At 46.4% G+C, this 114,608-nt stretch overlaps 4 protein-coding genes and 1 non-coding gene across 9 annotated transcripts; 3 read left to right on the top strand and 2 right to left on the bottom strand.

Annotated features, from left to right (window-relative positions):
• The first annotated feature begins 533 nt into the window (after positions 1-533).
• Positions 534-15,704, top strand: LOC101137272 (chymotrypsin-like elastase family member 2B). Its single transcript, XM_055370479.1, has 8 exons — positions 534-614; positions 810-953; positions 5,488-5,585; positions 6,651-6,779; positions 7,651-7,787; positions 10,286-10,431; positions 11,667-12,080; positions 15,687-15,704. The coding sequence occupies exons 1-8, from the start codon at positions 534-536 to the stop codon at positions 15,702-15,704; spliced, it is 1,167 nt and encodes a 388-aa protein (XP_055226454.1).
• CASP9 (caspase 9) lies at positions 14,101-48,980 on the bottom strand. 2 transcript variants are annotated; one of them, XM_055385180.2, is made up of 9 exons: positions 48,927-48,980; positions 42,484-42,769; positions 32,244-32,278; positions 31,269-31,445; positions 30,360-30,449; positions 28,981-29,128; positions 19,653-19,832; positions 18,284-18,393; positions 14,101-17,426 (listed from the first exon to the last, which is right to left on the bottom strand). In XM_055385180.2, exons 2-9 carry the CDS (start codon positions 42,650-42,652, stop codon positions 17,334-17,336), a joined length of 1,002 nt encoding a protein of 333 aa, XP_055241155.1. In that variant the 5' UTR covers positions 42,653-42,769; positions 48,927-48,980; the 3' UTR covers positions 14,101-17,333. The 2 variants fall into 2 exon arrangements, with proteins under 2 accessions (XP_055241155.1, XP_018866980.4); XM_019011435.4 differs by lacking the exon at positions 48,927-48,980 and adding an exon at positions 48,154-48,458.
• Positions 48,981-50,801: 1,821 nt separating this feature from the next.
• DNAJC16 (DnaJ heat shock protein family (Hsp40) member C16) lies at positions 50,802-95,468 on the top strand. 4 transcript variants are annotated; one of them, XM_019011457.4, is made up of 15 exons: positions 50,802-51,044; positions 53,165-53,349; positions 58,309-58,375; positions 60,542-60,881; positions 68,454-68,638; positions 70,822-70,926; positions 72,346-72,504; positions 83,240-83,370; positions 85,857-86,040; positions 87,647-87,829; positions 88,002-88,078; positions 89,645-89,725; positions 89,808-89,906; positions 90,824-90,994; positions 91,503-95,468. In XM_019011457.4, the coding sequence occupies exons 2-15, from the start codon at positions 53,183-53,185 to the stop codon at positions 91,900-91,902; spliced, it is 2,349 nt and encodes a 782-aa protein (XP_018867002.4). In that variant the 5' UTR covers positions 50,802-51,044; positions 53,165-53,182; the 3' UTR covers positions 91,903-95,468. The 4 variants fall into 4 exon arrangements, with proteins under 4 accessions (XP_018867002.4, XP_055241129.2, XP_055241145.2 ...); XM_055385154.2 differs by having other exon boundaries at positions 50,928-51,113; XM_055385170.2 differs by lacking the exon at positions 53,165-53,349 and having other exon boundaries at positions 50,929-51,044.
• Positions 66,223-66,362, top strand: LOC115932390 (small Cajal body-specific RNA 21). The gene has a single exon (XR_004068678.1).
• Positions 95,437-108,773, bottom strand: AGMAT (agmatinase (putative)). Its single transcript, XM_004024720.5, has 7 exons — positions 108,379-108,773; positions 106,901-107,103; positions 103,821-103,869; positions 102,586-102,781; positions 101,405-101,584; positions 98,505-98,589; positions 95,437-97,477 (listed from the first exon to the last, which is right to left on the bottom strand). Exons 1-7 carry the CDS (start codon positions 108,648-108,650, stop codon positions 97,404-97,406), a joined length of 1,059 nt encoding a protein of 352 aa, XP_004024769.3. The 5' UTR covers positions 108,651-108,773; the 3' UTR covers positions 95,437-97,403.
• Between the last annotated feature and the right edge of the window lie 5,835 nt (positions 108,774-114,608).

Below are 114,608 nucleotides of genomic sequence, written 5' to 3'. Positions count from 1 at the left end.
GGAATGGTGACACACACCTGTAATCCCAGCTACTAGGGAGGCTGAGGCAGGGGAATCACTTGTAACCCAGGAGACAGAGGTTGCAGTGAGCCAAGATAGCACCACTGCACTCCAGCCTGGGTGACAGAGCAAGACTCCATCTCAGAAAGAAAAAAAAAAAAAGAAAGAAAGAAAGAAAACACAACTCCTCTCCTCAGTCTTACCCAGGGAGGGGAAAAGAAAAGAAAAGAAAACACAACTCCAAGGACCAACAATTAGTATTTTTCTTCCTTCCCTAATACACAACATAATCTCTTTAAAACAGATGGAACTCATATTCCAATATCTACCCTTGACATCTTTTCAAAGTATTTCTAGGGTGACAGTTGGAAGAAAATGGAAAAAAAAAATATTTGGACACAAGCTCTTTTTTCCACTGGGCTTTGAGAAAATCCCCATCTTGCGTGCTCCTAGTGTATCTCTCACTGATAAGTTTGCTCATAAAACCAGGGCCTTATCCAGGGCCACGCTTACAGAACTCCCACGGACACACCATGATTAGGACCCTGCTGCTGTCCACTTTGGTGGCTGGAGGTAAGTCCTGTCACCCAGAGCCACTGGTTTCCCATCCCCTGGTGGGGCTGGAAATGGGATCTTCCTGTCCTCCCCTCTCGCCCCCACCCAACCCCTACTGCATTCAGACCTATAATCATAAGAAAACCAAAATGGAGTTTCAAAGAATTGGAGCAAACAGAAGGATTTTATGACCTCTTGGGATCCTTCTAGAACAAGGGTTTTCTATTTGGGGGTTCAGAATGCAGCATGTATAGTTTACATTGTGTGGGTCGCTGCTTCCTGGACTCAAGACCCTTTGTCTTTTCACAGCCCTCAGTTGTGGGGTCTCCACTTACCCGCCTGATATGTCTAGGATGCTTGGAGGTGAAGAAGCGAGGCCCAACAGCTGGCCCTGGCAGGTGAGTTGACCACACTGTACTTCCCCCTGTCCCTGCCCCACTCCCTTTACATCCCCCCTTTGCCCTTCCACCATGGAGTCTATTGTGCTGGCAAAGTTAGGATTGATGGGATTCAGAGAGCAGCACAGGAAACTTCACCAATAAGATACATTTCCGGCTGGGCACAGTGGCTCATGCCTGTTAGCCCAGCACTTTGGAAGGTCGTGGTGGGCGGATTACCTGAAGTCAGAAGTTTGAGCCCAGCCTGGCCAACATGGTGAAACCCCGTCTCTACTAATAATAAAAAATTAGCCAAGCACAGTGGCGCACGCCTGTAATTCCAGCAACTCGGGAGGCTGAGGCAGGAGAAAGACTTGAACCTGAGAGGCAGAAGTTGTATTGAGCTGAGATCGCACCACTGCACTCCGGCCTGAATAACAAAGAGAGACTCCATCTCAAAAAAAAAAAAAAAGATACATTTCTGTGGCCTTGGCCAACCTTGGGAGTGGAGGGAGAGGTGCCTCCTCCAGCTGCAGTAAGGAGCTGTCCCCTCCCCACTGCCCATAAACAAATTTACAACTATAGTCTTACTCTGTTAACCAATCAGAGGCTTGCTTTCAAATGTACCATTATCCTATGAACCATTCAAGACTACCTATGCAAATATTCCTTGCTTTAAGGAACCAATCAGTGCTATTCATGCAGATTCATCTTTAACTACAGGCAAATCAATGTTACCAAGGAAAATAAATATTTCTTAAGTTGATATAATAGTGATATTAAGACTAAACTGCCGAGTGGGGCACAGGTACAAATTACTAAGACGCGTTAACGGTGGGAATTTCAAAAGAAATGTGTAAAGTTTACATTGACGCAAACAAATATAGTAAAATCTCATTTATCTGATGTAATTGGGACTGAGTAAATGAAAAGTTGGTTATAAAGAAATTATTTTAAATCATATATGCTGTAAACATTTTATTTTAGACTATGTAAACAATTTTTTGTTTTTAACTGTCTTTTTCATATAAACCATGCCCCATAATATCTCATCTACGAGTCCATTTCTTTAAAGCAGAGCAATAACTTTGAGATCTTCATAAAGCAATCTGAGTTACGAGCCCATCCCGACTTTTACAACTTTTCCCCCAATCTTTCTGTTTCCTCAAAGACACTAATTCAAGAGCAATTTTTTAGGAATCATGGTATTCAGTCTCTTCCAAGCATTTAACTTTGTTTCACAACTCTCTTTCTGAACTCATATTTCATTGGTTACATATTTAATCAAATTTCACTATTGCAAACATAATTGATATAAACTGCTTTAGGAGCAAACCCAGCTGAACCAGGATGAGTTTCTAATTTAAGTAGGAGGAGCAACTAGCAGCCCACTAGCCTTGAGCATTCAGAGTGACCTATGCAGCAGTCACTGTGTTTAGAGAGGCCAGCGTTCATTCATCTGCTCTTTGATTAAGAGACTGTCCATGATAGGCCAGGCATGGTGGCTCAGGCCTGTAATCCCAGCACTTTGTGGAGGCCAAGGTGGGTGAATCACTTGAGGTCAGCAGTTCAAGACCAGCCTGGACATGGTGAAACCCTGCCTCTACTAAAAATACAAAAATTAGCCGGGCATGATTGCGGGCACCTGTTATACCAGCTACTCGGGAGGCTGAGGCATATATATATATATTGTTTGTTTGTTTGTTTGTTTTTGTTTTTTGGTTAGACAGAGTTTTGCTCTTGTTGCCCAGGCTGGAGTGCAATGGCACAATCTCAGCTCACCACAACTTCTGCCTCCCAGGTTCAAGTGATTCTGCTGCCTCAGCCTCTGGAGTAGCTGGGATTACAGGCATACGCCACCATGCCCGGCTAATTTTGTATTTTTAGTAGAGACAGGGTTTCTCCATGTTGGTCAGGCTGGTCTCTAACTCCCGACCTCAGGTGATCCACCTGCCTCGGCCTCCCAAAGTGCTGGGATTATAGGTGTGAACCACCACACCCAGCCAAGAGGAATAATATTTTAATGCATTTTTTTTTTTTTGGAGGCAGAGTCTTACTCCGTCACCCAGGCTGGAGTGCAGTGGCGCAGTCTCAGCTAACCGCAACCTCAGCCTTTCAGGTTCAAGCAATTCTCCTGCCTCAGCCTCCTGAGTACCTAGAATTAGAGATGTGTGCCACCACACCGGCAAATTTTTTTGGATTTTAGTAGAGACGGGGTTTCACCATGTTGGCCAGGCTTGTCTCAAACTCCTGACCTCAGGTGATCCACCTGCCTCGGCCTCCCAAAGTGCTGAGCTTACAGGTGTGAGCCATCCTGCCCAGCCAGCTATTGTAATTACAGTTATTAATCACCCTGAGAGCCCTGCACAGTGGCTTATGTTCCCCATTTCCAGAGAAGGTAACTGGGACTTGGAAAGGTTACAGAATTACCCAAAGGCACTGGGTTAGCCCGGGGGGAATGAGGATTCAAATCTGGTTCAGTGCTTGTTCTTTTAGCTACACTTTGCTGGCCACAAATAATACGTATTACGTGGACGAAATTTCCCATCTGTAGGATGGTTTCAGCACATTTTTAAATTGGGGTGGGGGAGTAGATACTTTTAAGTGTCTTTTTTCACTTGGTCCAATTTTAAGCATCTTTTTAAAAGCCAGTTCATCTAAGGCCCCTTAATGTCACAAAAACGAGAAATGCCCAGTGGCTAATTAAAAACAAGGAGGTGGCAAGGCACAGTGGCTCACACATGTAATCCCAACACTTTGGGAGGCTGAGGCAGGTGGATCACCTGAGGTCAGGAGTTGGAGACCAGCCTGGCCAACATGGTGAAACCCCGTCTCTATTAAAAGTAAAAAAACCAGCAGGGCATGGTGGCAGGCACCTGTAATCCCAGCTAGTGGGGAGGCTGAGGCAGGAGAATGGCTTGAACCTGGGAGGCAGAGGTTGCAATGAGCCAAGATCGTGCCACTGCACTCCAGCCTGGGCGACAGAGGGAGACTCCATCTCAAAAAATAAAATAAAATAAAGTGGAAGAGACAATAAACAACTGAATGGGTAAACTAATAACATGCCAGAAAATGAAAGATACTATGAAGAGTAAAGCAGAGTAAGGGGAAAGAGACAAGTGTGTCTGTGTATGCATATGTACATGAGCGTGCACACATGTGTGTGTGCACACTGTTTGGGATAGCGTGGTCACAGAAGGCCTCATGGAGAAGGCAACCTTGAGCAGAGACTGACAGGAAGTGAAAGAAAGAGCTACACCGATATTTGCAAGAATATTCCAGGGAGGAGGAAGAGCCAGTGCAAAGGCCCTGAGGCAGAAGCAGGTTTGGTGTATGTGCAGAACTGCATGGAAGTCAGTGTGGCTGGAGGAGAGGAGAGTGGGAGCCTATGGGGTCAGAGAGGCCACGGAGAGCCTAGCAGGTCATCAGACAGCTTTAAGTTTTGCAAACTGTAAAGGGGGAGCCACTGGAGAGTCTGAGCAGAGAAGAGAAGTCATGTGACTTCCATTCAAAAAGGATCAGTCTGGCTGCTGTGTTGAGAAAATGTGGGTGGGAATGGGGAGAAGAGATGGGAGACTAGAGTGATCATCGAGAAGAGAGGGTGATTGTGACACGCAGTTGAGGTAGTGACCAAAGGGTAGCAACCACTCCACAAATTCTCAAGGTAGAGCTGACAGGACGTCCCCTGTGGAGACGGCCTCACTCTGTCACCCAGGCTGAGCACAGTGCAATCGCAGCTCACTGCAAGCTAGACTTCCCAGGATCAAGCAATCCTCCCATCTCAGCCTCCTGAGTAGCTGGGACTACAGGCATGCACCACCACACCCAGTGGCTAATTTTGGGGTATTTTTCTGTAGAGACGGTGTATTAATCAGTTCTCACACTGCTAACAAAGACATACCTGAGACTGGGTAATTTCTAAAGGAAAGAGGTTTAATTGACTCATAGCTCAGCATGGGTGGGGAGGCCTCAGGAAACTTACAATCATGGCAGAAGGGGAAGGAAACACATCCTTCTTCACACGGTGGCAGCAGGGAGAAGTGCCAAGCAAAAGGGGGAAAGGCCCATTATAAAACCATCAGATATCATGAGAACTCACTCAGTATCACGAAAATAGCATGGGGTAACCACCCTCATGATTCAATTACCTCTCACCAGGTCCCTCCCCCTACCTATGGGGATTATGGGAACTATAATTCAGGATGAGATTTGGGTGGGGACACAGCCAAACCATATCAGATGGGGTTTCACCACGTTGCCCAGGCTGGTCTCAAACTCCTGGGCTCAACCCATCCTCCTGCCTTGGCCTCCCAAAGTGTTCTGATTACAGGCATGAGCCACCATGCCTGGCCTGATTTTTTTTTTTTTTTTTTTACTATAGGTTGCATTAAAATGTTTTTTATCTTCATGGCTGTTTTGGGTGCCCCTTAAGTTGTGTACCTGAGGTGAGTGCCTCACTCCCCCTTACCCTTGTCCCAGCCCCGTTCTTGGGAAACTGGAGTGCAGGGAGGCCCTGCTTTTTCAGCCACAGCCACAGACCTGTGTTTCTCCCCAGGTCTCCCTGCAGTACAGCTCCAATGGCCAGTGGTACCACACCTGCGGAGGGTCCCTGATAGCCAACAGCTGGGTCCTGACGGCTGCCCACTGCATCAGGTAACTGCCATTCCCTGGGCGCTTGGCCTGCTCACCAGCCAGTGCTCATTTCTGAGCTGGGGGCTCAAATGGCCTGAACCACGCTACATAAAGGAACCTCGCAAATAACCACTAGCCTGGCAGAGACACAAGCTGTAGTCAATCAACGGTTCAGTGTGTTGGCCCACCCATGGGTCATTTCATGGCATGGATGGAGTGTCTGTGCCAGGCAGGCACTGAGGGAGGATGAAGAGAAGGGGAAGGCCCAATCTCTGCCCTCTTGGGGAAACTACATGTGGCCTCAGTATCTGGAATTGGGTTCCCTTGAACAACTTAACTGACTTCTCAAAGCTTCAATACCATCACCTGCAGAAAATGGAGTAACAGAATTTAGTGTGGACTCAGCAATTGATTTGCTAAAGTGCCTGGCACTTATTAAGTGCTCAATGAAAGCTAATTCTGAATTGCAGACAAATTATAAAGGCCCACAAAGTTCTGCAATGTTGTTCACTTATCCTCTTCATTGTCTGTGACCTCTGCTCATCACAGCTGGAACTCACCGGAGTTTCTGCTGGGTCAGTGTGACTCCCTACAAGGAGTGATCCCTTCTCCCATCCGATTTATAATAAGCTCTAGGAGGTGATGGGGATACTAATAGAGGCCTACAGTCAGGAGTCTTGGCTTCTAGTTCTGATTTCTCACTAACAGTGGGACTCCGGACCAGTTACTCCTCTCTGGGCCTCAGTTTCCCCATCTGAAAATAAAAGGTTGAAAATTTCCTTGAGGGCAAATGACTCCTGTTTTCTCTGTGTTCATCTCATTCCTCCGTAATACTATAGAGTTTGTGCTATTACAACATTAATTTTAAATTGTAGTTTATAGTTAGTATAGTAACGATTATTATATGATCATAGTTCTTACATTATATACTTTAGGCCCTATGATAACTAACTGTCCCAGGGGAGGAAAGATCCCCAAGTCCCATCTAGTGGCTCATGCAGCAGCCAGTTACTTGGGTCTATCCCTAGCATTATTCAAAGCCAGGCCTCTGGAGGTGACCCTCTCCCTGGGCCCCCTTTCTCCCAGCTCCTCCGGGATCTACCGCGTGGGGCTGGGCCGGCACAACCTCTACGTTGCAGAGTCCGGCTCGCTGGCCGTCAGTGTGTCTAAGATTGTGGTGCACAAGGACTGGAACTCCGACCAGGTCTCCAAAGGGTTCGTTTCTATCTGGGTGCACTTGGGGGTGAGGTTGTCAGGGAACAGATGGGGGTCTCACAGAGGCAAAGGTCTCAACCCCACCACACCCCCTCTGCTTTTTCTATAGGGAAGAGAAAGGAGCTCTGGCCTATTAGATGTGGAACCAGCTCCAAAGATGTCTGGGGTGGGGATGTGACCTGGGGAGGGTGAAGCAAAGACTGCCCAGAGTGACCTGGGTTTGCTGCCAGTTACGCCTGCAGGGCCTCTGTCCGCTGAGCGTGTATCTACTTCATGCCAAGTCCTGGGGACACAGAGACAGTGCTGTCAACCCTGTGACTGTCCCTGGAGTAGGACACAATCTCTTCTGCCTTCCCCCTTTCAACAAAGCCCTCCGCATTTTCTTTTTTCTTTTCCTTTTTCTTTTTTTGTGAGATGGAGTCTCGCTCTGTCACCCAGGCTGTAGTGCAGTAGCACAATCTCAGCTCCCTGCAAGCTCCGCCTCCTGGGTTCACACCATTCTCCTGCCTCAGCCTCCAGAGTAGCTGGGACTACAAGTGCCCACCACCACCAGGCCCGGCTAATCTTTTGTATTTTTAGTAGAGACGGAGTTTCACTGTGTTAGCCAGGATAGTCTCGATCTCCTGACCTCATGATCCACTCACCTCAGCCTCCCAAAGTGCTGGCATTACAGGCTGGCATTACAGGCTGGCATTACAGGCCACCGTGACTGGCCGACCCTCTGCATTTTCAAACATGCCCTGTGGGCCCTGCCGGTCAGAGCAACCTGGGGTAACGTACAGGGAAGATGACAAGGTCTCCGAGCCCTCCAAAGCCCACAGGGCAGGAAAAGTCAACCCGGTCCTCATGCTCCGCCTCCACACTCACCCAGGAACGACATTGCCCTGCTCAAACTGGCTAACCCCGTCTCCCTCACCGACAAGATCCAGCTGGCCTGCCTCCCTCCTGCTGGCACCATTCTACCCAACAACTACCCCTGCTACGTCACGGGCTGGGGAAGGCTGCAGAGTAAGTGGGAGCCAGGAGCCCCCCAGGCCTGGGAGAGAAGGGAGGTGATGTCACCCCTGTCCGGCCAGGGCCTCTCACCTCACATGTTATCCTGGGCATGTGGCTGCCTTGGAGAGACAGGATGGCATAGGCTGATGTCTGCCTGGGTTCAAATGTCAGCTCTCCCACTTAATGACTGTGACACCTTGGACACATTACTAGGTCTCTCCATGCTGCACTTTTCTCATATGTAAAATGCAAATAATTGGCTGGGCGCGGTGGCTCACGCCTGTAATCCCAGCACTTTGGGAGGCCGAGACGAGCGGATCACTTGAGGTCATGAGTTTGAGAGCAGCCTGGCCAACATGGTGAAACCCCGTCTGTACTAAAAATATAAAAAACTCGCCAGGTGTGGTGTTGTGCGCCTGTAGTCCGAGCTACTTGGGAGCCTGAGACACAAGAATCATTTCAACCTAGGAGGCGGAGGTTGCAGTGAGCCAAGATTGCGCTACTGCACTCCAGCCAGGGGGACAGAGCGAGACTCCATCTCCAAAAAAAAAAGGCATAATAATACCACCTACATCACAGAGTTGTCAAGAGGATTAAAGGAGATAATCCACAGGAAGCCTGGCATGTGGTAGGTGCTGTGTGTTAGTTGTTGTCACTGTCCCTATGATGGAAAGAAAGTTACAGAGATCATGTGACATCTTCTGTGTGGCCCAAGGCTAGAGTTCAGAACAGCATTTCCTCTGTGACCTGAGGTCTCTGGAGCTCCACAAAGGCCCCTGGAGCCCTCATCAGACCCTCCATGCCCCATAGCAAAAGCTGTTCCCTGTGCCATTTGGTCTTGCTAATGAGAACCTGGCTGAGGGTGGGTCTTCTTTGACATAGACTCCAAGGGTCAGAGATCCAATGACAGTAGCCACCAAGAGGAACAGAGTTCCCGCCCTTCCCTTGTGAAATCACCAGAGGTTTGGAAGATTCTAGGAAGGGATGAGTGATAATGACCTTATGACCGTAATGACATTATTAGTGATGATGACATTATGACATTTTTTCCTAATGACATAAACCCATAAGTATAATGACATGTTTTTCCAGGGGTACATCCACATACGTACCCTCAAATAAATTCCCATTGCCCTCTTGACTGGCTTATCTGTAAACACAAGGACACATCAAATCCTGCGGTGAGCGGTGGTGGAAAAGGCATTTCATGCTTATTAAGATACAAGCACAACCTCCTGTTTGTTTCCCCAGACAACCCTGGGGCAGGTGCATTTCATCTGAGACAGTGAGAGTGGGGAGGCATCCAAATGCTTGGCTTTTAGGCCCAGCTCTGTCGGTCACGGTGAAACCTTGGACAAGCCACTTCCCAATCTCAGTTTCCTCATCTGTAAAATGGAAACACTGTTGGTGAAGACTAAAAGAGGTGAAAGGTGGAAATGCATCACACATTGCAAAATGTTATACAAGTGTTAATTACTTATTAATTAGAATGGTCTTAAGCGAAAAGCTTTTTTTTTTTTTTTTTGAGACAGAGTCTTGCTCTGTCACCCAGGCTGGAGTGCAGTGGCGCAATCTCTGCTCACTGCAACCTCTGCCTCCCACATTCAACCGATTCTCCTGCCTCAGCCTCCTGAGCAGCTGGGATTACAGGCATGTGCACCACGCCCAGCTAATTTCTATATTTTACTAGAGACGGGGTTTCACCATGTTGGCCAAGCTGGTCTCGAACTCCTGACCTCAAGTGATCCGCCTGCCTTGGCGCCCTAAACTGCTGGGATTACAGGGTGAGCTACCATGCCTGGCCGACGCTTAACTTCCCTTGGCTTCAATAGCAAGTGAAAAATTATGTTAATCTCATCCTTGCCACTCATAGCTGTGGTAACAGTAATGGAGGTGATGGTGGCTGTGTCATTGGGGGCCATTATGAAAGCCCTCCCTTCACCACACCCAAGGAGGGGGCTCTAACTGCCAGGAGGCTCACTTTCTTATTTCAGATAAGTGACAGAAAGCCATGGAGCTAGCTCAGCAAAAAAAGGGAAATTGTTATAAGGATTTAAAAGTTTCAACCCAAGGGCAGAGATATAGCCAGGCGTCAGGAAGAGACTAGAATCAGGGGCTGGAAGCCTGTGAGAAACTCAGGAAACACTCACTGAGAAATTTCTTTCTTTGTGGGTCTACTTCATTCTTCTGCACATAGAAGAAAATGTCAGCCATTGACAACAGCTTCCAAGATTTGCATCCTCTGGAACCGGAATCTCTTAGTCCCCATCTCAAAATCTCAGGGGAGGGAGTTCATTGGCTTAGCTTGAGTTAGGTGTTCACTGCTGAACCAATCACCAGTGGCCAGCACACTAACCAATCAAATGTGAGGACACAGTATAGACAAACATGGCTGTTCCCATGTTGCAATGGATGGAAGACGGTAACAGGGGAAATCCAGTAGGGGTCCACCACTTCCTTGTTCTCAGGAGTCCCTGCGTCCCTAATGACTTCTCTCTGGTCTCATTCAGCCAACAGGGTTCTCCCTGATGACCTGCAGCAGGGCCGGTTGCTGGTTGTGGACTATGCCACCTGCTCCAGCTCTGCCTGGTGGGGCAGCACCATGAAGACGAATATGATCTGTGCTGGGGGTGATGGTGTGATATGCACCTGCAACGTGAGTACCAAAAATCAAGGGCCCCGCTCCATGACAAAATGTGGCTGGGGATGGGAAGAGGCTATGGAAAACCATCCCTCCATAGGTCCATCCTCCGACCTCCTGGCAGAAGCACCCGGAAATGGTACCAGATATATCAGAACCTGACCTTTGGCCAGGCATAGTGGCTCACGCCTGTAATCCCAGCACTTTGGGAGGCCGAAGTGGGTGGATCACTTGAGGTCAGCAGTTTGAGACCAGCCTGGCCAACATGGTGAAACCCTGTCTCTACTAAAAATAAAAATTAGCCAGGCATGGTGGTGGGTGCCTGTAGTCACAGCTACTTGGGAGGCTGAGGCAGGAGAATCACTTGAACCCAGAAGGCGGAGGTTGCAGTGAGCTGAGATGGTGCCACTGCACTCCAGCCTGTGTGACAGAGCGAAACTCAAAAAAAAACCTGACCTTGTTCTTGTTTGTTCTTGTTTTGAGATGTTTTGAGATTCTCCTTGTAGTGTCCACCCATCTCACTGCTGGGAAGTCCTTCCCTGGGTCTCATCAAGGTCTCTCATGACTGTCATTATGTATCCTTTCCTCTATGCTGGAAGGGAACCAAAGGAAAGTATTCCCTGGCTTAAGGCCTTTCTAAGATGACTTCTGGTTTTTCTGTTGAATTAGTCTCATCAATGGCGCAGCGTGTCCCCTCCAGGTAGCTGCCACGGAAACCTTCCTGGAGACAGTGTCTTAACCACCAGGAATTGCTCTGTGTTGGACTTAGCAGTGAAGTGGGGATGGAGTAGGAAGGAGATCCACATGCCCTTCAGATCACACTGTGCCCTACACACTCTGCCCACATAGACCACCCGCGGGAAGACGGAACCAATGGGGAAGAGCCTGGCAGCTGAAGTCTGGGATGTGGCCTCAGCTCCTTTACAAACTGCCTGTGCAACCTTGGGCAAGTCCCAACCTCTCAACACTCCAGTTTCTCCCCTTCCGTGGCCTGGGGATACTACGAATATTTACCTCATAGGATTTTGTGAGGATTAATGAGATGAGGCATAGAACATGCTTAGCTCAGCTCTAAGGAAGAATAAGTGTTGGCTCTTGTTGGAATTATGGTACCACCTTGAGCTATGAAAAGGGCCAGCTTCCGAGGACAGTGACCTGCAGCAGAACAATAGAAATGCATTGAGAACAATGGTTCCAATGGGCAGCCCCTTCCTCCCACTTTAACTCCCTATAACTCTGGCCTTCCTCAGGGAGACTCCTGTGGGCCACTGAACTGTCAGGCATCTGATGGCCGGTGGGAGGTGCATGGCATCGGCAGCCTCACGTCGGTCCTTGGCTGCAACTACTACTACAAGCCCTCCATCTTCACGCGGGTCTCCAACTACAACGACTGGATCAATTCGGTAAGAACCGGAGCAGCCCTGAGCCCCAAGGCACTGCCCTGCTCACCCAGCCTCGGGAGTGCCATGCCCACCTGGCAACTGAGAACCCCCTCCTTCCTCTTGAGAGCTAGATGGGAACCCCTTGGAGGAGGCTGCAGACCTTGGCAACTGCTGAGTCCCCCATGGGTCCCCAAAATTTCCGTGTGGGTAAAGCTGAGTGAAAAGGAACATGAGAGTATGGCCTTGTCCAAAGACGTTGGACACTCCTCAGGCATGTTAAGAGTGAGTTCCACAGGAATGATTTTATTTTTGTGTATTTGTGTGTGGCCCAGACTCTACCATCCGGTGCTATAAATGGGTATATATCTGCAAAACCCAAACCCTTATACTTTGAGACCCCCATAGCATTAATTATTGGAAATTAGCCCCCCTCAAGGGTCCTCCAGCTATTCTGTAGGGTGACCAACCATCCCAGTTTTCCCAGGACTGAGAGGTTTTCCAGGATGCGGGACTTCCTGTTTTACACTGGGAACATCCCAGGCAAATAAAGCTGAGTTGGTCCCCCTGTCTTGTAAATGTAAACTCAGAGAGCTGTCTCCTGTGAGCTTCCACACTAGCTCAAATTCTTTTTAACAATGAACACACATTTTTTATAACAATAAGCATTAAAAATATTTATTAAAAATAATAGGCCAGGTGCCATGACTCATGCCTGTAATCGCAGCACTTTGGGAGGCCAAGGAAGGAGGATTGCTTGACCCCAGGAGTTCAAGAGCAGCCTGGGCAACATAGCGAGACTCTGTCTTTACAAATTTTTTTTTTTAATTAGCCATGGTGGTGCATGCCTGTAGTCTCAGCTACTTGGGAGGCTGAGGTGGAAGGATCGCTTTGGCCCAAGAGGTGGAGCCTACAGTAAGCCAAGGTCGCACCACTGCACTGCAGCCTGAGCAACATAGCAAGACCCTGTCTCTGAAAATAATAATAGTTGGCATAAATATTAAGGAGCAGCCATGGATACACACAGAAGTAGGTGAAAGCAGCCAGAAGAGGAAACCCTGTCACAAGAAAGGGGAGCCCAGGAGAGAGCAGAGGAGACACCATGCCTGGTAATAGAAGCTGGGGGAGAAGAGGCGGATACTTTGTGCCAATTAGGGACCACCTCAGTTTGCTCTTCTGTAAAGTGGTACTTGAACTAGACCTCCACATTTTTAGGCACTAGAGCAAGAGGGAGTTATGGTATTCATGGCAGAGCCCCCAAAGAAGGGGAAAGCTGGCATCTGACTTCACTAAGTTTAATTTGCAGAGAAGTGTTAAATTGAATTAAACTGACACTTATAAAACCAAATATGAAACTGCAGCCATAAGCACGTGGTCAGGGGAGAAAACTAAACTGTCAAAATAAGCAGGTGGCTGCTTCCAAGTCTTCCCATTGATTCTTGCCAGCTCCTTGTTCATTTGTCTGTCTGCTGGCATCCTTTTGCCAACAAGTGGTCACAGGCAGAAATTCCAAAAAAGTTTGTTGGAGAAAAAAGAAAAATCAAAAAGACAGTAGCCATTAATCATTAATTGGGGCTTCTTATATCTAAGTTGGGAAAAACCCATCTGAGTCCACCTTTGGAGGCGCCATGCACGTCAAAGGAGCCTGGCCTGAGACTGACTGGACAAAAGGCTGCTTAGGGGCCTTTCTCAGCCAAATCCTAAGACCGTTTTCCAGCCCCAGCTGCTGTGGGAGTCACCGTGCAGCTGGTCCTGGCAGCATCCTGGGGACCTGAAGCAGGGGCAGGGGCAATTGTCCCGATCTGTTGTCCCAGCATCAGCTGTTCCCAGCATCAGCTGTTCCCAGCCACAGACACAAGCACAACAGAACAGGCCAGATCCCAAAGCATGGCCAGATGGCAGCAGGGATCCACGGGGCAGCACGCCTCCCAAGGCAGCTGGGCAGAGGCCCTGTGTTCATGGGAGAGCAATCGGGACAGGCACAGATGCCCAGTAACGGGTTTCAGAAGGGGGAGAGCCAAGCAACCAGCTGTCCTTGGGTGGGGGCTGTCCCTGGCAGCGGCAGAGGGGCTAGTGAAACCTTGAAGTGGCCCCAACCCAGGGACACAGTGTGTGCAGCCTGGAGTCACGTACCACTAGAGCCCTGGGGGTGCCTGAGAGCACCTGCCTGGATAAACCCAGACAGGTGACAAGCCAAGGTCAGGAAGTACAAGCAAAAGATAAGAGCAGAGAAGCAGAGGAGACAAGTGGCCTGGGCCATTCATCCTTTCAACAAATGTCAGTTGAATGACAGTCACACATGAACTCCAGCAATCCTTAGTTTTTATTCTTTTTCCAGAAGGTAATACATACTCTTTGTAAAAATATTAAAAGAATACAGGAGTGTATCAAGTAAAAAAGTAGAAGTCCCCCCTCATTTTACATCTCCAATTCCACTCTCCAGAGGTAATCATTGTTTTTGTTTCGTTTTTTTTTCAAATGGAGTCTCGCTCTGTTGCACAGGCTGCAGTACAGTGGCTTGATCTCAGCTCACTGCAACCTCCGCCTCCAGGGTTCAAGCAATTCTCCTGCCTCAGCCTCCTAACTAGCTGAGATTACAGGCGTGCACCACCATGCCCAACTAATTTTTGTATTTTTAGTAGAGATGGGGTTTCACCATGTTGGCCAGGCTGGTCTCAAACTCCTGACCTCAGGTGATCTGCCCACCTCAGCCTCCCAATGTGCTGGGATTACAAGCGTGAGCCACTTTGCCCTGCCAATCATTGTTAAAAGCTTGGTGTGTGGTCTTCTCAACTTTATGTGCATATGTATCTATCTATCTATCTATCTATCTATCTATCTATCTATCTATATACACACACACACAGACACTGTCTTCTAAGCAAAAACTAGGATCTGAGTCTTCATACTGTTCTGCAGCTATTTTTCACTTAACACCTTATCACATTTTACATGTCAGTACATACATGTCACTCTTTTGAACAGCTAAATAGTATTCCATAGTTTGAGTGTAATGAATGCAGCTTTCATGTTTCCTATTTTTCACTCTTACATTGTACAATGAACATCCTTGGACATAATTCTTGCATACTGGTTTGAGTATTTGTGCTGTAGCAGCTGGATCTCCTGCCGTTTACAACACTGGATCATGAAGTTGGCATATCAAAATGTTTAACAGGCTGGGCACGGTGGCTCACGCCTATAATCCCAGCACTTTGGGAAGCCGAGGCGGGTAGATCACTTGAGGTCAGCAGTTCGAGACCAGCCTGGCCAACACGGTGAAACCCTGTCTCTACTAAAAATGCAAAAAATTCAGCCAGGCGTGGTGGTGCACACCTGTAATATCAGCTACTCGGGAGGCTAAGGCAGGAGAATTGCTTGAACCTGGGAGGCAGAAGTTGCAGTGAGCCTAGATCATGCCACTGTACTCCAGCCTGGGCAACAGAGTGAGACTGTCTCAAAAAAAAAAAAAAAAAAAAGTTTAACAGACACTGATCAACAGCCTCTGGAAACAGTTATAGCCCCAACCACAGTGCATAACTGCCTTGCAAACAGCAGTTTTGATGAGAAACAAATGAAATCTAAAAATATGCCATCCGCACATTTGGCATATAATTTTTAGGGGGTTCGAAGGCCCCCTAACCTGAAGCCCACACAGGACTCCTGGCTAAGACCCCCTTTACAGGAAGACCCTAACAGGTCAATGAAAAGCTGTGATTGCATCTTTTTCTCCGAAACATCATCTGAACTCCTCAGGCAGGAGCTACTGTAGTGTGGGCTGCCTGTGACTCACTTGAGTAGCTTAGCCCAGGAGAACAAAGACAGGAAACTGCCATGCACAGCTCCGCGGTTATGTGAACCTGACGATTTTCTTGTGTGTGTGTCCTGCAGGTGATTGCAAATAACTAACCAAAAGAAGTCCCTGGGACTGTTTCAGACTTGGAAAGGTCACAGAAGGAAAATAATATTATATAAAGTGACAACTATGCAAATCACATCTTGATGAGGGTTTTATTATTATTATTAATTCAGAAATCCATCCTAACATCCAGGGCCCTAAGAACCAGAAATAGGTCAGGCGCAATGGCTCAAGCCTGTAACCCCTGCACTTTGGGAGGCTAAGGCAGGCTGATCGCTTGAGTCCAGGAGTTCAAGACCAGCCTGAGTAACATGGCATAACTCTGTCTCTACTAAAAATACAAAAATTAACTGGGAGAGGTGGTGCACACCTGTAGTCCAAGCTACTCAGGAGGCTGAGGTGGAAGGATCTCTTGAGCCCAGGAGGTCGAGACTGCAATAAGCCAAGATTGCGTCATTGCACTCCAGCCTGGGCGACAGAGTGAGACCCTATCTCCAAAAAAAAGGCCCAAAAAAACAAGAAATAGGCTGGCATAAGGACAGCTTAAAAGACCTCAGGGTGGAACCTTGTGGGGAAGCCCAGCGTGTCACTATTGCACAGCACATTCACACTGCAGTCCAGGGGTGCTTCAGCAAGCAAGGCACATGGGAGGCACGGCTGGGACTCAGGGGACCCAGGTTCTGGCCAGGTCTCTTCTCTGGATAATCGTTTTCCCTTGGACAAGAGACCTAACCTCCCTGAGCACAGGGTTCTCACCCTTGTTGCCTTCCTGGGATGGGATAAGGATCAAGTGAAATAAGACATGAATAAATGGGGCTGGGTGCAGTGGTGCACGCCTGTAGTAAGAGCTACTTGGAGGGTCACTTGAGCCCAGGAGTTTGAGACCAGCCTGGGCAACATAGCGAGACCCCAGAAAAACATGGGGAAATGTTTCGAAAAAAGCAAAAGTCTCTTTTGTAAGGAAGAAGAAAGAGTTGGAGCAAAATGAGGGAAGAAATAGGCAAAAGAGAGTCCATATTTGCCTCAGATTTATTTTTTAAAATTAATGCAATATAGGAAAAATTAACAATTTTTAAAATTTCACTTAGAATTCATAGATTACAGCTGTTCAGACTCTAGTAGGCCCCGGCTTGCTGATCTATGAGAGATACTGGTTTGTGTGTAGCCAAAAATCCCTACAGACCAGTGGTTGTCAGGCGAGGAAAGTTTTATACCCCAGGACATATTTGGCAACACCTGAGAACCTTTTTGTTTGGCACCACTCAGGAAGACGCGTTACTGGCATTGAGGCGAGGGACAGTGCTGAACATCCCACAATGCACAGGACAGCCTCACAGCAAAGGGTGACCTGGCCCCACATGTCAGTAGTGCAGAGGTTAATCCCTGCTCTAGAGACAACACAGGGATCATGGGACACAAGTCACTAGCCCTGGACCAGCCACTGCTCAAGAGGCCACGTGCAATCCACGGCATTCATCTGTCCCTCTTCCTCCACTGTTCAGCACTTGTCGTCAATCTGGAAGCTGCTAAGAGCCTGTCTGTCACTGGCAGAGAAAGAGCAGACCCTGTGCCGGCTGCAAAGTCCTTGAGTTGCAGGAAAGTCCAGGCCTCAGCCTCTTTCAGGCCTGGGGCAGGAAAGCTTTGGGGTGCAAGATAAGGCAGGGTGAGGGGCCCTGGCCTTATGATGTTTTAAAGAAAAGTTTTTTCCGGAGGAAATTAAAGCAACCAGGCATCTGTTTATAAATCCCTTTCACCGAAACAGCATTAGCGACCTGTAAGACATGACCATGGAGAGCTCTGTGAGTTCAGTTCTGTGGACTGAAGGAAGAATTCAAGAGGGGCTGGGGGGAATGTCCACTCAACCTGCACCTTAAAAACAGCTCAAACTGCAGCCTCTTTGAGCAGGAGGGCTTAAAGAACACGCACCTCAACTTTACCTTTAAAAAACTCAAAATTCAAAATTTCCAAATTCATAAAGTTCAAATCAGACTGAAATATTTGCAAGGAGCAAGGAGTGGCCCCAGCCCCGCAGCCCCTTCTCGTGGCATGAATACCTGAGCAGAGCAGCAGGGGCCCACACGTGCTGCCTCCCAAGGCAGCCACAAGGCCACAGGACCCTCAGAGGAAGCAACTGCTCTGAGTCGGGTTTCCATGGAGTAGGACTGGGCCTATCAGGCCACCCTTCCCTATCTGTTTCCTCACTGGGGCCTCCTGAGAAGGCGATGTACAAGGAGGGGTTCACAATTCTTGAGGGTCAAGAGTAGAAGACTACATGATGCCCACAGGATATAGGGAGGGGCCCATGACCCGCCTTCAGAGTCTGGACAGAGCCATCCTGCGCTGGCACTGAGGACCAGCTCCATCAGTGGAGGAGCGGGAGGTGTCAACCTGGGGACCTTGGAGGAGACAGGGAAGGCAACTCTTTGAATAAAGGGCAAACGTCACCACAGGCAGGATGCCTCTCATAAAGAGACACAAAAGTGCCGACTCCAAGGCTCAGAGGCAGGAGTCTACTACCTTTTACCCTTGGTTTGGGCCTGCCCTGCTCACCCCTAAATCCCCAGCCCCAGGAGGACACGCTGCCCCTCAGCAGCCTCCCCTCTCCTTTGCAGAGGAAGGCAGCACTCACCCTAAGCAGGAGGGACTGCAGGTCTTCAGAGTGAGCCCACTGCTCAAAGATGTCGTCCAGGGTCTCAACATACCAGGAGCCACTCTTGGGGTCCCTCCAGGAAACAAAACCTTTGGAGGGAGGAGGGCTGAACACTGCTGGAGAGCCACCCCCCTGCCGGCTCCCCACCGCCCCTCTGGCCATGCATGCAGGCTCAGGCGCCCTCCAGACCTTGACTCATGCATACAGCAGGAGCAGCCTGGCCCCTGAGGCTCTGCCCTAATCATGATCTTATTTCACCCTCATGACCATCCCCTGATTCCGGCTATAATTCCTCTTTTCCCAGCAAGGAAACCAAGGCTTGGAAAAGTCAAGGGACTCATCCAAGGCATAAGAAAGGAAGGAAACTGCCAGGCACAGTGGCTCACACCTGTAATCCCAGCATTTTGGAAGGCGGAGGGTGGGCAAATCACTTGAGGTCAGGAATTCTTGACCAGCCTGGCCAACATGGTGAAACCCTGTGTCTACTAAAAATACAAAAATTAGCTGGGCGTGGTGATGCATGCCTGTAATCCCAGCTACTTAGGAGGCTGAGGCAGGAGAATTACTTCAACCCGGGAGGTGGAGGTTGCAGTGAGCTGAGATCATGCCACTGAACTCCAGCCTGGGCGACAAAGCAAGACTCTGTCAAAAAAAAAAAAAAAAAGGCCGGGCGCGGTGGCTCACGCCTGTAATCCCAGCACTTTGGGAAGCCGAGGCAGGTGGATCACGAGGTCAGGAGATCGAGACCATCCTGGCTAACATGGTGAAACCCCATCTCTACGAAAAATACAAAAAATTAGCCAGGCGTGGTGGCAGGCGCTTGTAGTCCCAGCTACTCAGGAGGCTGAGGCAGGAGAATGGTGTGAACCCGGGATGCAGAGCTTGCAGTGAGCCAAGATCGTGCCACTGCACTCCAGCCTGGGCAACAGAGCAAGATTCCATCTCAAAAAAAAAAAAAAGAAGAAGGAAGGAAACTACCGCTTGCTGCACCTACTACGTGCCACGCACTGTGCTCAGTGACGTGCCAGCCACCTTGTTTAATTCCCATGGAAACCCCTGAGGCACGATTCCTATTCCCCTGCTAAAGATGCAAAGGCAGAGGCAGGGTCAGGCAGAGGAGAGGCAAGTGAGGCACAGGAACCCAAGGGCGCAGGCCTCCTTCCAGTGCGCATCCTTGCCCGCTCAGCCTGAGCCGACGCTCAGAGAGAAGTAACTTGCTCAGGGTCACAGAGGGGCAAAAGACAGAACCAGGACTCATACCCTGGTCTTTTCTCTCACCACACAGCTGCCTCTAGGGCAGAGGGGAAGACCCACTGGCTGCGAGGACGAGCCCTTCTGATGTGCTCACCTGGGAAAGTAGAGTAGGACACAAAGATGTCACTGGGTGTGGGCAAACTAGATATGGCATCCAGCTGGTCGAAGGTCCTCAAACCTTCCTGGAACGGGGTGGCGTCTGGCTCGGGGTTACTGCCAGGGGACTCGTCTTCAGGGGAAGTGGAGGCCACCTCAAACCCATGGTCTTTCTGCTCTGCAGGAAGCAGAAACAAACACCCCTTGTCATTGAAATACACAGACAAGGATGGTTCAACATATGAAAGTCGGTGCAATATACTACATTAACAGTGTGAAAGGAAAATAAATCTTGGGACCCCAAACTCATTAAGCCAAATGTAAAAATCAAGCTGGGAACTGGGTCACACAAACCTGCCTCCCCGCTTTGGTTCCTAAATGAGATGGCTACAAGATGAAAAGCTACACACCTCTCCCATATTTTGCCCACAAGGAAATTCCTGGTGAGCTCCAAGATAGTTGTCTGAAAAAATTCACCACGGCAATGTAAATGGATAGCTTATCTTTACAGAGGCATCACCCCTCTGCCCACCTGGCACAAATGCATATCTGATTATTCCCCTGCCCCATTTGTCTTTGTTATCTTATGTAAAAATGGAGGTTCCCTGCATTTTCCCCTGCCCTATGTTACCTTACGTAAAAATGCAAATTCACTGAGCCAGACAAATGCTTGAATGACTATTTTCCCCCTACCCTGCTCTTGCCTGAAAACTGTGTACTTCTCAATATCCTGCCCTTTCCCCTTTAAATTTGGAACCCTAAAATTCATGTTCAGAGAAAGGCATAGACCTGTCTCCTGGGGGTGCGTCCTTAACTTTGGCAAAAGAAACTTCTTAAATTGACTGAGACCTGTCTCAGATTTTTGGGGTTCATAAGAGAATGAAAAAAACCCTACATCATCATCTCAATTGATGCAGAAAAAAGCACATGACAAAATTCAACAAGCTTTCATGATAAAAACGGTCAACAAACTCAGAATAGAAGGAAACTACCTCAACATAGTAAAAGCCATATATGAAAAACCCACAGCAAACATTATACTCAATGGTGAAAGACTGAAACCTTTTTCTATAAGATCAGGAAGAAGGCAAGAATTTCTGCTTTTGCCACTTCTATTCAACACATTACTAGAAGTTAATAGAGCAAGGAGGCAAGAAAAAGAAATAAAAGACATTCAAATTGGAAAGAAGGGGTAAAATTATCTCTACTCACAGATGGTATGATTTTATATGCAGAAAACCCTAAAGATTAAACACTATTAGAACAAATAAAATTAGCTTATTAGCAGGATACGAAGCCAACCACAAAAAATACTTCCATTTCTATACACTAACAACGAACAATCAGAAAAAGAAATTACAAAAATGGTTCCATTGACAATAGCATCAAAAATAATAAAATAGTTAGAAATTAACTTAACCAAGATGAAAGACTTGTAAAATGAAAACTACAAAACATTGCTGAAAGAAAGAAGGCTGGATGCCATGGCTCACGCCTGTAATCTCAACACTTTGGGAGGCTGAGGCAGGAGGATCCCTTGAGCCCAGGAGTTCCAGACCAGCAAAACCTCATCTCTACACATAATAAAAAATTTAGCCAGGTGTGGTGGCACGTGCCTGTGGTCCCAGCTACTCGTGAGGCTGAGGTGGGAGAACCACTTGAGTCCAAGCAGTTGAGGCTGCAGTGTGCGGTGATCGCGCCACTGCACTGCAGCCTGGGTGACAAAGCAAGACCCAGTCTCAAAAAAGAAAAAGAGCCGGGCACAGTGGCTCACACCTGTAATCCCAGCACTTTGGGAGGCCAAGGCAGGCAGATCACCTGAGGTCAGGAGTTTGAAACAAGCCTGGCCAACATGGTAAAACCCCGTCTCTATTAAAAAATACAAAAATTACCCAGGTGTGATGGTGGGCACCTGTAATCCCAGCTACTTGGGAGGCTGAGGCAGGAAAATCACTTGAATCCAGGAGGCGGAGGTTGCAGTGAGTCAAGATCGTGACATTGCACTCCAGCCTGGGCAACAGAGCAGGACTCCATCTAAAGAAAAAAAAAAAAGAAAGAAAGAAAGAAAGAAAAATAAAGAAGATATAGGCCAGGAACAGCGGCTCACGCCTGTAATCCCAGCACTTTGGGAGACCGAGGCTGGTGGATCACTAGGTCAGGAGATTGAGACCATCCTGGCCAACATGGTGAAACCCCGTCTCTACTAAAAATATAAAAATTAGCTGGGTGTGGTGGCGTGTGCCTGTAATCCCAGCTACTCAGGAGGCTGAAGCAGGAGAACTGCTTGAACCAGGAAGTCAGAGGTTGCAGTGAGCCGAGATGGCGCCACAGTCCTCCAGTCTGACAACAGAGCGAGACTCTGTCTCAAGAAAAAAAAAAAAAAAAAGATATAAATAAATGGAAATATATCCTATGTTCATGGATTAGAAAACTTAAAGATCTCAATACTACCCAAAGCAATCCATAGATTAAATGTAATCCCTATCAAAACCCCAATGATGTTTTTTGCAGAAATAGAAAATCTATCCTAAAATTCACATGAGAATCTCAAGGGACCCCAAATAGACAAAACAATCTGGAAAAAGAGCAAAATTGGAGGACGCACACTTCCTGATTTCAAAACTTACTACAAAGCTACAGTAATCAAAACAGTATGGTACTGGCATAAAGACAGACATAGGTCAGTGTCATTGAATACAGCCCAGACATACACCCTCACATGCATGGTCAAATGAATTTTGAAAAGGGTGGCAGGACCATTCAGTGGGGAGAGGGCAGTGGTTTTTTGTTTTGTTTTGGGGGATTGTTTTTTGTTTTTTGAGAGTCTCATTCTGTCACCCAGGCTGGAGTGCAGTGGTGCAATAACAGCTCACTGCAGCCTTGACCTGCCAGGCTCAAGTGATCCCCCACCTCAGCCTCTCAAGTAGCTGGGACTACAGGTGCCACCACACCCAGTTAATTTTTGTATTTTTTGTAGAGACAGGATCTTGCCATGTTGCCCAGGTTGGTCTCAAACTCCTGGGCTCAAGCAATCTGCCTGCCTTGGCCTCCCAAAGTGCTGGGATTACAGGCATTTTTTTTTTTTAAGAGACATGCTTTTGCTCTGTTGCCCAGATTGAAGTGGCATGATCTTAACTCGCTCCAGCCTCAAACTCCTGAGCTCAAGCAATCACCCCAAAAAAATGGTTAAGATAGTAAATTTTATGTTATATGTATTTTGCCACAATTTTTAAAAAGTCACATAAAACTTGTCTTTTTTTAGAAATATAGTTGAGGAAACTGTCCACTATATCATAGGCACTCACTCAAACCCTTTACTCAGGCTGTCAAGGTCACAGTGTCCCCTTTAAGACAATCAAGGGAGAAATGTGTCTGGAGTCTCTATTCCTGACTTCTGTCTTGCAAATACCAGATATAGAACTACAGAACACCAGATTCCATGGATCTTGAAAGTGATCTTTTTTTTTTTTTTTTTTTTTGAGACAGAGTCTCGCTCTGTCATCCAGGCTGGAATGCAGTGGCATGATGGCTCACTGCAAGCTTCGCCTCCTGGGTTCAAGCGATTCTCCTGTCTCAGCCTCCCAAGTAGCTGGGACTACAGGCGTGTGCCACCACACCTGGCTAATTTTTTGTAGAGACGGGGTTTCACTGTGTTAGCCAGGATGGTCTTGATCTCCTGACCTCGTGATCTGCCCGCCTCGGCCTCCCAAAGTGCTGGGATGACAGGCGTGAGCCACCGCCCCTGGCCAAAGATCTTCTTTCCAATGGCGGCTGGAAAGCGTAAAAACCGCGCAGGCCCCTCTAGCAAGTAGCTATCAGTATTCCATTTTATGTAATTAGGCAACTGAGACTGAGATAAGTTAAGGGGTTTCCCCCCAGACAGAGGCTGACTGGGACTTTGACCTACCTCATTTTTGAGTCTACTATTACCAATGGCTGGGATTTTTCCATGTTTCTTTACATCTGCACAGTGATTTTATCTCTAAAATCAGTGGTTGTATACCTTAAATTTTTAATTCACTTGTACATTAGAGAACTGTAGAAAGCTGCAGGACATCCTAGGATGTATTTTTGGAATCCAAACTTTTACTTTTCTTCTCTCCTTGTGTTCCCTCTCTATTTTGTCCTAGTGTTATCATTTGTACTTCCTGCACTATGGCAAATCCTTTTCTAGAATCAAAGAAGCCATCAGAAAAATACCAAATAGACACCAAGTCATGGGTAATGAAATCCATGGAGATGTTTACACCTTCTAATCCAGTAATTTCCTAAGAAAATAATTCAAATGCAGTCAAAAGCTTTCTATATGAAGACACCTGTGGTTGTGTGAGCCAAAAATTAGATATCACCTAAATGGCCGACATTAGGAAAATGGTTTAGTAAATTAGTGCATGTCATGAAAATGGCCCATTATAAAGCCATTTGAGCTAGTGATGATGAAGGCCATGGAGATCTGGGGAACTGCTTAAGGGATAATGTTAGCTGAGAAAAGCAGACTGTGCTCATGGGCTGGAATCCAAAAGGAAGATGCAAAAATGAGATGGCTGTATTAGCTTATAACATTCTGAATTATTTTCTTTTTTAGGTTGCCATATTTTTTGTCTTTTCCATTTTAAAATCTAGACTCCCCAAAGGCAGTGCCAAGCTTGGAAAACAGAGAGGTCCTGGCAGGACTTGTGCCCCACATGGCTCAGCTACAGAGCTACTGAAGCGGAGACACTGACGGAGGTCTTCCAGGATGAGGTCTTCTGCAGTAGGGCTCATGGTGGGTGGGGTAAGGCGGAGCACAGAGGGCTACTCAGGAAAGAAGGCATCTAACAAGAGCTTTGGTTAAAATATATATATATATATATTTAACTATGTATACATACTGCAGAAAAAAAAAAGAGAAATTTTTTAAAAAATAGGCTGAAGTTGGAGTACGAGTGATCCAGAGGGTCCCCTGCAAAAACACTCCTGGAGAATGTGACTGTGATCCAGGCCCTGATGCCATCAGGGAGAACGGTCCTGGTGAGAGAGACAGCAAGTGCTGTGGCCGCAAGGCAGGCAGGTTTGCATGGCTGAATCTATGTGACTGAGGGAAGTCACGGTTCACCCAGAGGAGCTGGGGGCCCATCTGGCAGGAACAGAGGTGGCTCTGGCAACCCCATAATAGTAACACCAAAATCTATTGACCTCTTACCCCACACAGCTAAAGCTCAGAAACCATTGGTCATTGGCATTCTCCCAGCTGATGTGAGGGGCACGGAATTCTGCCCCATGTTTTTTGCCTCTCAACTATCCCGCTGCTTCTCACGGAGGCCCCCAGCCTCCAAAGGGGGGCCTCTTTGATCTGTGACAGCCACGTTTTTCTCTAGATTTTGTGGTTCATCGCTTCTGGTTGTTTTCTTGGTAGAGACTCCGGAATCTGCCCCAGGTGTCTGGGAATGACGTGAAGCAGCACAGCAAGGAGGCCTGAGGCGTGAATGTGATGGTGCTGGGTCTGCCTGGCAGCCTGTGGGGGCGGAGGGATGCCTAAGCGGGGGATGCCGTTAAGAATGGCCAGAAGAGACAGGGTGAGCAGAGAGGCTGAGAAGAGACAGCAGATCAGAGCAGGGGGTGTGGGGGAAAGGAAAGAGGGGGTCAGGCAGGGCGCTAAGGCAGCTCCGTTCACGTGTCAGCCTCAGCCCACAAATCTGATGTGAAGGCCTTGCCTAGGGTGTTCTGCACTGTATGCATGGCTTGGTTCTTGGAGAGCCTCGGTTCTTAGACAGCCTCATTAATGCAAAACTTCCCGTAAGGCAGGACTCATTCCCCATAAGAATAAATATACAGTAGGAGGAGGAGATGTTCCCTCCGCACAGAAAATCCACAACCACTGCAGCATATTGTCATTGCTTTCTGTCTTCTCAGCCCGATCTCTCAAATCCCAAAGAGGGGTCACCCCAAAATTGACGGCTCAGCCTCAGAGAGGTGGCTACTTGGTTGCCTGTCACGCTGACGTTGCACACCAAAGTTATCGACTTTAAGGCACATTTTTCAGCCCTGGTGCTGTTACCTCCTAATGAAGGGGTGGATGACATGTTGGAGGGTTTTAAAATTATTATTTAAAAATGATTTTTAAATTATTTATTATATTTAAATTAAATTATTAAATGATTTTAAATTAAATATTTTTAAATTATTATAGTGAGTTATAAAATAGCAATACAAGAGTCCTCAAAACCCAGGACAGGTGTCCTGATGCATGTAAACAGACCCCTCGCCAGGCACTAGTGAAGAAGGGGACCTTTCTATTTCTGCTCTCAGCTGACGTGGCGCCACCATGTGGTAACTGCGTTAAGCACCAGGTCACGCAGCCTGCGGAGGCAAAACAAGGACCCGACTCCAAAGTGATATCTTAATCACTGCATGCTGGCTTTGAAATCTTGCTGTTTTCTGTGAGTTTTGTTTTAATGATGGAAATCTACATTATGCCAAATTTGGCTCATAGTTTTTTTTTATTTTTTATTTTTTTAGAGACAGGTGACAGACTGGCTCTGTCACTCAGGCCGGAGTGCAATAGTGTAAACATGGCTCACTATAGCCTCGACCTCCAGGGTTCAAGCGATCTTCCTGCCTAAACATCCCAAGTAGCTGGGACCACAGGCACACACCACCACGCCTGGCTAATGTTTTAAAATTTATTATAGAGACTGGTCTCAAACTCCTCGTCTCAAGAGATCCTCCCACCTCGGCCTCCCAAACTGTTGGGATTACAGGCATGAACCACCACAGATGCTTTTGTATGGTTCTCCTTTACATTCAAATTAGAATCCACATGAGACACAACCAGACTGTGGGCTCTGTGCCAGGCTGGGGGCCCGGCTGCAGGGTAGGCCTGGCCCTCCCCTCGGAGCTGACCAGGGGATAAGCCCATCTCAGTACAATGAGACAGTGCTATGGTAGGGGAGGGACAGAGGCTGCAGGAGCACAAAGGCCAGCTAACCCTGACTTTGGCCAAGAAAGGGGGTGTTTAGGGAAGTGACAATAAATTGTAACCAGAAGGATGGATGATTAAGAGTCAGCCAGGTGCCAGGCACGGTGGCTCATGCCTGTTATCCCAGCACTTTGGGAGGCGGAGGTGGGAGTATCACTTGAACCCAACAGTTCAAGACTAGCCTGGGCAATATAGTGAGACCCCCACCTCTAAAACAAAATAAGTAAAAATGAATTTTAAAAAAAGAGTTAGCCAGGGGAGCAGGTAGAAGAGCAAGCAAGAGCCTGGACATCCTGAGAAGGCTGGGCCGTGCTGGGGACTCGGAGCATGCCAGGCTGGGGGAGGTGAAGTGGCAGTGGCCAGGTCACCAAAGGCCTTGGAAGCCCTGCTACTGAGTCCTAAGAGTGACAGCAGATATTCACGTGACAAAGGCCCTCCCTGCTGTTGAGACTGAGACTGGATGGGGCATGGGAGAAGCACAAGACCGGCTAACTGTCCAGAAAGTAGGTATGCCTGCTCAGCCTGCATTCCTAATTCCCTTGCCCTTTTTGTCTTTCATTTGATTCATAGGAGAAAGAGGGACCGGAGGCTCCGAAGGAAAAGCATTGCTGGACCACACACTGTGGATAAGACAGGAGGTGAGGCAGAGCAGGGTTTCTACAGCCCTGCTGAGAGTGGCAGCCTTCCTCACTTCCTGTTACTGTTGTCCTGAGGGAACTGTGCTGGCGACAGCGGGGTGGGGGACTCTTATGTGACACTGGGTCCTCCGGGGTGGGAGTGGGGGGCAGGCTGGGTTTTCAGTTATTAAAATGAACCAATCACTGTACACACACCAATTAGTGCATTAAATATTATTAAAGTTGCCTGGGCACAGTGGCTCACGCCTGTAATCCCAGCACTTTGGGAGGCCGAAGTGAGCAGATTGCTTGAACCCAGGAGTTCAAGACCAGCCTGGGCAACATGGCAAAACCCTGTCTCTACAAAAAAAAAATAGAAAAATTAGCTGGGCATGGTAGTGTGCACCTGTAGCCCCAGCTACTCAGGAGGCTGAGGTGGGAGGATCACCTGAGCTTGGGAGTGGGTTCTGTTATTTTCCCCATTTGCTGAGCTGTTTAGAGATGAACTGGCCCAGGGCTGTGTGATAGATAGGTCAGTAGCCAATCCAGGGTTAATCAAGTGTTCTCAATCACTTGTGGTCAAGTTATGGGCATGGGTCATGACAGTGACTTAATACAGTTCATGTCAAATTATAAATTCCAGGAGACTGAAACTCTGTTTTTCCCCTATCCCCAGCACCTAATGCACAGCCTGGTATATACAGCTGGTGCCCAATAAACACTTACTGGATGAATGATGTGACCAGAGGCTGCTCTCCTAAGTAGCCTCCACCCAACTCCGCCAATGTGGAATAGGGATAGGGCAGTTGGATGTGCACAGGAGAAATAGACCACAGGTGCCCATGTCACAGCTGGACGAGCTGGGCAGTGCTATGGTATAACAGTGCTCACTTCTCTGGCAGATCAGGCTAGAGGCAAGGAACTGATATACCTTCTGAATGTTCCAGTCCGTGGAGAGCCTAAGGCAGAGGGGACTCCCTGGGACAGAATTTCTAGCGCTCCCTGATATTCCTGTCATGACCCATAAACTAGGAACCCCATGTTTGTCTCTCTTCCCTCTTTTTTTATAAGAAAATCAGGTAACACTGTAATAGGAGTTAAGTTTAAAATTAGAGCATACAGCAAAACTACAAAGAATCCAAGTAATACGTTTAAAAAACTAAACAAAAATAGAGACAGGGTCTCGCTGTGTTGCCCAGGCTGGTCTCGAACTCCTGGCTCAAGCAATCCTCCTGCCTCGGCCTCCCAAAGTGTTGGGCATGAGACACTGCACCCAGCCCAAGTAATCTTTAAATGTTCCTCGAACCCCCACAACTACGCTTTTGAAAATTCCAATATTTAAATTCTTTGGTTTCTGCATGCAGTTTAGCTGTGGCCACCCTTTCTCTGGGATAGTGGAAATGGGGTCTAGTTGATGGAGGTCAGGAGAATGGTGGCAAGAAAAATAAAAAGAGGTTTCTCCTCTCTCTTCTGCTTTCTTTTTGCCAAGTCTTTGGAATTGAAGCTGCCAAAGTTACTCGAGCCCATGATGCCACTGTGCCATGAAACAGAAGACTCTGACCTCTACAAAGCAGACACAGCAGGGCCTGCTCCAGCCAGACAGAGGTGCTGCCAAAAAGGGACCATGTGTGGTACCCTCTGACTGCCTGGAGAGACCTCATGGGCCCTGTGAGGGGCAGGCTGGAGAAAGAAGCAGGTGGCGGCTCCCTCCCCACCAGACCCACCCAGAGGGAGGCTGAGGAGCTGCTTACCCCCACCACAGGCCTGGATGAAAAAGAGCTTGGGCTTCCCTCCCAGGCTGGGGCAGCTGGTCCCATTGAAGATGTTCACAATCTTCTCGACCGACACAGGGCATCCATCTGTGCCGTAGACAGCCCCTGGGAACTGCAGGTGGCTGGCCTAGAAGACCAAGAACCCTGGTTACAAAACCAAGAAGTTGGAGTAGGAATCCAACAGCCTGTTCAGAGGTTTAGTGGGAGCCAAGAATTCGGAAGGTCAAAGCCAGGGGCACGAGGCTGATTGAGACAGAGCAGGTTGGTTCTGGAAAGACCCTGGTCAGCATCTGGAAAGACACCTTGACAGCAAGGGGTCGCATGTCAAACTCATGTGCCTCTAGGGGCCAGTGTGCCTGGAGAGTGCTGGCTGCGGCCTCTAGACCAGTGGTTCTCAAAGTTTGGCCCCTGCAGCAGCGGCATCAATATCGCTTGGGAACTTGTAAGAAATGTGATTCCTGGGCCCCACCCAGACCTCATTTTCAGCAGTATGGTCCTCCAGGCCCCTCTGACTGAGGCAGCTCAACGCTGAGAGTGGCTGCTTTAAATCAGTTCAGCTCAGACCTCAAGTGCATGGAAATCACCTGGAAACCTTGTTGCTGGGCGGACTCGGAATGAAGAGGTCCAGGGTAGGGCCTGGGAGTCCACATTCCTCACGAGCTCTAGGGACCATATTATGAGAGAAAGGACCAAAGGGAAAGCCCTGCCCAGCCACAGGCTGGAGTTTTACTGGCTGAAGATGCTGGCCTCGTCAGGCCAGACCTTTGCGGTTTGTCAAGAGAAACTAGAAATCCTGATTTTTATGTGAAATTTGCCAGTTTTCAAAACACCGTGCAGACCACAGGGGGACTCCAGGCCCCAGCTTGTAACTGTGATCTGTCCAACTCCTCAACTTAAAAGATGAGGAAACTGAGGCCCAGTAAGGGGTAAGGGCTTAATCACAATGACAAATACATAAGGGGCCAAGCCCCCAGTGGGCCTGATGTCCTGAGTCCCACCAGCAGCAAGGGACCTGGGGCAGTGCCTCACAGGACAGAGACAGGAGCTGAGACAACATGTGTGCTGTACCCGCCTCTGAACAAACTCTGGGGGCAGGAGCTTCGTGAGCAGACCTGGTCTCTGCCCTCCCTCTCCCAGAGGGCTTGTCCCAGGAACACCGACCTGCCCAGGACGGTGCAGCCAACTCCTCAGAGGACCACATGGCTCTCAAGAAAACAACAGGAGGTGGGCAGGGCCCCACAGCCCTTTTCCACAAAGCCAAGGGTGTTTTGGACACAGGAACGGACATGGCCCCTGCACAGCCTCTTGGCACGGCCAGTACCCAATGCCTGCCCAGGGAGCAGTGGGAGGCTTCCTACCTGACAGCCGTGAGAGAGAATGACCACCACGCAGCAGTCCAGAGCACCGTGGTCCTGCCGCGCCAGCTCCAGCAAAGCCAGCACCATTTCCTACAAGAGAGGGCTGCAGGTGAGCCAGAAGCACAGATAGGTCTGGATGCAGACTGGGCCGTTCCTAACAATAAAAGGGCCCAGCCTGGCCAGGCATGGTGGTTCACGCCTGTAATCCCAGCACTTTGGGAGGCCAAGGCAGGTGGATCATTTGAGGTCAGGAGTTCGAGACCAGCGTGGCCAACATGGTGAAACCCCGTCTCTACTAAAAATACAAAAAAAAAAATTTAGCCAGGCGTGGTGGCACACACCTGTAATCCCAGCTACTCAGGAGGCTGAGGCAGGAGAATTGCTTGAACCTGGGAGGCGGAGGTTGCAGTGAGCCGAGATTGTGCCACTGTACTCCAGCCTGGATGACAGAGTGGGACTCTGTGCCCCCGCCCCCCGAAAAAAATAAAACAACAAAGGGCCCAACCCAAAGGCCTGGGCAGAGCACTTTCTCAGCTTCCCAGGGCCAGTACCGAAGTGCTGACAGTCCCAGCAGTCGTAATAGCCACCGTTTTCGGGGAGAAGGTGCTACGCTTGGGCACTGTTCATCTAACCCCCAAAACAACCCAAGGAGGCAGGTACTATTCCTGCTTTCCAGACAACGAAACTGAGGCACAGGAGGTCACACAGCAGGTGGCCGAGAGAGCCAGTCCTCAAACCCGGACTTCTGCGTCTGAACTTGAACCTGTAGCCGCTGGGCCATCCTACCTCCCATGGTCCTCCAGATGTAAGGGCTCGCCTGGGGAGTCAGCTGGCTTTTGGAGTCCCTCAAAAGATACTTCCCCACCCGCTGCCCCCCACCCTGTCTCCCTCCACAGATAGTGAGTGTACCTTGGCAGTCAGGTCGCCCTTCACCTCCACCATGAAATGCAGCGAGGAGAAGCGACGCCGCAACTTCTCACAGTCGATGTTGGAGCCAGTGCGGGTGCGGAGCCCGGACTCACGGCAGAAGTTCACATTGTTGATAATGAGGCAGTGGCCACAGGGCTCCATGCTCAGGATGTAAGCCTGCCAGCACAGGGACCCACGTAAACCCGGGCTCTCCCCAAGCTCCCTAGAGGACAGTCTCGAGAGGCGGGAAGAAAACGGGGTCTGCCCTCCCACACAAGGAGTAGCAGGGTCTCCACCCGGCATTCCAGGGCAAAAGAGAAGCAACTGCAGGAAAGACTAGTACTAGAAGGTGACCCCCCCATCTTGGTATTAAGGGAAGGGAGCTGGTAACCTGGAAATCCAACAGCCATGAGCATTCATCCCAAAGGACCTCACGGGTCACTTAGGCCAGGGGTGTACCTGAGAACTCTGTCAGCAGAACCATGCCCAGGCCACCTGGAGGCACCCAAGGCTGCTCCCTCCCCAGGCTCAGTCCCCTTGTAATTCTCTCAAGACAGCCTGTTCTTTTGTTGATGGTACTTATCACTATTTCTATTTATATACTCATTTGTCTAACTTCTCTCTCGCCTAACTGACTGATGGCTCCTTCCCAGGTGGCCCCAGCACAGAGCATGGGAGCTACACAATAAATACTTGTGAATGAGAGAGTGGTGACTTGGTCTGGATCCCGATGCCCGCCCCTCATCAGGTCTGCCCTGCTTCTGCTGCCAGCTTTGCAGATGAGGAAGCGCAGGGATGAACAATCTGCCCCAGCAGGCGCTGGGCCGGAGTCAGGGAGGCTGGGACCAGACCCCCACTGCCCTGCCTAGGGTTGGGTTCCCTGGGCTCCTGACACACCTGCAGGGAAGGACCTGAGGGGTGGGGAGGGAAGGGCCCAGAGCCCGAGCTACTGGCCCAAATTTCATGGAGACTCACCAAATCTGCATTTCCCCTCAAACTCTCAAGAGCACCTGAAGAGGCAGAGAAAGAGAGAAACATGAATGTTGGGTTACAGCAGAGGAGGGGCAAGGGGCTCTGTGAGGACAGCCCCCCAAGAACACAGCAGCGAGAACTCAGACCCTCAGACTCTGCTGGTGGGAGAGCCACCTTGGATATCTGTTTAGAGGTTTCTAACAAAGTTAAACACACACCTACCCTCTGACAGCAAGTCCGCCCTCAGGTATATATCAAAGAGCAAGGAGTGCAAACGGGCACAAAAGACTTGGCCAAAATGTTCCCTGAGGCCTTATTCATCACGCCCCAACATGGAAAAAACCAATCTAACAACAGTTTGGTAGATATACAAATTGTGATACAGCCACACAAGAGAACATTACACAGCCTAAAAAGGAATGAGCTACTGATGATACAGGAGACAGAAAGAAATTATTTAGGCAGATAGTGAGGGTAAAACAGTCCTAGGCAGAATTTCCCTTTTAACAAAATCCCTAAATCGTTTCTTTTCTTTTTTTTTTCTTTTTTGAGATGGAGTTTCACTCTTGTCGCCCAGGCAGGAGTGCAATGGCGCTATCTTGGCTCACTGCAAACTCTACCTCCCAGATTCAAGCAATTCTCCTGTCTCAGCCTCCCAAGTAGCTGGAATTACAGGCACCCACCACCATGCCTGGCTAATTTTTTTGTATTTTTAGTAGAGATGGGGTTTCACCATGTTGGCCAGGCTAGTCTCGAACTCCTGACCTCAGTTGATCCACCCACCTCAGCCTCCCGAAGTGTTGAGATTACAGGCATGAGCCACTGCACCCGGCCTCAAATCATTTCTTTTCTAACAAAGAGCAGCCTGAAAAATCAAGCTGCAGACATAGATAAGCAAGCTGGAAGCTCACATGAGTGAATGCCAGCAGCTGTGCCAATAGAAAAGGGCTACCAGGGGGCCAGGTATACTCAACAAGGAGGCTCTATCTTCCCTTTTGTCACCACAAGACAGTAAAGAAGTAGGCAACATGGCACTGGCCAGGTAGAGAACCCATCTGCATAACACAAGATTGGAGTGGGGCTGGCCAGCTTTTCGCACCACATGCAAATGGCACACCTAGCCCTAACCAGTTTTATGCATCCTATGCAAATGAAACACCTGGTCTGACCAATCTTTGTGCCCTATGTAAATCAGACACCATCTCCTCAGGCTCATCTTTAAAACCCCTTGCATTTCATTGCAGAAACAGCAACCCATTTCACTGGGACCCCTCTCTCTGCAGCAGAGAGAGCTCTTCTCTTTCTTTCACCTATTATACTTCCACTCTGAACCTCACTGTATGTCCGTGTCCTAGTCTTCCGTGGCTGTGAAGACAATGAATCTTGGGTATTTACCCCAGACGAATGACACCGCTTCACTGATACATGCAATGCGGGATAACCTTGAAAATGTGCTGCGTAAGGCCAGGTGCGGTGGCTCACGTCTATAATCCTGGCACTTTGGGAGGCAGATCACCTGAGGTCAGGAGTTCGAGACTAGCCTGGCCAACGTGGTGAAACCCCGTCTGTACTAAAAATACAAAAAAAAAAGAAAAATTAGCCAGGCGAGGGGGCAGGCACCTGTAATCCCAGCTACTCGGGAGGCTGAGGCAGGAGAATTGCTTGAACCTGGGAGGCAGAGGTTGCAGTGAGTCAAGATCACGTCATTGCGCTCCAGCCTGGGCAACAAGAGCAAAACTCCATCTCAAAAAAAAAAGAAAACGTGCTGCGTGAAAAAAGCCAGACACCAGAGAGTATAGAAATAGTGTGGTCTCATTGAGAAGAAATTCCAGAGCAGAAAGAGGTGAGAGAAGCTCAGGAGAGCAGATGCTCACTGTCTGCGAGTCCATAGGGGCCCAGCACACAGCAGGTCCTCAGGAAATACTTGCAGAATGAATAAATGAATAAAGATGATTATTTTCCATCAACGTCAAAAGAGTTTTCATTTCCGTTAGCAAGAAGTTGACTGGCCACCAGCCTAAAAGGTTATGAGATGTTTTTTCTTTTTTTTTTTTGAGACAGAGTCTCGCTCTGTCACCCAGGCTGGAGTGCAGTGGCGCGATCTTGGCTCGCTGCAACTTCTGCCTCCTGGGTTCAAGCGATTCTCCTGCCTCAGCCTCCCAAGTAGCTGGGAGTACAAGCACCTGCACCACGCTTGGCTAATTTTTGTATTTTTAGTAGAGATGGGGTTTCACCATGTTAGCCAGGCTGGCCTCGAACTCCTGACTTCAGGTGATCCACCTGCCTCGCCCTCCCAAAGTGCTGGGATTACAGGCATGAGCCACCACGCCCGGCCTACATTTTTTCTTTTTTCAACAAGGAGAATACAGTGGCCACCTCCAAGGTGCAGTGGAGCCCATACTCCTGTTCCAGTAACAGTGCCATTCCTTGCTTAGAACAGGTCTGAACTATTCTGCCAGCTTAAAGGCCACAGCAGAAAAGCACTCACATCCCATTCACATCCCATTTTTAAAGTCAGAAATGGTTTTACCTACCCTGAAAATTCCTATTCATCCACAGACTTAATTCTGAGAACATTTGCTCATCTCCAAAATTCCACTGTACCCCAAAAATATAACTACTATCCACTACTGAGGAATTCACTCATTCCCCAAATTAGAAATATCTATTGATAAAGCAAAATGACTGCTCTCAAGAGGCCAAGGGCTACAGGTGCCCATGGAGGGAGCAAATCAACCAAGGGGTACCCAAAGAAAGAGGGAGAGGAAACACTCCAGGCAGAGGCCCCGGCATGAGCAAAGGCAGGGAGGATGCAGGAGCATGGCATGTTCAGGGCCCCTCAAGTTCGGTGACATGGTCAGATACAAGGTGCATGAGACCAGTTTCTCCTGAAATGGCCACTCCCATGGGGACAATAAACACACATGGCTAAGTGTGTGCAAAAGAATCAGTCTTCCAGCCTGAGTCACTGGACATGTGCCCAGGTCTCCAACACAAACAGAAGAGGGCAAGCACATCCTCTCTGCCACCCAAGAGAAAGAAGGGGTTTTGTCCCTCCGAACCTATGCTGGAATCACCCCAGAAGTGGCAGCAAAAGAGTTCCCACAAGGGAGTGCCCCAAACTGTCCTAAGATGGGGCCAGTTGGGATTCCAAAGAAAGAAGCAATAAATGCCAGGGCGATCTGGCCAAAGCAATCCTCGAGGTGCGGAGGCGAGAAAAAAAAACAGGTGTCTACCTAGGTTTGGTCCATAGTGAAGAGGTCAGGGTAAGGAGTTTATATGAAGGTTTAAGGAATTTGGCTCAGGGCCAGGGCTGGTTTCTTTCAGTGTTTTGGGTGATAACCTAGATACCTTTTTGTTTTGTTTTGTTTTTGGAGACGGAGTCTCACTCTCTTGTCCAGGCTGGAGTGCAGTGGTGCAATCTCAACTCACTGCAAACTTTGCCTGCTGGGCTCAAGTGACCCTCCCTCCTAAGCCATCCAAGTAGCTAGGACTACACCACTACACCTAATTTTTTATTTTTTTATTTATTTATTTTTTTTCAGACAGAGTCCCGCTCTGTCGCCCAAGCTGGAGTACAATGGCACAATCTTGGCTCACTGCAACCTCTGTCTCCCAGGTTCAAACAATTCTCCTGCCTCAGCCTCCCAAGTAGCTGGGATTACAAGCACACACCACCACGCCCAGCTAATTTTTGCATTTTTAGTAGAGGCAGGGTTTCATCATGTTGGCCAGGCTGGTCTCAAACTACTGGCCTCAAGTGATCCATCCGTCTTGGCCTCCCCAAGTGCTGGGATCACAGGCGTGAGCCACCATGCCCAGCCTACCTAGATACCTTTATCAATGCCTGAGAATGTTTAAGGCCCAGGTTTGGGCTCAGGTCTGCTGGGAAAAACCTGCAGCTGGCTGGGTCACAGGGTGGTCAAAGCACTCTGTGATTTTCAATCAGGACACAGAAAGAAACAGGGGAACTGGGGGACCCTACAGAAGGGAAGATGCCCTAGGACTGGCCCTCCCCAGCCTTTGGCAATTTAGAAATCAAGAAGGAAGCAGAGCTGACCAACAAGACCCAAGGCTCACTCAATAGGAGGCCCCATGTGAAGTCCCTCCACACACTGCCTCACTTACTCCTCAGAGCAGGCCCTTCAGCACAGAAGTACTGGCACACATCCCCATTCGCCAGAGGGGAATTGGGGGCTCAGAGACCCTGAGTTGTAATGGGAGGTGAGCACAGCCACCAGCCCCAGAGCAAAGAGACCAAGAAGCCAGGTAGGGCTGAAAAGCCAACTTCTACTTTCAAGGAAGTTCCAACCCAGGCAAGGCATGAGCAGAGAAAGCCACTGATGGTTGAGTTCACAGATCAACTTGACTAGATCACAGGGTACCCAAATATTTGGTTAAATATAACAGTATTTCTCGGGGTGCCTGTGAGAGTGTTTTGGGGATGAGAATGGGATTTGAATAGGTAGACAGAGTAAAGCAGATGGCCCTCCCCAGGAGGGTGGGCCGCGTCCAATCCGTCAAGGGCCTGAATAGAACAAAACAGTGGAGAATGGGAGAATTTGATCTCTCTCTGTCTCACTACTTGAGCTGGGACATCAGTCTTCTCCTGCCTTTGGAATGGGACTTCTACCATTGGTGCTCCTGGATCTCAGGCCTTCAGACTCAGACTGGAACTACATCACCAGCTTTCCTGGTCTCCAACTTGCAGATGGCAGATCTTGGAACTTCTCAGCCTCCATAATTGCATGAGCCTGTTCCTTGTAATAAATATCTTTTTAGATAAAGATATATATATATATATACACACACACAAAAAAATGCATATATCTTTCTGTATATATATCCATGTGTGTATGTGTGTATATGTATATATATAAAACAGAGGCCCAGAGACTCAACTACTTGTCCACTGTGACACAGCTGCTAAGTGTTGGAGTTGGGCTTTGAACCAAGTACCTCGGACTCACTCCATCACTGCCTCATACAGGACAAATGGCTTGGCCAGGTGAAGTGGCTCACGCCTGTAATCCCACCACTTTGGGAGGCTGAGGCGGACAGATCACGAGGTCAGGAGATCAACACCATACTGGTTAACATGGTGAAACCCCATCTCTACTAAAAAAAATACAAAAAAATTAGCTGGGCATGGTGGCAGGTGCCTGTAGTCCCAGATACTCGGGAGGCTGAGGCGGGAGAATGGCATGAACCCAGGAGGCAGAGCTTCCAGTGAGCAGAGATTGCGCCACTGCACTCCAGTCTGGGCAACAGAACAAGACTCCGTCTCAAAAAAAAAAAAAAAAAAAGAACGGCTCATTCTCTTTCTTGTCTGTGTATATGTGCCATTAATCATTAGCTCATGCAAATGTTTACTAAGTACCTGCTGAGTTCCAGGTGTTGGGGATGCAGCATTGAACAAAAGATGCTGTTTTATACACATACACACACCCCCTATTGGTTCTCTTTCTCTGGAGAATCATGAGAACACAGCCACCAACAGTTCTCCCAGCTCTCCCAGGCAAGAGGCCCTGGCTGGAACAAGCAGTTACACACAAGGCATCACGTCTGAAACTAAGAAAGTTCCTTCCATTCTGAAGGAAAAGGCATTTTCCTTTGAATATACAAAGACAAAGCCACTCTCTCTGGTGGGTCCCCTAATGATGCACCTCTAAAGCACCGTGTTCAGCTTCATAGCACTACCCACAGCCGTGAATAAAGACCAAATTAGGCAAGCATGAACTGAGTACCTGCCCCTCTCCACCTGAAGGCAAGGACTGGGCATCCTTGTTCGAAGCTGCATCCCCAACACCTAGAACCCAACAGGTACTTAGTAAACATTTGTGTGAGCTAATGAGTAATGGCACAAATATAGGGACAAGAAAGAGAATGAGCCATTTGTTTTTCGTGAGACAGTGATGGAGTGAGTCCGAGGTACTTGGGTTCAAATCCCAACTCCAACACTTAGCACCTGTGTCACAATGGGCAAGGAGCTCAGAGTCTCTGGGCCTCTGATTTCCCCATCTGTATTACAGGATAATAGGAGCAACTACCAACCTCATAGGATTGTGATGACACCTCAAACAATTAATACATGTGAGGCACATAGAACAATACCCGACACACTTGACAACTCAATAAAACTGATGTGTCCACATTATTATTCATTGACACTCATGCTCAATGAATATGTATGAGTGCAGTGTGTGTACTCAGCCCCACCACACTAACCCTTTGGGCCAGATTCTTCTTTATTGTGCAGAGCTACTCTGTACACTGTTGGGTTTTGGCAGCATCTCTGTCTACCCACTAGATGCCAGTAGCACCCACCCACCCTCAGCTATAACAACCAGATTTGTCCCTAGACATTGTCAAATGTCCCTTGGAGGTCGGGGAAAAATCGTCCCCAGTGTGAAACACTGACCTACAGCATCCTTTCCTGTATTCACTTATTAAAGGCTCTGCTGCTGGCCCTATTCTTGCTCAGCCAGACCTTCCCATACATATGAATACACAGCTCTTCCTTTGTGGGTCACCATGAAACCTACCTTGGGAAACATTCCCATGCAGTACTCTGGAGTCTAAGGCCCAGCATCTAAAAAGGACATCTTTCAGCAGCTCATGGAAAATGGGACAGTCGCTCTATTAAGCCAGAAGACCTAGGCCCAAGTCCTAGCTCTGTACTGGAACTCACTTTGTGACTGTTGCTCTCACAACCCAGTTTCCTCCCCTGTAAGTAGCATATAATGACAGACGGGCTTGCCGTGTCTACCACGGCACAGGGTGGTTTTGATGACCTGAAAAAACACTGTGTATACTACAAAGTGATATTCACATTATTTAAAGTGATCTTGGGCAAGCCATGCTGGCTCATACCTATAATCCCAGCACTTTGGGAGGCTGAGGCGGGTTTATCACTTGAGGTCAGGAGTTCAAGACCAGCCTGGCCAACATGGGGAAACCTTGTCTCTATCAAAAAATACAAAAACTAGCCAGGCATGGTGGTGCACCTGTAGTCCCAGCTACTTGGGAGGCTGAGGTGAGAGAATTGCTTGAACCTGGGAGGCAGAGGTTGCAGTGAGCCGAGAACACACCACCGCACTCCACCCTGGGTGACAGAGTAAGACCCTATCTCAAAAAATAATAATAATAAAGTAAAAAAAATTAAGTGATCTTACTATTGCTGTTGTTATTTACCCTTCGGAATTAAGCTCCTACTAGGAATAAATACTCACAACAAACAGGAAATAAAACACCTTCCAAAAAAACAGGAAGTTTCAAATTCTGACTGTTGGTCCTAAATGACTCACGTTGACATTTCCCAGAACCAAATAACAACAGATGAGCTTTGTATTCTGCCTGCCTCCTTTACAGGATAGTAATGCACATGGCCAATTCCAGAACCAGTCTCCTTCCTTACACTTCAAGCAAATGCAGCTTCCTACCCTTATCATGTTTGTCTGTTTCTCTGCTTTAGTGGATTGCCCAAAAATCACCATTATGCAGCAAGTACTCAATAATGTTCACCATTACTATTATGAATATTAACTCTGATACCATGCAATGGTCCACCAGGCACCCATGAAACAGGAAGTGCTAGAGCTCCACACGCTGCCATGGGAACAAAGCCCCAACTGAAAACAACCCACATGTCCATCAATAGGAAAATGGTTAAATAAATTGTGGATTATTCAGAACAGGAACTGCTGCCATCTAGAAATTAAAAAGAATGAACTACTGATATGCACAACAATATGAATGAGTTTTGTTGAATTTTTGTTGAAAGAAAACAGCATTTTTTACCCATCACACAGGAAAAAATGTCAATATTCACTGTTGGCAAGACTGTGGGAAAGTGGTCACCTTCACTCGCAGTTGGTGAGATTATAAAATGACACAATTTGGGCCGAGTGCAGTGGCTCACACCTGTAATTCCAGCACTTTGGGAGGCCGAGGTGGGCAGATTACTGGAGCACAGGAGTTTGAGGGCAGCCTGGGCAACATGGTAAGACCCTATCTCTACAAAAAATTTTAAAATTGGCCAGGCATGGGCTGGGAGTGGTGGCTCACACCTTTAATCCCAGCACTTTGGGAGGCTGAGGCAGGTGGATCACTTGAGGCCAGGAGTTCAAGACCAGCCTAGGCAACATGGTGAAACCCCATCTCTACTAAAAATACAAAAATTAGCCAGGCATGGTGGCGGCTGCCTGTAGTCCCAGCTACTCAGGAGGCTGAGGCAGGATAATTGCTTGAACCCAGGAGGTGGAGGCTGCAGTGAGCCGAGACTGCGCCACTGCACTCCAGCCTGGGTGACAGAGCGAGACTCCCTCTTAAAAAAAAAAAAAAAAAAAAAAAATGGCCAGGGATAACACGCACAGCTATCCAGGAGGCCGAGATGGGAGGACTGCTTGAGCCCAGGAGATCAAGACCAGCCTGGGCCACATGGTGAGACCCTGTCTCTACAAAAAATACAAAAAAATTAGCCAGGCCTGGTGGCGCACACAGCTACCTGGGAGGCTGAGTGGGAGGATTGCTTGAGCCTGGGAGTTCAAGGATGCAGTGAGCCGTGATCATGCCACTGCACTCCAGCCTGGGCCACAGAAGACCTTGTCTCAATTAAAAAAAAAAAAAAGACACAATTTTTCAATTTCTTTTTTCTTAGAGATAGGATCTCACTAAGTTGCCCAGGCTGGCTGTGAATTCCTAGGCTCATGTAGTCCTCCTGCCTCAGCCTCTCAAGTAGCTTGTCCTACAGGCTCACACCACCACACCTGGCTAAAATGACATATTTTTGAAGTATAAGTTGGTAGCATCTATCGGACAGGAACAAGTACCCTTTAACACACAATTCCATTTCTAGAAACATCCTGCAGTCAGAACTAGACGCACATGCAAGGCTCACTGCAGAAACAACACAATGTCCACCAGCATGAGTCGGATCAATGAGGTGTGTCCCACAAAGCACACATGGGGCTACCCTGCAGAGCAGACAGAACAGGTAAGCCCGGGCTGCAGCCCTGTCTCCACTCCTCACTAGCTGTGTGATTTGGCACAAGTCATCTCCCAATCTGTGGCTCACTTTGTCTAACAGCAAAGCACCTGCCTTACAAGAGAGATGGAGAGATTAAATTAGATCATTTATGTAAGCACTCCGAACGGTGCCTGGCAAATAGCAATTACTCAATAATGTTCACCATTACTATTATGATTATTAACTTTGATACCATGCAATGGTCCACCAGGCACCCATGAAACAGGAAGTGCTAGAGCTCCACACGCTGCCATGGGAACAAAGCCCCAACTGAAAACAACCCACATGTCCATCAGTAGGAAAATGGTTAAATAAATTGTGGATTATTCAGAATGCCATGTAGAAATTAAAAAGAATGAACTACTGATATGCACAACAATATGAATGAATTTCACAGATATAATGATGAATGAAAGAAGCCAGGCTCAAGAGTATATAAGACTATATAAGATTTATATTGAAGTTCAAGGACAAGCAAAAGGGATCTCTGGCGATAGAGATGAGAACGGTGATTACCTTGGGAAAAGGGAAGTGGGAAGAAATGGAAAGAGAGTCAACAGTCTTACAGGACCCCGGAATGTTTTCATCTTGATGATATGGGTGTTAGTTACCTGTGGGTATGCATAGGTAAAAATCACCCAGCTTACTCTTGGGATTTATGCATTTTATTGGATGTAGCCGTGTGACCTTTGGCAAAGTGTTTAATTTCCGTGAGCTTCAGTCAGTTTCTCCATCAACAAGGATGGGTCTAATGATACCTGCCTTGCAAGGTTGCTATAAAGGAAGAAGGTAAGGGTAAATACTTTGTAGATGTCTGTTTGTATGGGGCAGATACAACTGAGGCCTTTCTCCTGCCCCCAGACATGAGGTAGTCCAGGCTACCCACCCAGACTGAAAGGCAAATCCAAAACAATAGATGGCTCTGGAAACATTGATCAAAACCTGGGGCCTGCTATCTCAAAGGCAGGAAAAAAAACAAAAACAAAAACAAAAAACCCGGGACATCCAAAACAGACCTCAACACATGCTTTTCAGAGGAGGGGCTGCCAAGATTCAACCTCCTGAAAACCTCCCAGAATTTTGCCATCCCTATGAACATTCAGAAAGACAATGCTAAAATTAAATTCTGAATCTCAGCCCACCCAGCTGTACTCATAGTGAGTCCCAAATGACTACGTGTCATGCCCACCCACCAATCACTCTCTTGCTACTTACCGACATCACCGAATCCTCCAGAACCAATGTCCACTGGTCTGGGTGTTTCCGGTCTGAGAACCTCTGGTTTGCGAATCTCTGGTCTGAGCACCACTGGGGTAAGGTTTTCTAGGGTTGGCTTCGACAACTTTGCTGCTTGCCTGTTAGTTCGCAGAAACGAAGCCAGCATGTCCTGGCCTGTGTCCTCTAAGCAGGAGATGAACAAAGGAAGAGCCTGACTCCCTCGAGTCTCCAGATCTATGATCAGCTGCCTGGCCTGATCCCGCCGAGATCCAGAGCCCGCCTGCTGTTTGGAAAGAAAGGCAGGATACTAATTATCCATGTACTTTCATATGGCTCTCACCTTGTCTCCCCGTTTCCCAGCTACTGTAAGTCTAAACAATCAGGCACGTGGGCAGCAATGGAGCTGCAGGTGCACTGAGTGTGTGCCATTTACCAGCCTTTGCTGATCTGTTCATTATTTTGCAGGGCAAAAGATGCCCAGCACTATGCTAAGTGCTGAAAATGCTGCCATGGACAGTCTCAGTCCTTAAGGAGCAAATTTCTAATGGGGAATGCAATCAGACAAATCAGCAATGACACAACAAGAGACAAGTGCCCAGAAGGAAGCACATGGGGCTGAGGATATCAGGAAGTGAATAGCGAATTCAGGGTCTTATGAGGTGGGAGGTAGATAGTGGCAAGGGACAAGGCCTTTGTGTGGCCAGGCCAAGAAATTCATCCTGAGACCTGTCAGGTGCCACCAAAGAGTTTTTTGGTTTTTTTGTTTGTTTTTTTGTTTGTTTGTTTTTTGAGGAGTCTTGCTCTGTCACCCAGGCTGGAATGCAGTGGCACCATCTCAGCTCACTGCAACCTCCACCTTTTGGGTACAAGTGATTCTCCCACATCAGCCTCCCAGGTAGCTGGGACTACAGGCACCCACCACCATGCCTGGCTAATGTTTGTATTTGTTGGTCAAGACAGGGTTTCACCATGTTGGCCAGGCTGGTCTCAAACTCCTGACCTCAAGTGATCCACCAACCTCAGCCTCTCAAAGTGCTAGGATTACAGGCGTGAGCTACCATGCCCGGCCACCAAAGAGTTTTAAGAATGGAGTGACAGAGACAGATATGGCCTTTCAAAAAGTCATCCAGGGGTCAGGGTGAAAAATGGAAAGGAGTGAGCCATAGCCAGATCAGGAGGCAGCAAAGATGGTGCAGCTAGAATAGAGAGAAGTGAAAGGACAAAGCACAGATACAAAGAGGGAGGGTCCATAGGACATGGGCACTGACTGGGGGGACTGTGAAGACACAGCAAGGGTCAAAGTTGACAGGCAGGCCAGGCACAGTGGCTCATGCTTGCAATTCCAGCACTTTGGGAGGCTGAAGTGGGAGGATAGCTTGAGCCCAGTTCGAGACCAGCCTGGGCAACACAGTGAGACCCTGTCTCTACAAAAAATAACAAAAAAAAGCCAGGTATGGTGTCACGCACCTGTAGTCCCAGCTACTCAGGAGGCTGAGGCTCCTAGGAGGATGGCTCGAGCCCAGGAGATAAGGCTGCAGTGAGCTGTGATAGCACCACTGCACTTCAGCCTGGGCGACAGAGCAAGACCCTGTCTCAAAAAAAAAAAATTGAGAGGTGTCAGGATGGTGGGGTCAGTCACTAAGAAGGAAGAGTCTGGTTATCTGCCACCTGTCCTCAGATACCCAGCACTGGACAGGTTCTCAGGATCCACAGGGATAAGATGGCACCGTGTCCTCAACTATCCTACAGCAGCACTGTCTATGAGAACCTTCCGTGATGATGGAAATATTCCTGGTCTGTATTGTCCTATTTGGTAACCATATATCACATGACCGTTAAGCACTTGGCTAGTACAACTGAGGAACTGAATTTCTGTGGGCGAGAGATTACCCAGGTGCCGAGGCAAGAGACTGAAGCCACAAACTGTTTCAGTATAATAAAGAAAACAGTTAGAATAAGAATAGTCATAACACAAATTAGGTATAGAGATGATCATGGACAATTATCAATCATTATTATAAACATTATTAATCATTAGCTTTTAATATTACTCTTTGTTGCATTGCTAACTTAGGAATAACCGGCGGGTATAGGGTCAGGTGCTGAAGGGACATTGTGAGAAGTGACCTAGAAGGCAAGAGGTGAGCCCTCTGTCAGGCCCGCATAAGGGCCGCTTGAGGGCTCCTTGGTCAAGCGGTAATGCCAGTGTCTGGGGAGACATCCATTACTTAGCAGACCGCGAAGGGGAGTCTCCTGCCAGGCGCGGTGGCTCACGCCTATAATCCCAGCACTTTGGGAGGCCAAGGCAGGCAGATCACAAGGTTAGGAGTTCAAGACCAGCCTGACCAACATGGTGAAACCCCCGTCTCTACTAAAAATACAAAATATTAGCCGGGCGTGGTAGTGTGCACCTGTAATTCCAGCTACTCAGGAGGCTGAGGCAGAACAGCTTGAACCCTGGCTGGGCGCAGTGGCTCACGCCTGTAATCCCAGCACTTTAGGAGGGCAAGGTGGGTGGATCACGAGGTCAGGAGCTCAAGACCATCCTGGCTAACACGGTGAAACCCCATCTCTACTAAAAATACAAAAAATTAGCCAGGCGTGGTGGCGGGTGCCTGTAGTCCCAGCTACTCGGGAGGCTGAGGGAGGAGAATGGCATGAACCCGGGAGGCGGAGCTTGCAGTGAGCCGAGATTGCGGCACTGCACTCTAGCCTGGGCGACAGAGCAAGACTCTGTCTCAAAAAAAAAAAAAAAAGGAAAATAGCTTGAACCCGGAAGGCGGAGGTTGCAGTGAGCTGAGATCGTACCATTGCACTCCAGCCTGGGCGACAAAGTGGGACACCATCTCAAAAAAGAAAAAAGAAAGGGAGTCTCCTTTCCTTGGAGGAGTCACGGAGCACTCTGCTCCACCAGCTTCTTGTGGGAGGCTGGATATTATCCATGCCTGCCCGCAGTCATCCAGAGACCTAAACCCCTCCCTGTGGTGCTGTGCTTCCATGGTCACGCTCCTTGCCCACTTTCATGTTCCTCCCGTACTCCTGGTTCCCGTTTGAAGTTCATAGATAGCGGTAGAAGAAATAGTGAAAGTCTAAAGTCTTTGATCTTTCTTATAAGTGCATAGAAGAAAACGCTGACGTATGCTGCCTTCTCTCTCTGCTTCGGCTTCCTAAAAGGGAAGGGCCCCCTGTCCTATGATAATGGGACTTGCTTCACCTTATCAATCACTTAGAAGATTCACCCTCCTTACCCTGCCCCCTTGCCTTATATCCAATAACAGAGCAGCCAGGCATTCGGGGCCACTACCCTGTCTCCGCGTCTAGGTGGTAGTGGTCCCCCGGGCCCAGCTGTCTTTTTTTCTATCTCTTTCTCCTGTGTCTTTATTTCTACGATCTCTCATCTCCGCACACAAGGAGAAAAACCCACAGGCCCTGTAGGGCTTGACCCTACCGATTTTTAGTTTTATTTAATTTTAATTACTTCAAATGTACCTTTAACCACATGTGGCTAATGGCTACTGTTGGGAACAGCACAGACCTGTAGTGTCACTGAGAAGGTAAGTCTCACTAGCAGAACAGTTGGCTACATGCAAATAGATGGTGGTGTTTAGGTTTCTCTCCACATTTGCTGAACACTCCAGGAGGTCAACACTGTGTTAAATGCATTGTTTCATCTTTTTCTCCCTCAATAACTTTATAGAGTTAAATTAGAATTTCCCAACTTTTTAGGGTAAAAAATTTCAGGGAAACTGAGTCATAGAAAGGGTTTTTCTGTTTGTTTGGTTCATTGGTTGTGGTTTTTTACAACTTGCTAATATGTAACAAGGCCAGGATGAGAGCCCAGATCCAACTGGTTCCAAAACCTGCCTGTTTTTCAGCCATACTGAATGGCAAAATGGCAACCTGTGGTTCCCACAAGGTTCTTAAAAAATTTCTGAATTTGTTGCTAACATTTTAAGCCAGGGAATTTGACAGAGGAATCAAGATTTTCAGCTTCTTTTTTAAGATGTGAAAGCTGGGCCGGGTACAGTGACTCACACCTGTAATCCCAACACTGAGGCAGGAGAATCACTTGAGGCCAAGAGTTTGAGACTCATCTAGGCAACACAGCAAGACTCCTATCTGTACAAAAAAAAATTTTTTTTTAATTAGCCAGGCATGGTGGCATATGCCTAAAGTCCCAGCTGCTCTAAAGGCTGAGGCAGGAAGGCTACTTAAGCCCAGGAGGTCAAGGTCGCAGTGAGCCATGATCTCATCCCTGCACTCCAGGCTGGGCAAGAGTGAGACCCTGCCTCAAAATAAGTGTAAGATGTGGCAATACTGGGCCATTTGTTGATATGGCCATACTCAGCTGGAGACGGAGGGCAGTGCAAAGGCTATCCACCATGATGCCCATCCATTGGTCCTCCAAGGGCATTTGAGCTTGTGATCCCCATGAACATTCCTGAAGGCAAGGACTGCGGCCTCAAACCATTTCTGTTCCCCAGTAGGGGCCACACAGAAGTCACAAAACTTATTTTATTATTAATGAATAATTACTCATATGATACTCAATTATTTAAAGACTCTTTCCCTGGGCCAGGGCACTGGCCAGGGATATCCAGCCAGCCACTCACACCTACTGCACCTCATGGTAGGAAATATCTCCTGCATCTTCACAGGCCTGTGATGAGGGTCAAATGAGACAAAGATGGGAAAGTGCTTTTAAACAAAACCTCAAATGTTTGACTTTATTATTCTCCATTCTGCATCAGGTCCCCTCACTTCCAAAACCTCTTAACAAAACATAAACTGAACACAGAAGGGGCTGGCCAAAGAGGGCAGGGCACTCTGAGCCCCCGCTCTGTGCCTGGCACTACAGTTTCACATCCGTTATTTCATTTAGTCCTTATGACAGTATTATTCTTATTCCCATTTCACAGCCCAAAAACTGTGGCTCAAAGAGGGTAAGTGACTGGCCCAAGAACACGTTGCCAGGCAGCCTGATGCCAAAGTGGGTTCCCGAAACCTCTGTGCTAGAAAAGTAAAAACGCACACGCCTCCTTCCTCGCAAGTATTAACGTAAATTAAAATGGAGACCAACCATGAACAATTCCTGAGCAGACAAAACCAATCAGGTATCCTAAGTGACCTAAATCTTGCTTAAACTGCAAACATAAGCAAAATTTAACTTGGGTCATATCTGATAAATGCTTATGTTAGAGAGAAATAAAACAAGACCAGCCAATCATAAGCAAACATAAGCAGTCAATTAACAGACCTTAAAAAAAAAAGGCAATTTTGTAACTGCAAACCAATCAAATAATTTCTTTATTTTGCTTCCACATTTTCCCAATAAATACTTGCCTCTGACGTTTTGTCATTGCAACACTAAACCTCTTTCAGTCTGATGTTCTCCAATTCATGAATTGTTTCTTATTCAAAGTTTTCAAGATGTGTCTCACATTTTTCCTTTACACAAGAAACACAAGCACTAACAGTGTACGCTGACTGAGTATGGCATGGAATCGCTTTAGCGAACACCCGACTAAGAGGTGTTTGGGATTCTTTGGCTCCGCTGAGGGGTTTGAAGCCACAGGGAAAGCTAGGCTCCCGCACAACGCCTCCTCGAGGGGCGTGGGGACCCGGCCGTGCAGCGCGGGGACAGGGGGCCGGGGGCGGGGGGCGCACCTGGATGTCCTCGATCATATGGGGCCTGAACAGCTCGCGGCTCAGCAGGGCGTCCCAGAGCTGGTCCACCTGCAGCTCTTCCACCAGCCGCAGCCGGCACCGCTGCAGGAGCCGCCGATCCGCTTCGTCCATGGCGAGTAGCCAACTAAGACTCCAGGTCGCCTCAGTCCGCTTCCGGGCCTCGGCCGCCCGCCCCAGTCCCCAGGACCCGCCCCAGTCCCCAGGACCCGCCCCCGCCCCAGGGCCCGCCCCCGCGTCACGGCCCCGGGTCAGTCTTCGCTCCCCACCGTCTCCGGACGCATCTCCAAGGCCTCGCCCCGCCCCCAGGAGTCGCTCTTGCGTCACCGCCCCGCCCTCAGGACGCACCTCTGCGCCTCGCCCCGCCCCCAGGGCCAAGCCTCCCATCACCGCCCCGCCCCAGAACCCGCCCCGCGTCACCGCCCCGCTCCAGAATCCACCACTGCGTCCCCGCCCCAGAACCTGCCCCGTATCCCCGCACTGACCTCACGTCACCGCCCCGCCCCCGCGTCACCGTCCCGCCCGCGGGACGCATCTCCAACGCCTCGCCCCGCCCCAAAGATTCGCTCTTGCTTCACCGCCTCGCCTTCAGGACGCCTCCGCGCCTCGCCCTGTCCCCAGGGTCAATTCTGGGGTCACCGCCTGTCCCCAGAACCTGCCACCGCGTCACCGCCCACTCCCCGGGACGCATCTAGAAGGTCTCGCCCCGCCCCCAGGATTCGCTCTTGCATCATCGCCCCGCCCTCAGGACGCACCTCAGCGCCTCGCGCCGACCCCAGAATCCATTCCTCGCCACTGCCCCGCCCCCAGGATTCAACCCACGCCCCCACCCCGCCCCCAAGGTCAATCTTGCGCCACCGCCCCGCCCCCAAGGGCTAGCCTCGTGCCACCGCCCCGCCTCCAAGAGCCAATCCCCTCCCCTCGCTCCACCCTCAGAATCTTCCTTGCGTCACCGCTCAGCCTCAGACTCCAGCTCGCACTCTCGCCCCGCCCCCAAAGTCAATCCTCACCCCCAGGATCCATCCTTTTGTCACCGCCCCGCCCCAAGGCGGCACCTCCGCGCCTCGCCCCGCCCCCAGGGCCCAGCCCCGCCCCCGCATCGCCTCCCCACTCCGGGCGCAGGTTCCCTTTTGCAATTCTGGCACCAGTTCCCGGTCCACCGCGGGCCCTTTGCCAGAATTCACTACAGCCCCGCTTTTACAGAGATCCGGAGGGAGTCGTCACACTTCCAGCAAGAGGGAAACCATGAGTGGAGCCGTGATGTGTCCCGCCCATTCAACCTCCTCCGGGGCATGGCTTCCCCTTGGCCCCCTCCTCCACCCCAAGTAAAACTATAAGCTCCCCTCACCGCCCTTGTGCCCAGATCGCAGTTGACTGTTCCAAACTCGAGTGTCTGATCCAACCAAGCCCACCTTACACAGTCTTCCATTCCCTCTTCCCTCCCTCCCACCCTAACACCTCCCACACAGAAAAAAAAAACAAAACCGGCAGAAATCTAGTCCTCTAAACTCCCATCGTTTTGAACGGTTCATTTTCACATTTCAAAAATAATCGTTTCTGTTTACTGAGCATTTGCTAAGTCCCAGGCATCGTGCTAGCCACTTTTCATGCTTATTTCACTTATCCTTAACTACAATCCTGCCAGGAAGGTATTCCCACCCCCCGCCGGTTTTACAGATGTAGACCCTAGGGTTCAGGGAAACGAATGTTTAAGGTCACGTGGGTAGTAAGTGGCCGAGGCAGGCAGGATTGAAACCCGAACCTGACTCTGTAAGCCACACTCTTAAGAATCCAAGAGTCCACCTTAGAATATAATCTCTTGAGCACCAAAACCTCAGCCCCATTCGTTCACTTCTACGAATATTTATTGAGCCTGTAGTCAAACACTGAGAACATGAAGGTGAACAAAACAAAATCCCTGCTTTTAGAGTTTACATTCCAGTGGAAGGATCAGGTGATAAACTATATAAATAAATAAGACATACTATGTTAGATAGTGATAAATGCAAAAAGAAAAAATAAAAACAGGACAGGGAGATATGAAAGCTCTTTATATCCGCAAGGGATCTATCTCATTGGCTCAAAGAAAGTTTCCTTCACCTACCTGTGCCTTATCCCTCTCCCCACCCCCACCGCCCTTTCCCCGTGCTTAAGGCAGAGACTGGTACATTCTTGGGTGGAGCTCGGTTTTCGGTAAACGGGATTAAAAGTCCTGGATTCTCTCAAAAAAAAAAAAAGATAAGTAAACAAAAATAAAAGGAATGCTGGATTCTAGGCCTTGGGCAAATCTCTGCCCCTCTCTGGACCTCGGTCTCCCTATCAATATTGCAGGAGTTGGAGAGTTAAAGAATCCCTAAGGTCACTTCCAATCTGACGCTCTAAGGTTCTATGAATAGGGTTAAAGAGAACAGAGACCAGAGAGTGCGTCCCCATCCTAGCAACTGTTGCTAGACGAGGGCCATCTCCCGGTAGGAGCGGAAACACCTTCCTGGATCGAGGAGGTCCTTCTGGCATCCCATCATGCATAGCGACTTCGCCTCGCTAGGAGGCACGTTTTGGCCTCTTTGGTCACGATCAGCCTTTTGGCTGCAACCAAAGAGCGCGCCTCGTTTCTATAGCAACCACCCCAGGTCCACGCCTAGACGGCGAGTGGCAAGGGTCAAAATGAATTCGCCCAGTAGACACCCTCGACCTGTTCTGTCCTCGCCTTCAGTGCGATAGACCTTTAAGCGTCACGTGACTCCCCTCGGGCTTGTCCCCGCCTCTTTCCCCTCCCCAGGCCCAGGCGATCGCTGGTGTGGACGGGAAGCTCCCGGCCCGGCGAACTAACTGGAGCACGGAGCTGCAGCCGGTTGGGCCGGTGTACTTTCCCGGTAACTCCTTCCCGGCGTGACGCGCGGAACCGCGGACGCGGCGGGGCCAGGCCGACTCAGGGATTTCCCGTCAGTTCCTTCTCGTTTCCAGTCACTGCTGGCCCCGGGGGGAGCCGGGAGCCAACAGGGCCGGGCCCTGGGCTCTCGGAGGGCGGCGGGGGAGGGGGCTGTCTCCTGCAGGGTTGCGACCTCCGGCGGGAGCGCGAGGCGGGGCTTAGACCTGGAGTTTGTCTCTGGGAGCCTCTTCCTGGTCCTGGAGATGCTGCCCAGAGACCTGGCAGCCTACCTGTTGGGCAGGTGTTTGCTGCTCCGAGGTCGGCGCCGTCTATCTCGCATGTCAGCGAAAGAACTTCCCAGACCACCGCCACTTCGGCCCTCTAACTGGAAGGAACTGACATGATTAAATAAGGCAGCGATCGTACTGCATGGTAGAAATAATAGCACTAACGACCATTTGTTGACTGTTGACTCTGGGCTCAGTAAACCCTTTACATGCATTTAGTCCCCACATGATGATCCTTCAAGGTGGTAGTATTCATTCCCATTTTATGAATAAGGACGCTGATGCTTAGTAAGTTTAAATAATTTGCCCAAGGTAATAAAGTAGTGGAGAATAGATCCGTCTTCAACCCATATGCTTAACCAGTAGCTACATCGCCTTCACGTGTTTTGTAGGATATAATAGGTTGCCTTAACAAAGAAGAAACTGGTTTGTTTTAGGATTTTATTCAGCACGTATGCAATTTTAAACGTTGGTCATCAGATTAGTCAATTTTGTGAGGACTCCCAGGCGGCATTAAACTTGCACTTACGGAAATCCACCACTGTTATGGTTTTGCCCTTCTTCAGTAAGGTGTCACAGCAGACACTTGAACCTTAAAACTATTAACTTATGAGAAATCAAGATAAATGTGTTCCTTGAAAAAAAACATTGTAGGGTATAGCAGCAATCATAATTGTGGAGTATAAATATCTACAGTTCCAGCACTACCCTGTTCATTAACCAGCCAGGATTATTTCCAAAATTGACAATGAATTAAGTCACTGTACTCACCAGAGATGGAGCTTGAAACTTTTAAAGACCACGCCTGCTGTTTGGTCTTTGCCGTTAATTCTTCTTCACATGTAAAACTAAATTTTTTCTTGCCACTTTTTCTCATCTGAGGTTTCCATTAATAATGACCGTATTGGCCGGCGCGATGGCTCACGCCTGTAATCCCAACACTTTGGGAGGCCGAGGCGGGTGGATCACCTGAGGTCAGGAGTTCAAAACCAGCCTGGCCAACATGGTGAAACCCTGTCTCTACTAAAAATACAAAAAATTAGCTAGGCAGGGTGGCGCATGCCTGTAATCCCAGCTACTGGGGAGGCTGAGACAGGAGACTTGCTTGAACCTGGGAGGCGGAGGATGCAGTGAGCTGAGATCCCATCATTGCACTCCAGCCTGGGCAACGAGTGAAACTCCGTCTCCAAAAAAAAAGAAAAAACACCATATTGCTAATGATTAAAGAGCAGCTTCTCATTTTCTTGTTTGAATGGGTGTGGTGAGAAAGAATAGAATTGAGGCATACTGCGTCTTAACTACACAGTTTTTTGAGAGTGTTTCACGTCCATGTTTGTACTTATTTAATGCCCAAGAATGCCACAACTATCTCATTTTGTAGTTTTGTACATAGTAAATCTTACAGTTTCATGAGTTTGTTGAACATGTACTCAATGAAGTATTCTTAAACCATTTATTTTATTTATTCTTATCAGAATAAATGAAATCATGTATTTGAGAGGTCGTCCTGATTATCCTATTTAGGTTTTCTCTCATTTATGTATTATTTCTGCATCCCATTCATTTTCATTCATTTCTAAAGCTTTTCTAGTCCAAGTATTCTGGAGAGTTGCTATTCTTATTACTCATCTTTTCATCTGTAATAGTTCTCATTTGTGATATTCAAAAGTAGTAGCGAGATTTTTATTTTAAGATACAGTTCAACAGCTTGACACTTTTCCTGCAAAATACCTTTTGTTGGTTTTGTTTTTCATCTATATATCTTATACTTTTACCTAAAAAGCAAGACTGTCCAGGTTTCTGCCACTGAAACTCATTGCCTCTTCAATCATTTCAGCTCTGGAAAGGAAGAGAAATGGAAGTGAGAAAGTTGAGCATTTCCTGGCAGTTCTTGATAGTTCTGGTTCTGATCCTGCAAATTCTGTCTGCGTTGGATTTTGACCCATACAGAGTCCTAGGGGTCAGCCGAACAGCCAATCAGGCTGATATTAAAAAGGCTTATAAGAAGCTCGCCCGGGAATGGTAGGTGAAACAAAGAAATAGAGGTTTAACGTAAGCTAAACAGTCTTAGCAGGGATGAAGTCTAAATTATGACTAGCTTTTATTTGTCTCTGTTTCTATGTTCAATATATATATCTGTCTAAAATATTTTACGCAGGAGAGCTAATGTTCATATTGTATAATTGTTAGCGATAAGATCCAAAGCCTATGTTTACTCTGAAACTCCCTTTTAGGAATACTTTGGCTTAAAGAATTGCCTTAGATACTGTTAGCATATTTAATGTTAAAGTAACAAGCTTTAATTTTAAAAAAATGTATATATAGTCAATAATAGATATGCTACCCTTCCCATGATACATTATTCATAAAGTAACTTTATGAGTGTAATTGCTAAACAGGAACACTATACGACCCTATTCTAAATTATTAATTTCTACACTTTGAAAAAAAGTTAAGAGTAATAGCCTTTTGCCTCCAAAAAAAAAAATTCAGAAACCAAGGATAGTTGTCTCTTGATATCCATGAGGTCTTGGTTCCAGGATCCTCAGAAATACCAAAGTCATTGGATGCTCAAGTCACTGTATAAAATAGCATAGTATTTACATATAATCTATGCACGTCCTCTCATATATTTTAAATCATCTCTAGCTTACTTATAATACCTAATACAATGTAACTGCTGTGCAAATGGTTGTTATACTGTTATTGTTTAAGGAATAATGACAAGAAAAAAGTCTGTACATGTTCAGTACAATGCAATTTTTTAAAAATATTTTTGAATATTTCAAAATAGAAAATATTATATTTTGGTTGGTGGAATCCATGGATGTGAAACCAACAGATATAGAGGGCTGACTATATATTACTCAAAAAAAAAAATTGGCCTGGCATGGTGGCTCATGTTTGTAATCCCAGCACTTTGGGAGCCTGAGGTGGGAGGATCGTTTGAGCCCATGAGTTTGAGACCAGCCTGGGCAACATAGTGACACCTCATCTCTATGAAAAAAAAAAAAGCCCAGAAGTTCGAGGCTGCAGTGAGCTATAATCACACCACTGCACTCCAGCCTGGGCAACAGAGTGAGACCCATCTCAAAAAAAAAAATCTTACAGAAAATTGTAATTTTGCCTGTAGTTATCAGGATAGCAATTAGCAGGGTAGCAATAAATCTAAACTTTGGACAAATGTCATCAGTTTCTTCCACCAATGCCTTGGCCATGCCAAAGAAGCAGAAGTGTTGGATTATATAGATGGAGGGGGAGCAGCAGAAGGAGGAAAGGACAGAGGTGACTCCAAGCTGGCTGTACCAACCATGAGGAATGGAAGAAAGTTTGGGACAGGTACCATCACTGAGCACCTACTACATGCTAACCTCCTGGTTCTATACTTTTTATCTCATTTAAACCTTATAATGAGCCTATGAAGGAGAATATCAGTGTCTCTTTTTTTTTTTGAGACAGAGTCTCGTTCTGTCACGCAGGCTGGAATGCAGTGGCACGATCTTGGCTCACTGTAACCTCCGCTTCCTGGGTTCAAGAGATTCTCCTGACTCAGCCTCCCAAGTAGCTGGGACTACAGGTGTGCACCACCACACCCAGCTAATTGTTGTATTTCTAGTAGAGACGGGGTTTCGCCATATTGGCCAGGCTGGTCTCAAACTCCTGACCTCAAGTGATCCGTCCACCTCGGCCTCCCAAAGTGCTGGGATTACAGACGTGAGCTACCATGCTCAGCCAGTGTCTCTGTTTTATAGATGAGAAGATGGAGGCTTAGAGTTGGTAAATCTGTGGTACCTCTGGGTTCCATAGTTTGACCCTCTGCATCAGTAGTCCATTGCTTTATTGTTTTTTAATCATTTACACATCTAGGCATGAGTAAGAGTGAGTGGGCTAATGGTTGGCTGGGGAGGAGCTGAATGCAAGTAGGAAGTTATCCAGAAGCAAAACTGCCACATTGAGGTGATGCGTGATACAGACTGCATGCGTGACTGCGCCTGACACTGTTCTGCTTCAGTGAACAGGTATATTTTAGCATTAAACTGGTTGAAATAAAGGTAAAGATCATTGAAAATATATTTTTCAAATAAATGTTTTAGACCATATTCCATGAGAAATCCAGAATTGGATGCCAAAAAAGCAATCTCTAATTATACATGACCTCCTTCCAGGGACTCTTTATACCAAGGTTATGTTCTACATCATTTCAGACTCTTGCCTCTTTATGTTTAAAGCAAGATATATAAATCTGCAGCGAATTCATAAGGTAACAACGTTCTTTTGGACAGGGCATAGCCTTTGACAATATTTTAAGAACACAAATAACAGCTTGAGTATGTGGGACCTATTAAAATGTACAGCTTTGACTCTTCTGTCTTCCAGAGCTGAAAAGGGTGTTATGATATTAATTAAATGAGTCATATTCTTCTCTTTTTTAATTAGATTCTCTCTAGGAATAATTCATCACCATAGAAATGTATTGAGTGTGTCATCCAGTAAAAGTCTAAAATTTTACTTTACGTTTTTAATTTTGCTCTACTATTATTTTCTGCGGTTTTGGCTATGACAATGCTTTGTCACTTGGAATAGTTTAAGTTTTGCTTACTAATGGCTTGATATACACTGAAAATAGCAGTGTTTCCCAGTTTGACTTTTCAGAATGAGCTATAGCAGGGGGAAGTGGTTACTTGTTGAGTTGGATCTGGAGCCTTCCTCTGATACATTTTACTAAGTGTTTCTTAGACTGCTTAAGAATTTTCCTTTGCTTGGTGAAACCATTTGACTTTACTTTTTCCCTTAGGAAAACTATGTTTCTCTCCCAATAATTAAGTTTTATCATAGGTACTTTTTGTTTGTTATCCACATTAGCAAAAGAAATAACTCCTCCCACCCAAAGAATGGCAGATTGGTGTGACGTGGTTATGCAATAAACTGAACAGTAAATTATTTTGTGTAATTCTTTGCTGTATTACCTTCTCTATCTTTGTTTTTATTCCTTTAAGAGGTAACTAGAGAGCCAGTAGATACTACACACAATATTTCCTCTACTTTGAATTTTAAAGATTGTGTATTATATTGCAGTTCCTGAAATAATTTCATATTAACTGAAAATAGCATTGGACAATACTTTCCTATGGCTGAATTTTTTTTTTTTATGTTTTCAACCTTGCAGTGTCTTCCCACAATTAGGAAAGTATTCCGTATGAATACAGCTGAAAGTGCTGTGGTTTCCTCCCTGTTCTTCAGCCTTGCCCTCCTCTGTTTCAGGATCTGTGTTTTCTAACCTAGCTGCCCTCAAGACTCTCTCTTTTGTTCATTCTCCTAAAAAGCCCCTTCCTACCCTTCTTCTACAGAGTTCTATATGTTAAATCTTCATTTGTATGATTGCATAATTTTTGATCCACTCAGTCGTCAGCCTGATGGTTTGGTTGATGGGTTGGTTTTGTTGGTATTTTTGGGTTTTTTTGTCATCCAGAAATGCTTTGGAGTCTCCATCTCGTTTCCTTAAGTCATGCTGTTTTCATTATGACTAGCTGAGATTTTTTTCCCCCCACTAATACTTATAGCAAGGATTAAATGGTTAAGGAAGGAATGATTTTTAAACTCAACAGTCAACAATTTGGAGTTTCCTTATTTGTAGAGAAATCAGAATATGTGGTATAATTCATTCAAACACATTCCTGCTAGAATAAATCCATTAAGTGGTAGATTTTTTTTTATTCCAATGTGCTTGGTGTATCCTTAATAGTCGTTTGCTTCCCAGTGAATTGTTTTTCTTTCCAGAACCTATGTCAGAGGAAATTTACTAGAAGTTACCAAAAGTGATTATGTAAAGAATACTGTCATACAAAGTCCCTTAAAGTGAACATTGAAAAATCAGTCCGTATAAAACACTGATTTAGGTCTTAGGGGCTTTCAAGGAAGTAAACCTAGCCCTTACTATCGAGAACTTTAAAATCTCCAAAGCTGGCGGGGTGTGGTAGCTCACACCTGTAATCCCAGCACTTTGGGAGGCCAAGGCAGGAGGATGGCATGAGTCCAGGAATTTGAGACCAGCTGGACAACATGGCAAAAAATGTTAAACATGTGGCATTGAGGCCGGGCATGGTGGCTCATGCCTGTATTCTCAGCACTTTTGGAGGCCAAGACAGGTGGATCATTTGAGGTCAGGAGTTTGAGACCAGCCCAGCCAACATGGTGAAACCCCATCTCTACTAAAAATACAAAAATTAGCCAGGTGATAGTGGCGCAGGCCTGTAATCCCAGCTACTCAGGAGGCTGAGGCAAGAGAATCGCTTGAGCCTGGGAGGCAGAGGTTGCCGTGTGCCAAGATTGTACCACTGCATTCCAGTCTGGGCAACAGAGTGAGACCCTGTCTCAAAAAAAACAAAAAAACAAAAAAAACAGTGGCCTTGAAATCTTTATCCAGGTAAAAGGCAATCGTAATAATAACGAAAAGTGTTCTAATTTGAAAGTCAGGCACAAGTGCAGTTTGAAACCTGATTGTTACTAAATGAATTTAGTCTATCCTAAAAGCTGTTTCTCATGTCTACCTGTGTTATCAGAAGAAACAACAGCATTCTAGCATCCTGATGTCATTCTAGCATTGGGATGAAACATTGCCATCCTAGGAGAAGACATGGGTTCTTATGGATAAACGATTTAGCCTTCAGCCAGCTTTAGCAGTGTTTGGGAGCAGTGTACAGACATGCACCATTTCCTACCTTCCTCTGAAATGCTGCAGTATTATATGGTGCTTTGAAAACGTGCCCTGCCGGAGTGCTTTGGAAAAAAATCACCTGTTTCAAAGTTTCATTGATTATAGTCATGTAAAACAACTGATTGCCTCTATCATTTATTTTAAGAAACTTTCCTAACAAAATAGCCCTCCATTTGCCTCTGTAGTGAACTCTGTGGACAAGGACATTAAATGACTGTGCATTAAAAGTTACATCTGTTCTCACTGCCTGCCCGTTTGTGTTTCAGGCATCCTGACAAAAACAAAGATCCTGGAGCAGAAGACAAGTTCATTCAAATCAGTAAGGCTTACGAGGTATCGTGTCCAGCTTTGTGATGCATCCATTAGCTCTTACAAAATATGCCTTAGGAGGTGATGAGTTTTGTAAAGTTGTCAGAAAGGTCATGTTCCCCATGCCCTTGATGCAGTTTCTAGATTATAATAGAACAGGCTGGATGCGGTGGCTCACGCCTGTAATCCCAGCACTTTGGGAGGCCGAGGTGGGTGGATCACGAGGTCAGGAGTTCGAGACCAGCCTGACCAACATGCTGAAACCCTGTCTTTACTAAAAATACAAAAAAAATTAGCCAGGCATGGTGGCACGTGCCTGTAATCCCAGCTACTCAGGAGGCTTAGGCAGGAGAATTGCTTGAACCCGGGAGGGGGAGGTTGCAGTGAGCAGAGATCGAGGCCTGGGTAACAGAGGGAGACTGTGTCTCAAAAAATAAAATAAAATAAAAAATAATAGAACATATTTGGCCACATCCAGTATATCGAAACAAGTGTCTGAACACTTCAGCTCTTGGAAAAACTGGCCTATTTTAAAGGCTTTAACTAGAATTGTAGAATTACCCTGAGTATGTCTGTATATGTCTCTATTGCCTTCTTAGAAATTTGCAGTAAAGAATCACATACCAAATCGCCTGTATTTATTAAAGTGGCGCAAGGTAACAAATACATTTAAACACAAGATTTTCAGTAATTTTCCAGTATGTCAGCTCAAGTAGACTGGTCTGGAATATGCATCAAAGAGAATTCAGTGGCTTTCTGATTTGTATAGGGAATGCCCTTCAGCAGACAGTGCTTAGCTCATAGAATAACACGTCATCATTCTAAAACAGATTCCTGAATTTTAGACTTCAAAGTTATTTTGTAAAACAAAGTCAATTAACAGACAAGGCACTAGATTATAGCTATTTGGTGTTCATAGCTTTTCTTATCTTGGTTTGAATTAGTCCAACTCACTAGGTATGACCAGGTCAATTTTCTTGTCATTGAGCCCTGGTGATCAACATTAGGTTATTTTATTTGTTTTGCTGAAGTGTTTAATGTTGTGGTAGTTTGAAATCTTTAATGCCAAGATGAGCATGAGTACCTAAACTGAAATATTTTAGTCTTGAATGTTCTTTAATGTTTCTCTAGTGAAAGAAGAGTTTCTCATTCTTTTGAATGACTGCATTTAGAATATCTAATCGGCTGGACCCGGTGGCTGCTCACGCCCTGTAATCCCAGCATTTGGGGAGGCTGAGGCATGCAGATCGCTTAAGCTGAGGAATTCAGGACCAGCCTAGACAACATGGTGAAAAATACAAAAATTAGCCAGGCATGGTGGCATGTGCTGATGGTCCTAGCTACTCAGGAGGCTGAGATGGAAGGTTGACCCTGAGAGATGGAGGCTGCAGTGAGCTGTGATCACGCCACTTCACTCCAGCCTGGGTGACAGACTGAGACCCTATCTCGAAAAGAAAAAGAATACCTAATTATGTCATAATCTTTTTTCTTTTTTCTTAAGAGACAGTCTGTCTCTGTCACCCAGGCTGGAGTACAGTGATGCGATCACAGCTCACTGCAGCCTTCAACTCCTGGGCTCAGGCAATCTCCCACTCACCTCACCCTCCCAAGTAGCTAGGACTATAGGCATGCACCACCATGCCTGGCCGATTTTTTTTTTTCTTTTTGTAGCGAAGTCTTGCTATGTGGTCCAGGCTGGTCTTGAACTCCTGGCTTCAAGGGATCCTCCAAACCTTGGCCTCACATAATCGTGTCATAATTTTTACATTTATTTTATTTTCTTTTCTTTTCTTTTTTTTTTTTTTTTTTTGAGACGGAGTTTCGCTCTTGTTGCCTAGGCTGGAGTGCAGTGGCACCATCTCGGCTCACCTCAACCTCCGCCTCCTGGGTTCAAGCAATTCTCCTACCTCAGCCTCCCGAGTAGCTGGGATTACAGGCATGCGCCACCACTCCCGGCTGATTTTTTGTATTTTTTAGTAGAGACGGGGTTTCTCCATGTTGGTCAGGCTGATCTCGAACTCCCAACCTCAAGTGATCCACCCGCCTCAGCCTCCCAAAGTGCTGGGATTACAGGTGTGAGCCACCGCGAGTGGCTGCATTTATTTTCTTCCTATGTCTTTCAAGCTGCTTACAAAAAAGTCTTTTGGATGAACCTTTTGTTGTTGTTTAGATTTTTTTCTTCCTTTATAGATTCTTTCAAATGAAGAAAAGAGATCAAATTATGATCAATATGGAGACGCTGGAGAGAACCAGGGCTACCAGAAGCAGCAACAGCAGCGAGAGTATCGCTTCCGCCATTTCCATGAAAATTTTTATTTTGATGAATCCTTTTTTCACTTCCCTTTTAATTCTGAACGGCGGGACTCAATTGACGAAAAGTATTTATTGCACTTTTCACATTATGTGAATGAAGTGGTTCCAGATAGCTTCAAGAAACCCTACCTCATCAAGATCACCTCCGATTGGTGCTTTAGCTGCATTCATATCGAGCCTGTGTGGAAAGAAGTCGTTCAAGAACTGGAAGAAGTGGGTAAGATAATTTTATTCATTGAAAGATATTTATATAGATGACTTTTTTTTTTTCAAGATGGAGTCTTGCTCTGTCGCCCAGGCTGGAGTACAGTGGTGTGATCTCGGCTCACTGCAACCTCCACCTCCCAGGTTCAAGTGATTCTCCTGCCTCAACCTCCTGAGTAGTTGGGATTACAGGCACCCACCATCACGCCCAGCTAATTTTTGTATTTTTAGTAGAGACAGGGTTTCACCACGTTGGCCAGGCCGGCTTCAAACTCCTGACCTCAAGTGATCTGCCTGCCTCGGCCTCCCACAGTACTGGGATGACAGGCGGGAGCCACCATGCCTGGCCCCAGAGCAGATTTTTTGAATTGCCTATTCTATAAACCCTTTTTGAAAATCTTTCTTAAATGTATCAGTCTGCTTTCTTCAACTCTGTGACTCCGAAGCACCAATTTTTTACTTATTGTGAGCTGAGCCTTGAAGGGGGTTGGAAGTCAGCTAAGCAATCTTCAGTCACACACTGGTAAAAACTAGTGTGTAAAAGCATCCAATGTTTAAAGAGAAGTGTGCTGTGGAAGAGGGCCCAGAACTAGCACCATCCCTGACCTTGAGCTCACCATTTGGTTGAAGAGAAAATATATACACAGAGAATTAACACCGACCTCACATTTGCAAGCACAGAATAATGTTTTGCTGAAGGAGTAGACAAAGATGACAAGAAATTCCTTCTGTATTTTCTAACTCCTTGCCCATGAAACAGATACCTTCGTTTGAAACTTTTTTCTCAGTCAACTTTCATGTTCCAATTACTGTATTAGACACTAAAGGGTATATAATAATAATAATTTTTATTGAACATTTCAGTTCCCTTGCATTGTGGTAAATGCTTTCTGTGCATTATTTTTGTCCCCAAGGCAACTCAATGAAGGAGAGACTATTATTATCCCTATTTTACAGGTGAGAGAACTAAGGCATTGAAGGTTAAGGAACTAATTCATTATTACACTACCCATAAGCATCAGTATTGGGTTGGACCCAGGAGTCTGACCATCTTAAACACTGCGCGCGTACTGCTTCAGAAATAAGTAAATCATGGTCCTTGTGCCCAGGAAACTCACATAAGAAACATACCTCAATCATCTCAGCACATTTAGTGCTTGCTGGAAGGTGCAGGCGGAGCTACCAGCGTGGCCCAGAAGTTGAGCATCTTGAAATCAAATATCATTTTAGGGAAACTCAATTTGGATGATCAGGCAGTGATTACCTGGGTTTGGCAATTTATTCACCATGACTTCCTGTTTAAAAAGAGAGACTGCTGGGCACAGTGGCTCATACCTGTAATCCCAACACTTTGGGAGGCCAAGGCAGGTGGATCACGAGGTCAGGAGTTCGAGACCAGCCTGGCCAACATGGTGAAACCCCACCTGTACTAAAAATACAAAAATCAGCCAGGAGTGGTGGCGGGTGCCTGTAGTCCCAGCTACTCCGGAGGCTGAGGCAGGAGAATCACTTGAGCCCGGGAAGCAGAGGTTGCAGTGAGCCAAGATTGTGCCACTGCACTCTAGCCTGGGTGACAGAGCGAGACTCTGTCTCAAGAAAAAAAATAAAAAGAAAAAAAGAAAGACTAATTCCTGGCCAGGCGCAGTGGCTCATGCCTGTAACCCCAGCACTTTGGGAGGCCAAGGCGGGCGGATCACCTGAGGTCAGTAGTTCGAGACCAGCCTGGCCAAAATGCTGAAACTCTGTCTCTAGTAAAAATACAAAATTAGCTGGACGTAGTGGCACGTGCCTATAATCCCAGCTACTCGGGAGGCTGAGGCAGGAGAATCACTTGAACCCTGGAGTTGTAGGTTGCAGCGAGCTGAGATCACACCATTGCATTCCAGCCTGGGCAGTGAGCGAAACTCCGTCTCAAAAAAACAAAAACAAGACTAATTCCTATGTTTTAAGGATTTCTTAGTATATAAGAGTCTCATACTGTCTAGAAAAAAAGTCATCCTAAATACTGGCAAAAATACGCATTTTTCTGCTTTAGCTCTGTGTTCTTGATTTTGTTTCATTTCACGTTATTTTGCATCTTGTGGTTAGTGTACCAGCAGGTTTGTATTTAGCCACATTCGAGTGGCGTGTTCTTCCAGTTGGCTCTGTGCCATCCCCTAAGGCCTATTCAAAGGTGGAGAGAAAATTAATGTGTATGTGCAGCTGAGGGGGGAAAAACTTCCCTAAAAGATGTGATATGTGTTTAGGATTGCTTAGTGAGAGCTGTTTGGCATCTTAAATTATGGGTATGACAGATGTTTACTAGTGCACGGAAGACCCTCTCACAGCCTCAGTATAGTATTTTTAATTCCCCAGGGTGTGCAAATTAGCCAGAAGCATCAATTTATATAAACATCAAATAATGTTTCTGAAATAAGTCACATATGCCTTTTTTTTTTTTTTTTTTTTTTTTTTTGAGACGGAGTCTCGCTCCGTCGCCCAGGCTGGAGTGCAGTGGCGCAATCTCTGCTCACTGCAAGCTCCGCCTCCCAGGTTCACACCATTCTCCTGCCTCAGCCTCCCTAGTAGCTGGGACTACAGGCACCGCCATCACGCCCGGCTAATTTTTTTGTATTTTTAGTAGAGACGGGGTTTCACCGTGTTAGCCAGGATGGTCTCAATCTCCTGACCTCATGATCCGCCCACCTCGGTCTCCCAAAGTGCTGGGATTACAGGTGTGAGCCACCGCGCCTGGCTTTTTTTTTTTTCTTTTAAGAGACATCATTCTGTCACCCAGGCCAGGGTGTAATGGCACAATCATGGCTCACTGCAACCTCAACCTCGTGGGCTTAAGCAGTCCTGCTGCCTCAGCCTCCCAAGTAGCTGAGATTAGAGGTGCATGCCATTGTACCTGTCTTTAAATATCTTTTCAGGAAGAAAAATACCACAAATTGGCCAGGCATGGTGGCTCACACCTGTAATCACAGCACTTCGATAGGCTGAGGTGCGCAGATCACTTGAGGTCAGGAGTTCGAGACCAGCCTGGCCAACATGGTGAAATCCTGTCTGTGCTGAAAATACAAAAATTAGCCAGGCGTGGTGGTGCGTGCCTGTAATCTCAGCTACTTGGGAGGCTGAGGCAGGAGAATTGCTTGAACCCGGGAGGTGGAGGTTGCAGTGAGCCAAGATTGAGTCACCGCACTCCAGCCTGGGCAACAGAGCAAAACTCTGTCTCAAAAAATAAAATAAAATAAAATAAAATCAAGTGGCCGGGCATGTTGGCTCATGCCTGTAATCCCAGCACTTTGGGAGGCCAAGGCAGGTGGATCACCTGAGGTTAGGAGTTCGAGACCAGCCTGACCGATGTGGTGAAATCCTGTCTCTACTAAAAATACAAAAATTAACTGGGCATGGTGGTGTGTGCCTGTAATCCCAGCTACTGGGGAGGCTGAGACAGGAGAATTGCTTGAACCAGGGAGGCAGAGGTTGCAGTGAGCCGAGATTGCGCCACTGCAGTCTGGCCTGGGCGACAGAATGAGACTCCGTCTCAAAAAAAAAAGAAAAGAAAAAAACCACAAATTTAAAACACCAAATATTTATCATTCTTTATTCTATTTCTCCAACCACAGCCTCCCAAGTAGCTAGGACTAGAGGCACACACCACCATGCCCAGCTAACTTTTTTTTAGACTCATCACGTTAATCGTCACAGATCCCAGAGCCAGACTTCCTGGGTTCAGATCCCATCACTGTCACTTGCCAGCTCTGTCACCCTGGGACTTCACCTCTCCATGTCTCAGTTTTCTTATAGGTAAAATAGAGATGGTGAAGATTGGTCTTAAACTCCAGGAGATAGGAAAGAGATGGTGAAGGCTGGTCTTAAACTCCTGGTCACAAGCTATCCTCCCGCCTCAGCCTCCCAAAGCACTGGTATTACAGGCATGAATCACCGTGCCCAGCCAACTTTTCAGTTTCTAATTCAGGTTTCTGTGTGCGCTCGGTCTGGTAGAAGGTATACTGAATGGCACAGTTACTAGAAAGGCATATTTCCCAGGATCAGTTCATAAATTGGCATTCAATCTATATAGCAATCCCTGGTAAGGTCATTTAGGGTAAGTCAGTCTCTGAGAAATTGATCCCTCTAATGTTCAGAACCTGGGGCAGAACTGGTCATTGGAGGCAGTAAGAAGTCCAGGCTTTGTGGTCAGCTAGAACTAGATTCAGATCCTGGTTCCACTGCACACAAACCATGATGCCTCACCCTCCCCCAGCTTCAGTTTCCTTAGCCATAAAGATAGCAATACTTACCTTGCAGAGTTATTGTGAGTATGAAAAGTATAATGTATATAAAGCTCTAGGTGTGATAAAGAAGGCACTCAAGAAATGATAATCCCTCCCTTGGGCCCTTGTCTTGTAGCCAGTTGACCTCCCTAGGTGATGTCTCTTCTGTCTTTACGAATGACCAAATCTCCCAGTGTATGTGCCTGCTTTATTCTTTTTCTTTCTTCTGCTCATATAATTCTCTGTATGCTTCCATTTATTGACATTGTTCCATAGTTATTTTTAATGACTGCAGTGTGATATAGTATACTGTACTTGGCTCTAGAGAAGAGCCAAGAATCCAATTTGGATTCTTGTTCTGCAATTTGGTCAGCTCTGCAACCTGGAAAAAGTCACTTTACCTCTCTGAACCTCTCTCTGTATCTGTAAAATGAGGGAAGTGGACTATACAATTCCTAAGGTTCCTCCTTTCCTGCCCTTGAGAGACTGCAACAGTCAAAGTCAGGTAGCCTACAGAGAGCTTGGTTTAGTCTGCTCAGCAGTTTTAAAACATTAAGTTTGGGATCCCTGCCATTTACTCAGCAATTTCATTTTAGGAATTTACTAATTAGAAAATAAGCACACAAGAGCACAAAGATGTATGTACAAAGATGTACAAGGATGCCCGTCAGCATTCCTTATAATGTTAAGAATTAGGCTAAAAGCAACTTTTAATATAGTGCTTTATAATAAGAAATAGATGTATATTTTGGTGTTTGTTCCCAGTTCCTGGCACAGATCTCCTAACACCCTTGAGATTGCCTGATCAATAGGGGTGCTAAGATAATCTTTTGCTCTCGTATTTGATCTTTGACTCTGATTCCTGACACGGAGCACCTAATCCTTGGAATTTCCTGCAGGATAGGAGCATCTTTTGTTCTACTGAGGCGACTCTTAGTGGGCCCCTGTGTGGGAGCTGGTCACCAGAAAAAACAAACCATGATTAGAAGTTTGAAAGTTTCACCCTCATCCTCCAGAAAGAGGAGAGGGGCTGGAGATTGAGTTAATAATTGATCACGCCTGCATGATGAAGCCTTCATAAAAATCCCTGAACTCTGGCTTGGTTTCCTGGGGGGTGGGCTCAGTCTACACCACCCCCCCTCAGCCAAGCCTACAGTAGGGGGCCCAGGCATCCTCACCTATGGGAGAGGCGTTTGAGTAAGGAGCCTTGCCTGGGGTGTCCTAGCCTCACATTTACTGGCAAAAAAAATGAACATATATATATATTTAATCCCTGAACTACTGGGTTTGAGAGTTCCCAGGTGGCTGAACACATGGAAGTGCCTGGAGGGTGGTGAGCCCTGGGAGGGCAGGATGCTCCCACCCTTCCATATACCTTACCATGTGCCTCTCTTCCTTCTGGCTGATCATCTGTCTCCTTTGTAATATCCCTTATACCTAATGAGTAACCATAAGGAATGTTCCCCTGAGTTCTGTGAGCAGCTCGAGCAAGTTAGTTGAACCCAAGGAGGGTCATGGGACCCTTTGATTTATAGCCAGTTGGTTGGAAGTACAGGACACAACCTGGGACTTCTGGCGTCTGAAGTGGGAGCAGTCTTATGGGACTGAACCCTTCACCTGCAGGACCTGATGCTTCCTCTGGGTAGATACTGTCAGAACTGAGTTGATACCCAATTGGTGTCTGTTGGAGGATTTATGGGGAACCCCCACCCCCACAGCGTGTGGTGTCAGAAGGGAAGCATTGAGTTGGGCATAGTGGCACGTGCCTGGAATCCCAGCTACTCAGGTGGCTGAGGCAGGAAGATCTCTTGAGCCCAGGAGTTTGAGACCAGCCTGGACAACATAGTGAGACCCCATCTCTTAAACAGTGAGTGTCAGGGAAAGCATTGTGTGGAGTGTGAGTAGGAAAAACAGGTTGGTTTTTCCTCTCTCACAACTTCAGTGTGCAACAATAAATGAATTAAATAGATTGATGGCCCAGTTTCAGTGAGCTCCTACTATGTGCCAGGCTGTGGTCTGGTGTTGGGGATACATCAGTGGACTACAAAGGGATCCCTATCTTCATGAGGCTTACATTCTAGAAGGGGAGACAGACAATAAACAATTGACAGAAGGAAAGTGAGTGGTACCTTAGAAGATGGTAAACACTGTGGAAAAAGTTAAAGTGAGCAGGTTGTGTGTGGACCCTGAGTGTGGGGAGTGCCGTTTTAAATATGGTGCCAAGGTAGGCCGCATTCAGGACTTGAAGTTGGTAAAGAAGTCAGCTACGCAGAAGTCACGGAGATGCACACTTCAGGCTGAAGGAACAGCCAGCGCCAAGGCCCTGAGGCAGGATGATCCACTGTCTTCATAGCACAGCAAGGACGCTGGGGACTGGTGCAGGCTGTTGGAGGAGTGGAAGAGGTCGTGGGGAACCAGGGGCCAAACACAAAGGGTCTTGTTGGCCTCTGTGAGGATTGTGCATTTTATTCCAACTGAAATGGGTCTTTGCAGGGTTTGGGCAGAGGAGTGATGTGATCCATTTTTGTGTTTTAGGAGGAGCAGCCTGGCTGCTATGTTAAGAACAGACTGTCAGGAGACAGGGAGAAATAGGGGGAGAGCATTTAGGATATTATTGCAGCAACATAGGCAGGAGAGATAATGATGACTCAGAGCAGGGCATATAATGAAAGTGATGAAAAACAGTTGAATTCCAGACATTTTCTAAAGAGAAAACCAACAAGACTTGCCAACAGATTGGATGTGGGGTGCAACAGATAAGAGAAGCCAAAGATGACTCTTACGGTTTTTGCCCTGAGTAACTGGAAGGATGGAGCTGTCATCAACTGAAATGGCAAAGACGTGGGTAGGACAGGTCTGTGGGAGGAGATTAGGCGTTCGTTTTTGGAAATGTTAAGCTTGAGAAGTCTAGTAGACATCCAAAAGAAAATGTACATTTATCGGCCTTTAATATTGAATGTGTCTCCAGTGTTAGCAGAGTAACTGGCCCTCCAAATATATGGTTGGATGAAAGAACAAGAAAAGTTGTTCAAGTATTAAGTGAAATAAGTATCAGATTACCCCATTTTGTTTTATGTATATGCACACACACACACACACACACACACACACACATTTGTAACTCTTCTTACATATTGCCAGATTGCTCTGCAGAAAAACTGAACCAATCTAGAATTCCAGCAGTGAAAGAATGCTAGACAGTCTATTAGGAAAGACATCTCCTATGAGGTTGGGATTTCAATTTCACACCAAAAAATTACTTAGCACTTTTTCCAGCTGCCATGGAGACATAAAAAGGCTTCACTTGGATCTTCCATTCTTTTCAGGTGTAGGAATTGGCGTGGTCCATGCTGGGTATGAGAGACGCCTGGCCCATCACCTAGGGGCACACAGCACGCCCTCTATCCTAGGAATCATTAACGGGAAAATCTCCTTCTTCCACAATGCAGTTGTCCGTGAAAATCTGCGACAATTTGTAGAAAGTCTTCTTCCAGGGAACTTGGTGGAGAAAGTAAGTATCTGTCAAGGAAAACATGGCTGAGAAGTAGTTTAAGAGGTACCTAGGACTGTTAATTGCCCAGAACATTTTCTGTAGTCCTCTCAAACCTGAGTTTCATTGTGAGGAAGGCATGACACTTATTAATTAATTAATTACTCAAACTAAATCATTTAAGTGAAGTCTGTAGGAGACTAATAATTGAAACAGATGAAGTACAGAGACTGAAAGAATTAATTCCTATTAATACCCATCTTGCAGAACTTACACTGTCATAGGAATCTGAGCCTAAAATGACAGTGCCTATTTTCTAAACAAAAAAATTAAATCACATGATAGAAAGAATTAGGGATTTGTTTCCGGCTCATAAATTTGTTCATGTGAAGATATTTGTCTTTATTCAAATTTAATTATATTTGGTTATATGTTTAACGATCATATCTATGGAAAATGCCAGATTCCATGAAATCAAATATTATTTTTGAAACTTCAGAAACTTACAGTGACAATAATATGAATGAATTTCACAAAGAAAAGGTTGAAATAGAGAAGCCAGATAAAGTTCACATTGGTCTATTATTTCCATATTTAAGCACCTAATATGTTTTTTTCAATATCTTAATTTAGGGATCAAAGTAACTAGGAAAGGACTCTGATTTTGCTTTAAATAATTCATTCTCTTAAGAATACAGGGAAAGTGAACATAAAAAATTTTCATTGTATTTCTACATGTGCTATTCCTAGACTGTCCTACTGGGATCATTATCTATAGAAGAAATATTTGTTGGAATTAACTTAAAAGTTTGTCAGAGAATATTGGAGGCTCCTAAAATGGTGATAGATTGTCCTGATAGATCCTCAAACATTTATATAAAATATCTCTTCTGTGCCCGGCATAGATTAATGTAGCCGTTTCAAGCAGCTCCCAAGCGGGTGGTTATTTCCAGTATGTTGGAGCCCATCCTAGTGAGTTGGGAAAGGCTTCCTGACAGAAGTGACCCTTGGACCAGGTTGGGTTGCAGGCAGGCAGAAATCTGGAGACATGAAATAGCCCGCTTTGTAAGAAGTTTTCATTGGTGAGCAGCAGAGGAGGGGGATGGAGAGGTTATTAGGAATCTCCCTGTGAGGGCCTCAGAGCACCTTCACGCTCCTTTAAGGAACTTGGGCCTTGGCCCACATGGAGCCGTTGTAGGAGTTTGAGCAGAAGAGTGAAATGATCAAATTTGAGTTTTATATAAATCATTCTAGATGCAGTATGGAAAGATAAACTTTTTTTAACGACTACGAAAAATTTCTAGCTAGATAATTTATTCATGTTTTTAATTTCTCTCAGGAATATTTTAAGATATCAGTGGAGGAAAGTAACAATTCAGATAACAATAAATGAAATTATATAATGTATAGAGGGGGTGGACCAGCTTATTTTTATTTACGCCGTTTAAAAAGAGCAAGCTGGCCTAGAGTGGTGGCTCACACCTGTAATCCCAGCACTTTAGGAGGCTGAGGTGTGAGCATCGCTTGAGTCCATAAGTTCAAGACTAGCCTGGGCAACATACTGAGACCCAATCTCTACAAAAAATGCAAACATTAGCCAGGCATGGTGCCATGTACCTGTAGCCCCAGCTATTCAGGAGGCTGAGGTGGGAGGATCACTTGATCCTGGGAGGTTTGGGAGGTTGAGGGTGCAATGAGCCATGATCATGCCACTGCACTCTAGCCTGGGCAACAAAGCAAGACCCTGTCTCAGAAAAAAGGGTGAGGGGCAAGCTGGGAGACTGAGGTGTGATAGATAGATGGGAGACTGAGGCATGATAGATAGATGATAGATAGATAGATAGGTAGATAGATAGATATTGAAAGGGGCAGTTGTGCGTTATTTTCTGCTGGCTAGTATATTAAGAAGTATACTCTGTAATTAAGCAAGAACCAACTCTGGAAGCTCAGTTTTTATAATATGGTCAGTAATTGTTTCAGACAGGATTATGATTTCAGTCTGTAAGAGTTCAATGAAAATATGAAATCAATATCACCATTCTTTTAATAGCTTTAGCCAGATGAAGACAAAAAGATTAGTTGTCTGCATTTTTATTTTTTGCAATCTTTTACACTTACTTGATTTGTTTATTTTCTCCTGACTGGAGTATAATACAATTGTTAAGAATTAAATATTGAGACTAACATTCTATTTTCAATTTAAGGTTACAAATAAAAATTACGTCAGATTCCTCTCTGGCTGGCAGCAAGAGAATAAGCCTCATGTCCTTCTGTTTGACCAAACGCCCGTTGTGCCACTGTTATACAAGGTACTTTCTATGCTGGCGTAATGGTTTCTTTTTCTTTTCTTTTCTTTTCTTTTCTTTTCTTTTTTTTTTTTCTTTTTTTTTTTAGCGGAAAGTAATCTCTGAGTTGGAACTTATAGCCTATTTGTCTTTTTTGTAAGAAACAGTTTCTTCCATGAGAAATGTTTGAAGACCAGAAATTTTACATAACCATCATACATTGAGTACTGATTAATGCCAGTTACTGTGTTAGTGCTTTCTATGCACATATCATGTAATCCTCAGAAGAACCCAGTGATGGAGATACTATCCCTGTTTCTTTTTTTTTTTTTTTTTTTGAGACAGAGTCTCGCTCTGTCGCCCAGGCTGGAGTGCAGTGGCGCGATCTCCTCGGCTCACTGCAGCCTCCACCTCCCAGGTTCAAGCGATTCTTCTGCCTCAGCCTCCCAAGTAGCTGGGACTACATGTGCGCGCTACCATGCCCAGCTAATGTTTGTATTTTTAGTAGAGACAGGGTTTCACCATGTTGGCCAGGCTGCTCTCGAACTCCTGACCTTGTGACCCGCCCACCTCAGCCTCCCAAATTGCTGGGATTACAGGCGTGAGCCACTGCGATGGGCTTTTTTTTTTTTTCGGAGACCAAGTCTCACTCTGTTGCCCATGCTGGAGTGCAGTGGTGTGATCTAGACTCACTGCAACCTCCGCCTACCAGGTTCAAGCAATTCTTTCACCTCTGCCTCCAGAGTAGCTGGGACTGCAGGCACACACCACCACGCTCGGCTAATTTTTGTGTTTTAGTAGAGATGGGGTTTCACCATGTTGGCCAGGCTGGTCTTGAACTCCTGACCTCAAGTGATCCGCCCACCTCGGCCTCCCAAAGTGCTGGGATTAAAGGCATGAGCCACCACGCCTGGCCACTATCCCTGTTTCCATAGACCAAGATACTGAGGCTTAGAGCAGTCATATAACCCACCCAAGTTCTCACTACAGCATGGTGAGCACGATTCCCACTGACTTCAGACCTGCCCTCTGAATGATTCCCCCACTACACTCCCAGCCTACCTACACTCCCCACTACCTCTCGTGTCACTGTGACATGAGATGGAGAGGAAGGTGTTATCGGTGGCACGGTCACTGCCATCTTACCTAATTACGGTACAGGTAATCCCCAAACTCGTGCCTCCTGACCGGTACAGATTTCAAGAAGATCGTTATTTTGCTTTAGCTATGAAAAAGAAGAGAGTTGTTTGTATTTACTTTGTTGGTACAGTTTTTGCACATGGAACACCATAGAATGGAAGTATACAAGGATACGGAAGACCTACTGGAGCTGTATAAGCTGGCATGCGTCTCTCTGCTCAGTGATGTGAAAAAGCCTACTTGATTTGTCATTTACATCTTTGCTGTAGTTTTATTTTCTTCGTCTCTATTATGCCCTAACAGTTGACTGCCTTTGCATACAAAGATTATTTATCATTTGGATATGTATATGTGGGTTTGAGAGGGACGGAAGAGATGACGAGGCGGTACAACATCAATATCTACGCCCCTACCCTCTTGGTCTTTAAAGAACATATAAACAAGCCTGCCGATGTTATCCAGGTACGTGAGGGTCACCTTGGTTAAGATTTTCTTCACATTTTATCCCAAGATTTTATGTAAATAAACAGCAAAATTGAACAAAGTGGCTGAAGGAAAGGATCTTCCTTCAGATGCACAAAATTTTTTAATGAATTTTTTTATCTAACTTGGTACCGTTTGCTTTAAAATTTTTAATTTAAAACCTTTAAAAAATTTTAGCACCTTTAAAGGGCTCCAGTTGGAAAACCAACAATCTTTTTCCAAAATGAATTTAAAAGTTAAATGTAAAACAGTAATAAAAAGGAATAAGAAGAAGCCACAAACTAACTGAGAGAATGTACAGATGAATATTTATCTGATCTTAAGGTAGGAAAGGGTTAAAAAGCATTGGGGAAAAATCTTGGAAAATCTTGATAACTTGACTCTAAATTTTATGTTTTTATGTAAATACTTTAAAATGTAAAGTTAAAAAACTGGGGGAATATTTATAACAAATATTAAAATATTGATATTTTTAATTTCTAAAGAGCTTTTAATCAAGAAAATCATAAAATTCTGAGAAGACTAATAACCATTTTTAAAAATTAAATCTCACAAGTAATCAGAGAACATTAACCTTTTTTCACCCATCCAACTGTCAAAGATTTTCTAAGTTAAAATAGTACTGTTGAGGGTGTAGAGAAACAAGTACTATCTTGCTAGAGGCAATCCACTCTAATGGCAGCTCAGGTGTCCTGTGAACACAGAAGGGTACCTGAAACCATGGAAACCAGATGGGAAAGTGGACCGTAAAGAAAGAAGAGCAGGTTTAGGAAGATAAGAACTTTGGCTGTGGACATACTGAATTAGAGCTGCCTGTAGGAAATAGAAGGAGAGAAGTCCTTTCTACAGTTGGGTATAGGAATCGAGATCTTAAGAAAAGCATACAGGCTGGTGATAGAAACTGGTGGATCATCAGTAAATGGTTAGTGGTTGAAGTCCTGAGTAGGGTAAGATCTTCCCGGCATAATACTGTAGTCTCCCCTGATCCACCCCACTTACCCCTTTTTCAGTTTCTGAGGTTTCAGTTACCCCAGTCAACCAGGTCCAAAACATAGGTGACTACAGTGCAAGAAGATATTTTGAAGCCGGGCGTGGTGGCTCACGCCTGTAATCCCAGCACTTTGGGAGGCCGAGGCGGGCAGATCACGAGGTCAGGAGATTGAGACCATCCTGGCCAACGTGGTGAAACCCCGTCTCTACTAAAAATACAAAAAATTAGCCGGGCGTGGTGGTGGGCACCTGTAGTCCCAGCTACTCGGGAGGCTGGGGCAGGAGAATGGCGTGAACCCGGGAGGCGGAGCTTGCAGTGAGCTGAGATCACGCCACCCACTGCACTCCAGCCTGGGCGACAGAGCAAGACTCCGTCTCAAAAAAAAAAAAAAAAAAAAAAGATGTTTTGAGCGAGGGGGACCATGTTCACATCACTTTATTACAGTATATTGTTAGAATTGTTCTATTTAAATATTGTTGTTGTTAATCTCTTGCTGTGCCTAATTGATAAACTTTATCATAGGTATGTGTATAGGAAAAAAACGTAGTTTGTATAGAGTTCAGTACTATGTGGTTTCAGGCACCTACTGGGGGTCTTGGAATGTATCCTCTGCAGTTAAGGGATGACTGCTGTATGTAAAGTAAGGCCAAGGAGGCCAAGGACAAAACTCAGAACAGCCACCGGCACACAAGACAAGGGGGTGCCTGATGGAGACGAGAAGGTGCTGCAAGTCAGGAAGAAAACAAATACCAGTGTCCGAATAGAAAAGAGAAGATAATCTCAATCCAGGGTAAATGGATGAGGATTTCCTAAATTGGTTTTTTGGAACAGTTTATAGTTCTGAGAATTATATTTATTTATCCCACTGGGGAAAATTGTAAATCAAATACATTTACAAAATTATTGGTAGAATGGCTGCTTTACCAGCTTGCTCTTTGTGGATATCAAGTGTATGCTTAACAAACTCAGTTTTCACAACAGCAGGTGGCTAGTAGCACCAGTGGTTTCCTGTTGCTCTAGGTAATTTGTTGTCATTGCTATATGGTATTTATGGCCATTATAATTTATTGAATCATTCTTCTGTTGGTGGACGTTGGGGGCTTTGAGGAATAGTGTTGCAATGAATATCATAACCTAAGTACAGAGTTCTCTAGGACAGCAGTTTTCAGAATGTGGTTGATAGACTCCTGGGGATTCTCAAAGATCCTTCAAGAGGAAGTCTGTGAGATCATATCAAGACATGATTTGCCTTTTTCACTGTGTTGACATTTACACTGATAGTACCAAAGCAGTAGTGGGTGAAGCTGCCAGTGCCAGTGCGTGAATCCAGGCAGGGCACCAGGCCACCTACCATCATTGTGTGCTTCACCCCCAATCACTCGCAGCAAAAACAAACCACTAGATTCACTTCATGTATTTTGTTTTCTTTTGTTTTTTCAGACAGAATCTCACTCTGTCGCCCAGGCTGGAGTGCAATGGCGTGATCTCGGCTCACTGCAACCTCCGCCTCCTGGGTTCAGGCAATTCTTCTGCCTCAGCCTCCCGAGTTGCTGGGATTACAGGCACCTGCCACCATGCCCAGCTAATTTTTGTATTTTTAGTAGAGATGGGGTTTCACCATGTTGGCCAGGCTGTTCTTGAATTCCTGACCTCAGGTGATCCACCCACCTCAGTCTCCCAAAGTGGTGGGATTACAGGCATGAGCCTCCGTGCCCGGCCTCACCTTATATCTTTGATGAAGCAGTAAGAAGTGTTAATTTTATTAAACCTTAACCCTTGAGTGCATGTCTTTTTGATGGATTTAATATTCTGTGTGATGAGCTGGGAAGTGTGCATAAAGCAGTCCTGCTGCACAACAGAGTACAAATGTCCTGAGGACAAGTGCTTACCTTGCCACTTTTCTTAATGGAACATCATTTTTACTTGGAAGAATGACAGACAACTATGGTCATTTAGACTCGGGAATTTGGCAGACATTTTCTCTAAAACAGATGAAGTGATGTGGCACTTTAAAACAAACAACTGGTGGTATTTATTGCCAGTGATAAAATTCAGGCTTCCAAGAACATTTGAATTTCGAAAAATTTGTACTGGCCATCATGACAGCTTCTCAGAATTTTCTGATGAGATTGGTTCATCAAAGTGATGTGGTTTTTTTTGTTTTTGCTTTTGTTTTTGTTTTTTAGAGGATCTCACTCTGTCACTCAGGCTGGAGTGCAGTGGCACAGCCTCGGCTCACTGCAGCTCCGACTTCCTGGGCTCAAGTGATCCTTCTGCCTCAGTCTCCCGAGCAGCTGAGACTACAGGCATGCACCACTGGCTAATTTTTTTAAAAAATTTTTTTTGCTGAGGCAGGCATATCATCTGAATTCAGGAGTTCAAGACCAGCCTGGCCAACATGGTGAAACCCCGTCTCTACTAAAAATACAAAAAAGCCGGGTGTGGTGGCATGCACCTGTAATCCCAGCTACCCGGGAGGCTGAGACAGGAGATTCATTTGAACCCAGGAGGCAAAGGTTGCAGTGAGCCAAGATTGTTTCACTGTACTCCAGCCTGGGTGAGAATGAGACTCTGTCTCAAAAAAAAAAAAATTTTTTTTTGTTTGAGAGACAGGGTCTCACTTTGTTGACTAGGATGGTCTTGAACTCCTGGCCTCAAGTGGTCCTCCTGCCTGGGCCTCCCAAAGTGCTGGGATTACAGGTGTGAGCCACTGCACCCAGCCCGTTCTTTTTTTAATAAGTATAATAAAATATGTTGGCCAGGCGTGGTGACTCAAGCCTGTAATCCCAGTACTTTGGGAGGCCGAGGCAGGTGGATCATGAGGTCAGGAGTTCGAGACCAGCGTGGCCAATATGGTGAAACCCTGTTTCTACTAAAAAAAAAATACAAAAATTAGCTGGCGTGGTGGCATGCACCTGTAGTCCCAGCTATTCGGGAGGCTGAGGCAGAAGAATCACTTGAACCTGGGAGGCGGGGGTTGCAGTGAGCCAAGATCGCGCCACTGCACTCCAGCCTGGGCGACAGAGTGGGACTTCATCTCAAAAAAAAAACAAAAAGTTATTGTTTGGAAGATCAGTGGACCAATATTCACATACCCTGCATTCAGATGACCAATGCAGGGTATTATGAAATAATACATGAGTAAAAGATCCATTATAACTGCAAGGAACACAGATTTCTTCTTTTTTTTATTTAAATTTTTTTGTTTTTAATTTTTTTTTTTTTAATTCTTGTCAACAGGAAGTCATCTTCTCATTTGTATATGAACCTTTTGGATGCCCTCATTATGATATGCCTACCTGTTAATGTGTCTTTTTTTATTATTATTATTATTATTATTATTTTTTGGAGACAGAGTCTTGCTCTGTCTCTTAAGGCTGGAGTGCAGTGGTGAGATCTCGACTCACTGCAACCTCTGCCTCCTGGGTTCAAGTGATTCTTGTGCCTCAGCCTTCGGAGTAGCTGGGACTACAGGCACAAGCCACCACACCTGGCTAATTTTTTTGTATTTTTAATAGAGACAGGGTTTCACCATGTTGGCCAGGCTGGTCTCGAGCGCCTGACCTCAGATGATCCGCCCACCTCCGCTTCCCAAAGTGCTGGGATTACAGGTGTGAGCCACCGCGCCCGGCCTGTCTATTAAGTCTTTTACCCATTTTTTAATTAGATTATCTGCCTTTCTGTAATTGATTTGTAGGGGTTATTTATATGTTCATCTCTTTTATTCCTGTTTTTTTCTCATAGTCTTTTGTTTATCTCCGTGGCAAATATCTTCACCCATTCTGTGGCTTGTCTTTTGTTTTGTTTTGTTTTGTTTTTTTGAGATGGAGTTTCACTCTTGTCGCCCAGGCTAGAGTGCAGTGGTGTGATCTCAGCTCACTGCAACCTCCGCCTCCCGGGTTCAAGCAATTCTCCTGCCTTAGCATCCTGAATAGCTGGGATATAGGCACACTCCACCATGCCCAGCTAATTTTTGTATTTTTGGTAGAGATGGGGTTTCACCATGTTGGCCAGGCTGGTCTCAAACTCCTGACCTCAGATGATCCACCCGTCTCGGCCTCCCAAAGTGCTGGGATTACAGACGTGAGTCACCACACCTGGCTGTCTTTTTATTATTTTTATGATACCCACATTTTAAAATTATTTATTGACATATAATACACATGCAGAAAGATGCACAAGTCAGAGATGTGAAGCTCAGTGAATTCTCACACAATGAACACATCCATGTTAGCTTCACTTGATCAAGAAACAAAATATTGTCATCAGCCCAGAAGACCCCTCCCTCCCCCTACCTACTTACCTCCTTCCCAAAGGTCAGCACTATCCTGTTTTCTAACAGCATAGATTCGTCTTTGCATTTTTGAATTTTATCCAAATGGAATAATATAGTGTATATATCTTGTATCTGGTTTCTCTCAGCTTATGTTTTTGAGATTCATACATGTCATTATTTGGAGTTTAATCTTCATTCTCGTTGTTGAAAATTGCATGGCCAGGCACAGTGGCTCACACCTGTAATGCCAGCACTCTGGGTGGTTGAGACGGGCAGATCATTTGAGCCCAGGAGGTCGAGACCAGCCTGGGCAACATGGCAAAACCTTGTCTCTACAAAAAATACACAATTAGCTGGGTGTGGTGGTACACACCTGAAGTTCCAGCTACTTGGAGGGCTGAGGCAGGAGAATTGCTTCAGCCCGGGAGGTCAAGGCTGCAGTGAGCTGTGTTCGTGCCACTGCACTACAACCTGAGCAACAGAGCAAGACCCTGTCTCAAAAAAAAAAAAAGAACGAAAGAAAATTGCATGATAGGAATAGACTACGGTGTGTTTGTCCAGTCCATTCTATTGTTGACAGAGTTTTTCCAGTTTTTGGTTATTTGAATAATGATGCCATGAATATATTATTATATTTGATGTCTTTTTGATGAACATAAATTCTTTAGTATATTCACTCATATCAATATTTTCCTTTGTGATTGGTTCTTCCTTGTTTCTATTTAAGACATACTTCCCCTACATCAAAAATCATGAAGGTATTCTTCTCATAGAGCTTCTAAAAGCTGTATAGCTTTGCCTTTTATATTTAAGTATTTAAAATCATTTGGAATAGTCTTGATATCTGATAGAACAAATCTCCTCACTTTGTTTTTTAGATTTGGGGAAAGGTTTTTTTCCTTCAAAAGCATTATAGCTGTTGGTCTTTTGTACTTTTTGTATATATTGGTCTTTTGTACTTTTTGTATACATTTTAAATTCTGTCAACTTCCATCAAAACAAACCAACCCAAAAAACTTACTGGTGTCTTACTGAGTTTATACTGATTCTTAAGTCAGTCTGGGGAGAACAGAGATAGTATAAAAGGCAAAGCTATATGGCTTTTAGAAGCTCTGAGAAGAATACCTTCATGATCTTGATATAGGGGAAGTACATCTTAAAGTGATTCTATCCTTAGAAAATTGGGCCTTCCCACCTTTGAACATGATATATCTATTTCATTTGTTTAGGTCTTCTGTAATATGTCTTCATAAATTTTATAATTTTCTCTGGAAAGAACATTTTTTTCAACTTATTTCTAGGTGCCTCCTATTTTTTATCGTATTAAAAAGCTTTTTTTTTTTGTTTGATAGTTTATGCTGCAGAAAAAATTTTTTAAAAAAAGAATGTAGGCCAGGCGCGGTGGCTCACGCCTGTAATCCTCGTACTTTTGGAGGCCGAGGCGGGTGGATTGCCTGAGACCAGGAGTTCGAGATCAGCCTGGGCAACGTGGTGAAACCTCATCTCTACTAAAATACAAAAAAAAAAAAAATAGCCAGGTGTGGCAGCATGCTCCTGTAGTCCCAGCTACTCCGGAGGCTGAGACAGGAGAACTGCTTGAACTCGGGAGGCGGAGGTTGCAGTGAGCCAAGATTGTGCCACTGCACTCCAGCCTGGCTACAGAGCAAAACTCCATCTCAAAAAAAAAAGCGGGTGGATCACCAGGTCAGGAGTTCAAGACCAGCCTGACCAACATGGAGAAACCCCATCTCTACTAAAAATACAAAATTAGCCGGGTGTGGTGGTGCATGCCTATAATCCCAGCTACTCGGGAGGCTGAGGCAGGAGAATCACTTGAACCTGGGAGGCGGAGGTTGTGATGAGCCACAATCGTGCCATTGCACTTCAGCGTGGGCAACAAGAGCGAAACTCCATCTCAAAAAAAAAAAAAGAATGTAAAGGGAGCCGGGTGCAGTGGCTCACCCTAGCACTTTTGGAGGCTGAGGCGGGAGGACCACTTGAGCTCAGGAGTTCAAGACCAGCCTGGGCAACACAGTGAGACTTTATCTTTTTTTTTTTTTTTTTTTTTTTTTTGGAAAAAAGAATGAAGACAGTATCTTTTTATTGTTTTTTCTTTTTGCTGGTATAAGTAATACAGTTGTTGGTTGTTTTGTTTTGTTTTGTTTTAAGACGGAGCCTTGCTCTGTCGCCCAGGCTGGAGTGCAGTGGCCTGATCTTGGCTCATTGCAACCTCCACCTCCTGGGTTCAAGTAATTCTCCTGCCTCTCAGCCTCCTGAGTAGCTGGGATTACAGGCATGCACCACAATGCCCCGCTAATTTTTGTATTTTTTAGTCGAGGAGGGGTTTTGCCATGTTGGCCAGGCTGGTCTCAGGTGATCTGCCCGCCTCGGCCTCCCACAGTGCTGGGATTATAGGCGTGAGCCACCGTGCCCACCCTTGATTTTGAAATAAAAACTTTGTATCATCCAGCAACCTTGCTAAACTCTTCTATTAACTTAAATAATTTATCTGTACCATCTTTTAGATCAGCTAACTATATAATCATCATCTGAGATTAATGACAATTTTACTTCTTTTTTTTTCCAGCCCTCATTTTATTTCTTTTTCTGACATTACTCCTGACAGCTGACATGATGTGGAATAGAGTGTAGTAATCGGGGGCTGTCCTTGTTCTTGATTTCAAAGAGAGGGAAGGCTTTCAGCATTTCCCCAATAAGTGTGTTTGCAGAAGGCTTTTAAAATGTGGATACCCTTTATCAGGTTAAAGAAGGTCCTTCTACTCCTTGTTGACTAAAAGTTCTAACCACAATTGGTATGATTTTTATCAAATACTTTTTCTACATCCATTAGATTATTCTGATTTTTCTTCTTTAATCTTCTATATTGTGCTAACTCATATTAATTCATTCTCTAATGTTAAACCTAACTTGCATTCATGAAATAAATCCAACAAGATTATGATTTCTATTATGCTTTCAATATATTGCTGGATTCCATTTGCTAACATTTTGCTTAGGACTTTGACATTCATGTTCAGAAATGAGATTGACTTCTAACTTTTCCGTATCGTGATACCCATGTGTTGCTTTTTGTCTTCTCAGGAAGACTTTATGTGAGATTGTCTTCCTTGAAAGTTTGATTGAAAGCATCTGTAATGCCATCTGGGCCTTGAGCTTGGGTTTCTGGGTTTCGCTTTAAGGAAAGATTTTTGACTACTGATTATTTAGGTTTTCTGTTTTAACTTCTGCATTGTAGGTAGTGATTCCTTCTTGTCATCTTTGACAATGATTATTTTATGCCTTCTCTTTTGTTTTCATGGTTGGTTTTACCAGAGGCTTGTTGATTGTATTAGCTTTTTCAAAGAACCAGTTTTGTCTTTGATAATTCTTCTTCTTATATTAATATATTCATTTCTTGTTTCATTAATTTCTATTTTTATCTGTATTATTTCCTTTCTACTTTTATATTTTTGCTGTTTTTGACTTGACAGAGATGTTTATTTCATTAACTTCTTTTCTATTATGTTAATTGTAAAATTCCCCTTCAAGTACTACTTTATATGTATCTCAGAGTTCTTATAAATAGTATTTTTCATCAGTCATTAAAGTTGAAAATATTTTCTAATATCTGATAGACATTCTTGTTTTGGTTTTTTTTTTTCTTTTTTAGTCAGTCTTGCTCTGTCACCCAGGCTGGAGTGTAGTGATGTCATCATGGCTCACTGCAGCCTTGGCCTCCTACGCTCAAGTGATCCTCACCCTTCAACCTCCCAAGTAGCTGGGACTACAGGCACATGCCACCATGCCCAGCTAACAACTTTTTTTTTCCTTTTTTTTCTTTTATGAGACAGGGTTTCACTCCCGTTGCCCAGGCTGGTATGCTCTCCCAGCCTCAAGCAGTCCTCCCGCCTCAGCCTCCTGAGTAGCTGGGACTAAGGCCACGCCTGGCTAATTTTTGTACTTTTAATAGAGACAGGGTTTCACTATGTTGCACAGGCTGGTCTTGAACTCCTGACCTCAAGTGATCCACCTGCCTTGACTTCCCAAAGTGCTGGGATTACAGGCATGAGCCACCATGCCCAGCCCCTTTTTTTTTTTTTTTTTTTTTTTTCTTGAGACAGGGTCTCAGTCTGTCACACAGGCTAGAGTCCAGTGGTGTGATCCTAGCTCACTGCAGTCTCTTAAGTCTTGGGCTCAAGCAGTCCTCCCACCTCCACCTCCCAGATAGCTGGGATTGCGGGCATGCACCACCATGCCTGGCTAATTTTTTTTTATTTTTAGTAGAGACAAGATCTCATTATGTTGCCCAGGCTGGTCTTGATCTTCTAAGCTCAAGCAATCCTCCTGCTTCGGCCTCCCAAAGTTCGGGGATTATAGGAGTGAGCCACTGTGCCTGGCCTTTTGTTTGTTTGTTTGTTTTTAATTTTTTGTAGAGATGGGATCTCTCCATGTTGCACAGGGTGGTCTCTAACTCTTGGGTTCAAGGGATCCTCTTGCCTTGGCCTCCCAAAGCATTTGGGTTAGAGGAATGAGCCTCCATACCTGGCCGTGTTTCTTAATTTCCAAACATAAAGGGAAATGTTTACATTTCTGGTTTGCATTTTATATGGAATTCTAGGTTAATTACCTTGTGGTCAGAATACCTGCTGTCAATGATTTCAGTCCTTTGAAATGTGTGAAAGTTAGCAATAAAATGGTCATACGGTTTTGTAACCTGCCTTTTATACTTTGCAACATTGTTGCTTTGGGATTTATTTTTAATTGCCCAGTTCGCTACAAATCCTGAATGGAAATAATTTTGCCTAAAATTCAAAATGATTGACTTTTCGTTTTGGGTTTTTGTTTTGTTTTGTTTTTTGTTTGGTTTTGTTTTGTTTTTGAGATGGAGTCTCGCTCTGTCGCCCAGGCCAAAGTGCAGTGGCGTGATCTCGGCTCACTGCAACCTCTGTCTCCCGGGTTCAACCGATTCTCTTGCCTCAGCCTTCCAAGTAGCTGGGACTACAGACACACATCACCATGCCTGGCTAATTTCTGTATTTTTAGTAGAGACGGGGTTTCACTGTGTTGGCCAGGCTGGTCTCAAACTCCTGACCTCATGATCTACCCACCTCAGCCTCCCAAAGTTCTAGGATTTCAGATGTGAGCCACCACGTCCGGCCATGACTGACTTTTTTAATTTGTCAGCATAAAACAGTGAATAAAAACTCTCCAGTGGAAAGTGTACTTGATTTTCCCTTTGACCCGAAATAGCTGCATCATTGCTTTCAGCCCTGCATTGCTGAAATAGATCACCACATGTTTATTCGCTCAAACAGGTCTGTCTTGTTTGGTTATATTACTTTAGCCAAGGTCAGCTACGTTTTTATTAAGCTGGTAAGTAAAGAAAGCCCATCTATTTGCATTGAGAACACTGCATAAAATCTAGCTGATTCTTGGTTTTTCTCTAGGCCCGAGGTATGAAGAAGCAAATCATTGACGACTTCATCACCCACAACAAATATCTATTGGCAGCCAGGCTCACCAGCCAGAGGTTGTTCCATGAACTCTGCCCTGTGAAACGGTCGCATCGACAGAGGAAGTAAGGACTTAAGGCTTTGCCTCTGCTTGTTATTACAATAGAAGGATCATGATTCATTTTACTATAGGGTGACTAGACATCTGCCCTGTAACATTGAGAACTTATTCTTCATTTAACAAATACTGGGCCGGGCGTGGTGGCTCATGCCTGTAATCCCAGCACTTTGGGAGGCCGAGGAGGGCGGATCATCTGAGGTCGGGAGTTCGAGACCAGCCTGACCAACATGGAGAAACCCCATCTCTACTAAAAATACAAAATTAGCCGGGCATGGTGGCTTATGCCTGTAATCCCAGCTACTAGGGAGGCTGAGGCAGGAGAATCACTTGAACCTGGGAGGCAGAGGTTGCGGTGAGCCGAGATCACGCCATTGCACTCCAGCCTGGGCAACAAGAGCGAAACTCTGTCTCAGAAAAAAAAAAAAAAAACACTGATTAATGACTGTGATGGTAATCATACTAATATGATGTATTAGTCCAGGGCACTTTAGCACCAAATTGTCAGATGTGCCAGCCTGTCCTAGTGGTCAGAGAAGATTTCCCTAAGATGTAACATTTCAGCTGAGACCTGAAGGATGAGCACAGTTTAGCCAGGCGTCTGGGAGAGACTGGGTCACTTTACAGAAGCACAGAATATGGAAGAGTGACTGTCCCTACTAAAGCATTCCACACAGGGTGAGTCTTTGGAGGTCTTGGGAAGGAGCAAGGATAACGATTAAACAGTAGGGAAGTATAGAGTATTGAGGAAATGGATTGGTGGGAATCAGGAAGGCTAAGTTACATGTATTCAATAAAGTATGAAGAGTTATTATACAAAGTATCTAAAAAGTCTAGAAATTCAGGGAATGTATTCATTACACCTTCTCAGGTGAATGAATCAGTAGCTTTAAATTTAGGGCTGTTTCATCTGTAAAAGGTATCTGGATATGGAAGGAAAACATATCAATCATGTAACTTGAAAATATAAAACATAATTTCCCTGTGTGTCTAGGCTTTTCAGATTCCTTTATAGTCAAGAGCGAAGAAAAAAATGACTTAAATATAAAAAAAGAATATCCTGGACTGTAAGGATTGTTGTTTACACAGCCTTCAAAAAATATCCCAAATCCACACACTTCTCACTTTTTTTAACCGCTGCTACCCTGGAACAAGCCACCATCGTCTCCCAGCGAGACCCCCCTGGCAGCCTTCTAACTAGTCTCTCTGCTCCATTCCACTCTTGTACCCTCCAGGCAGGTGTCCACACGTCAGCCAATAATGTTTAAAAATGCAAATCAGATCCAGTCACTCTCCATCCTGGGGTCTTTGCACTTGTAGTCTCTCTACCTGGGATGCTCTGACCCCATTTCCTGTCATAACAATGTCACCTTTTCAGTTGGCACTTCCCTGACCAACCTGTCTGATGGAGCGTGGCTTCTACCCACTCTGGCCTCTCTCTGTCCCCTTTTCATCTTTTTTTTTTTTTTTTTAATATATAGCACTTGTTGATACCTGTCATAATATATCTGTTTTCTATCTTCCCCACTGGAATATAAGCTCCATGAGGGCAATAATATTGTCTATATTACCTGACATATACTAAGTGCTCAGTAAATATTTTTGGGAGAATGAATAGCTAAACTTCCCATTGGAACCTTGCAAAGGAAGCCCTTCAGAATGAGGCTCAGTGGCCTCTGGCCTGAGAGAGATTTGACAACCAGCCCTCCCTATACTGGAAGAACTAGGACAAATAGTTTCTAAAAGGCCCTGCCGGCCAGGAACAGTGGCTCACGCCTATAATCCCAGCACTTTGGGGGGCTGAGGCAGGCGGATCACTTGAGGTCAGGAGTTTGAGACCAGCCTGGCCAACATAGTGAAAACCCGTCTCTACTAAAAATGCAAAAACTAGTTGGGTGAGGTGGTGCACGCCTATAATCCCAGCTACTTGGGAGGCTGAGGCAGGAGAATGGTTTGAACTCAGGAGGCGGAGTTACAGTGAGCCGAGATCACACCACTACACTCTCCAGCCTGGGCGACAGAGCAAGACTCCATCTCAAAAAATAAAATAAAAGGCCCTGCTGCATCAGAGATTCAGTGACCAACCCCTTAAATTCCTGGCAGGCACGATGGCTCATGCCAGTAATCCCAACACTTTGGGAGCCTGAGGTAGGAGGATTGTCTGAGGCCAGGAATTCAAGACCAGCCTAGGCAATATAAACAAAACTATATATATGTAGTTTTCATATATATAAAATTTCATATATATAAAATTTTAAAATTCGTAAATGTGGTAAAGAAGTTTGGTTTGGGAAAAACATCACAGATTAGGAAGAGAAACAGTTTGTTAATGACTTGGAAATCCTCCCTTAGTAGAAATGTCAGCTTTCACTGGGCACAGTGTATTCACTTCCGTAAGATGAGCTTCTCATCTTCTTCACCTTCACTTGCCATTATAGGTGCTGGCCCTGCCATCAGGGATTGGTTATAAAGTTTTGTCTTTTTGTTGTGCAGGTACTGTGTGGTTTTATTGACTGCTGAGACTACCAAGTTGAGCAAACCCTTTGAGGCTTTCCTGTCCTTTGCCCTGGCAAACACTCAAGACACAGTGAGATTTGTGCATGTCTACAGCAATCGGCAGCAGGAGTTTGCCGACACCTTACTACCAGACAGTGAGGCGTTTCAAGGGAAATCAGCGGTGAGCCACAGAGTCTCTCCTCATCCCAGGCTCTTCACAACCATGTGGCACTTGATTCTGTTTCCTTCTTCCTTGAGAGTGTTGAATACAAATTCTAGGAAATCTGAAACTCTGAAGCCTATTTTCAAAGCCTACTCTTTTGTTTTTCCTTTTTCTTGATTTTTTTTTTCTCTTTTGAGACAGGGTCTCACTCTGTCTCCCAGGCTGGGAGTGCAGTGACATGATCTCAGCTCATTACAGCCTCGACCTCCCAGGCTCAAGTGATCTTCCCACCTCAGCCTCCCACATAGCTGGGACCACAGGCACACACAACCACGCCTGGCTAATTTTTTGTATTTTTTTGTAGAGATAGGGTTTCGACATGTTGCCCAGGTTGGTCTCAAAGTCCCGAGCTCAGGCAATCCTCCCACCTCCCAAAGTGCTGGGATTACAGGCATGAGCCACTGCTCCCAGCCTAAAGCCTACTCTTAAAACAGTTTTTGACCTGGTCTTTTTACATTCTGGATGTCAGCCTCAGGCCCCCACAGAAACCATGTTTTCTATCAGTAAACGGTAAAGGTCATCAGTGCTTTTCACCAGTTTTTTACTAAGGCAAGTCTGGTCTTGCAGCATCCTAGATCCTAGATTTTACAAATCCTTAGGCCACTGGTAATGTGCTCTGGAAATTTCTGCCCCCCTCTGCCTCTTTAACTTCATCCTGGTTGATCTCTCCTGCCTTTCTCCTCCATTGTCATCACTTCCTACAGAAACAAGAAATTCTCCTCTGACTTTTCATCATTTTCGCAATCATGGAAAATCTCTCTAAAAAACAAAGGTTTCCATTAATATTAAGTCAAAGATTATAGAGCAAAGTCTATTGAGAAAAAAGAGCTTTAACTTTTAACAAAAGCTTAGGAAAGTCACCATAAAAGTTATTTCGTGGGCCAAGCACGATGGCTCACATCTATAACCCCAGCACTTTGGGAGGCCGAGGCAGGTGGATCACTTGAGGCTAGGAGTTTGAGACCAGCCTAATCAACATGGTGAAACCTCATCTCTACTAAAAATACAAAAATTAGCTGGTGTGGTGCACACCTGTCTGTAGTCCCAGCTACTCAGGAGGCTGAGGCACGAGAATTGCTTGAACCTGGGAGGCAGAGGTTGCAGTGAGCCAAGATCGCACCATTGCACTCCAGCCTGGGAGACAAGGGCGAAACTCTGTCTCAAAAAACAAATGACTGGGCCAAGTGTGGTGGCTCACAGCTGTAATCCCAGCACTTTGGGAGGCCAAGGCAGGCAGATCACGAGGTCAGGAGATCGAGACCATCCTGGCTAGCATGGTGAAACCCCATCTCTACTAAAAAAAAAAAAAAAAAAAAAAAAATACAAAAAATTAGCCAGGCATGGTGGCAGGTGCCTGTAGTCCCAGCCACTTGGGAAGGCTGAGCCAGGAGAATGGCGTGAACCCGGGAGGCGGAGCTTGCAGTGAGCCAAGATCACGCCACTGCACTCCAGCCTGGGCGACAAAGCAAGACTCCGTCAAAAAAAAAAAAAAAAAAAAAGCAAACAACTGTAACTTAACCATGCTTTTGAAACTTCTGATGTTTTTTCTCTACTTTTCTTCCAGGTGTCTATTTTAGAAAGGCGCAACACAGCAGGAAGGGTGGTGTATAAAACCCTGGAAGACCCCTGGACTGGGAGTGAGAGTGACAAATTTGTCCTCTTGGGCTATCTCGACCAGCTGCGTAAAGATCCAGCTCTTCTGTCCTCTGAAGCAGTGCTTCCTGACCTGACCGATGAACTTGCCCCTGTGAGCATCAGATGCTGGGAAGGGTGGGACACCAGGAGGGCTTGTGAGTACACAGTGCTGGTGGCGGATTTCTGCTCAGAGCAGAGGTCCAGCAGCAGCACTGTGTTGCAGGGTAGAGGGACTCTCCCTTCCAGGTTTAGTCCTGACCATCATCCATTTTCTCTCTACATAGGTTTTTCTCCTTCGATGGTTCTACTCTGCTTCTGACTACATCTCAGACTGCTGGGATAGCATTTTTCACAACAACTGGTAGGGATATTGCCAGGCTGAATTTCTTTTTCTCTGTTAATACTGATATCACTGTTTTTCTTTTGAAAAGAGTTCATCATTATTAAATTTCAGGGTACACTTGATGGGGCAAGTGGAAGAACGTTTACACATTTTCTATTCCCCTTTTTCTTTCTTTCAGTAACTTCCCTTTTTTTATTTTTTACTTTTTTTTTTTTTTTTGAGACGAAGTCTTGCTCTTGTCCCCCAGGCTCAATCTGGGGCTCACTGCAACCTCCACCTCCCGGGTTCAAGCAATTCTCCTGCCTCAGCCTCCTGAGTGAGTAGCTGGGATTACAGGCACCTGTCACCATGCCCGGCTAATTTTTGTATTTTTAGTAGAGATAGGGTTTCACCATGTTGGTCAGGCTGGTCTCAAACTCCTGACCTCAGGTGATCCGCCCGCCTCGGCCTCCCAAAGTGCTGGGATTACAGGCGTGAACCACTGCTCCTGGACATTTTTTATTTTTTATTTTTTTTTGAGACAGAGTCTCACTCTGTCACTGAGGCTGGAGTGCAATGGCATGATCTCAGCTCGCTGCAACCTCTGCCTCCCAGGTTCAAGCGATTCTCCTGTCTCAGCCTCCCGAGAAGCTGAGATTACAGGCACCCACCACCATGCCCAGCTAATTTTTGTATGTTTACTAGAGACAGTGTTTAACCATGTTGGTAAGGCTGGTCTCGAACTCCTGACCTCAGGTGATCCACCCACCTCAGCTTCCCAAAGTGCTGGGATTACAGGCGTGTGCCACCGTGCCCGGCCACTTCCCTTTTTTTATATTGGCTTACTGACCCTTTCCCACTGGCTAGGAAAGGATCACCCATGGCTGCCATTCTGGGCAGCAGAGCCTGGGACTGTCTCTTCATCAGGGAACCTCTGGTGCCCAGCACAGGGCCTGACACACGTGGAGTCCAGTGTATAGATGTAAAAGGAATGAGTGAATTAACCTCAAGAGGCATACCCACTCCCACCTACTGATGAGACCATGAGCCCCTGAAGGACAGAACCACATCTCATTCATGTTTGTGATTCCTGGCACCCAACACAGCACCTGACAAATGACAGCCTTTGATGGGTGTTGGTAGGTACATAAAATTTCAGAACACCAGTCCTAGATGAAATCTTGAAAGATCAATTTTATCTCCCTACTCCACCCCTCTGAGCTACATCTGAATTTTTCTGGCCAGAAAAAAATCAGTAAAGTTGAGGAAATAATTCCACAATGTCAGAAAATTCTTCCATGTTTACACCTTAAGTCCTTTATTATCCCTTTTATTGTTTACTCATGCAGAACTTATTGAGCATAGCCTATTATACTGAGATACAAAAATCAAACTTTTAGAGTAAGCTGTCTGTGAATTAGAACACTGAACAATCTCTACCTTCCCCTCCACCACCTCCACCCGCCAAGAAAAGCTCTGTTTGCCTGAAATTAGTAAGCGTTTATTGGTGTGAAGAGTTTTTGGTTTGGGATTTTTATTTTATCTTTTTTTAGCTGGAGAGAAGAAATTTTAACTTGAGCTAATAGTTTGTTAATTTGGTTTTAGGCGGGAAATGATGCCCCTGCTGTCCCTGATCTTCTCTGCCCTCTTCATCCTCTTCGGCACTGTCATCGTTCAGGCTTTCAGGTAAATGTCCTGTGGCTTCTCGGTGCACCACCATGGTTGGTGTTGACACTTTTTTTGTAAAACTCCTTTTTTCTTACTTTAGCGACTCTAATGATGAGCGAGAGTCAAGCCCTCCAGATAAAGAGGAAGCCCAAGAGAAGACTGGGAAGACTGAGCCAAGCTTCACCAAAGAAAACAGCAGGTTTCTCTAACAAAACATCAGAGTCACCTCCCCGGCACCTGCCCCCCAGATCCTGTCATCTGATAACGCAGCATTGGAACATAGAGTGTAGAGAAGAACTCTCATGCACCTCCTCCCATGTAAACTGTGGCTACAGGGAAAAGTCACTGTGACTTGTGTTTACTAAGACCCTCTAGGTGTTTAGATGCCTTAGATTTCATAATGAAGGCAGAAGGAAAGAAGCCTATCAGGCAAGTGTTAGGTGAGCCAGAAGCAGGACGTGGTTTATCCCTGTAAGTGTCAATGAACGTGACCAGTCTTGTGCACACACACACCCAGCAGCAAGAGGCCAGGGTCTCCGAGACAAAGAACATAGACTGAATGATAGTTGTCTTCTTCATTCTGTCCTAGAGCAACTTCTGCACCTGAAAAGCAGCATCAAGCTGGGCACAGTGGCTCATGCCTGTAATCCCAAGACTTTTAGGAGGCCTAGGTGGGAGGATTGCTTGAGCCCAGGGTTTGAGACTAGCTTAGGCAACATGGCAAGACCCTGTCTCTACAAAAAATTTATAAAATTAGCTGCATGTGGTGGCAGGCACCTGTAGTCCCAGCTACTTGGGAGGCTGAGGTAGGAGGATCACTTGAGCCCAGGAGGTCGAGGCTGCAGTGAGCCATGATCATGTCGCTGCACTCAAGCCTGGACAACAGAGCAAGACCCTATCTCAAAAAGAAAAAGAAAAGCAGCACAGAAAGGCTGTTTGTAGGTCAGGGGTTACCAAGTCAGGCCATCCCCATCCTACCAATGTGTTAGACTCAAGAATCGTGAATAACATACCTAGTCTGGTTAGAACATAGCATTTTCTTTCAGCTGTTTCTTTTCAAAGTAATGGCTTTCCCCTATCCTGACAGCATCTTAACTCCTCAATATTTCTCCACAGCAAGATTCCTAAAAAAGGCTTTGTGGAGGTAACTGAACTCACAGATGTAACATACACCAGTAACTTGGTACGTCTGAGGCCAGGCCACATGAATGTGGTCCTCATCCTGTCGAATTCTACCAAGACCAGCCTACTACAGAAATTTGCTTTGGAGGTCTACACATTTACTGGGTAAGCGTGTGTGTGTGTGCTTGTATGTATGTGTGTGAGAGAGAGAGAGGCAGGCACACTGAAATTGCACGCTTTTCTCTTTGGTCTTGCGGGGCTTTATCCATGTAGCAAGATGCTGGCTGTGACCTTTCCAATCCAGACATCTGAGCCATTGCGACAGGGACCTCTTTTCCCACTTCACTTCGTGTTTTGTTGGTTCTGAACAGAAAAGCTTGAACTCAGTGTTATTCCCTGAGCCCTTTCAGTTACTGTTCTCTAGCCCTTGTGTATTTTCCAGAAGAGCAATGTTAAGTTCCACCAAGCAAGCGATGGGGGAATGGGTGATTGAAGTGTCGCGGCTGCTGGAGAGGCACTGGCTCCCACAGAAGGCCTTCTTTTTCTCTGTGTTCAGGCCCCATCCAACACAAAGCGTTTTCCTATTATTTTAAGGCTCACTGGGGTATTTATTTTCTCAGCAATTAAATGTGTCAGGAAATGCCCTGAGTCCTCAATTCTCTTCTTCCTACAGGAGCAGCTGCCTACACTTCTCCTTCCTGAGTCTAGATAAACACAGAGAATGGCTAGAATACTTATTAGAATTTGCTCAAGATGCAGCTCCAATCCCAAACCAATATGATAAGCATTTCATGGAGCGTGACTACACTGGTTATGTACTGGCTCTGAATGGCCACAAGAAATACTTCTGCCTCTTCAAGCCCCAAAAGACAGTCGAAGAGGAGGAAGCCATAGGGTCGTGCAGTGATGTTGACTCTTTCCTCTACCTGGGTGAATCTCGAGGGAAACCTTCCTGTGGCCTTGGATCCAGGCCCATCAAAGGAAAGTTGAGCAAGCTCTCTTTATGGATGGAACGCCTGCTGGAGGGCTCCTTACAGAGGTTTTATATCCCATCATGGCCTGAACTAGACTGAGAGGATTTTCCAAAGAGATTTGAACTCTTCAGACTTTTTAACATGCCCCTGTGAACAGGTATTTTCAGGACTCAAACTACCACAATGAACAGAGTATAGATTTTAGATTGCTCTTCTAGAACCATGGCTAGAAGAATCTTTCCTTTGTCCTGTTCTAACCTAGAAATGAAAAACACCACCAGTTTGAATCCCCTAGATGAAAATCTTTTCCTCTGGGTTTTATTTTTCCCCACTGAATGCCACACCATTGAAAATAGACTGCTCATCCCCTCTTCCTTTCTTGTCCCTGTCCCATGCTCACCCACCCTCCTGTCCTGTGTCTTGGAGAAGCACAGGGCTCCACCCTGCAAGCGGCATCTGGCGGACCCTCATGAGCCTGTCGTGCAGGCTGGGTCATTGGCCCCCTTCCCCAATCCCGGCCCTGCTGTGCTACTGCCATGGCGCATGCTCCTAACCCTGAACAACCCACGGCAGCTTCTAGCCCCGCATCTGGAAAAAGGCCCCTTTCCAAGCAATCTCACGTTTACTGGTTGTTCTGGGAGTAAGTGGCTAAACGTATATTTTGGGGGTATCCCCCAACAACAGTTTGTTGGCCACAGTTTGAAAAGGAATAAACGGGAGTTCTGCATGTGAGTTCTCAAGAAAAGGAAAGGGAGGCTGAGCAGTGGCTGAAGCGATGCAGCCTTGAGACACGCTGTGAGCATCCCATCCGCCGCCCCAGCGCTGCTGGTAGCCAGGGGAGGGGTCTGCACAGCGAGAAGTACTGTGATGACTTTGAGCCGTTGACATGTATGTCTTCAGATGCCTTTCTGCCTCTTATCGATTTTAGGGTATGGATATTAGGAGCCATAACTTGTAATCTTGTTCTCTGAACGTAGAGATAAGCTGCTATAAAGCCAGTAGATGTTAAACTGAAGAGAAATTATTCTCACCTGCTATGAGTCAGGCTTAAGGAATCTCTTCAATAGTGTCTCTTTAGTAAAATACCAAACATGTCTTTGTATCAAGGAACTTAAAATTTCTCAACAATTGTATTTTGAACACTGTTACCCTAAAAGTGCTGTCTCTTCAAGTCATCTTTTGCAGGAAGTGAGCCAAGATTTGTTCTAGACTCCCATTTTGCAAAAGGCTTACTTTCCACTTCTGGGCTGTATTTTGATGTCTCATCTTCATTGTTTTCACTCTTAACTTAGAGCTGCTTCACCAGTATTGGGGTCAGACTGGCCATCAGCACCTGAGCGTGCTGAGCTCCAGATATAGTGGACCCCAGGCTGGCTCATACCAGCCAGTTAGAGAGCATGCCTTTTATTTTTCAGGGCAGAATGACCAGTGGTTCTGAGTTTGAGTTTGGACAGCTTCAAAGAGTGGTCCGTTCAAATGTCAAAGCAAGGTGCCTTTGGTGGCTTTGTGAAGGGTGAAAATCAGTGATGGGACATTTACTAAGTATTTCTTTTTTTTTATTATTTTTTTTTTTTTAGTTGTTGAGACAGAGTTTCACTCTTGTTGCCCAGGCTGGAGTGAAATGGTGCGATCTCGGTTCACCGCAACCTCCACATCCCAGGTTCAAGTGATTCTCCTGCCTCAGCCTCCTGAGTAGCTAGGATTACAGGCATGTGCCACCATGTAATTAGCCCGGCTAATTTTGTATTTTTAGTAGAGACGGGATTTCTCCATGTTGATCAGGCTGGTCACGAACTCCTGACCTCAGGTGATCTGCCTGCCTCAGCCTCCCAAAGTGCTGCTGGGATTACAGGCGTGAGCCACCACTCCCAGCTAAGTTAGTATTTCTTTAATCTTAATGCTTTAAACTAAGCCACTTGGATCCTGAATAATTTAAATCTTGAGCTACATTGGTAAGTAATAAATTATTTAAGGCCAGGAATTCCTGTAGTTTTCATGGAGTCTGTAGCTTTATTAAAAAATAAATCACTGCCAGGCTTCATTCTTCCATATGATCCTCTAAAAATGGACACTTCCTCTGAATGCTGTATCTCATGGCACCTGGTCCAACTAGAAATGGTCAAGGAATTCATTTGGCTCCTTGATACATCAGTCCTCAATATTACTTTCTAGGTATTTTATGGCCAGATTGCTTATATGAGTGGTCTTTTGGTTTGGTAGTAGGTTTTTATTTTTAATTTCTGTACTAATGAAATTCCTGACTTTAATTTCTGAAAACCAAAAACTCTCCAAGTGTATTTATTTATATTTTTTTTAATGGAGACGAGGTCTTGCTATGTTGCCCAGGCTGGTCCCAAACTCCTGGCCTCAAGCAGTCCTTCCACCTTGGCCTCCCAAAGTGCTGGGATTATCAGTATGAGCCACCATGCCAGATTTGTTCATTTTTAAACATTTTTATCTCTTCAAGTCATCTTTTGATCTTTTAAAAAGCACCTTCAAACAGCTGCACCTTCCATTTGCACTAGGAAATGAAAGTAGTGATGGGATTGGCAATGTTCCTGGCAGATGTTTCGGCCCAAAAGCTCTTCTACAGACCGGTTTAGAGCTGGTGCCCTATGAGAATATTAGGGAGCTTTTATTTTAAATTGAACTTTACCCTTGTCCATGCAAGGCATTCCTCCTGAATGCATCCATGAATTTGTTTACTTTTGTGTCAAACATATGAGCCATTGTCATGCTCAGCCTGTGCCACCATTGCTCTGTCTGATGTATGTAATCATACAAGACCCGATTTTGGTTCTAACACAGTGGTCTTTGACTATCAACATTGATGTTTTTAGAGATGGGTTCTTCTGGTTGATACAGACTATGCATTGCGTTTAGCAGATGGGGTAAAACTGGCCTAAAACAAGTCTTTGCAGAATACATGCCAATTTCCAAAAAAAAAAAAAATTTGTTGCTCAGGTGTTAGTTGCACAATTTTTATCTAACACTGAGGCTATCAGCTCCAACTAAACAACATTTCAGTGGGTGAGGCTGCCCTAACTTCCATTAGGGGCCATGGTCTCACTGCCATCACTTATTAGCCATGAGAATTTGGTTGTAGTTTTCAGGTAGGTTGGTTTCTTCCTCATTTGCAGCTTGTTGATACTTGTTCCTTTTTATTTATTAACATCCCAATCAATTTGCAGCTGCCATCATTACATAAATATTTTTCTGTTATAAAAAGAAGTGTGATCTGACTGTTTTTTTAGTGATTTCCTTTGTTTGGGAATAGAGATTGGAAGCACATACCCAGACCTGTTTTGTTAACTAGAATTCTTTAAAAGCTGATGCCAAACATCTTTACAGATGAACTGTAGTTCACATCCACCTGTCTGACATTGTCCCCTAAAAACAAGTGCAGTGTGGCAGCTGCTGAATCTGTCTGTTCAGTTTGTCAAGGAGGATGATTATGCTTGGGAGAGATCTGAAAAGAAGGTGAATATTTTGCACTTTTGATACTCTTAGGAACAAATAACTTATTTGGCAAATTGTTTCTTTTTTATGTTTTGGGTGTTGTTTTTGTTTTTTGACTTTTTTTGTATTGTGAACAGGCACTGAAGCTGATGTTATTTTAAGATTACAGAATGGAAAAAGAAATAAACTATTTTAATGTCTGATAATTATGGGGTAGCCCTTGCATTGCAAGATGATGATTTGATTATGGACACATTATCAACAGAATTGAATTTGCATGGCACTCAACACACGCTTAAGATCACCACAGCATAACTGCAGATTTCAGGAATTACAGTCATAGAGGGTACATCAACTTGAAGAGTAGATTGAGTCTTACAGGAAGTGAGTTACAGTAAGTAACATTAAGAGCCCAGCTGCCAGCCTGGCCAACATGGTGAAACCCCGTCTCTACTAAAAATACAAAAATTAGCCGGGCGTGGTGACGCATGACTGTAATTCTAGCTACTCAGGAGGCTGAGGCAGCAGAATTGCTTGAACCCAGGAGGCGGAGATTGCAGTGAGCTAAGATCGGGCCACTGCACTCCAGCCTGGGGGACAGAGCGAGACTCCATCTCAGAAAAAAAAAAAAAAAGCCCAGCTGACGTTTTCCAGTTTTGTTTTGTTTTCTGGGGTTTTTTTGTTTTGTTTTGTTTTGTTTTGTTTTTTAGTAGAGACGGGGTTTCACCATGTTGGCCAGGCTGGTCTTGAACTCCTGACCTCAGGTGATACTCCCGCCTAGGCCTGGGATTACAGGCGTGAGCCACTGGGTCCGGCCTGGTTTTTTTTTTTGTTTTTTTGTTTTTTTTTTTTTTGGAGACGGAGTCTCACTCTGTCACCCAGGCTGGAGTGTAGTGGCATGACCTCAGCTCACTGCAACCTCCACCTCCTGGGTTCAAGCAATGCCCCTGCCTCAGCTTCCTGAGTAGCTGGGACTATAGGCACGCACCACCACGCCCAGCTAATTTCTGTATTTTCAGTAGAGATGGGTTTTCACCATGTTGGCCAGGCTGGTCTCGAACTCCTGACCTCAAGTGATCTGCCCACCTCGGCCCCTCAAAGTGCTGGGATTACAGGCATGAGCCACCGTGTCCGGCCTTAGGTTTTCTAGTTTAGAAGACATTTTGTGTACCCTTCTAGGCCTCTGAGCAAGAAGTTTCTTCATTAGGCTCTCCGTGTTATTTTATACTTTTTACTTACGTTCACAGTGGTCCTAAAACCAAGATGCAGCCCTAAGCACCTCATAGGAGAAGCTGTATTTTTTTTTTTTTTTTTTGAGATGGAGTCTTGCTCTGGCACCCAGGCTGGAGTGCAGTGGTGTGATCTCAGCTCACTGCAGCGTCCGAGGAGGAGCTGTATTTTAAAGGAAGATACTCAATACTCTAGGAAGCAGATCATCAAAATTTTAAAAAGCGGCTGGGCGCGGTGGCTCATGCCTGTAATCCCAGCACTTTAAGGAGGCTGAGGCGGGCAGATCACCTTAGGTCAGGAGTTCAAGACCAGCCTGGCCAATGTGATGAAACCCTGTCTCTACTAAAAATATAAAAATTAGCCAGGCGTGGTGGCAGGCACCTGTAATCCCAGGTACTCAGGAGGCTGAGGCAGGAGAATCACTTGAACTCGGGAGGCGGAGGTTGCAATGAACCGAGATCATGCCATTGCACTCCAGCCTGGGTGACAAGCAAAACTCTATCTCAAAAAAAAAAAAAAAATGTTTAAAAGGAGGATATAGAAATATGGAATTCTTATACAGTATTATTTCATAGCTTTTTTAAATGTCATGTTTCTAATGTTTAGATAATCTTGAAAGAAATTCTCCTCACTTCCCCTTTATCCTCCATCTTTCATCAAACGAAAAAAAATCAAAGCAGTACAAGTACTCCTTTTTTTTTTTTTTTTTTTCCCAATTAATCCAAGTTCCTTAGAAATGTTGCTGTTTGGGTGAGAATTCTACTGACTATCCCGACTTCACAGCCAGCAATGACACTTTCAGCAGAAAGTTTTCTTGGCATAAACTCTTTAGTTCTCAGACTGCTTACTCATAAGTTCTTCTTGAGAACTTGTCAGCGACGCAATCTGTTTTGTCTTGAAGAGCACAAGACTCAGACGGTTGTCACTTTGGGGAGAGCACACAGCATCTCAAACAGCAGGTTAGCCGCCAGCAGGGCTGTGTTCCCTACGAAAAAGTAAAACCTCACATGAATACCCTGCAGACCACCCCCTGAGCCAAGCCTTGGGACTCCTCAGCTTTCTTCCCCTTGTGCCTCCTTTTCCAGAGCCCTGTCTTGTGCACCCCTCTAGGGTGCCCGCCAGCTGTGAACACGCTTGCCCAGGCTCTCTGCCTCCATCAAGCATCATTTGGGAATCATATTTTAAAATTCAGAAAGTTCTTTGTTTACTCTGAGAACAGATTTTTCTCAAAGGAGAACCTATAATAATGATGTGTACTGTATTATCTACCCTCTGAGGTTGATAGGCCTAATTCCATAAGCTTGTCTACATTAAAATTATTGGGATGGCATCTGCTTTGAAGATCTTAACCAGCTAAGTTCCTATTTGATAAATATTAACATATATTATTTATGCTTTAGAATTCACTTTGCAATGAAACATCAAAGGAGACGGGGATTGGGCCACCCTGTCACTAGACTGCAGGCTGGTTTCTTTCTCTTCTGCTGATTGGTGGGCAAGCTAATGATACTTACCTACCTCCTAGGGGTTTTGTTAGGGTTAATGAGCTCATGTTTGTAAGGTGTGCAGTAATAGGTGTGTTTTCTTCACCATTGGACATGCTCAGCTGCTTCCCCAAGTCATATAAGGGACTCATCCTTTTTTTTTTTTTGAGATGGAGTCTCGCTCTGTCACCCAGGCTGGAGTGCAGTGGCGCAATCTCAGCTCACTGCAACCTCCGCCTCCTAGGTTCTAAGCGATTCTCCTGCCTTAGCCTCCTGAGTACCTGGGATTACAGGTGTGTGCCACCACACCTGGCTAATTTTTATATCTTTAGAGAGATGGGGTTTCGCCATGTTGGCCAAATTGGTCTTGAACTCCTGACCTCAGGTGATCTGCCCACCTCGGCCTCCCAAAGTGCTGGGATTACAGGCTTGGGCCACCACGCCTGGCCCCATTTTCTACTTATTAACTAGCTTTGTGTAATTTAAGCTACCGGCTGCCCATGGATCACAGTCTCTTTGCTTACTCACCAGAAAGATCATACGGTGGTGAAACTTCGACAAGATCACAGCCCACCACGTTCAGGCCTTGACAACCCCTGATGATCTCCAGAGCCTATTCAAGATCAAGACTGAGTTGTCCACAGTGGTAATCATTTACAGTGAAAAGCACCCAGTAGAGCTTTTCCCAGCACACGCCACCCTTTGACTTGGAATTGGCTTTCCCTCCGTAAACATTTGTTGACTGCCAGGCACACTGGCAGGCCTCCCAGAGACACAGATAATGCGTACACAGTCCCTGCTCCTCAGGGCTGCATGGTGTGGTGATGGAGACAAGGAAACCAATCGTTTCAATGTCATGTACCAAGGGCTTCAAGAAAAGCAAGCCCAGAATGGTATCAGAACAGGTAACAGCCTGGAGAGGTGGGTAAGGCTTCCCCAACGTGGAAATACCCAGTTCAAGGGATAGGCCAGGCAGAGGGAAAAACACAGGCAAAGGCACCAAGATGGGAAAAGTTCAGGTAGTGAGATGTGGCCAGAAGACGGAATAAGTGAGGGAGACTGATAGGAAGAGAGTGACCTTGTCTGAAAGGGTTCCCATCCTGCAGGTGAAAAGCCCAGAAGGTTGCTAAGCAGAGGGATGAGGAATGTGTTTCAGAAATCCCTCATGAGAAGAGAGGATGGTTACAGCCATTTCAAGAGAGAGAGTTATGGCCACCCTCCTTTAAGATCTTAAGAGAATGTAAGGTACTTGATTAGGTTTAAGCAGTCTTCATTCATTTACTCTCAAATGTCTTTGAGTGCCTACTATTTGTATTAGGCACTGTCCTAGGCTCCAAGGACAAGGTAGGGAACAATACATAGGTCCTGCCCTTGGGGAGATTCTAGTCATAACCATTCTGCCCCCGTGCATTTACTCCCAGCACACATTATTGGAGCTTTATTTGGGTGTTTCTAAAACTCTTGAGCTTACCTTGGCAGGTAATTGTGCCATCACATGCACTTTTATTTATTTATTTATTTATTTTTGAGACAGGGTCTCTGTCACCTGGGCTGTAGTGCAGTGGTATGATCACGGCTCACTGAAGGCTTGACCTGCCAGGCTCAGTTGATCCTCCTGCCCCAGCCTCCCTAGTAGCTGGGACTACAGGTGCACACTAGCACACCAGATTAATTTTTATTTTTATTTTTAGTAAAGATGGGATCTCACTATGTTGCCCAGGCTGGGCTGAAACTCTTGGGCTCAAACGATCCATCCACCCTGGCCTCCCAAAGTGCTGAGGTTACTGCCTGAGCCACTGCGCCTGGCCCGTTGTATGCACTTTTATTTAAATTTAACCCTAAAAAGATAAGTTTAGTGTTTTTGTTTGTTTTGAGATGGAGTTTCACTCTTGTTGCCCAGACTGGAGTGCAATGTCATGATCTCGGCTCACCGCAACCTCAGCCTGCCGGGTTCAAGTGATTCCCCTGCCTCAGCCTCCCGAGTAGCTGGGATTACAGGCATGCGCCACCATGCCCGGCTAATTTTGTATTTTTAGTAGAGATGGGGTTTCTCCATGTTAGGCTGGTCTCAAACTCCCGACCTCAGGTGAACCACCCGCCTGATGCCTTGGCCTCCCAAAGTGCTAGGATTACAGGTGTGAGCCACTGCGCCCGGCCAAGTTTAGTGTTTTTGGTTGGTTGGTTGGTTGGTTGGGTTTTTTTTGAGGTGGAGTCTTGCTCTGTTGCCCAGGCTGGAGTACAGTGGCACGATCTCAGCTCACTGCAACCTCGGCCTCCAGGGTTCAAGCAATTCTCCTGCCTCAGCCTGTAGGCGTCAGTAGCTGGGATTACAGACGCCTGCCACCGTGCCTGGCTGATTTTTGTACTTTTAGTAGAGACAGGGTTTCACCATCTTGGCCAGGCTGGTCTCGAACTCCTGACCTTGTGATCCACCCGCCTCGGCCTCCCAGAGTGCTGGGATTCCAGGCGTGAGCCATGACACCTGGCCAAGTTTAGTGTTCTTTTTTTTTTGAGACGGAGTTTCACTCTTTCGCCCAGGCCAGACTGCAGTGGCTCTATCTCGGCTCACTGCAAGCTCTGCCTCCTGGGTTCATGCCATTCTCCTGCCTCAGCCTCCTGAGTAGCTGGGATTACAGGCACCCGCCACCGCGCCCAGCTAATTTTTTTGTATTTTTAGTAGAGACGGGGTTTCACCGTGTTAGCCAAGATGGTCTCGATCTCCTGACCTCGTGATCCACCTGCCTCGGCCTCCCAAAGTGCTGGGATTATAGACGTGAGCCACCGTGCCCGGCCAAGTTTAGTGTTCTTAAGAGAGGATACTATAATGTTGTTCCCATGAACTGTTGTTTTCATGACAGATGAACTGAAGGCAGGAAGAGCAAATAAAGGACAAAATAAGGGACTATTATATCCCAGATAGGAAATGAAGGCCCTTGCCAAAATCAATCACCCTTCAGTAAGAGGGAATTCAAACTTATCCTCAGCCCAGAGAACAGAAAAGGCCTAGGTGCTCTGCTCTTAAAATCCTACCTTGGCAGCCAGGCGCGGTGGCTGACACCCGTAATCCCAGGACTTTGGGAGGCCGAGGTGAGTGGATCATGAGATCAGGAGTTCGAGACCAGCCTGACCAACATGGTGAAACCCCATCTCTACTAAAAATACAAAAATTAGCCGGGCGTAGTGGTGTGTGCCTGTAATCTCAGCTACTCAGGAGGCTGAGGCAGGAGAATCGCTTGAACCTGGGAGGCGGAGGTTGCAGTGAGCTGAGATCGCACCACTGCACTCCAGCCTGGGCGACAGAGTGAGACTCCGTCTCAAACAAACAAACAAAAATCCTATCCTGATTCCTAAAGATTCGCTTCAAGTCCCAGGAAAACGGGTGTTAAGTGTCTCCACCCCCAGGATCTTCACTGGTGGAATCTCCTTACCTGACTAGGAGTGAGACCAGCAATTTCAGGCGTCCCTGTCCCTGGCGCATAGGCAGGATCCAGAGCGTCAATATCAAAGCTGATATAAATGGGTTTGCCTCCCATCTGCTGCCTGACTTCCCCCATCAGAGGAACCAGCGACTTCATCCAGCAGTCTTCAGCCAGGACTACCCGGAAGCCCTGCAGAGACAGGGACTGAGGTTTCTGTCTGGCAGCATTTACAGGGCATTTCCTGTTTGCCAGCCCCATGCTCAGCTCTGTGTGCACATGACACTTGATCCTCCATCTCCATGAAGAGGGAACTATCCTATTTTACAGGTGAGGAAGGGAGGGACAATGAGTGGTAAGGAAGCAGGGTCAAAGCTGACTGATGGAGTTGGAATCAGAGAGAAGCTTTGCTAAAGCAAGAGTGGGAAACAGCAGCTCACACTAGCACCTTTTGAATTGCTCTGTCCAGAAGACTGGCCTTGGCACACTCTAAAAGCAAGGGATTTGGGTCTGTTCCATTGGGGTCTTGTCATACATGTCTATCTGAGAGCCATTCTGCCTAGAGGGTATGAGGACCAGAACTAAGAAGGTGGCAACTCATCTTCAGTCCGGACTTCCTCCCCTTTTTTTTTTTTTTTTTTTTTTTGAGACAGAGTCTCACTTTGTCGCCCAGGCTAGAGTGCAGTGGCGCCATCTCAGCTCACTGCAACCTCCACCTCCCACGTTCAAGCAATTCTCCTGCCTCAGTCTCCCGAGTAGCTGGGATTACAGGTGCGTACCACCACACCTGGCTAATTTTTGTATTTTTAGTAGAGACGGGGTTTCACCATGTTGGCCAGGCTGGTCTCGAACTCCTGACCTCAGGTGATCCACCCACCTTAGCCTCCCAAAGTGCTGGGATTACAGGTGTGAGCCACTGTGCCCAGCCTCCTCCCCTCTTCTAAGCCAGCACCGTCCGAGGGGTTGGTCGATTTCTGCTTGTCTCCCCCGTCCAGCGATAGACTTCCCATGGCCCATAAACCAACCTCCTCACTCCTATGCTCCATATGCCCCTGATGATGCAAACTCAGCCTTTTATCCCTGCTTTCAGACTTGATTAGTAAAGCCCCTGCTGAATCCCTGGTTGCCACTGGTGAGGCAACGGAGAGGAAGGCATTTTGAGGGGCAAGGGTGGGGGGCATTCGGTCTGTTACCTGGCTCCGGTTGTATCTGTAGGGATCCAAGGTCATGGAAGAGCCCCGGATGCCAATCTGCACCACACGCTTACAGTCCAGGAGACCCTCATCCACACACCGGCGGAAGGGCGCCCCGTGGTAGAGCTTCTCTCCTAGGGCCTTGTCGGTCGTGTCCGTGTGCGCATCCACATGCAGCAGCCCCACTGGGCCATGCCTGACGACAACAGGGCAGCTCAGAGGCCAACCCTCCCTGTGGGGCCCTAGCACAGCCACCCTTCAGGCCACCAAAACTTGGTGACAATTCACAGCCAAAAAGGGGAGACCTGGCATCCGTTTTCTGCCTTGCAACTGGTTCCTGTCTTCTTGAGATCACTTAGCATCTCAGAGGAACAATAAACTCACAGAAGTCAGGCAGGAAATAGACATGTTTTGGCTGCCACCCACACCTATCACCCAGAATTTGCTTCACTTAGAGACAGGATGAGAATCAAGGGTGGTGGCACAGGGGAGCTTGGCTGAAGGCTTAACTAAACCAAGACACACCCTTTCTCCAACCGAGGAAGAGGAAGCTTTAATCCAGCTCTCTCCATAACCTCCATCAACCCCTGCCAGCCACCCAAAATAAACATCGGATCCAAATCCGTGAGGAATAAATGCAGCTTTGAGCAAAGACCTGCACCCTCCCACCTCCAACCAGAATGCCACCCACATGTGCTTCCACAGACACATTCTGCAGCTGCCACCCTCCACCCGGGTCCTTCTGTCTCTTTCTCAAACTAAATTAGCCAAAGTCGCCCAATCCTGGGTAGACTTCCACTACTGGCAAATCAGTCTTTTGATTGGGAAAGGTGCCCTTTCAGGAGGAAACAAGGGCCTCTCAGCAAGGTCCACCATTGTGCCTGTCAGTGTTTGTTTTTGGCCATTGAAGCAAAACAGAAACTGAAGTTAACTGAGGTTGTGTATTTCACTAGAGGCTCATCTTCCAAAAACAGAAGCAAGTTGAAAATGCTGAGCACACATACCAGGAGAGATCTAGGGCAAGGGAGGGTGGCCAGAAGTGTTAATAATAAATTGTCTTGGCTTCTAGCTGGTGACTGACAGAGACACCTGGAGCTCAACCTTAACTTTGATCCCCAGAAGCAGCTCATAACCTGAGCCAGCAGCAGTCACCTAATGCCACCAAACAGCAAATAACTCATTCCCTAGCTTCTGGCTTTTGAAATCTTGCTGGGCCCAAGCCATTTGAGACTTACTTTTTTGCCATTGCTTGCAATATGGGATATGTGATTGTGTGATCTCCACCTGCAAAGAGGAAGAAGAAAACATCTGGAAAGTGAATTGGAGGATTACATAGAATAATCTCTTTTTTTTTTTTTTTTTTTTTTTGAGATGTAGTTTTGCTCTGTTGCCCAGGCTGGAGTTCAATGGCACAATCTCGGCTCACTGCAACCTCTGCCTCCCAGGTTCAAGCGATTCTCCTGCCTCAGCCTCCCGAGTAGCTGGGATTACAGGTGTGTACCACCATACCTGGCTAATTTTGTATTTTTAGTAGAGACGGAGTTTCACCATGTTGGTCAGACTGGTCTCAAACTCCTGACCTCAAGTGATCCACTCGGCCTCCCAAAGTGCTAGGATTACAGGCGTGAGCCACCATGCCCAGCTGAATAATCTTAACTCAATTTTCACCCTTTCAGCCTGGGGGGAGCTATAACCACAGCTACAGTAAGATCTTATCGAATGGCAGGATGCTGAATGAGCCTGGGAGGTCAAGGCTGCAGTAAGCTGTGATCGTGCCACTGCACTCCAACCTGGGCGACAGAGTAAGACACTATCTCAAAAAAATGAATAGCTTGCCGGGCACAGTGGCTCATGCCTGTAATCCCAGCACTTTGGGAGGCCGAGGCGGGCAGGCCACCTGATGTTGGGAGTTCAAGACAAGCCTGACCAACATGGAGAAACCCCGTCTCTCCTGAAAATACAAAATTAGCCGGGCATGGTAGCGCATGTCTGTAATCCCGGCTACTCTGGAGGCTGAGGCAGGAGAATCACTTGAACCCAGGAGGCGGAGGTTGCAGTGAGCCAAGACCGCACCACTGCACTCCAGCCTAGGCAACAAGGGTGAAACTCCATCTCAAAAAATAAAATAAAATAAAATAAAATAAATAAATAGCTTGAGCCTAGAAGTTTGAGACCAGCCTGGGCAACACAGCAAGACCACGTCTCTAAAAAATAAAAATAAAAATAAACCAGGCGCAGTGGCTCACACCTTGGGAGGCCAAGACAAGCAGATCGCCTGAGCCCAGGAATTCAAGGTCCACCTGGGTAATACATTAAGACCCCATCTTTGCAAAAAATACAAAAATTAGCTGGGCATGGTGACAAACGCCTGTAGACCCAGCTACTCAGGAGGCTGGAGTGGAAGGATCACCTGAGCCCAGGGAGGGCAAGGTTGCAGCGAGCCATGACGGCACCACTGCACTCCAGCCTGGGTGACAGAGTGAGACCATGTCTCAAAAATAAATAAATAAAAGAGGAAACTAGACAAGAGCTACTCTAGGAATTGCCTTTTCAGAGTATTCTAGGAAAATGCCTAGAATAGCTCTGTTCAATAGAACCTTCTATGATGATGAGAATGTTCTATCTGCACTGGCCCATATGGTAGCCACTATCCACATGTGATTCACATGTGACATACATGTAGCTAATATGACTAAGAAACTGAATATTTTAATTAATTTGAATTTAGGCCGGGCGTGGTGGCTCACGCCTGTAATCCCAGCATTTTGGGAAGCTGAGGCGGCAGATCACCTGAGGTCAGGAGTTCGAGACCAGCCTTGCCAACATGTTGAAATCCTATTTCTACTAAAAATACAACAAATTAGCTGGGCGTGGTAGCACGCGCCTGTAATCCCAGCTATTCAGGAGGCTGAGGCAGGAGAATCACTTGGACCCAGGAGGCGGGGGTTGCCGTGAGCCAAGCTGGGCAACAAGAGCAAAACTCTGTCTCAAAAAAAAAAAGAATTTAAGTAGCCACATGTGGCTAGTGGCTACCCTACTGGACAGCACAGACCTAGGAAAGTATTCTTTCTGATAATAATAATAGTTAACATTTATTGAAGCTTAAGATATGCCGTGCATAGGTCGGGCGCAATGGCTCACGCCTGTAATCCCAACACTTTGGAAGGCCGAGGCGGGCAGATCACCTGAGGTCAGGAGTTCGAGACCAGCCTGACCAATATGATGAAACCCCGTCTCTACTAAAAATATAAAAAAATTAGCCGGGCATGGTGGCGGGCGCCTATAATCCCAGCTATTCAGGAGGCTGAGACAGGAGAATTGCTTGAACCCGGGAGGCGGAGGTTGCAGTGAGCCGAGATCGTGCCATTGCACTCCAGCCTGGGCAACAAGAGTGAAATTCTGTCTCAAAAAAAAAAGAAAAAAAAAAAAGATATGCCATGCATGATGCTGGGCATTTCATGTGCACTTTCATTATATGCCCCTCACATCATGCAGTGAGTAGGTGTTATTGTGATCATTCCCATCTTACAGGTGAGGGTGTGAAGCATCAAGCGCGGTATACAGCAACATTGCTAGGGGGAAGTGCAGCTGAGACTTCAAACCATGCCATCGGGAAACCACACTCCTCCCACTATGCCATGCAGGCTAGGCTCTCTAATTTGGCAAAAATGAATTTGGATATTTAGGAAAAGATCCCTGTCATTTGAAGTATTTGTGAACAAGAGAAAAAGTGAGAGTGGGTCAGGGGTGAGGATAAGGGGAAAGCTGCCCTATAGGTTCATGTAGACCCTGAGCAGGACAAAAACACCCTCTTTGCAGTTCTCCTCGCAAATAAAGTCATTAGAAACATCATCTTGGCCGGGCGCGGTAGCTCATGCCTGTAATCCCAGCACTTTGGGAGGCCAAGGTGGGCGGATCACTTGAGGTCAGGAGTTCAAGACCAGCCTGGCCAACATGGCAAAACCCCGACTCTACCAAAAATACAAAAATTAGCCAGGCATGGTGGTGGGCGCCTGTAATCCCAGCTACTTGGGAGGCTGAGGCAGGAGAATTGCTTGAACCCAGGAAGTGGAGGTTGCAATGTGCTGAGATTGCACCACTGCACTCCAGTCTGGGTAACAGAGTGAGACTGTCACACACACACACACGTGAAATATTCTCTCCCCAGGGATTAAAATAAATGAATTACAATGCTCTCTTTCCTACTGTCTGCACATTTGCAGTGGCTTGCAGGGGAGAAGTAGCTGTACTCAAGCCCCTGATAAATAAACCCTGAGTGCAGGGAACTTCTCTGGCTCTTGCAGACTGACGTTACCCAAGGTCAGAGGAATACAGCCAGCTGCTACAATTTTCTCATAGGCCTCTTGAATTCGCCGGCAGCTGTCCTGAAGGTTGTAAAGATTGACATTCACATCGCCTAGGTCTGCAACCATGAGGGACTGGAAGGGGAGGGCCCCCGTGCTAGGATTGACTGTCCGAAGCATCACTGATTCTTCCCGGATGCGGCGAGGTCCGAATCTGCAGAAGGAAGAATCATCCTGTCAGCCATCATCTGCAGAGATTTCAGGCTTTGCTTAGGCCAGGGCTTCTCAGCCTCAGCAATTTGGGACCAGATGATTCCATGTCGCGGTATTGCATAATGGAATGTTTAGCAGCATCCCTGGCCTGTACTCACTAGGTGCCCTTCCTCCAAGGTGTAACAACCAAAAACGCCTCCAGATACTGCCAAATGTCCCCTGAGTGCAAAACCGCCCCACTTGAGAATCACTGATCTAGGCTATATATCGAAGAGACTAAATAAGTGTACTAAATGGCATTAGCCAATTTCATGATCTACCTGAGTCTCAGTTTCCTAATTTGTAAAATATTTACCTTGCACTGTAGTAAATTAAATGAGGTAATCTATGCAAAGCACCTTGCACTTAGGAGACATTTAATAAGTGCTGGCTTTCATAATTCAGATCAGTACGGTCAGATATAGTGTTGCTGAGCTGAATCAGAAATTGCTGACGTTCAATAACTAGGAAGATGAATTTTGCTTCTTCCGACTTGATCCTAGGAAAATTGCCTTCATTTGAGCATTTCTTGAGTCAGGTGACATCTTCAGATTTGGGGAAGGGGCAGCCAGTTTCTGCTCTCAAATGCAATGTCACCTGCCACTGTAAGCTGGGGAGAGGAGAGGGGAGGAATCCACAGCAGCCATCCCAGCAAGGCCCCAGGATGGGGACACAGAGAAGGTTCAGGCTCCAGAATCCCTTCTTTTTTCTTTTTTTGAGACGGAGTCTCACTCTTTTGCCCAGGCTGGAGCACAGTGGCGCGATCTCAGCTCACTGCAACCTCTGTCTCCCGGGTTCAAGCGATTCTCCTGCCTCAGCCTCCCGAGTAGCTGGGATTACAGGCCGGCGCCACCATGCCCGGCTTTTTTTTTTTTTAGAGACAGGGTTTCACCATGTTGGTCAGGATGGTCTCAAACTCCTGACCTCGTGATCCGCCCGCCTCAGCCTCCCAAAGTGCTGGGATTACAGGCACGAGCCACCAGGCCGGCCAAAATCCCTTCTTGACCAATGATGACACTAAGATGTGGGAGGCCACGCCCATGTTGAGCCCTGGGGGTTGCTTATTGAGGGTCCAGGGAAATCAACCATCTCAAACCATAAGGGGCATTTTGGAGCCGGCCACCAGCTTCCAACTCGACCCGGGGCCAGCAGGGGCGCCTGTCTCGGTGCTTTCCATGCCCGACAGCCAGCAAGCAGTCCCTCCACGTGTACCCGGCCCCCATCCTTCCGGCCTTACCTCGCCCCAGGCCGGTTGGAGGTCCCAGTATCCAGGGGCACCCCGATGAAGGCAGCGTCCAGCCCCTCGGGGGAGGTCTGCACCGGCAGGCGCATCATGGAGCAGACGCCCACCGGCCGGGCCACGAACTCGGGGCTGGGGGGCTGGTTCCGGGGCGCATCGGAAGCCTGGCGGCTCTGGCGGCGCCCCGGGTGGCAGAGCCCTGCGGCAGGACGCGCGCCCACGCCGGGCCCCGGGCCCCGGGCGCACCCGGACGCCAGCAGCCTCAGCATTGCCGCCCGCGGCCAAGACCTCACCGACCAGACCGCCCGCGAGGCCGCCGCGATCTGGCTGGTCCCGAACGGCCAGGCGAGTGTGCACGCGCCAGAGCCGGAACCGGAGCTCAAAGGTCAGGGGCGCCCTGGGATCAAGGCGGGGGAGGGGCCCCAGGGACCTGCGGTGCTCTCCCCTCAACCCCTCTGGACTTCAGCCTCTGGCAAATAGAGTCAGGCTGGGGGTGCCCACTGGCCGGCACTGTGCCAGGGGTGTCTGCGCCCTGCTCCCCACTGTGGCCTTCAGCAGCCTCTTCTCCCATTCAGAGTAATTCTATTTGTTTTTATAGAGACGGTCTCACTGTGTTGCCCAGACTGGTCTCGAACTTCTGGACTCAAGTGATCCTCCCACCTTGGCCTCCCAAAGTGCTGGGATTACAGGTGTGAGCCACAGCAGCCACCCCAGAGTAATATTTTTAAAGCCAGAAAGATATGAAGGAAAATGATCTTTCTCTAAGCCAGAAAAATAGGAAATGCATTTTTTAAAATAATGTATTTTTAAATGTCCAGGGATAGGAATCTCAAGAAGCAGTAAAGTTAGTTAGCTACTTAGCTAGCTAGCTAGTTATTTTGAGACAGGGTCTTGCTCTGTTGCTCAGGCTGGAGTGCAGTGGCACAATCATAGCTCACTGCAGCCTCAAACTGCTGGGCTCAAGCAATCCTCTCACCTCAGCCTCCCGAGTAGTTGGGACTACAAGCGTGAGCCATTGAGCCTGGCCAGTAAAGTCTTTTTAAATAACCTTGTTAAAAAAGGACTAGAGGCCAGGGGCGGTGGCTCACGCCTGTAATCCCAGCACTTTGGGAGGCCGAGGCGGGCGGATCATGAGGTCAGGAGATCGAGACCATCCTGGCTAACACGGTGAAACCCCATCTCTACTAAAAGTACAAAAATTTAGCCAGGCATGGTGGCGGGTGCCTGTAGTCCCAGCTACTCGGGAGGTTGAGGCAGGAGAATGGCATGAACCCGGGAGGCGGAGCTTGCAGTGAGCTGAGATCACACCACTGCACTCCAGCCTGGGCAACAGAGCAAGACTCCGTCTCAAAAATAAACAAATAAATAAATAAATAAATAAATAAAGGACTTACATGCAAGCTGTAAGGAAGGTCACAGTGCCAGAGAACCTGCTACATCCTCTTTATTTCTAAGGGGAAAGAAAAACACACTGTGGGAAGAAAGAAGTGATTTGTAATGGAATTATGTGAGCCATTTAGCGGTATTATATATATTATTTTTTCTGATCTCTAAATGTTGAGATTGAATGGAAAAGGCTCACATTTGCATTTACGTTGCAACCTCTACACAAAGGTTGCACATTAGGCCAGGCGTGGTGGCTCACACCTGTAATCCCAGCACTTTGGGAGGCCGAGGTGGGCGGATCATGAGGTCAGGAGATGAGACCATCTTGGCTAACATGGTGAAACCCCATCTCTACTAAAAATACAAAAAATTAGCCAGCCGTGGTGGTGGGCACCTGTAGTACCAGCTACTCGGGAGCCCGAGGCAGGAGAATGACGTGAACCCGGGAGGGCGGAGTTTGCAGTGAGCCAAGATCGCGCCACTGCACTCCAGCCTGGGCAACAGAGCAAGACTCCTTCAAAAAAAAAAAAAGTTGCACATTAAACCCCACACCACTCCAGCCTCCACTCTGCCGGTCGGGACGAGTTTCCTAATGGTCAATTATCTGTGCTCAGTGTTGGCCTTGGGGCAGGTCCCAGCCATTTTCTGGAACAAATGCAACAATCTCTCAGTTATTTTTTCCTTTTTTTCTCCCTTATGCCACTTAAAGGGTCTCAGTTATTCTCTTGACTCCCAAATTCAACCGCTATTTCTTTCATGTTGCTTGTCCTGAATGTATCATGTTCTTACTCCGGGTTTTTCTTTCATTCAGCTCACAAATATTGAGCGTCTGCTATGTGCCAGGCATTCCAATGAGGTGTCCCCATCATCCACTACTGCTGAGCACCCTCTCTCCTTGAAACGTTCCTCAGGCGGCCTCTTGACTGGGACTCCCCTGGTCTCCTTCCACCTTCGTGGCTCCTTCTCAGCTGGCAATCCCTTTTAATACGGAGGTGATGATTTTCACCCATAGGCAGGTCAACCACAAGCCCAAATCCCAGCCCTGAGCTCCAGGCGACCAATTTCTAACCCTGACCTGGATGCCTGACAGCACCTGGGGTGGGCTGCAAGTTTAGCCAGCGACTTTCCACCTCCTTGTCTCTGATCCTGCTCTATGCCCCCAAATTTAAGAAGTCCCGATGGCTTCCCGCACCCAAGCCTTCTGCTCATTTCCTCTGCTGTTACTCTGGTCCAGGCCTTCCCACCCCAGCTTTCCAGCTGATCTCACTCTCGCCAGTATCACCATACATATGCCTGCCCAGTAATGCTTCCTGGAGCCAATTCTTCCTGTGCTTCCCCTTCTGCAGCTCCACGGGCTTGTTCCTCCAGCCCATGGTCAGCTGCCTCAGCCCCCACTTTCTTGCCTCCTTTCCTTTGTTCATGCTTTTCTGTCTGCCTGGAGTGCTCCACCCCGGCCCTCAGCTCCACATGTCCAATGTTCAGTAGAAGCCCACCCTCAAAAGACCCTGAACTTTTTTTTTTTTTTTAAGGGAGATAGAAGTCTTGCTCTCTCATGAAGGCTGTGGTGCAGTGGTACAGTCATAGCTCACTGCAGCCTCCACCTCCTGGGCTTGAGCAATCCTTCTGCCTCAGCCTCCCAAGTAGCTAGGACTACAGGTGCACACAACTATGCCCAGCTAATTTTTGTATTTTTTGTAGAAATAGGGTCTCACTGGGTGCGGTGGCTCATGCCCGTAATCCTAGCACTTTGGGAGACCAAGGCAGGCAGATGGCTTGAGTCCAGGAGCTTGAGACCAGCCTGGCCAACATGGGGAAATCCTGTCTCTACAAAGAATACAAAAGTTAGCCAAGAGTGGTGGTGCACACCTGTGGTCCCAGTGTATCGAACTGGTGGGTTCTTGGTCTCGCTGACTTCAAGAATGAAGCCACAGACCCTCACGGTGAGTGTTACAGTTCTCAAAGATTGTGTGTCCGGAGTTTGTTCCTTCAGATGTTCAGATGTGTCCGGAGTTTCTTCCTCCTGCTAGGTTCGTGGTCTACACTGACTTCAGGAGTGAAGCTGCAGACCTTCGCAGTGTTACAGCTCTTAAAGGCGGCGCATCTGGAGTTGTTCATTCCTTCACGGTGGGTTCGGGGTCTTGCTGGCCTCAGGAGTGAAGCTGCAGACCTTTGCGGTGAGTGCTACAGTTAGTAATGGTGGCGCGTCCAGAGTTGCTGTCCCTCCCAGTGGGTTCGTGGTCTCGCTGGCTTCAGGAGCGAAGCTGCAAAACTTCACGCTGAGTGTCACAGCTCATGAAGGCGGCACAGACCCAAAGAGTGGGCAGCTACAAGATTTATTGCAAACAGCAGAAGAACAAGGTTTACAAACAAGGTTCCTACAACATGGAAGACTCCCTGAAGGGGTTGGTGCCGCTGGTTCCGGCAGCCTGCTTTTATTCCCTTATCTGGCCCCACCCACATCCTGCTGATTGGTCCATTTTACAGAAAGCTGATTGGTCTGTTTTGACAGAGTGCTGATTGGTGCGTTTACAAACCTTTAGCTAGACACAGAGTACTCATTGGTGCATTTACAATCCTTTAGCTAGACAGAAAGGTTCTCCAAGTCCCCACCTGACCCAGAAGCCCAGCCGGCTTCACCTCTCACTAGCTACTCAGAAGGCTGAGATGGGAGCATCACCTGAGCCCAGGGAGGTAAAGCTGCAGTGAGCTGTGATTGCACCACTTCGTTCCAGCCTGGGAGACAAAGTGAGACCCTGTCTCAAAAAAACAAACCAAAAAAAGAGATGGTGGGCCTCACTACGTTTCCCAGGCTGGTCTTAAACTCCTGGATGCAAGCAATACTGCTACCTCAGCTTCTCGAAGTGTTGGGAATACAAGTATGAGCCACTGCGCTCAGCCTTTTTTTCTTTGTTGTGTGTGTGCCTGTTTTAATTTATAATCCTGTATATATCAACAGATATATCCCACATAACAAAAGCTTTCTGACATCCTCAATAATTTTTTTTAACTTTTTTTAGAGACAGGGTCTGGCTCTGTCTCCCAGGCTGCAGTGCAGTGGTACTGTTGTGGCTCACTGCAGCCTTGAATCCTAGGACTCAACTGATCCTCCCACCTCAGCCTCCTGAGTAGCTGGGACCACAGGCTCATGCCACCTCAACTGGCTAATATTTTTTAAATTTTTTTTGTAATTATGAGGGTCTCACTATGTTGTCCAGGCTGGTCTTGAACTCCTCAAGGAATCCTCCCACCTTGGCCTCCCAAAGTGTTAGGATTACAGGTGTGAGCCACCACACCTGGCCTCAATAATTGTAATAGTGCAAAGGAGTCTTGAGATTTAAAAAAGCGAAAACATCTGAGAACTGCTAGCTTCAGTCAGTGGTTTCATAGTATTGTTTGTGAGAAACATTTACATCGATTTCCTGGAGTGTCTGTTAAAATTCAGATTCCTGGACCCCATCCCAAACTACAGAATTAGAATCTATCAAATGTTTTCAGCTAGGTGTGGTGGCTCACACCTGTAATCCCAGCACTCTGGGAGGCCGAGGGTGGCAGATCACTTGAGGTCAGGAGTTCAAGACCAGCCTGGCCAAGATGGTAAAACCCCATCTCTACTAAAAATGCAAGAATTACCGGGGCATGGTGGCAGGCGCCTGTAGTCCCAGCTACTCAGGAGGCTGAGGCATGAGAATCACTTGAACCCGGGAGGCAGAGGTTGCAGTGAGCCGAGATAGTGCCACTGTACTGCAGCTGGGCGACAGAGAGAAACCCTGTCTCAAAAAAAGAAAAATGTGTTTAGCTGGGTGTGGTGGCTCATGCCTATAATCCTAGCACTTTGGGAGGCCAAGATGGCAGGATTGCTTGAGACCAGGAGTTTGAGACCAACCTGGGCAACATAGTGAGAACTTATCTCTACGAAAAAATCTAAAAAAAAGTTAGCTGGGCATGGTGATGCATGCCTCTTGTCCTAGCTACTCAGGAGACTGAGGTGGGAGGATTGCTTGAGCCCAGGAGGTAGAGAGATGCTGCAGTGAGCCATGATCGCACCACTGCACTCCAACCTGGGTAACAGAGTGAAACTCTGTCTCTAAATAAATAAATAAAAATCCAGACTGGGCCAGGCGTGGTGGCTCACGCCTGTAATCCCAGCACTTTGGGAGGCCCAAGGCAGGCAGATCACGAGGTCAGGAGTTCGAGACCAGCCTGGCCAAGAGACTAGTCTGGCCAATATGGTGAAACCCCATCTCTACTAAAAATACAAAAATTAGCTGGGCGTGGTGGCAGGCACCTGTAATCCCAGCTACTCGGGAGGCTGAGGCAGGAGAATTGTTTGAACCCGGGAGGCAGAGATTGCAGTGAGCCAAGATTGCACCATTGCACTCCAGCCTGGGTGACAGAGCGAGACTCCGACTCAAAAAAATAAAAATAAAAATAAATAAATAAAAATCTGGCCAGGTGCGGTGGCTCACACCTGTAATCCCAGCACTTTGTGAGGCCAAGGCAGGTGGATCACAAGGTCAGGAGTTTGAGACCAACCTTACCAACATGGTGAAATGCTGTCTCTGCTAAAAATACAAAAATTAGCCGGGCATGGTGGTGCACGCCTGTAATCCCACCTACTCAGGAGGCTGAGGCAGGAGAATCACTTGAACCCAGGAGGTGGAGGTTGTAGTGAGATGAGATCGCACCACTGCACTCCAGCCTGGGTGACAGAGCGAGACTCTGTCTCAAAAAAAAAATTAAATAAAATAAAAAATAAAAATCCATTCATGTTATCACAAGAAATTTCAATTGTACATTTGTTAATGAAAGAAAAGACAATTTCAACCTCTGTAAATTTTTGA

Source organism: Gorilla gorilla, chromosome 1 (assembly GCF_029281585.2).
Source record: "Gorilla gorilla gorilla isolate KB3781 chromosome 1, NHGRI_mGorGor1-v2.1_pri, whole genome shotgun sequence".
NCBI classification, from domain to species: Eukaryota; Metazoa; Chordata; class Mammalia; order Primates; family Hominidae; genus Gorilla; species Gorilla gorilla.
The sequence above is the reverse complement of the archived record's forward strand: the minus strand, read 5'-3'. Positions and strand labels throughout refer to the sequence as shown.

Coding starts and splice junctions, on each gene's coding strand:
- LOC101137272 (XM_055370479.1), top strand. CDS start 534: ATGATTAGGACCCTGCTGCTGTCCACTTTGGTGGCTGGAGGTAAGTCC. Junction 615..809: donor CACTGGTTTCCCATCCCCTG/GTGGGGCTGGAA, acceptor CAGCATGTATAG/TTTACATTGTGTGGGTCGCT. Junction 5,586..6,650: donor ACGGCTGCCCACTGCATCAG/GTAACTGCCATT, acceptor CCTTTCTCCCAG/CTCCTCCGGGATCTACCGCG.
- CASP9 (XM_019011435.4), bottom strand. CDS start 48,285: ATGGACGAAGCGGATCGGCGGCTCCTGCAGCGGTGCCGGCTGCGGCTG. Junction 32,279..42,483: donor TGGAGGATTCGGTGATGTCG/GTAAGTAGCAAG, acceptor CTGCCTCTTCAG/GTGCTCTTGAGAGTTTGAGG. Junction 30,450..31,268: donor AGGGCGACCTGACTGCCAAG/GTACACTCACTA, acceptor CCTCTCTTGTAG/GAAATGGTGCTGGCTTTGCT.
- DNAJC16 (XM_019011457.4), top strand. CDS start 53,183: ATGGAAGTGAGAAAGTTGAGCATTTCCTGGCAGTTCTTGATAGTTCTG. Junction 70,927..72,345: donor TTGTGCCACTGTTATACAAG/GTACTTTCTATG, acceptor ATGCCCTAACAG/TTGACTGCCTTTGCATACAA. Junction 88,079..89,644: donor AGCATTTTTCACAACAACTG/GTAGGGATATTG, acceptor ATTTGGTTTTAG/GCGGGAAATGATGCCCCTGC.
- AGMAT (XM_004024720.5), bottom strand. CDS start 108,650: ATGCTGAGGCTGCTGGCGTCCGGGTGCGCCCGGGGCCCGGGGCCCGGC. Junction 98,590..101,404: donor CTGGTCTCACTCCTAGTCAG/GTAAGGAGATTC, acceptor GATCTTGAATAG/GCTCTGGAGATCATCAGGGG. Junction 97,478..98,504: donor ACCACCGTATGATCTTTCTG/GTGAGTAAGCAA, acceptor ACTTTTTCGTAG/GGAACACAGCCCTGCTGGCG.